This window comes from Streptopelia decaocto, assembly GCF_964273445.1.
Source record: "Streptopelia decaocto genome assembly, chromosome: 1".
NCBI lineage: Eukaryota > Metazoa > Chordata > Aves > Columbiformes > Columbidae > Streptopelia > Streptopelia decaocto.
The window spans coordinates 32,557,184-32,701,362 of record NC_138663.1 but is presented as its reverse complement, the minus strand read 5'-3'; the positions used below and the strand labels follow the sequence as shown (position 1 = coordinate 32,701,362).

At 39.0% G+C, this 144,179-nt stretch overlaps 5 protein-coding genes across 11 annotated transcripts in view; 3 read left to right on the top strand and 2 right to left on the bottom strand.

The window, feature by feature from the left end:
• TMEM117 (transmembrane protein 117) overlaps window positions 1–64,317 on the bottom strand; it is a 242,914-nt gene extending 178,597 nt beyond the window's left edge. Inside the window, exons 1-3 of one of the 2 annotated variants that reach the window (XM_082043448.1) lie at window positions 64,099–64,317; window positions 61,796–62,100; window positions 31,529–31,661 (exon numbers count right to left, since the gene is read on the bottom strand). In XM_082043448.1, the coding sequence (XP_081899574.1) occupies window positions 31,529–31,661; window positions 61,796–62,072 (410 nt within the window). In that variant the 5' untranslated portion in view covers window positions 62,073–62,100; window positions 64,099–64,317. The remainder of the gene's footprint in view (window positions 1–31,528; window positions 31,662–61,795; window positions 62,101–64,098) is intronic. The other variant, XM_082043447.1, reaches the window with a different exon arrangement.
• On the top strand, window positions 37,971–38,975 carry LOC309447095 (P2Y purinoceptor 1-like; the record flags this gene model as incomplete). The annotated part of the gene is made up of 1 exon (XM_082067394.1): window positions 37,971–38,975. The coding sequence occupies one exon, from the start codon at window positions 37,971–37,973 to the stop codon at window positions 38,973–38,975; it is 1,005 nt and encodes a 334-aa protein (XP_081923520.1).
• A 14,148-nt stretch (window positions 64,318–78,465) lies between the features above and the next one.
• Window positions 78,466–97,955, top strand: TWF1 (twinfilin actin binding protein 1). 2 transcript variants are annotated; one of them, XM_082056904.1, is made up of 9 exons: window positions 78,466–78,611; window positions 81,916–81,993; window positions 84,516–84,694; window positions 85,987–86,082; window positions 88,618–88,722; window positions 92,127–92,252; window positions 92,450–92,600; window positions 93,023–93,144; window positions 94,818–97,955. In XM_082056904.1, the coding sequence occupies exons 1-9, from the start codon at window positions 78,587–78,589 to the stop codon at window positions 94,986–94,988; spliced, it is 1,053 nt and encodes a 350-aa protein (XP_081913030.1). In that variant the 5' UTR covers window positions 78,466–78,586; the 3' UTR covers window positions 94,989–97,955. The 2 variants fall into 2 exon arrangements, with proteins under 2 accessions (XP_081913030.1, XP_081913031.1); XM_082056905.1 differs by having other exon boundaries at window positions 78,567–78,611; window positions 84,628–84,694.
• A 2,939-nt stretch (window positions 97,956–100,894) lies between these two features.
• On the bottom strand, window positions 100,895–114,396 carry IRAK4 (interleukin 1 receptor associated kinase 4). Of its 3 annotated transcripts, XM_082056599.1 has the most exons (13): window positions 114,256–114,356; window positions 113,673–113,831; window positions 113,219–113,388; window positions 111,697–111,842; window positions 111,198–111,395; window positions 110,243–110,403; window positions 109,476–109,540; window positions 109,039–109,153; window positions 106,848–106,957; window positions 104,251–104,434; window positions 103,357–103,419; window positions 101,608–101,766; window positions 100,895–101,522 (listed from the first exon to the last, which is right to left on the bottom strand). In XM_082056599.1, the coding sequence occupies exons 3-13, from the start codon at window positions 113,377–113,379 to the stop codon at window positions 101,490–101,492; spliced, it is 1,395 nt and encodes a 464-aa protein (XP_081912725.1). In that variant the 5' UTR covers window positions 113,380–113,388; window positions 113,673–113,831; window positions 114,256–114,356; the 3' UTR covers window positions 100,895–101,489. The 3 variants fall into 3 exon arrangements, with proteins under 3 accessions (XP_081912725.1, XP_081912726.1, XP_081912727.1); XM_082056600.1 differs by lacking the exon at window positions 113,673–113,831 and having other exon boundaries at window positions 114,256–114,396; XM_082056601.1 differs by lacking the exons at window positions 113,219–113,388; window positions 113,673–113,831; window positions 114,256–114,356 and having other exon boundaries at window positions 111,198–111,348; window positions 111,697–111,834.
• Window positions 113,566–130,249, top strand: PUS7L (pseudouridine synthase 7 like). Of its 3 annotated transcripts, XM_082056307.1 has the most exons (10): window positions 113,873–113,964; window positions 114,166–114,987; window positions 115,648–115,807; window positions 117,417–117,612; window positions 119,247–119,345; window positions 120,729–120,810; window positions 122,200–122,477; window positions 124,178–124,231; window positions 124,873–125,062; window positions 130,050–130,249. In XM_082056307.1, exons 1-10 carry the CDS (start codon window positions 113,898–113,900, stop codon window positions 130,064–130,066), a joined length of 1,965 nt encoding a protein of 654 aa, XP_081912433.1. In that variant the 5' UTR covers window positions 113,873–113,897; the 3' UTR covers window positions 130,067–130,249. The 3 variants fall into 3 exon arrangements, with proteins under 3 accessions (XP_081912432.1, XP_081912433.1, XP_081912431.1); XM_082056306.1 differs by lacking the exons at window positions 113,873–113,964; window positions 130,050–130,249 and adding an exon at window positions 113,566–113,610 and having other exon boundaries at window positions 124,873–127,361; XM_082056305.1 differs by lacking the exon at window positions 130,050–130,249 and having other exon boundaries at window positions 124,873–127,361.
• Window positions 130,250–144,179: the final 13,930 nt, after the last annotated feature.

Sequence of the window (144,179 nt, the reverse complement as noted above, 5' to 3'; positions counted from 1 at the left end):
CCATCTTAAGCCCCATTTAAGTATTGAAAAGCTGCAATAAGGTCTCCCTGGAGCCTTCGCTTCTCCAGACTGAACAACCCCAACTCTCTCAGCCTGTCCTCAGAGCAGAGGTAGTTTTTGTGGCCTACTCTGGCACCTCTCCAACAGGTCCATGTCTTTCCTGTACCAAGGGCTCCAGAGCTGGACACAGGACTCCAGGTGGGGTCTCACCAGATCAGAGGGGCAGAATCACCTCCTGCGACCCGCTGGCCACACTCCTTTTGATGAAGCCCAGGATATGACTGGCTCTCTGGGCTGCAAGTGCACATGTTAAATTTTTTTGGTAATCCAATTAAAAGGTAAGCCACTGAAAACTTAATAAAGAATATTATAGAGACATGACTCATACACGCAACTGTGTTAATTACCTGTATCCACTTTTTGTGGCAGGTTAAGAATATTAAGCCTTTGTTCCTGCCAAGTGTGGCAGATACTTTCGATTTATTATTCCACTTCGGAACTTGTCATAGTGTCTTGTGGTAAGGATCTATTTACATTCTGTAGTTACCGGTTAGTAGGTTAAAAGTATCTGCTTGAGATCACTGATAGATTATATGTGTAACCTATATGACAGATCCTGACTCCAATTTCCTGGTTGTGTCTAATTTAAACAAGACAGCATGTGGCCTGCTATATCTTCCTACAGCAGTTTTGATGTTATTTTTGCCTACAAAAGGCTTGTTCTCACTGTTTCAAAGGGTACAGACCCTGAACATTCTTTTCCACAACCTGAATGACTAATTGCAAGTACACCAATGTTTATAATTGTTGAACTTGCACAACTGAAAATTCAGCATCATTCATAAGATCTCACTGTATTTGCAATTATATAAACTTAATATGAAATATTTGCTGTAAGGAGTTATAGATTTTTCATTCCTGTAAAGTTATTCCTTATAATTATTCTTTTCCATCTACTCACATTGCAAACTGAATGCATTCCAACTACTAACATATAAAGCGCGCATTCTGTACAAAAGATGTTACAGGTGCTACATCCTACTATTGTACTATTCCTAGTCCATATTATATATGCCAAATATGTAAAATACTCTGTACTTTATTCCAAGGTTCCCAAGGATATTATGTTTTGGCTTTTATTTAAATGAAGAACAAGCAGGTGGTTGAAAAAAAATCCTGAATTAGTTGGAAAAAAAAAAATTAGTTGCATGTTTAATCTGACAAAATACAAACTTTCCATTTTTGGATAAAATAATTGTTTCAATACTCATTTTTCTCTGCAATTGGGGCAGAAAGTTGATAGAGAAAAACTTTCTGAAGAAAGACAGATTCTGAAAACTTTTGGTTCCAAGATGCCATTTTGCAGACGCATCTCCTACGCTGTGCTGCGGACTATCGTGCTACCAAGAAGATCCAGCACATCACAAGAGGTACAGTCTGGCTGTTGAGTATTGGCAACAGGGAAGACTGAAAACACGAGTTACCTAGACCATACTTCCTAAAATCCCACAAACTGCCATGGTGATTTAGACTCACACAAAGAGTAATGGAAAACACTTTTAAAAGCCAACATTTTTCAGCACCTTTCCTTACAAGTGAAAAAAAAAAAAGTAAACGCTGTTGTGTTTAAATTTTCAATTTGGCAGTAAACACATTTTCTGTAGAAAATTCTGTCTTTACAGTTTTATCCACTGTAATACAAATTTATGAGGGTTGGTGGGGTTTTATTCTCCCCTGCTGGGCCTGTCTGTAGAACCAGTCTTTGATCAAGCAGAACACCTGAAGAGCCAGAGCATTTTCCACCTAAGTCCAGCTACAGTTATCGTGACAGCAGATGTCAAGAAAAATCTGCATCAGGGAAATCAGAAACATATGCAGAACAAATCTGGGGAAACATTTCAAGACTGCCAATGTGGAAACATTTTTAATGAAATACCACAGGAGTGCGGAAAACCAGTAGTTCAAGAGTTTCAACCCACCGATGAAAAGAGTAGCTTTTGTAAATTCAGACATATCACTTAAGTTCTCTGCCACATTTTCTCCAGCAGATTTAGTGGCTGACAGAAGATATGACTACATAATGAATGCAAGTCTCCTTGTAGATTAAAAAAAATACATGTAAGTCTGGTTTTATTAAGGGGTTAAAATTGCTTTAAGACACTATAAGGTCTCATTATGAAAGTCTTGGTTAGAAGCCATAAGCAGAGCTAACCTCATTCTTTTTCTGCTGCAATGAGGAAGTCAAAATGGAAGAAATTAAATGCAGAAAATGAGGAATTTTGTACATGGATTACCATGTGTATCTAGAAGGATGCATGAGGAGGTTCTATGACGTGAAACCCTATTTGGAAATATTTATACCTTGCCATTTCCATGTCACCTCTCTTCACTTTTGGCTTTGCCCACTTATCAGTCTCCTAGTTCCCAATGTCTGAAGTAGCTTCTCAAGAAGCTTTCTAAATTTACCCCTATTTTTCAACTGCTGATGCCAAAACTGTATGTACATAAAACACAAGTAAGATTCACAACAATGTTCACAAATAGAAATAAATGTACTTTCCCTTCTCCTCTTCTCTCTTCTGAATTTATAAACCCACAGAAAGATACTGTCTCCTCTCCCAGCTTAAATATTCTGTTTCTCTTCTCTTTCTCAGTGGTCCACAGGCAAGAAGATAACCTTAGGATGGCAGCATTCTCAATCAGACTTCCTTTCAAAACCTTCATTACTGAGCAGTAGACAAAATAAAGCTCTTCAAGGCATATTGCAAAACTTCTGAAGAGAGGACATACAATGCAAAATTAATGCTTTGTTATGAAACTCAGACATCTGATGTGCTTGCACAGAGCAACCACTGATGTCAGCAGAACTCACCACCAATATAATAAAAGATGGTAGTGTATTTTCACTCCATCACACTCTGAAGTATTCAGTTTATTTCAGTTTCAAAATACTAACAGCAGCATAGTACTACCCTGAATTTTGCTGCCTTGTACTATAGTTCAAATCATTTACGCATCAAATTTTCTTGTTATCTTAACTGGTTTCACCTGCAGACAGCAAGATCAAATTCTTTAAAATGAATGCTCTGTGATAATATAAGCAGATGGTAAAAAGCTTTCAGTGTAGATACTTCCACTATGCAAAGCATAAAAAATAGGTCCAATTTTGGTCCCACAGCCTTGATGACATCCTTTCTATTGACAAACACAGACTGAAAAAATGTTTTTTAATGTTCTGTAAAGAGGCAACAGTCCTAAGTATATGCTGCCTTTTTATATTGAGTTAGAAATACCAGTACAATAGATGAAAAGCAGACAAAATATTCTTTGAAGCACTGTTTTCAATAGGAGCATTTATTCCTGAGCCAAAACAGCACTGTTGTCCAGCAAATAGAACAATGCTGTTTTAGTCATCATGAGACAAAGGCTGAATATAGGAGGTATTTTGCAAAAATCATTCTCTCTGCTCCACTTCCCTACTCTCTGGGTGTAATAACAATCATTTTTCCATTGGCAGAAAGCAGAAAGTTAGCTTTCTTTTACAAGGTGTCTGGTGCCAACTACATTGCTGCACTAGTACATAAGGAGCAATAAGAAATTCTAAGAGAGTCACCTGCATGTAGGTGTAACAAAGGGAGGGAAAATACAGACCATGACAGTTTAGGGAATCCATCTAACTAAAGTCTATACATTTTATTTTAGGATGGATAATTTTATTTTTGTATATCTCAGAAAGTAAATCCCATTCTATCTGCATTCTCTTGCGCGATTCTTCCTTCACTGTAAACTGAAATTACACCTGGTGATGACCCTGCATGAACAAGAATGTCAATAATTCAAGAGGACCTATGTCCTCCCCCTGCCTTTAAAAAAATAGAATGAAAAAAAGATTAGTTCCCATTTCTGTTCACAGCCTACCACTGAACATAATGTCATTTTTGAAGCTTAAATTGGGCAGTTCAGAGAAAAGAAAGTAAACAGCAACAGAAGACATACACAGGACTCAATTATAAAAGGAGAAACAATACAAACAGGGAATATTATTAATTCTGTCCCCCAACACAAAAATGAGAAAATAGCCAATGGAATTTTTCCACAGAGTGCATAATGTGAGCCTAGAGTTCTTCTTGCTGAGTACTGTAGTAGCAAAAGATGTAGGCAATTTGAAAAAGCGATATTATAAATTCACGTAAGAAAGTCCATTAAGAGCTACTACTATATACATACATCATCTAGGTCAGAAAATTTCTCAGCACTGCACTGGTGGAAAATGTGAGGGTATACTGGGAGAAGCATCACTGATCCTTCTTCTGTGCTCCTTTCACAGATGTCTGATTGCAGTCAGAAATAGGATGCTTCTAAAACTTAGACAAACAGTCTGACACATCACAGCCTTTCTTACATTCATATGAGATGATAGATATTCATAGGTCATAAAAGCAAACAAAAAATAACTTCTATGACGTGTAAACTGCAACAAGAAATATGTTGGCATGTTACTTCCAGAAGATCCTCTACATAAGTTTAAACTGAGGAGGAAAAAAAAAATGTATCACCAGAAAAGCTTTTTGTTGATGCTGGGTCCCAGTGAAAACAGACAACAGTGTTTTATTTATGTATATACTGGCAATAAAATTGATACATTCATGTCTTAATGTTCCTCCTGCTATAACACAATTTCATCCAAGGACACTTTGGAAAACTTCATAGAGCAACTAACCCCTATTTGTCTGAACTGCAGACAGGTCCAGAAGTTTTTTTACCACTCTGTGGTAACACTGTGCATATTTTAACCATAGCAAATTTCACCAGCAACTCTGCTTTCTAAATAACTTTTTCTCCCCAAAAGAACTGCACTATAAGTCAGTCCCTCAGAGGTTGTGATGGCCTTTGGTACACAATACCAATAGGCAATCATAGCTTGGTGCACCTGTTGAGCAAATGATATTTTGATAAAAAAACACACACTGTAAGTATACAGAAATTAAAATTCAGTTATCTCCATTTAGCCTATACTTCTTTACAGTATTGCATCCAGAGAATGACTGGTTTCCAGACACCTCATTTTAGTGATGACCAGAACTTCACAGAAACCACACAAGAGGAAATCATTACAACCAGCCAAGTGGGCTGGAAACAAGGTGCTTCCCTGTTTGTACTGTGACAGAACAAAACTGGAGCTTTCATTGCACTGATCAGATGCTGTTCCACAGCAATCTACAAAGCATCTGTTTGTCCACAACACAAACCATTTTCAAGGCTGCTTAGCACAATTGTGCTGGTTTGTGTCCTGGACATAAGCTGCCTCCCAGTGGTGAGGAATATAGAAACCAAAATGAAAAATATGAAACGGAGAGAGAGAAAGCTGCACCCTTCTGAGGTCCAAGCTTCCTACTCAACTCCCATCTCCCATGCTCCCGCAGTGGCACTGGTGCTCACACCAGGACCAGACAAGAGCTAGACTGAAGTAACTCCCCCACGTCCCCCAAACTGCATATAGTGAGGATGCTCGGCCCTCAGAATGTTTGGGTTTTGGGTTTTTTTGCTTTACAGATCCACTGCTGTTTTGCCACGTAACTTACTAACATAGATACAGGCTGCGCAGGTTCCTCTTGCCTAGCTGGAAGCAAGATGAGACTGTGTTTATCTTATCCTTTTGAGAAGGCTAGCAGTTAGTCCTAGCTTAGCACAGAGCCTATTCTTGTCATTCCATGCATTTTCTTTTTCTATGCAAGGGTGAATTTTGACCTGACAAAATAAACGGAGAAAATATATTTTAGACCAGATGTAGGCTCTCAACAGGAAAGAGGTTTTAATATCCAAGCTCACTAAATATATACCGCATCAGAAGGTAATTTCTCATAGTGGATACCACAATAAAAGCCAGGTCTTCAGGAGTGGTAAGGCTTACCCATGCTATGTTCAGTCCATCATATACAGGCACAGCAGGACAGGGAACCAGCCTAAGAATCTTCTGGAGATGCAAACAGATTTGGGGAAGCAGAAAGAGAATTCCATCAAATAAGTAACAATAAGGAACAATAAAGACCAAGACTGATCAGAGTACGTCTTGACCGTGTCGATTAAAGTGATTCCCTGAAGTTAAAACAGGCCAGAGCACACCACTTAATTACGTTGTTCATATGGAAGATGTAGAGATGGTAAGTGATGTCAGTTTCTTTTTTGCTGAAACATTGACAACAAGGAGAAGAGACTATAACTTAGTGGCCCAGAGGTGGTCCCAGAAGCCAGAGCATGGGAAGAAAGTCCATCATTTCCATATTTAAGAAATTAGCTAGATTTAATGCATGCCAAGTGAGTCATATGATACTTGGGTACGTAAGAAACATCTTAAATCCCTTCTTATCGTGAGGTGGTGAGCAAATTGATCTATTTGAAGAATATGTGGCTTGTCTGGTCCTAGGTCTGGCTACTTCCATTCAGCATTGCTGCCTGTTAAGAACTGGTGGCCGAGGGCTCTGCTTCTCAGACTCTGCTTCCTCCCTTCTTTGAATCTCGCTTTCCATTTTCCAGGCTGGAAAACTCACCGCTACCCAGGAGTAAAAAAAATGTTTCCTGAATTAACCAAGATATCAAGTAATACTCATTGGCCAGTCTGTCCCTGCTCCTTCCCTGAATCCTCCCTCAAGCACCTGACCCCCGGAAAGGCCGGGCAATGGCCAAACCAAACCAAATGCTCATCAGTCTGAAGGAGATTTCCAAATATGAAATGGAAACTCATGCACAAATGAAGTCAGACTCCAAGGAGGAGTTTACAAAGCAGAAACAGATTACAAAACAAAACAAAAAACCCCAAACAGGTACAGGCACACCTTTTTGTAGCAAATGGTTTGCTAATACTCCTGAAGAAAATCTGTGGCCTTGAGACTTGAACTATGCTTGTTGGTCACCCACAGATATTTTCACTGTCCAACAATCTATGCTCATTGTTCCCACAGTACTTTCATTTCTATCTAATGAATTAATTGCTTCCAATTAATTGACAGCAGCTTCACACTGTATTACCAAAGGATTACAAATTAAATTTTAATTATGGTTCATTGTGCAGGAGAAATCAAGTATAAACATAATCACACTCCATTATAAAGTAAGTACACTAGACATTTTCTAGAACAGATGCACACTGTCCAAATTATAGTCAATTCTGATATACTGTAAACAAGCTAAGACTCATTTATTAAACTGAAAGTATCACACCTCCCACACATAAATGCATGAGACAAATGTTTAAAGCTTCAATTTTTCACAGATGGTAGCAAGAAGAAAACACTCTTATAAGACAAGAATTTCATGCCTGCAGTTTTCAGCAGTCACTGGTGTTCCACTAAAGAAAAACAAAATTCCCAGTATTATTTTTTCTGTACGATGGTGGCAGCAAAATGAGTTAATTGTCACTGTGTTTGGCCTGACATCATGCAGAACTTTGTCCCTAGCAAGGGGTTGCCAGGTGCCCAACTCCAAATTCTTAACATACATCTGAAAACAAGTTTAATGGTTGTTCAGGGTAGATAATATTCTTTGTAGTAAGGGCATCCGAGTTTGAAAAAACCCGACTTAGAGAAGTGGAGCATACCACTCAGAAAAAGGGTAACTTCATCAGTGCAGCGCCTAGGAGAGCACAGCTCTGTTTTCCTCCTAATGATCTGTGAAACTTCATCTGTTCTGGGAGAGCAAGTGGAGTATTTTTGGAGGTAGTGGGAGGAAGAAGGATTAAGCAGAGACAGATATCGCCAGAGCAATTTTTTTTTTCTCAAAAGTTTGACTTCAAAACATCTGATTGCCAGCCTAACCAGTGAATTCAAAACTTATTATATAAGCTAAGCCAGATTCTTAGCAGATAAAAATTCACTTAGCTCCATTGATTTCAGTAATGGGAGAGGTGCGGTTTTGAGGATCTGAGAAAGACAGCATCTCTTACAGCCAACCTCAAGGGTACTGCCTATAGGATTTGATTCCCTTTTAAAAAGTTACTTTATGCTTAAGCAGCTGGGTGAGCTTTTTAACAAAAGAAACAGGATCCACATTTTGAAATAGCTGACAAAGACTCTTCACTGATCACTATTTCACTTCATTGATTATCACTAACAGCCTGAAACGTACCATTTCACCATATGATAGACTTCATGTAGGTGAATACTCTCAAAATACTCTGGTAAGAGAGTCTTCTCAAAGTTCCTGATTTAAGAGTCTCATTAACTAGAGGCCATCTTTCAAACACATACAGTATGGGTAGCAGCAACAGAACACAACCCTTCCAAACCATCATGTTGTCTGAATGCAAAAACAAACCGATTTTTAAAAATTGAGATCTAAAAGAATAAGGAGTGAATTCTTCTGTGTTATAAGATGCAGTCCTGTACATATTTGTCCTGGGGTCCTACCAGATCAGTTGTCAGTGATCTGAAAATACTACAAGTTTACTGTCAGTAAAACTGCAGATGACACAGAGCTATACCACAAACCACAGGCACAACTGTGTCATCTGGATAATTTATTACATTGTATTCATTCAAATAACATTTCAATATTCAATAAAATAGTGCTAATCTGTAAAACGAGGGGGATATCATCTGAGAAAGCACACTATGAGCATCACTACAGCTAACAAAACACAGGGTCCCTATGCAGTACTACAGCAAATAGATAACAACATCCCTGGGAATATAAGCAGAGGAATACCTATCAAGACTGCAATGATAGTATTACTCCTAGGTGTGGAGGTATTTTTGGACAGCATGTATATTTTCAGAGTGCTGTTTCGGATTCTGATGATCTAAAGAAAAACATCGGAAAAAAAGAAAAATACTTCTACAGGAACCACTAGATAGTCAGAGGACAGTAAATCCTGCCTTAGAATGACCGACTTAAGAATCTGTGGCTATCTGATCAAAGCAAAGATTAAGAGGGGACTTGATTACACCATACAAGTACCTACACGGGAGATTATTGATAGCAGAGAGCTCTTTAATCCAGCCTAAAAACCAATAGCAACATTAAATGGTGGAAAGATTAAGTAAAACAACATGAAGTAGAAACAAGGTAGAAATGTTTCACTGTTAAAATAATTGATCTTGTAAATGCCCTGACTTGAAAAGTCTATGAATTATATACAATATAAGCCAGTACAATTTACGATGGCAAAGAGAAATGCCCTCCATACATCTCAGTTCTAAAACTTGCATATTTTTAAGAAAAGTATAATGCAAAAAGCTTCCTGACTTTCTGATATAAGTGAACTAAAATCAGCAATATGTTCATTTCATCTGCACTGCTGTAATATTTTACTAATGCTCTCTCTTTATATTATATGAGTGTAGCTAAAATTTAATCTATTTTATTCTTGCACAGGAAAACCTTGAGGCCCAGTAATGTGCTTCTGAATACACAGGTACATATTGCTAGTGATACTGAAATACTGCCCTTCAAGAGCATCAAGTTTTCTACATGTTCTACAGAAGAAGCAGACCTAACAATATTCTCTCTGTGAACTAATATCATTTACTTAAGTAAAAGGTTGAGCCACTATCTGGAGTTCATAATACTGTCACTGATCTTCATGGAAGGTTTACACTGACATACATACAGGCATGTCAAAAAGAAATACATACACACATTAAAATCACATTATTGCTGCCAATTTTTCAGGCTACACTGCTGCTGTAACTTTAAATGTATTCATTTTAAGTTCTCGCATGGGACCTGCAGTCTATTACAAGATGCTGCTTTATGCACACTGCAGACACTTCACTGTCATTTAGCAGCCTGCTGACAAAAACAAAATTACACTAGTGACATGCAAAAAAATGTGTTATCTACATGATTTGTAAAAAGGAAACCATAATATGTATACACTTGTGGTGATAAACAGTATGAAAATTGCAAATATGAGGACAGATACTGAACTAATTTAAGGGTTTGAATCTTTAATATGTTGTATGACACATGCGCATGTGTATGTGTGGGTGTCAGAGAGACTGAGAGAAGATGATTTATCCTGTCAGGCTTTCAAATGTTTCCTTCTTTGGATATTTATAACAAGATGTCACTCTTCAGGGTCACATTACTGATGGCTTATTTAGCTAATATTTTAGGACTGTAGGGAAAACTTTTGATGGAATACATTCAGTCCAGTGTCTGATAGGTACCGTATAAAGTGAATGAATGAACTGGCGACTGACTGAATGAAATAGGCAGTTTCTCTTTCGTATAGATCCGTTAAGAAACAGAAGGATTTGGACAGAACTAGAACACACAGCCTACCCCAAGGAATTTACAATGTTATCTCTGATGCACCACAAAAGGTTTTCAAAATATCCGTCTATTTTCATTTTCTCATGTTCATGTTCCACATGTTTCTTCTATCCACAGTCTCTTTTGAAGGGAAGTTTAAGATTTTATAAGAAAAGGCTATTAAATAGTCTGATAGAAGTCAACTTGTAAGGTTGTTAGTAGAACTTAAGTATGTTTATGTAGCATTCACTACTCTTTCATCTATTTCACATAAACAAGTAAATAATAATCTAACTATTTTGCAACATTGATAGATTTTGCAATATAATCCTTCCTTTGTGTTTAGCAGCATTGTGAGAACGAGAAAATATTTATTCTCTGATGAATATTCAGTTAGGTTTGATACAAAGAACATGTTCTTGCTGCAACTCTTAAATAATATATACTGAATCAAATGCTGGTATTCCAAATAGAACAGTACACAAACAGAATTCCAGATAGAATTAGACATGAGATCAGAATTTCAGATGGATAAATAAACTTGGGCCGGCATTTCCAACAAAACTTCCCATTTGTAAGTATATATACATAAGTCATCAAAGACGAAACTTCACTTCTTTTAACTTTTTTTCCACTTTTCACTTTCTCACTAAAATTCCTTTCAGTGCAAAAGCATCTCCAGATTTCTAAGATCATCACTCATGACCTTAGCAGCAGTTCATGTGTCTGGAAGATAATTTCTATCTTTCATGAGTTTACTTAGAGGAAGACTCAGAAAACATTAATTTTCTCTTCAGAGAATGGTAGAAAGGGCATGTTGGGAATCTGATCTGTAATACTCTTCACTATGTATTTCATATGGCTTAATAAGTACACAACAATTTTTGAAATAACTCTTTTACTATGATCTAACTCTTAAGAAACATATGCAACCAGAACAATAGGAATATAATGTCTGTACTTTGCCATATCAAACATCTGTCTGTCCTGATATTTCACATCTAATAGATGCCCAAGGAAAGGATTAGAATAGGGAAACCCTATAGGTGATACCTTCCCATCACACGACTCCCAGCTGTCAGCAACCTTGAGCCTCACTCAAGGGCTTCCTCAGCCAAAGGTGATATTACTGTGTGTAAAACTCCAATATACTCTCGTTCCATGAGTTTACAAATCAATTTTGAACCTACACAGACATCTGCAATATTCTGTGGCAATGAGTTCCACAGCATCTGCTGTGTAAAAATGTACGTCCTTTTGTTTCCATCCTACCAGTTGATATAATTTGATAATTCCTAACTTTTATAACATGAGAAATAGTGAAAAATTCTTCTTAGTTAATTTCCTCTGTGCCACTCATGATTTTATAGACCTATTTACAGACTCTAGTCTACTTAACAGCTTCTTATATAGAAGGTGTTCCTTTGATCATCCTTGTTCCCCTTCTTTATGTACTCTTGAGTTCTTCATATTATTTTCTGAAGGGGAACAGAATCATGTATATTATTAAAGATGCAGGAGCATTACAGGTATGAACAATGACACAATGATTTCTGTTTCCTGTTCTAAACTCAGTTAATTGTTCTCTGCTCTTTTGCCAGTAATTCCTTATATTCTCCCTTTGCCCTCTGCTCACCTTTGCACTGACATTTTCACAGAACTACCTATATTCACTCCAAGCCCTCTTCCCTGAGAGGCAATACTTTGTCATCTGCCACATTGTTACCTACTAAGCTCTAAGTTGTCCTGTGTACTTCCAAGTTTAGCACTGTACTCAAAAATGTCTAAAGGAATATACAGCAACTGGTACTAGACACCATATGGTCAATTGCCTCTATGGGGGAGCAGTTTAGAAAACAAATGGTGAAAGAAGACTATCAGTAGGAATTGGTCTTTTTATTAAAAAAAAATTGTGTAAACCAGTATTTATTGGTGTTTTTTTCAGTGCTGATCCAAATACCCACAGGTAGTGAGAGAAGAATCAAAGTGTATATTAGAATGGTTTAATATACTGTTTACACCAGGAGTAATGTCAGCTAATTGAGGGGTGGATGTGAATGACAGACTTCACTAGAGGAGGGATGTAGGCCAAAAGATTAAGGGAAATGTGTGGCTAATTTGCATCAATAACAGAAGCTCTGTGCAGAAGAATAGAAATCATTTTACCTTTATACACAGCATTGGTAAGACTGATGCCAAAATGCCACATACAGTTCTGGAGGATGTTCAAAAACTGTGTCAAAAAAAAGACTGGAGAAAAGACATACAGTGAGTTCTAAAACATACCTGATTAAACTAGGACTGAGAGGTGGCCTGCTCATAGAATACACATATCTCATGGGGAAATTAAAAAAAAAAGGTACTAAGGACAGAAAGACTTTTCAATCTGCTATGGAAAGGAGTCAAAGCTGAAGACTTCTGCACCAGAAAAGCAAGATAAGAGTTCTCAGAACAGCTTACCAAAGGAAGCAGCAGATTCACTGCCCATTGACATATTTAGTTATTCAGATCAAGAAGCTTTTAGAGTTGCAGATCTTCCTCCATGAGATGTCAGAGTGTGTATATCCTAGTGTGTGTCAATAACAGAGGTTAGGAGCCTGTGGGGTGGTATATCTGAGCCCTGTCAAACTCATTCATGTCCAAAACTAGGAGATATTTAATGGCCCAAATATACAGGCAGTCATACTTGATAAAGGGTAAATAGCATCTTCACAGACAAAACTCCGAGGACTGAGAAGTGAGTTTGTCCCTAAGAGCAGGCTAAAAAAGGGGTTCACCTGAATCACAGGCTGCAATATGGTGAGAACTCTGTATATCTACTCGTACCCACTTGTACCCACATAAATACCACATACATGAGAAGCAGGGAACTGGATCTGCACCATACTCTGCTAGCATTTCGTTAGAAAAATACAGCCTGGCAATCAATCCCTGTCTGTCTCCATTTATCTGGGAAAGGCTTTTATCTGTATAAATCAGACTTGGATCCATCCTGCCTTTCTAACCATTTATTTGACTATGACGCATCAATAAGAAAATGGGTGCAAGATATTTCTCTGTGTTTGGTCTTATAATACCTAGATGTACAGTACATTGTCAACGATGACAAGGAATTATTACGGGGACCAAAACAGCTCACGGGGCTTAAAGGATTATCAACTGATCAGAATAAAAGCAGTTTTCAGGTTTCATAACCTGAACATGAAATCACAGTGTAAGCAGTCACAAAATGTTGGTGCAGAGCAATACTTCTAGTTAACATTAATTTTCCTAAGTAAAAAGGAAAACTGGTTTTCTGTGGACTTCTGGGATTATACAAAAATCACTTATAAAATAGGTGCTTTGCAGAATGAACTGCTAGCAGGTCTATTTAAAACACGCACCCTGCTGAATCCCTTAGTTACTTTAGTTTTGACCTTTATACCACAAGACAGAAGGGACTTAGGTCTCCTGTTGGACAGAGGAAGGGAAAGGAGATAAAAGTGGTCCATTGCATGTTCAGTTGCCTCTAACATACCTCAGAATTGACCAAGCGTTAATGTAGAGAGTTTACTTTCACGTTGAGATTCTGAGTCTCAACGAGAGGAATCAGTTGCCCTGGGTAGTTCCCCTGTAATCCATGGATTCTAGCAGGTCAATTTAATCCTTTTCACACCAAATTCAATAAACTTTTATTTCTTTTTGGTGGTTTATTACAGCAGTTTTCTCCTTGAAAGTAAAGAACAACTGAACTGATAAAAATCAGTTGCCATTAATTAAAAGTACTAAAGGTTAAGCTGGTAACAGATCTTACAAATCATGAATTTAATACACTTAGTGCAACCATTCGTTTAAGTCAGCACAGTAGGTTCCAATTAACATTTTTAAAAGCATACTTTATGCATTATTCACAGAAGTAGAAAAGCTATTGGTAGGGTGACAAAAATTCAATATCTATATTTACTGTTTGCAAGCCTATGGCAAATTCAGATGTTCTACAGGATATACTTAGTGCTGCTGCGAAGCTGCAGACACATATTTTTCAGTGATGCTGGAAAATAACAAGGCCAAAAATCAGGAACAATAGGCTCAATCATAAGCAGCCTGAAAAGGAAAAATCCCACCCCCTAAGGACAGAAATTATTTTATCTTTGCCTTGAGCATGCACTCAGTCCACCAACAAACTCAAAACAGATAACCAGCTCAGCTGTTACCTGTATTGTCACTATTCTGAATAAAACAGAAACAAGAGAGGAGTTGAGTCACGGTGCAGCTGCAACACGCAGCATGGAACTAATCCCAGCTGAACTGCACAACAGTGAACAGTTATTGGCACACACCAAATTAGGTGGGATTAATAAATCATTCCATCAAATAGATGATGTAATTAAATAAGGGTAGTTAATTAGTACATGATTTATGTAGATAAAAGCATTCAGACATGTCAGATGTAAACTTTGCACTAAAAAACCTTATCTATAGCCTGCATCCTGATGAAATATCAAGCCAAGAACTCTGGAATCACAAAAAACAGTGTAATAGCTCATTTGCTTTTCATCATTTTTATATAGGAAAAATGCTGGCACTCCGAATCACTGCTTTTAAATTGAACTATAACCCTAAGCATTTCAAGATACTATTCTGTATACATTTAAAGAAATATTTTGTAAAGCCTATCTGTTTTCTCCATTAGCTATGCATGTATCACATATCCAGCAAAGATTACCTTGAGATTCAGAGGGAATTATCTGGCACCTTACTTATTAATTCCTAGCAGTTCACTTATGGACAGACTCAGTGTACTTTGCTCACATAAGTATCAATTCACAAAAGGTTTTTCTACTGGTTTAAATGGGATTACAGGAAGGCTAAGGCATTCCTTGAGCAAATCCATATAACAAAATCTGACTTTAAAGCCAACCTTGTGTGTTCAGAAGCTGCCATTCTCAGTAAATCAAAGTCTAGAATCTTTCTTCAGTAAAATTTCCCTGAGATACATTTCACAGATGAAATATTGGTAGTTAGGTGTGAAGGATCTGATCAGGTTACAGAAGTCCGTTCTTCTTTTACTCAGTTTCCCAGACATTTAGAGTAAAGACTAAACTCACAAAGTAATATTCTATGCACTTCACTGATCAGAAAAGCAACTTTTGACATATCTCATCTGTCATCTATTTACATACATAAAGATCCTAGTACAACATATGGATAACAACTTCCCTTAACTATTTATTAATTAGACAAATGTGAGTAATGTATAAAAGATTTAAACATCTGAAAATGTGCAGATGGAACTGTAAATATATATATGTTTTACAGTCAATAGATTATTTTGTGGCAATTCAATAATACCCTGTTCTGTATATTTTTGGCTCTTCATTCAAAAGCTCATCAAAGACAGAAACAACACCTCTTTCAGATGCCTTTTTATAGTAATTTTGATGCATTCTAGAAATGACAAAAGACATGAGGGGTAACCTTAAGGCTATTGTTAATTCTGAATTATAACTTCTGTCTGGCAAGGAAATCAGGTCTAGTTAAAAGGCAGATTACAAATGTTTAGCCACAGTGCCCTCTAGCTGCCTTAGTTCTGATTTTATAATTTCAATATAGTTTTCCATATGCAGAAGGAAAAAAACACTGTATGAACCACAAGCTCTACAGCAGTACAAGATGAATCCACATTTCTGCTAGAGAGATGACAGGTGTTGCTACCTGTGATCTATCTACCTGTTTTTCCTTGCCATGATGACCCACTCACCCCACCACACCCCACTTCCAAACCAGCATTTCTCTAACATCCAACAAACAACATGCATTTTTCTTATTGAATTTCCCAGCATGAAAAGTGGATATCAGGAAACCAGTCTGAAGAAAGTAAAACCTGATTCAACTTTTATTTAGAACCCAAATAACATCAACAGAAAGAATGGGGTTCTACCTTTCCCTACTTTTTACTTCTGTGTGCAATCTACACTGCCTGTTTTGAATCAGAAAGCACCAATAAACAGCCACAGATCTGGGCTTCTCAGATGACACCAGTCAGCTGCAAACAGACACAAGCAGTTTATCCTGTTTATCTGCTTATTCACTGCCTGTGAATCACTTCAGTTATGCAGCTGCAACTTAAAGCAGAATGGGGATAACCTGGATCTTAATCTCTACTCTATGGAAATATCCTAGGATATGGCCTGTCTCCTGGACACAGGATGCTTTCAGCAATAGATAAAAAACAATGTTCTCGTCCTTGACCTTGCAAATATGAGAACTGAGCATTTACTCTCCATTTCCTGGACAAGGTGGACAATTCTTACTTGAAAAAACAAACAATCAAAAAAAACCCCTCCGGCATCTCAGAAAGAGGATGTTTCTGAGCCACATGAACTGACCATAGGTGGATTGGTTGTTGTAGTGTATCTTATTGAATTTTGATTTCAACTTGCTGGCAAGAATTTTTGACTGCATGTAATATTTTCCATCCTAATTTATGTTTACCTTTTCATATGCATATATGAAAACCATTTCCTCATTGAATGCTTCTTGTGGGTAAGTTTTGTGAGAAAGCCATTTTTAATTATACAGAATATAACTCTGAGTAAGACTAAAAGATGTCTTTGTGGCCTCAAGTGCTACATGTTGCCACTTATGACCAGAGGCTAGGAGAAATATTTTCAGGCCTGGAAACTTCCAGGCTTTTTTGACACGTGTTTCTGAACCCTAATACGTAAGGTTTCTGTTCTAGTGTCCCTGAGCCAGTCTTGCAAGCCTCGCTGCTAAGCCCAAGAAGCACAGTACATGCAGGTCACTAATAGCTGGTGTCACAGAACCAAAACTGCAGGTTTCTGCCACTGCTGCCAGAAGGCTCAGGAGAGGACCTACTGTTTGGGGAGGCACTGGAGACTTCACACCATTCCAGCCTCCACTCCTCTGAGACAGGAACAAAAGCCCTGTGCAAGTTCCCCCACTGTGCTTCACAGAGCAGGGTGTCACCTGCCCTGTTACTTCAGACAGATAAGTGCTAAAGGAATATTATCTTTCTTAACCTCACAAGCATTTTAAGGCTAGAAAAAGGTTCTTGTGATTCTATTATCATGTATTCATCACTGGAGAACTAACTATAGGTGTCAAGGGCTGCTGTTACCTGGTACCAATTTATGTTCTCAGTTACCACTATGCATTAGATAGACTGGAGGTATTACAATGGGTCACCTGAAAGAAGCAGAACCTATTGTGCATCTTTGCTTTTCAGAGAATGTGTCACTGAAAGCCATTTTCTCACAATTCTTTTTACAGGTCGCTTCCATTTAGATAGGTTCTAACCGTGTCATTTTCAATGTTTCATTATAACTTGTACAACCAGCAGTGCTCTCTATCACAGTCATGCTGATTCTTTCACAGTAAAAATGTCTCTAAAAATAAATTCCTAACCTACACTTTGCTAGGTGAGCATCGGTAAGTAGCAAAATATTTCTAGCTTATCTGTACAGCACTGAAGAATTTTCTGTAAGAAATCTTTGCATGGAAAATGTTTGTATTGGAAAATTTTTGTATCCTAACTTACATTGCAGTTAGCAATAGGACAAAGGGGCATGGGCTTAAACTCTGCCAAGGGAAATTTAGGCTGGATATTAGAAAGGAATTCTTTACAGAGAGAGTGGTCAGGCATTGGAATGGCTGCCCAGGGAGGTGGTGGACTCGCCGTCCCTGGAGGTTTTTAAACTGAGATTGGACATGGCACTTAGTGCCATGATCTAGTAAACGGACTAGAGTTGGACCAAGGGTTGGACTCGATGATCTCTGAGGTCTTTTCCAACCCAGTCGATTCTGTGATTCTGTGATTAACCTTTTGGCATGCATGTATGAATACCACTTTGGCATGCAATCTTGGAATTTTGTGCTCAGCTATCTTCAAGCTCATCCATTCGTAATTTGGTGAATTGCATTAAAAGTTTTACTTAAAAACAAAGCAAGGCGGGGAGGGAACAAAGAAGAAGATAAAAATACTTTAAATAATAGACTCCTGGTAAGGTCTTTAGGCAAAAGTATATCTCTCTAGAATAAAAAAGAGCCTCTTCATTTTTACAGAAATAGCCCTATATCACTAAAATTCCTCTGTCTCTACATATATATATATATATATATAAATGTAGGTACTGATTCACAAACACAACAAAGACACTCTAAAATATATTGTTCATTCCTCCTTTCACAGAATATCCCTACAGAATGGACAAGGTAAATAACTCAGTGGATATAATTGGGTTTTATTTGAATAATACTGAAAATTTAATGTTGCTTATAATTCTTTAACACTAAATTTAATTGAACAATGGTAACATGGAGAAATGTGGGTACATTCATTATAAAAAGCTCTTTTCATTAATTTAGTAATCTTTTTCTACCATCTGGTACAGCCATAAGTAGGTATTTGTACATTATTCAAAATGATCTTTGAATTCTTGAAGAATTTTGGACTGCGTTAACTTTTTACAGCAAGCATTCAATGTTTGATTCAAAATAATAACTGTTATTTCGCTGTAACTGGTGTTTTGGCTACTTATTCAAGCATGAAGTTCCTTTGGGTGCTGAAACTACAGGATACACAGTTTTGGCACAAATACAAAAACATTTAAAAAGGTAGTAAGCCTTCTCTCGAAATTTTGCATACTGTTGCTGCAGAGCAAGTAAAAACATTCACTTAAAAACCCATAGATGAGCGCAGCTGAAAAAAGGCTTAACATGTATTTCTGTGAAGAAGGCTGAAGAAATTCAAAGACACTATTTGTTGTTTACCAGTAAAAGAATGTAGGGTATTGTAGCTATTAACAAGTAAAAATCCTGGATCATCCAATGGGTATTCTGACTAAACAACTCAAGATTTGGCATGAAGACTCACAGAGAGAAGAAACAACAAATGTATCTGAGTAATAAAAAAAAAAAAAAAGAAAAAAAAAGAAAAAAAAAAGAAATAAGCAAGAAAGCCTTTAACCTCCTCAGTAGACTAAATTTCTTTTATCAAACCTTGAAAATTTCTCCTCCCTCCCCAAACTTACTGTCTTTTTTCCTGTTGTGGGACTAGAGATGAAGTTTTCTCCATATTATAAGTATTGCTTAGAGAAGACTAAGGATTCAATTCAAAGTCCATAGTAAAAATACTGGTAGTTTCATTTTAGATTAACACAGGTAAGCATCAAATAAAATAATGCAAGTAACAGCAATGTAATGTGCTATTGCTCTACCATCTTAATTTGTACCCCTTATTGTCTGGTAAACTGAATATTTCCCATCTCTCCATATCATTCAAGGAGAAAAAAAAGTTTGTACCAAACAAGTAGATTTTCAACCATTTTTTGTTTACTGGAATATACCTGTTTTTTCTAAAAGCTAAAAACTGTCCACAGTTTTTGTCACAGACAAAATGTTGAAACTCTCTAGTTCAGTTAAAAAAAAAAAAAACAACAAAACACCATAAAACTTTGATCAAAAATACAACATTTCTAGATTAGAAAAAAACAGTCAATTTTGAAATTGAATGAAACATTTGAAAGTTCACATGTACAAGCACATCTCTTAATCTGCTGATTTGTAAAGGTATGAACATATTAATGAACAGATATCAGCTATGAGCCAGATACCCTATTTAAAAAAAACCTGCAGCAATCCTACAGGTTAATCATTAAAGCACGGTTTTCTTTACATCGTGCTTATAGGTTCTCTTCAGACAGGCCTAGAACACATGCAATTGCTGAAAAATGCAAGTAAATATTTTTTAAATGGACAACTCATTTTTGTTACAGTTGTAGTTTTAGGGTGATTGATGGTTGTAACATCAGATAAAGCAACGGGGAGACGTATTAAGAGTTGCTAAAGTCAGACATGTCTATAAAAATTTCTGTGCACTGCTTTTTCAAGATGACAACAAAAGTTGTTTTACAAATGCATGTCCTTTGGGGTGGAACAGCAATCACGAATGCTTAAATAAAATCAAGTGATATTTTCTCTGAAAGTAAACCTAGTCTTTCATTTTCCTCCATTTTCTCTTGTACTACAAAGCAATGAAGAAAACATATAATTTAGATTGCCTTCTCTAGCAAAAGCAGTTTAACCACCAGCATCAGGGCCGTAACCTGGCATGGGCTACCTCAGGTGCTCAATCTCATTCACACAAGTTGTCACATTCAAATGTGAGGCATTAAATGCACCCAGGGCCATCAGCTGGGCACCATCAGCCTGTTATCCCAGGCATTATCCTGTGGGAGCTGAAAGCACCACACAGACCAAATTTGTCTGAGTCATATCAGCTGCTGCTACTGCTGCTGCCAGAGTAGAGGAAGCGCCTAGAGAATTTCTTCCAGCATTTTCCAGTTCTTTCTTTTCTGTGCTATGGTTTTCATGTTCTGCAGTCTCAGTCAAAACCGCACTCTCCACTCAAGCAGCCCAGCAGGGCTGGGGAGCAGCTGCCTACTCACCTGCTGCTACCACCTACCTCCTACTGGCAGAGATGCCAGGGACAGGTGGGGCCTCTGCTCCCCACTTCTATACAGATGATGAAAAAATAAAAGATAATATAGTAGCAGTACCTAGAGTAAGCATCTCGCCATGGTGGCAGCTGTGCTACATGTTTTCACATTCTGAGTACTTGGTATCTTCAGGGTTTTCAGCCAAAACCAAGGATAAAAAGTGCCAGGTAGCATTTTCCTTCTTAAAAAATGCTTTTTATGGAAGTGCTCACTAATAAGTTCCTATTTATTAAAACTTTATTTGTGTGTATCTGAGTGTCTTCCTATGAGGAAACAGACAGCAATGGACCAGCTCCTCAGCTACAGGAACATGGCAGTAGATCCCCTCAGTTTGCACTGCAGAAGATACAGCCCAATTCCAGTGTCAACCCCAGTAAAGGAAGAACCCTTTAATAGTCCAGAGTACACCTTTACAGATTTCCTAGTTTATGGTGAGAAAATGTGACCTGAGGACCTGATTTCCTGCACAAGAAGACACTACATTTTACCCAGACCCAGATCCTGACAGGCCCTTATCCTAACAGGGCTCAGGACATGGCTTTGGACTTCCAGCCTCCAGCATCATGATTATCCATAGACATATGGCCCAACATGATGAGCTGCAAACGCAGAGTAACCCACCATCTTTATCCCAGGTTATTTTTCCATTTGGAACTCAATAATCTGCATTAGAGCAACGCATTTCTCAGTCTTCAGGAGACTAAACTCATGTATCATGGGCAAAAAAAAGATTACATGTAGGCAGTAGCAATGCTATGGCTCCTGAACTGGAAAGAGGGCTGATGGAGCAGAGTATTTTCACATAATCCTAATAGACAATGCTACAGTGACAACATCATAGTGTGATAAAGGAAAAAAACTCAGTGTCTATATGTCAATTGAATTCATAGTGGTATGAAACAAAAAAGTAATGTTGTAGCCATTACCCATGTCTTCAAAAAAGAAAAAAGATGTCAGTGAGTACCCACCCGACCAGAAGAGGAAAAATCTGCCTTGTATTTGTGATGTGAACAAAAACACTTCCAAAATGGCCAAATTTACTATATCATAAAAAAATGAACAAGTTCCTTAATTAATTCTTTGGTATACAGTTTCCTATTAATACAATCATATTAATGGACATTTGGATATTTTAAATTCTGGATTTTTTTCACTTTAAACAAGCATAATATTTCAAAAAAATAATAAAAGCAAATAAAAAATACGTAAGTACCACAAATTAACTTTTGCATAGGGTTTAACTACATTATGATTCTTTGATCAATTTATCTAGTTAGTTATCCCTAGCACTGGAAAGGATACTTATGTGAGAGGAGGAAAGGGAAACAGTCTATACAGCCCTACGACATTCCCAAAGTCACACCAGTGTCAGCATGGCAGCACCACACGACACATGTGTCACAGCACAGGGCTACTTGCTCCAGGGCTACTTATCCAACCCAGGGCTTGAGGGTGACCCCTTTGGTGCTGCACAAGCCTTTATCTCTCACAAGCTTTTCCCACAGCAGCCTCCAGCATCCTTTGAATTTGCTGTTACTTGCTAACAGGTCTGGCTGCCTTCAGCACTTACAGCTCTTCCCTCTGGCATCTCTGATCAGTGACAACCGTCTTAAAACCAGAGTCATTCATTTTAGCAATAGGAGAAAAGCTCTCAGAGAAAGGGATCTTTACAACAATTCTTACTTAAACACTTACAAGTACTTAAGTGTAATTCAAGCAGTACACATGACAAGTGCCTAACTCCCAAGCTGGGTCCTCTGCCCGCGGCTTTACAAAGAACTCCTTCCAGAACCAGTCTGTGTCACTTGAATCCCTGTGGTTCAGCCTTTGTTTTAAAGCTACCTGAAAGAGTTTACAGGAAAACAGTTTGGCTTGGAATTTTTTTCCTTTAAGTTTGGTTTTCTCCACAAACTCCAATTAATTTCAGTCATTCTGTCGAAGCGATTATCATTGCTCTCGAACTGGTCAACATGTATTACCGATACCTCGCAATGACAGAGCTCCAACTGTGCCACAGGTTTTTGGCAGCCTTTGATCCTGCTGACCACAAGGTACTCCTGAAATGTCTTTATGGATCCACCCTGGGATCTATAACGATTCTACGCTGGTCGTTCTGCGACGTGCAAGACCTATTTTGTCTTCTGTCTGCACAAAGAGTGTGGTTTGATTCATGATTTTAATAGTCTTTAAAGGACTTGGGATTTTAGAATCATCATCTTTTAATTACATGCAAACAGACCATTTTCTTTGCTTTACCATTTTCTGGCTTAGAAGGGAAAGCTTTCTGAAGTCTACTTTACAGAAGACAGAAGCAATATGGCAGATTTAGCACTTGGAACCAAGAGGTACTTTTTCGCCAGGTGATATGACTGAGAATATGTTTAGCTCTAAAGGTTGAAACACCTTGAAATAGCTCGGAAATTTTTAAGTAAACTTTAATTTTCGAGTACACTTTAATTTTCAAGTACTAATACTGGCTCAAGAGACTTTTCAATCACAGAGACTTGGAAAACATGGTTTCTTTTGCTGATGTGAACTCACCACACACCTGTGCCTCAGGATCCCAGCCAGGATGACAATGTGCAATAAAAAGCCTCACTTGAATACCACTTAAAGACTGCAGCCTCCTCCATAATTCTTGCAACTGCATTAAGCTTTCTGCCCATTGTATATGGTAAGTTACATAGTGAAAGCCTGTCATGGCCTATGCTGTTTAGAATCTACATGTATTCTAAGGGAGTCCCTGTTTCCCACATACTGTTTGGGAAAGACTCAAGGGATTAATCTCTGAGAAAAGCATAGAGGACTTATGGATTTGAAACCTTTCCTTCGAGCAGTTCACAAAATCTTGAACTTCCTGAAGCTCCCAGTATAACACATTTATCTTTGCCAAATGAGTAGGGACAAATATTAACTTTCTTTTGTAGCTGAGAGCTTGAACAATTAACAAACAAAAAGTCAACAGTCAACCAACCAACCACAACAAAAAAATTAGGATTTGCCTTACAAGATGACTACAGTACAAATACATAATTAAAATAGACACATACAAAGTATACATCAATATAAGGCTCATGAAACATATGGCTGGGTAGACACAGCTTTGAAGGTAGCACAGACACAGATCTACTGTGGACCTTGCAGTTCTATAGAACAGTAACAGTTGTTAGGAAAATATATTCCTGTTTGTTCCAAAGCTTGCTCTAAAAATTATGCTAATGATGACTAATCCTTGACTCATTAAAAAGCAATCAAACAAACTAAAACACAGAATCCTGAATAAGATGTGGTATAAAGTCTTCAGTAAATACACATTTCCAGGGACACAATAATCTGTATGTAGCTGAAATTGGGGAAAATGGAAAAGGAACAGTAATTGATTCGATAAAGTATTTAATAAAAAGCTATTATTATAGCTTCTAAAAATATATATAGCTATTTCCTTGTTGCAGCTTGTCAAACGAAACACAAATCCTCTTTATATGCATTTGTCAGCTGTAGACTGTTTGTAATGAGGTCCTAATTCATTAAATCACTTAAACAGAGTCCTCTTAAAAATGAATCTTAATTAAAATTATTTAAAGGAATATATTTAATTCCTATGGAATTTCTGCTATTAATGTAAACTGTATTGTAAATTTACACATTTTCTATGAAATAAATGAGCAATAAGAGAGGACGAAAGTACACCAAAAAGATGTACTCTCTCCTAGTACTTTATAAGAATAACGGAGACCCTTTGACAGCACAGGTAGTAAGTTCCCTGCAAACCCTCCCCCGAGACATTGCACCACAAAGAAGATAATCCAAACAACTCCTATTATTGCTAAAGTAATGTGACGATTAGCATCAAAAGAGAAAATGGTTTGTGTGTACAACTTTAATGACACATTACAATGTTGTATAATGATGCACTTGAACATCCTTTGGTCAATTAAAAATCTCTTTATCTAAGACAAAGTTGACATTTATGAGACAAGCAGTCACAATTCCAGCTTTCGGATGTCATATGAAAAGTACATTGCTATGTTGTAATTTTAAACATCAAAGCAGTATGATCAAAGCTCCCAAAGGGGTGAATGGATTTCCTTGAGGCAATATAGTCTCCGCTAAAAGCAATACAATTGGAAAAACTTCAATACATGTAGGTACTGACTTCAGATCAGTTTAGTATGTCAAGCATATAAAAGTCACACATGAACAACAAAAATATGGGATAGTCCCTGGACAGTTCAAGACACAAAATTATTTTAAGGAAAGACGCGATAAATTAAGGACTGTGAATTTACTTGTGGCACAGAAAAATCCAGAGAAAAAGTCAGATAGGAAGGATCCTTGTGCACTTCCATGGATTTAGCTCGTCTCCCCTTAAAATGCGCCCTTTGCTGCCACCACGTGGGCCCTGCCGCAATGCACTAGGAGTGAACACCAGGAATACTTCATCCCTATGCAGTCCTCTTCTTGCCCATTTGATTAAGAAAACCCTTCTTCCTTTCATTTATGTTTCAAATACAGCCTCAAATAAATAAGCTCTGATCCTTATCTGTTAGGCATTACACAGCTGAAAATCACTGCTGAAGTTCAAGAATCTAAATTACTTTAGTTAACAAATAAACACGCAAGTCCCTCAATTTAAAAAAAAAAAAAGTATTAAATTGTACTTTGATAAAAGACATACAACACCTTCACTTCATCCTACCTGTTCAGATACCACAAAGTTAATTGTTGTTCCAAGAGTTGACTGGGTCGGGAGCCAGATGGGACTTAAAGCTGTAGCCTGAGTTACTTGATAACTGTCAGGATAGTACTTACATTAGAGTACATAATGCATGAACCACATGTATATAGGTAATTTTTACGATTAAAATAGATGGTGCTCTGATACAAGATGGCTCCAGGCTGCTGGGCAGGTGACACAGGCATTACAAATTAAATACATGCCCTTGATCTGAAAAGCGTTGTGAAGTGTCACAACTCTGGGCCCTGGACACAACATTGGCACTTTTTAAATTGTGAAACCTTCCATGCACACCTGCCCAGCACATTTGTACTAAGCACATTTTCATAAACCTTTAACATGCAGATAAAAGCGTCTCTTCATGTGAAACCACGCTGGAACTGCACACCAGCACGCTTCAGAGCATGCAGGATGCCCTTGGTAATGGGGACATATGGTACTGAAACACAGAGGAGATCACAACAGTGCTGATTAGTCCTCCAGCCGTGGCTGTGGGCATGTGCAGGAAGAGGACACTGGACACATCTGCAGGTTTCGTCACTCTATCACACACGAGATAATAAAAGGTTGAAGAAGGAACTACTCACTTTCCACAGCTTTTGGCTTTTTGACTGAGAGATCTGCATGTTCTTTAAAAGCCAAGATCTTTCTAGAGTCATCATTTTCAAAATCCTAATAGTCTCAGCAGCACATTACAACCCTTAATTTTTAGTGGAATCCAGATCTACTCTTTACAACACAAGCTGCAAAATAGCAATCAGGAATGGCCAAATACAGGAGACAAAGTGCAGGACAAGTATGTTACGGTCCACTGGACTGGACTGCCTTGAGACAAGTCTTCCAGTCATCCTGCACAAGTGGGCAGAAAATAGGAGTGTGCTCACTAGCACTGTGCAAAAGCTGCTAGGCGGTTGGCTTATCTACTCAAGATTTTAATATAATTGCCACATTATCTTTTGAAAAATGGAGGCCATGAATACAAAGACAAGGGTCAGAAATCAGATCTCTGGTAAGGTAGCACAGAATATCCATTACAAGCAAATAGGGAAGGTCATCAGATGAAAGCACCATGGAGCCTGACACCTAACCGGATCTGCATGCTGTGAATTGGGAATCAATGGGAAAGCCTTAAGAATTCAATAGCCCAATGCTGCTACAGTTTTCCCCAAGCAGCAGACAGAGAATGACTCTAACGAGGTTTGTCGTGTTTGTTTTTGGATTTTGTGGGGTTTTTAACCACACAATATTGTAAAACATTATAATAAAATTCTGTTATTCTCACGTTGTCCTTATTACCATTCATTACATGAATTCCTGTTTCTAAAATGTTTTAAGAAAGTCTTCAAGCTAGGCAGCGATGCTGACCCTAGCTTTCCAGAATTTCCCTCTGCAAAACAATCTGTTTGTTTAATCCTTTGCAGTCTTTACTTTGGCATGCTGGGCTCTGAGCTTCTTTTGCAAATACTAGGTTTGGCTTTGCTGTAAATGTACAACAGCACTCCTGCTTATTAAATTTTACTGCTTCTAACAGAAACCTTGGCCTTGGCTAACATTATTGGCCTTGTCCAATAACTGACTGCACATTATTAATAGTGTCCAGCACAAGTTATTACAAGCACTTAGAAGACCCAATTCATATTTCCAAAGACGATAAAGGTACTTGAAGAATGATCTATGGTTCAGGACCCTATGAACAAAACCACCCGTTTCAGGACTGGGTGGGGGGACCCCAGGCACAGAATGTTCCCAGGGGGGTTGTGCAGTCACCTCCCTGGACAGACACACAGACAGCCAGCCACCTGGCCACATCACAGAGGCCTGAACCCCAGGGTGCATTTGTAGCCCTAAATATGTGACTGGATGCAGCCAATGTTCATCACCACATCTCCCGATCACAACCCTCAGCCTCACTCAGTGACCACTGGCAATTCTCTGGTTTAGCTTCCAAGCAAACTGATTTCAGAGCACTGGTCAAAGAATATGTTAGGATGAAGTGACAGGAATTGACATGCTTCTCCAGAAGAGAAACCAGCAAAGCAGAAGCTGAGTACCACCAGAGAGCAGACACCATCTTCTTATCGTCTATAATCATAAAAAAACCTTCTATATAGTAAAGAGAGCAGGCCTGTGTTGATGGAAATAGTGCTGAGTATGAATTAAGACCTCCAAACAGGCTCCCACAGCTGTTGTAAGAGGGATAAAGGAGGGATTTTTTTCAGCAATGTGAGGGTAAAGAATAGTGTGGAGCTGGCAAAGTGACAGATTTGACACACAGAGGGACACTTTAGATGGCAGTTAGCCTCTTCCTGAGGTTGCCTGGGACCACTGTGCAGAGAAGCGTTGTGTACATGTGTGATGGACCATTGTGCACAAGTGTGATGTACTGCAACGTGACAGACATTTCTGCTCGTGCGCAGAAAACCACCACAAGACTCGTAGCGTGATCCCTGGACCAACGAACATCACATCATGTCATATCAGAGTCCCTCTCATCATGTACCACATCACTGGCTAACAGAGACACACACCCATCAGTGCCCTTTTCTCTACATCAAAATCTAAAACTTCTGAATCAGAGAGGAAATTCAATGGCCTCATTCTGCCTGCACCGCTCAGCACCTGGCATAATATGAGATAATATTTTTTCTGATTCTACAGTTGGTTTTACTGTTTCACCAGTATTAAAACCATTCAAAGTGAATCTTCTCTCCTTCTTTGAGCAAAAAGCACTTAAGGCTACTTTGACTTCTGCAGGAACAACTTTTTCTGCGTTATTCTTACAGCAGCCTACACCAGGCCTGCTCTCTAGATGCCAGCTGCTCTGTTCTGACTGACTTGCTCTGCTACATTCCCCAGGTGTCTAAACCTAAACCTGAATAAAGGCTGAGCCCTTCCTACCTCTGGATTGTTTTCACATTTGTCTTCATTATTCCACATCTTTCTTGTAGAGAAGGACTCGATAGACCAGACACCTCGTTCCTGAAGCCTGTGCCTCAACCCTGATGGGCCTTCAGACGGTTACACAAATTTGGTCTGACATGGGTCCTGTGCCCAGCTTGGCTTCTTCTTAGGGATTAGAAGCAGTAAGAAATAATAGTTGCAGACCATTCTCCAACAGATTTTCAGACATGTTTCCTCCCCAGATGTTCAGCCCTGACTAAAAGAGCAATGACCTAATGTACAATGAGTCAGTGCCATAAACTGTGAATTCCCTAAAAGGTAATGTCACTGAAGAAAAAAGAGGGACTTAATATTAAAAAATACACATTCCAATCTGTCACAAGATTTTCAGTTCAAATAGCCACACCTTCACCCAGCAAACAGCTCTATAACAGATATTCAAATACCAGCAACTTGTTTAGCTTCTGCTTTTTCAGCAAACTACGTTCCTACCACTACATTTTTCAAGGGATATATTCACATTCACACTTTTCAGGTTTGCCGCACTAAGACACATGTGAAGTGTCTTTAAAAATACTTCCAAAAAATTCCAAATCTCGGCAACTGTAAAATATATCTTCTTAGAGATGGTAACACAATGTAACTTTAATGCGCTCCTGGCACAGGATTCTTGAGCCCTCACCAGGATATTGTTCCTGCTGGAAACATCTATGCTGGCATGAACATGCAAGACGTGTGATTCTCCTACTCATGAGCCACAAAGGGATTTTCATTGATGAGACCAAACATCTGACAAAGAAACTTCTCAGATTCACTCTCCTTCCAGCACAGCAGGTAAGCAGAATCAGAGAGAGGGCAAGTGGCACAAGGAGCAAACACATAATAAAACAAAAAAAAAGAAAAATATTTTTTTCATTCAGTCTTGTAGACTCTAACTGTAAGGCTTTTGTAGCCCTTTTATTGGAAAGATGGATATTCTGGATGCTTGCATTTCATAGGATTCCATAGGCACAAAGGTCAGCTTGTCTCTACAAAGACTGTAACCTCCATGCAGGGAGACTCTGACCTTTATCCTGGAAGCCAGTTTCTCTGGTGCCAGTCATTTCAGTAAGGTATTGTGGCAAAAGGCATAGACAGAGGTGTTCTTTTGCACACAAGTACAGACCATGAAGTAAATAGGTTTCATAAAGATTATGTTTACTCAGGAAAAAATAATCCACTCCTTGAAACACTTTTTATTATAGCAACATGAAGTAGTTGGCTTTGATGATATTTGTTGTAGAAACCCTCTTTTCAAAAGTACTACACGTTGTTCTACCTCAACTTTGAGAGGATACAAAGGCTGTGTTTGACTGATGGTTTAGGTTGTGCAGTTTGAGACTGAAACTGTTTGTTCTGTATCTGCTTGCTGCCTTTTTGCTGTAACAGACACCCAAAAAACGGCTGTAACAGATGACCAAAATCGCTGTAATGAGCCTTCAGTCCACTTCGAAAAAGGCAGTGTGATTCCTTGAGCACAGAATGGTCAGCTTCCCAAAATGATCGCAACAAATCTAGGGCTCGGGCACAAGTGCCGGGAAAGGAGAGCCTTCACCCCACAAAAAGCAAGAGGGCAGATTTACTGGCACCAGCTATTTTAGTACTAGGCTGTGCTTATTTCCATCAACATGGATGCTGATTACCACACAATCTCTTCAATGCAGCTCATGAAAGCTTGTAACAGATATGGGGAGCAGGAATGTTGACACATGAACTCTGATTCCAGACATAAGTCAAGCTTTCAAAATCATTAATGCTTTGTTTAACAGCTAGATATAGTGTATGGAGTATTAGAAATACCAAATATAAATCTTAACATAATACCAATAATAGTATGACTGTGTAAATAGGGAAGCCATAAACCTGCAACACTCCCACCCTCCTCATTTCAGGGATGATTATTTTGCCTCTTATTGGGCACCTATTGACATTTACCACATCATTACCGTGATAATTTCCTAAAACACTCCATGATTCTGCTGCTTTACCTGCCTGGCTCGAATCAATACATTTAGTCTTCATGTCACTATCTCATGATCAGCCCAGCTGGTCTGCATTTACGTTCACTCAGTGACACCCAGTCTGCCTCTTACCTTTTGTTTTATGTCACATTGTTAACTGCGCATGTCTGTTGACAGACTTAAGATCTGTAACACACCACCCCAGGGCCCATTTAATAACTTCATCAGACTCTGTTGGTATGGCTCTGATATTCTGCTAAGATGTAATTCAATTATTTGCACTGTTCTTCTACTCATATGTACATTGGGTTTCTTCTTCCTTGCTAGAAGCTCTTCAGATGGAATTTTGCCTTTTATAAACAACATGACTCTATATTTTTGTCCAATGAACTCATTTTGTATGTGTAAGATAACGAATAATGTAGATTCTCTCAGGAAAATAAACATGTGAAAGCAGTGTTGAGATCATAGGAGAAAACAAGTATTCTTAAGACAGAAAATTAATATAAAAAGCTCCATTTAGAATAAATACAGGCATAATCAAAAAAGATGGCTGTTCATCCCTCTGTTAACCATAATTTTGTGCTGTCAGAGCATTGTATGGGGGAAAAAAAATTATAAGGACACTTTTAACAACTTTTAACAAACTGGATCAGCAAGTATTATTGTACATAAGCAAAATAGCATTATACCACACACTTTATGTTTTGAGTGTAAGCTTCCTCAAGTTTGGATGTTTCCATTTCTTTTAATTTTAACTCTGAATTTCCTGAGTATGCACAACAGTAATGCTTATATTTTTAAACTACCCAGCCCTAGCTTCAAATCAAATTTGTTGAGTTATAATTTTAAATAAAGAAAAATAGATATGGTATTCATTAATATCCTGGTTTAACAGTTGCTATCATTAGTCAAAGACCCCACTTTATATAACTGATACTTTAATCTTCTTTGTTAATTAACCAATTAAATTACTGTTCTGCCTAAATTCAGAAGGCAGAGGAATGAAAAAAGATAGTGAATACTACTATGTTTATATTTTGTTAAGCTCTTGTTCACTGTAAAGCAGCATAATATTAAAAGTTTCCAGTAGAATATATTCTACAGCAAAAGAGACAAAAAGAAACTCTGTAACCCACCTCATATTCCCTGCCATAATGAGGAACAGATTATAAATGTGAGAAAAAATGAAGAGGAAGAGGATGGTACTGAAGAACATCGTCATCCAAGACCCGTGGTCCTCTCGAAACATTTTCAGACGGAGCAACTGACCTGTGGTATGAATATTATGAGAAAGCATATTTAGTCAGTAAATACACATTTACATGATAACAGAACCAAAATAGAGTACTAAAGTGTATTTTTTCTTATATCAAATTATTCCACTATGTGTGGGGAGGGCAGATTTAGCATCATGCAGCCATACTACCCTTCTGTAGTTCAGCATGAACAGGTATTATTCTTACAAAATTACATGGCTGCTTCCCACAAACTGAAGAAAAACTGTTTTGGGCTCTCACAACCAGAATCACTGAGGTGGAGGTCTGAAGGAGTCCACATGATGTCTGTGGTACCTGATCAAAATGTGGCTGTGGTTTTACATACACTACATGTGATTCTATACGCTGGTTAAGCAGCTTCTGATGTTTCCCTGTTTCAGTCATTAATATCTCTACCCACTCTACTATCATGGTGGCACAGCAAGATGAGTAGACATGCACGAGTGAACAAGAGTGGGGAGTTGACCCATCTAGAAGAAAATAAAATTTACATTTTTGGTTTTTTTGTTTCATTTGAATTAGTTACATCAACCTGCTGACCTTGAAGCTCAATGAACAGTAGTGCTACACAATTGTGCAAAAATGGGAAGGAGTGATGAACTGGAAGGGCAACTGCTTAAACCATCCAATTTTCTAGACAATAGATGGTCTACCTTTTTCCAAAAATAATTTTTCTTTTCTAAAACCAGGTAGTTTTTTTAACATGTTCTTCAATTGCCTGAGGTATTGAAAATCTCATCAGTGCAAGAGATGGGAATTTGCTTTTGCAAGGTGGAGAGTGCCACAGGAGAAGACAGGAAGTGTAAGGAAGACAACTGATAATTCAAGCAGTAAGGTGAAGGACAGCATCTAATGAGGAAACAGTGCAGTTAAGTGCTAGAAGATGTCGAAATAGGGAAAACAGAAGGAAAATGAGGAGCTGGACAGAAAGTATCAAGAGAGGTGATAATGCAGACTCAAAAGTGGAATGGTCTGGGATGAAGGCAATCTGTGGGAGCTGTTGTTGAACTACAAAATCTAGGGTAGAAAACTTGAAGGAAATGAGGTGCTAAGCTTCCAGTATGGGTTGGTGATAAGAAGGTAACAGTGAGACTGGAAAGGGTTGGGAAATGTAACATCTTAATTAGGAAGCCAAAGCTCTTGACTGGACCTGGATGGACTTGAGGGCATGAAGCCTTTGGTAACTGTAGGATGGAGAAATGGGCACTCTATGCTGGAAGAAGAGAAACACCCTCTGATGCTCTGGCATAGGTTGGTGAGGAGAAAGGATTAGATTGAGAGCAATAAAATACTCATGTTGAATGGCTGGGAAGGGGAGACCTGTGGGATGAAAAGTTCAGTTTCAGCATGGATTAGGGCTGGACACATGGTGAAGCTATAACATGGGGGACATTAGTAAGAAACATGAGGTGTTCATTCAGGGAATGAAACAGGAAAATCCCAGGACAGGTATGCGCTGCTGAAGACTGGAGATGTAGGTTTGGAGCAGGAAGACTGGAGGACCTGGAGCAGACCTGGGCCATGGGCTGACCTCATAGGTAAGATTTAAGCTCTGGACTAAGCACAGTTGGAGGATGGGAGTTATCTGACAGGGCTGGGATTTTACAATGAGGTGGGAACTCTTGGGTAGTGGAAGTTATAGGCAGGTAGGAGGGGTGAACCAAGCTCTGTGATGGGACAAGAGCAACATAGATCCATGGACCAGCCCAGTAGTAGGGCAGCAACAACAAGGATTCTGGCAGTGAAGAAGGGAGAAGAAATGGACAGTGCAAACACACACATAGATGCCCCAAGCCCCTGTACTCCTCTTTTGCTGCTCGAAACAATGACAGCCCCAGGCCTGTCTAGACGGTGATGTGCAGTAAGTCTGTCCTTCCCTAAAAAGCAAGCAGAGGCTGCTATGGCAATAGCAATTCATCCCGACTTACTGAGAGGAGGGGCCTAATGATAAAAGATCTCTCCTTTGCAGTTTGACAACTGCTCTCTGAAGAGCTGCCATTGCATATGGAATATCACCAAAACCCTGGATTTAAAACAGTACTTTCAAAATAGAGTTCTGATTTTAGAAGGTCCAGACTAATGGAGACGAAAAGCACGGATTTTTGTGAAACAGATAATTTCAACCTTTCTAAAACAGGTAAGAGAAAGATTTATTAAGTATTAATTGCACATGTATTCTACAAAGCAATATAATTTTCTCTATTTAGCTATTACACACTGATTAATACATATATATATGAATAAATTTCATATTTTTAAAGTACTTTTTCACAAATATTGTCTTTGGTAGGTAAATTGTTTCTATTTTTCTATCCAACTTTCTTTCTACTGTAGCTTATGTTTGCCATATAGGACTTCATTAACTCTCAAGTAAGTACATCAACATCGTTTTTTAATGAAAGAAATAGTAGCTTAATCACATTAAAGAAGGAGTCATTAAGAGGAATGGAATTGGATATTAGCACAATCTACTTGCCTAATTGCGTACAAATACTGCTGTGTGTTACTTATTGTTCCCATCATACTAGTATGTGTAATATGCTAAATGCAGTTGAACTCAAATATGTGAAATGTTCCATTTAATACTCACATTGCATTATATCCTTTCATATCAATTCAGCTGAACATAAAAAGGGAATGCATGAGATGATTACTTAACAAGTAGGATGTTAAAGTAAAAATTGCAAATAATGCTTGATATTTTTTTAAAGGAACCTAGGACTTGCTGTAAAATGCTTTACTCATTTGATAAGATGAGCTAGAAGGGTACGTTTGAGACCATATGTAAAATAAATGTATTTGTGTATCAATAGTCAGAAATGTGGAAAACCTATCTGGTGACCGGAATAGATTTGCACTAGATTCAAACACAGTTGCAAACAGTGACACAATGTCTCTTAGTTACAGAAGAAGTTTCCTCAAAAAGTAATTTTTTACTGAAACAAGGTCTTCTATCTACTCCAAGACTTTGGAGGCCACAACACAGGTGCAAGGGGGACACATGGAAGTAGACACTTGACAATTCATGGCCCTGCAACAAACCAAGCAGTAAATCAGCTCCTCAGCTGAAAACCTCATGGTTTTCTGTAACAGTGAGCAGATGCTGTTGGGAACAATGACAGAGGAGCTTGTAGATAATCATTCTCAGAGTCACATTTCATTCAGGTCCAGGAGAAGAGACAATCCAATAAGCAGGTACAAAAACTGAGTCAATCAAACAGGTCACTTCTTTACAAACTAAAACTTTTCTAGCATCTTTAGATCCACAGCCCACAAAATGGTTGGTTTCATTAGATTGCTTCTTACAGGAGAAACATAAAGTTCTTACCCATTCATGTAAGCATGCTTTCTTGTCTTAATTATGAGTGATGGAGCCCATAAACTTCAACCCTTTCCTGGGTATATATGTAGCATTCTAATATCAAGCCCTTTATAAAATCAGACGTATCCCATTAATTTTGGATGCTACATCATGTGATTGCTCTTTCTACCCATTTAACATTCATGGTCATCTACATCAATGGCTGAAACTGTTCTGCTGAAAAATTAATATCAATAAATTAGAAGTATTTTTTTAACCTTGAAAGCCCAGTCTTACTTGCTTCAAAGTCCGGAAAGTCTGTCCTTAGCACTAACACCATATGCAACCCCTCACCTGTCATGGTGCTCTTGGTCATTCTGCCGCTGCTAAGGTGTGTCTATGTGTGTTTGCTGGCTTTGTTTAAGAATACCAGGACTTAGCAGTGAACACAGCAACGTTAAAAAAAAGAAAGTTTTCTTAAACTACAGATGCAAAATTTTGGACTTGAACTGTGAAGATGTTCTAGTCACATACTGTAGCTTGAGTTATCCTGTTTGTGCTAAGATGATCTTCTGATGTTCTTCTCTTGCCTATTAGATTACCTCAGGAAAGGTTCCTTTTATCCCTGCACTCGCTCCCCTGTGCTCACCCTGTGAGTTGCTCACACCAATTGCAAAGCACCGTTTCAAGAATCTAGTCTTGGTTACGGCCTCTAAGCTCTACTCTAATACAAAGAATTAATAGGAGACAGGAAGAATATTTTAGAAATCCCAAATATGAATCCCAAGGTAGACACATGAGAAATGCCTATGCAAACACAGACGTATTTTCTAACGACTCTCTGATCTCCAAACGCACCTTACCCAGCTGTGCCGTTCCAGCACGCCCTGCTACAAACTAACTTCACAGAGCTCAATGCTGGGTACAGTGCAGTGAACTGAAGGTCATGAAGGGACTGGGGATTTATTAATATTAGTTCAGGTCTGTAATTGCCTTAAGGCAGGTACCAGGCTATGCATCCAGGCTTTACCCAGCCAACTTACAGGACAGTGGAGCAGGTGGCACAGCTGTCTGCTGCACTCCATTCAGACCTACCTATAGTCCTTGTCCAGGAGCTTGATGAGATCAGGAACATTACAATTCCCTCACACAGCTATGGCCGTGCTGTTTGTAGCCAGTTTAGGGCTTATTTTTACTGACAGCTCATCTTGGAATGAAGTGCTTAGTGCCTCCATTCGTAATTATTTAAAAGGAAGGTAGAACCAAGATGATTTTAGGAAAATATTATATAATTTTCCTATATATATTCAAAACCCTTTCAGCTGAACATACTATAAGTGCTAATTAAGTGCACTGTACCTATTAGAGTGGCTACATTTTAAAGGATTTACAGGGATATCTTATGAACTTCAGCTGAAGAAAAAAAAAACACAAGGTATGATTCCACAAAGGCTGTGGAGAAAAGTAGAGAAAGAGTGCAGCTACTCCAGGTTAAAGTACAGTGCTTCAATACTAAACAAAATACATTCGAGAGCAAACATTCCCCACCTGTCAAATACACTGGAAGTAGAACAGACGGCTTTCGATCTGTATTCACTTTCAGGAAAGTCCTTTGATTACTCTAGTCACTGACCTTCTAGAGAAACAACTTTCCTTCTTAATTTCATTCCATACAGTCTGAACTAGCTTTTTGTCAGTTCACTGTCTAGATCAAATATAAATTTGCAAAGCAAAATAATACAGTCTCTATTTTGCAGGTCTTCAGTGTAGCTCGTGTTTGTTACATTCTGAATTGTGTCTGTGAACACACCTTTGAAAAAGTCATATTGCATTAAGGTAGACATGAGAGCAAAACATTAGATTCTACTACCAACTTCATAGTTGAATCTGTTCGAAAATTTTCAAGGAATTGTTAACATTTTGAAAAAGTCTTTTCTTCCATTCAAAGTGTGCTTTGTACTGAGTAAAATTTTATCCTGTCATCCTAACAAGTACTGTGGTGGACTCTGATCTATAAATGGCTACTTGGATGACCCTCATAAAAAGCTCCTACTTGGACAGACCTTACAGTTTGGCATCTGCTGCATCACTTGGAGAGAGGTTCTAGAAACATGACAAACTGCAGTTGGTGACAGCTCATTCTGGCAGAATATTCCAGTCTTTTTTTTTTTTTTTTTTAGGACTACAAAATCATTGGGATTAAATGTTAGACTTTGCAAGCATAACAGTCTTGCTTTGAAATATACACTGCAGATCTGTATTCCAGATATACAAGCACTAGTACGAACCAGGCCAAAAGATGGAGACAAAATTAATTCTCTCCAAACCTGCAATAAGGACAATGTTTTGGGCTGGGACATTAATTAACAGAAGAATATTTAAAAAAAGAAAAAAAAAAAGTAGTTTGTTCAGCTTGTTCATTGCTTTAGATGGAAAGATTGGTGGCCTTCAGAAGAAGCATGAGCTCATCCTGATGTGTTTTGATGTTGTCTTCTGTATCTCAGTCACAGCCCACTGCAGCTGCCCACACTAGACATGTCTCTAGGCCCAGCATGGACACTTGAGGCATTCAAAGCGAGGATGGAATGAGGGGGGCAATGACCATCCTCTCCTCTGCTTCTTCCAAAGCTGGACACAGACACATCAGTGGCCAGGGGGACATTGCTGATACTGAGAGTGTGTGCTTTTTTTCTCTCTGTCAAGCACTACACCAAATATTAGAGAGAAAAAGACTATAAAGTTTAGGTTAAAAGTTCATGAAGGTCTGCCTGTGCTGGTGTTCCTGTAAAGTAAGATTTAAGTGCTATCTACTTGGAATTTACATTTATTTTCACATAGGAGAGAGTGTGTACATCATTTTGTATTCTGAATTCATTTGCCCATTCAAACAGGCTTGATTTAACTTAAGAGTTTTGAATTTTAAATTCAATACATCTAATTCAACTTTTATTTTAAAAGCTGTTGGTCTCTCTTTTCCCTTCAGGCACGCTCCATGGAAGGATGATGAATGGTACATGCACTATTTACTTTTGCAGTAAAAATCCTAAGCTGCAGTGGTACTGTTATTTGCTGATTCTGGTTTGCCTTTTCACTTTATTAGTAGGATTTCTCGGCAATATACTTGCACTACGACATTATGTGTACTGCATGAAGACATGGACTACCAATACTATATTTCTCTTTAATTTGGCACTGTGTGACTTCACTTGGACTCTCATGGCACCTTTTTCAGTTTATTATAGTCTCCAAAACTTAGCTGTCTATTCCAGTCCAGAATTTTTTCATATTATAAATATATTTTTTAGTATTAATATCTATGGAAGTGTCTATTTCCTGACACTTATCAGTTTTGACAGATATGTAGGTGCTGTCCATCCTATCACTTCGCTAACATGGTGGGACAAAGGAAAGGCCACGTTTTGTACCATCGCGGTATGGATCTTCATAGTGTTTGCATCAATGCCAGAGATCTACTACGCAGTTGCAGCTGGAACAAAAGACGAATTCATAGATTCCCTGGATGGCACTGAAGGACATTTACAATTTGAAGTGCCATTCACGGTCTCCAAAATCGTATTGAGATTCCTAATTCCAATCACAGTCATATTTACGTGCTACATGTTGACTCTCAAAGCTTTACTACAACTCAGTAAACGTCAGCAAAGAAGGAACAGACTTGTTAGACCTCTGTTACTGATTTCAGCCGCTATGATTGTATTTGCTGTTTCTTTCATACCTTATCATGTTATGATGATGGTAATACTAATTTATAAAACTAATTGTCAACCACCCTGTAGAAACATGAGCACATTAACTGCCGTTTTTAAAGTCACAGAGATCATCTGCAGCATCAATAGTTGCCTCGACCCAATAATTTTTTCAGTAGCAAATCAGACACTCTATCAAAGAATTAAAACTAGAAGACGTCACCACAAATGCCAGTGCTGCTGTTGTCTGACACGAAGGGTAAGGGACACTACTCTGTCCCCAAGAACAATGACTTAAACACCAGTGTACAAAGACACACATCTCTCCCTGCCTGTTTGGCTCTGTGTCATCAGCCCTGTTTAAAATTTGGTCTCCTGTATTGTGCAGCACCCTCTTGAGTAAGCAAGAATACACAGCAATGAAGAGTAAAACTTAATGTGTACATCAACTAGAAAAGAAACACTAGCAACTCCTGGCTTTACAGAAATGGCATTTTAAATATCCTTGTCATAAATATACCTTAATTTATTGTGAAATAGTACTTCTTACCTGTATGTACATGTGATATGGAATGAAGAATGAAGAGAAGTTTTAACTAGCTACTCTAATTCTTGGCCAGAACAATACAGTAGGATAAGAGCACACAGTGTTGAGGAGCTTACTTACAGTTTCTGTTAATTATTTTTCATCTGTTTGTAAGTGCTGCTGTGATTGGACTATATAATTAATAATAATCATGATGGTTAAGAGTTGAAGTTCTTGAGGACTTGCCAAGAGGCTTTCCACAAGTACTTCCTTTTAATGCTTCTTGCACTAGAGGTCCACTGACACAGCCAGTGGAACCTCATTAACTCGAGTAAGTGCACCACATTTCCGACAAAAAACAAAAGCCAAACAGCAAGATGAAGCCCCTGAGCATAGTCAGGGCCACAGAGAATCCGCTCCTGAAGCAAACGAGCAGGGATTGAAGATCGTTGTTAAATCCTCCCCCAGGCAGCAGTGGTTTCAAAGCAACAGGCAGGGCACACTGGTGGCTCCCCCAAACCCCGGGCAATTACAGCTGTTTCTCAGAACTGTTCTGCTTCAAGGGAGTATGTTGTTCTGCCATGAACTCTAATCTCATCAACAGGGAGAACTGTGCACAGGAGAAGTCTAAAATAAAGAGGTGGCTGAGCCACAAGAAGACTAAAGCGACACTGCTACACAGGAGTGCTGCCCCTCCTGCTCCTTTAGGGTCTTAGCATCGCAGTTTCAGGACAGTGTAAGATAGTCTATAGTGCATTTCAGTCATTAAAACGGCATAATATATAGTCATCAAAACATCTACCTTCAAGAGTCATTAACTATGTGTTTTTTCAACAAAATAATCACATTCCATAGTCAACCACCTGCTGAGCTGTTTTCTTGACAAGTCCCACACACTACCATGTTAACTGTAAAAGCCCATGTAGCAGTGAGCAAGTTAACTTTATTTTCAGAAGTTACTATTGACAAAGTACTTTTTAATATACTTTGTACAGTGTCTTAATTCTTTAATTTCCACAGTTCTAAGATAATTTTGTCCTCACATATCTCTCTGTGAAAATGATTCTATTCTACATGATGATTAAATCCCTCTTGTTGTATGTTTCAATTGTATTGAGTAAATATATATGTATATATAATATCTAGAACAACATTTTTTTAAATTGCCTGTAACTGTGACATGAAATGAAGAACCAGCTCCTGATAATCTGAAATACTTTACATGTGTATGGATGTACCCGCAAACTCACAGGATCTCGTAGCAAAATTGTGTGCTTATATTCTGTGCAGGGGCATTATGTACTCAACTCATTGCAAGTGTTGTTTGTTTTCTTTTGATAATTACTTAATCTTTCAATTTCTCTTTTTTAAAAGAAAAATATTCACTTAAAAAAAATCTTTTGCATGAATTGCCTATTGAACATGAAAGGGTTATTAGCAATGCAGCTTTTTAATCCATGAAAGGGCACTTATTGGCAATTACCTACTATAATACACACTTAAATCTCAGAGGGATACAGGAACAATGTCAATGCCATTTAGTGACAAAGGTGCTCTCAGCATGAAAAAGGATAAAACAGGAGAATGATAATGTGAAGCTCTAGGCGAAATGAGTTTATTGCCCCCATCTGATTGCACCCAAGATTGTAAACAGTAAGCTATTTCCAAAATCAAACACTTGCCATTCGTATCTTTCAATCTTTAAAGGTACAGATACACTGTTTATTTCTCCTTTCTCCACCTCAGTATTGCTTTTTAGTAAGTTACTTTGTCTGGGTAAAATTCAATGTGAAAGCAAAATATGCTTTTCTGGACACAAAAGAAAACATAAAACTTTGAAGTCCTGGGCTAGAAAACGTAACTTCACACCTCTGGGAAGCAGAGATTCTTGGGTTTTACCTGCCTGGACTTCTCATATGTGAGCTTTTTCACAAGAGGAAACAATTACTTAGACCAGCACTAAATTTTGTAGTGCTTTTTAATAGTAAAACGGTTGGCTTTTATACAGACAGATCATTTTATTCTCACTGCATAGTATCTCCTATACAGATGTTACTGTTACATATTAAGCAAGTACCATTAGAATGATGAATGATGTTTTGTTGTTAACCAGGAAAGAGGCATTCAGTTCAGAAGAAAATGTGGAAAATATTATCAAAGTCACCCTATTTTGGAAAAATCTGGAATTGTTTCCTCCTTAAGTGCTGCCTTTATAACATCTATAAATGCAGCCTGTGCTCACAAGTACCCAAAGTTGGCAAGAATAAAACTTCAAATTTCAATTAAAGTTTGGATTGAAAGCATCCAATGAGTTCAAGATTAATACAATAATTTAAAAGCTTCACATATAACCCTTCCACCACCCACATGCAATTTCTTTTACAAGCAGCATTAAAATGGATTGCAGAGATTCTCAAGCAAAGTCTAGGGTTCATCTGCCTGTGTTTCAGTGTGTAAAAAGAAAAACTAAGACAACAGTAATGAAATGCTTCACAGTCAATGTGAGAGTCTGACTTAAAAAAAAAAAAATAAAAGGTTGGGAGAAATTTCATTCTGATCAGGTAATCAGAACATAAAACACATGTAGCTGAACAAGAATGACCTTTATGTTCTCAGTGTGACTGAATTATGCAAGTATACATGCAGAGAAAGATGCAAAATGAGATGCTTTTTACTTTCTGTCAGCATCACCCTCCCGAAGAGTTGCATGGTCCAGGTCATACGTGACAGAGCAATGTCAGCAACTACCATCGTGGCCCTGGGAGAGTATCAGGGGGCACTTACAGTGCTGTGCCAGCGGCCAGGGAAGGACCGGGGAAGCCGATGGGCAGGGACCTGCTTTTCCAGGGGAGAATCCAGATCTCAGTGCACTCAGAAGATAAAAATCACCATGAAATAGCATGCAGCAAGATGATACTGATTTCTGCTGCAGATCCTTTGGTCCTCCCTGATCCTCAAGAATATGAGCAGTGCAGCAGGGATGGCAGCCCTGCTCTAAATTCTTTGCTGGGGACAAGCAGGAGCAAACTGGGGACTCCACTACTTCACTCATGTAGGACTAAGGCACGTGTCCTAGCTGCTCACTTCACTGCTCTGGGTTCACCTGCAAAAGGAGGGACAAACAGTTTGGACTCTGAAACTGCACTTTTTCTGCATTACTCCTTTTGCATCCCACTGAAAGAAAAATATGGAATAAACTGTGTTATAAAAGTTACTCCTTGTGTCCATGTCTGTTTCAGTAGCTGGATGCAATCCTACATGGCCTACACAACCCTATAAAGCTCATTAATTTTATATCAATAAAGCCATCTGTAACAGAAGTCCCAAGGTGCTCACACACATAAGAGAAAAAGCGGAAGGAAAAGGAAAGAAACCAGCTTATGCTTCTGGAAAGATTATTCCCAACAAACTCTGGATAATGAAGAACAGAAGGGAAAAAAGAAGATGGGGCATTGCTACAAAACTATCTGTGTCCCAGTGCCTCTGTCATCTGTTTTCCTGGCCTGGGCCTCTCACACAACATGCCTCATGCTGAATTGAGTCTAAAGGCACTGGGTAGTCTTTAAAAATCATCTTCGGAACACAAATCGAATGAAAAATCCTTCCCTCTCTTACCCTCAGCTATTCATGTTCCTCACAATACCCAGCTATGAATACACTCTAGTAGCTGATAAGTCTTCTAGACATTTGTTTGCCTGTTCATAAGTGATTCTATAATCAATTAAACACACTTTTTTAAAGTGTTTTTGTTCAACTAGGCTGAACTAATTCTAATGCTGTCCTGATTGAAATCAAAAGTTTTCTATAAAATAAGAGTTAAAAGGCATAAGACATCTGTTCATATTTACTTGGTCATATTTTTACTCAGAAAAACATGCTCCTAAAATGTTTATTATAACATTCCCCAGATAGATTGACATAAACAAATAAAATTAAATAAACTTTATTCCATTTTGCTACAATAAATGAACAATAAACTAAACAGCTAAGAGCCAAAGTCAACATCTTCTTCTCTGACAAAGTATGTTCAGTATGGGTTTCCCATAAATCTTTGTTAGGATTAAATCTGAGGACACAGCATCCAATTAACTGCCGAACTCTCATAATGAGTTTGAAGACATTATTGAATGTTGTAATAATGTATTAACCTACAAAACTGACTGCACAATGTGGGTAGCTTTCATGTACCATATCTAGATCATGAGATATTACAGTGGTGGATAACTTTGTAATATACTAGATGAAAACAAAACAGACCTGGGCCTGATAGATTTGATTGTTTATGTATATGTTCTCAGCTGTGGTCAAGAGAAACAACTGTCTCATTTACTGCTGTAAATTCAGCATTGTTTTGTAAGCAAAATTGTTAAAACAATAACCTCTAAGATGAAGAGGTGAATTTTGCTACAAATATCCCAAAGCTGCTTTCTGAGGAAAGCCACTATGCATACATTGTTCCCCATTTGTCTTTGTACCACTTTTCTTTCACACACAAAGTACCTGAAATTTTCACACTTACTAAGACATTAGCTTACCTATTTTAATTAAAATGTTCAAATGTTCCTGAAAGTTTGGTTTTCTCTTCAATATACATACATGAATGTATTCTGGTATCAAAGTTCCATGCCTTAGAAGCACCTTACTAGGCAAAAAGCTATGATGAACAGTAGCAAAAGACAATTAAACCAGAATCACAGAATGGCTGGGGTTGGAAGGGACCTCTAGAGATCACCTAGTCCAACTCACCTACTAAAGCAGATTCACCTAGAGTAGGTCGCACAGGAATGTGTCCAGGCGGGTTTTGAATGTCTCCAGAGAAGGAGACTCCACAGTCTCTCTGGGCAGCCTGTTCCAGTGCTCTGTCACTTCACCTCTGTACACTGCTTTCATCAGCAGAAGCCAAAGCTCTTTAGTAGAAGAAAAAATATGCCTACACTGATTCTACAGATGGAAGAACCACGGCAGAGGCAGGTAATGTGGCTAAGTCCACCATCCACCTTGCAGGAAAACATAGCTTCTCTGCTCCTGCCTTAGAGAATCAACCAAGTCTCCCCACGCTGTGCCTGGAGCCCGTACTCAGAGGTGATGGGACTTGCTGGCCCCCATGCAGGGACCCATCACCTCTGTAGCCCCCCCAAGCTCTCTTTTCAGGCCTTCTCCCCGCTCACCACTTAGCAGCTTGGTCCTTTCCTCTCCATATGACTCAGCATGGATGGGGCTTCCTCCGGCTGCGAAAGGTGAACCTTAATCAGGGAGAACTGCACTTCTCAGCTTTTGCAGTCTAAGGTAAAATACAGCCTAATGTCACAAAACGTAATAGTCAAGGTCTCAGGTACTGCCCTAGCTACAAAAGTGATGTCCTTGCAAAGTACATAATGTGCTAGGGCACCAGGAACCTCAGATCTCTGGTTTCCCACCAGTCCAGCCAATACTGGTCAGAACACTGACAGTAGTCAGATGTCCTTCCATCAGGCTTCTTGTGCAGCCTGTCTTACCTGAGCTGGGTGGTCTCAAGGGCCTGGTCTGAACCAGAAACAGCAGGTCAGCAAATGGAGGTGAAATGTATAATCCTTTGCCTTCCTCTAAAATGCCACAGAGTCTTTAAAGATTGCTTGCTCTTTCTCAAAGGAAAGAGCAGAAATTCAAATATTAATAGGAATGTGCATTCATCTTTTAATACAAAAACAAGAATAGGAAGATGGATTTGTGATGCTGCAAGGGAAGGACTGACATTTTCATTTCTTAATGGATTGTCCAAAGGCAACGTAGAGCAAGGCAGTAATGTTCAGTGCCATCGGCTGTACCAAATGTTGCAGGGACTCATAAAAGCACCACATCTCCCTCTTCGCTTTACATTAATGCCATTAATATTACCTAGATGCAAAACCTCGAGCTGCTGTTGTGAAAAAGCTGTAAAAGGCAGATAATGTGGGAAGACTTAAGGCTATGCCAGAATTACAGTGTGTAGGCAGGCCTAATTCTGAATTTTTCTGTATCTGTCAATTCCCATTATACAGATTCAACATATAATTTTAATTATAGACTTCACTCTTACTGATGCTATTACTTCAGGTTTAGACAATTGTGCTGATGTAGTTAAAAGGAAACCTGTAAAAATAGATATTGATTTCCTATCATGTTTTAGAATATTTTTTAGTAGGGAAGCAACTGAAAACCCTGTGTTAGCAATAGGAAATGCTAATGCAATTGTTCTTGAGGTGCAGGTTTTTTAATTCTGTGTGATTGTATCCCAGGTTATAAAATGAATGTGAAAAAAATCTTCTCTCTTTAGATGTCCTCACTGCATAACAAAAAAAAAAAACTGGTTAGAGGGCATGGAAGTATTAATTATATTTTTGCACTCTTTATTCTTTAAGAATTAGATTTTTAAGAAACCTGCTTTTTTAACTGCCAGACCTATAAAACTAATTTCATGCTCCTTCTGCTTTTTGTAATATTAGAGCTACAATGTTTCATCATCTTATATGTAGTGTCTACAGAAACTATGTTTTCCTTCTTTGAAATCATTTGAAACCAAATTTCACAGGAGATAAAAGAAACACGGTGGTACTTATATGCCATATAATGCTGATGCTGAACTCTGAAGGGCAGTGCTGTAATCTCTGTTTTTCAATACCAGTTTAGCGATATTCTGCAATGACTTGTCAAAATATTTATGTTCTTTTTTTTTATACTGTTTCTTCTTTTTCTTAAACTGCAATAAAACTGATTCACAAGCTTATTTTCAAGAGTAAATAGAGTTGCTTACAAGCTATCTAGCACACAGCCTTTTAAAATAAACAATTACAAAGCATTTTTGAGTCAGAAAACAAGGCAGATTTTGTCATCATCCATCTAGGAGCATCTACAGGTTCAGAAATAGTCTTTTTGGCAAGCAGTCCAAAATGCAGTATTGTGGCACAGTAAATTGCAAACCTAATTGCAATATGAACATATACAACTGTAAATATAGTTGAATATGTTTATATGTAAATAGTTTAATATGTTTAAACAACAGCAAATATGCGTAATAAAACTTTAGCTTGTTTGGAATGAGCAATGCCCCTTTCTATCAAACACACAGAGTGGAGGTTGACAGAAAACAGCCACCTACAAATAGCCCCAGTGTTGAACTGGAATTCAGAAGAGATTTAGATTTGACCATGAGTTTTGCCAGAGATTTTCTACAGGACTAAGGCAAGCAATGCTGCCTCTGGGACTCAGTGCGGGAAATGTCAGGGTCACTACTGACCATGCATGCTGAGCCACCAACAACTGACAGAGAGCAAGAAAAAAAAGGGATTTACATTTCCTCAAGGGAAAAAATGTAATCACTTGCTCAGTCAAATACAAGAGACAGCAGGTGTTCTGATAAAAACAATTTGTGTCTCAAAGGAAGTGAAACAATGCTCATTTTAATTAAAAAAACGAGCTAGACTTTCTCCTGGTCAAGAACAGAGCACATTATTTTTTGTCTAAACCCCCTCAGCACATGAGGGCTGGAGCACCTCTCCTAGGAGGACAGGCTGGGAGAGTTCAGCCTGGAGAAGAGAAGGCTCCAGGGAGACCTTATAACAGCCTTCCAGTTCATAAAGGGAGCCTACAAGAAAGCTGGAGAGGGATTTTTCACAAGGGCATGTAGTGACAGAACAAGGGGTAAAGGCTTTAAACTGAAGGAAAGTAGATTTAGATTAGATATAAAGAAGAAATTCTTCACCATGAAGGTGGTGAGGCACTAGAACAGGCTGCCCAGAGAAACTGCAGATGTCCCAAACCTGAGAATATTCAAGGACCGGCTGGATGGGGCTTTGAGGAACCTCAGCTAGGGGAAGGTGTTCCTGCCCACGGCAGGGAGGGTGGCACTAGATGACCTTTAATGTCCCTTCCAACCCAAATCATTCTATGTATCTATGAATGCTCCCATGCAGGAGGTTCCCTCTCTCTAGTTCTAATCAGAGGTGTAAAGCATTCAGAAAAGAAAAACCAAAAACAAAACAACAACCAAACCAAACCAACCAAACAAAAAACAACACCAAAAACACAAAACAACCCTGACCAGATACAGCTTTCTGATTTAATCTCTGTATGTACAGATTAAGCATGGGTCTTGCTTAAATCCTTGCCTTCAATAAATATTTTCAACTACGCTGTCTGTTCCGGACACAGTGACTAAACCTCACACTGCACACACGGGAACCTCAAGGGTTACAGAGTATGTTTACGAGCCTAATGCACAACACAAGTAGAGAATTAATGTTGTGGGGAAAAGAGTAAATATATTCCAGTGAAAAGCAAGATGGGTCTCTAGCCTACAATGAAATACAGGGGTACGCATTTAGGCCTGAACATTTTCAGACTGGTGAAAACTATTGTCTCATAAGCTATATACTTTTGTAGATGCATCCAGACAGACAATTGTCTGAGCACCAAAACGGAACACAATCTGTTAATTAAGTCCTCTACCAGTATTAATATGTGCTGCAAGCTGCATAGACCTTACATGGGAAAGCTGATCATTATTTTACCAGACTCAAAACAGCCTTAGGGTCAGGCAGTTGTATTTCTAACAGGCGACTGTGCCCACTGTTACCAAAGCACTTGACAAAACCTCAACTTCATTAACTTTGCCACAGGTTCCCAGTTGTCTTACCACCCCTTTGCCCTCCTACCATGGGATGGAGGATGCGAAAATACTAGTTATTTCAACAAATCTACTTCATAATGGCACAAACAAAACAAGTGACATGGAAGGAGCTTTCACTGGTTAAAATGTTAGCAAGACATATCTCAACTTCTGGCTGAAGTTTCCAGATGCTGAAAAATCTATTCAGCAAAAAAAGTTAACTTCCCTACTTCAATAACACAGGATTATGTTTATGGAATTAAAATGCAGAACTATAGCTACGTCTTCTTTTAACCACCTTCAAACTGGGCTTTTTGAATTTGATATTTTTTCACACAGCTGCAAAATTCAGAGAAAGCCCATGAAAATCTAAGTATGAATATGTTTCACACTGATAGCTTCCACTAATGCACAAATCTCCTGCAGTGACATAATATTAAGCATTGCTTATTAATCCTAATTTGCCTTTCTAGAAATGCACAACATTCACTTGTATTATGTATACTATGTAATGATGTTCAAAAAAGATTATTTACTACATACAAATTGAAAGAGTAGAAATCCACAATATCAGCTAAATTACCATATCCACTGTATTTATTTGTAGATTTGGAAAAATTTAATTTTAAATTATATGATCCTATTATTTGCAAAAGTAACCGTGACAAATATTAAATTAAGATATATCTCTTTACTAGAAATACACTGGATGGAGAAACTGTGTTAACAATCAGTGAAACTTTGAACAAAATAACAGTTCCATAGACAATGTCCTTTGGAGCTCAATTAGATATAAAATAAAACAAAAATTACTAAAAAAAAGCCAAAGGGTGGGTGGTTTCCACAGCAGAACACATAAAAATACTATTTCATGGTAAGTGCATAGAAAGTTAGTAAGCTAGCAGGTTGGCGGAGGGTGGAGGGGAGTACTGTAGTTGGAAAATGTTTTAATTTTTCAAAATACATGCTTTTTCTACTCAGGTTCATTTTTTTCTTTTGTTTTTAAGTGAATTATCAATTTACTAATAGTGTACAGAAATACTCACTACTATTCACTGTCTAGCATTTAAATGTCTACTTAATTTGAGAAAACAACCATTTAACTAGGTGCCATACTAATTCAATACCGCTAGAAGGTGCTCCTCTGCTGAATGATAAAGATTTCTGTCTGAACCGCTTCTCAAAGCTAATTTTCTTCTGATACCAAACTGTGTTTCTGGCCTGCTGTTTACACAGACTGTAACAGCAACAACTGCCCCTGTTATACAACAGCAGGGCGTCATATGCCATAACCATTAGCACAGCATGAGAATAACAGACCTGTTATCAGTCATTTTCCTGATAAATCTGAATCCCAGCTGAGCAGAACTCCAGTTGTTTTACTAGAAGGTGATGCGTGGAAACCATAGTGGAGCTGATGCATTGTAAAGAGCCACAGTTTCTGTAAGTTTAGGAATCACAAAGTCACAGAATTATTTAGGTTGGAAAAGTTCTTTAAGACCATCGACTCCAACTGTAAACTTGACACTGCCAAGTCCACCAAACCCATTCCTGGAGCAATTCAGGGCAGAATGCATCCCCAGGGAGACATTTGCACATCTGTCTGAAGTTTGAAGACAGAAGGTGAGTCCAACATAAAAAAAGCTAGAAGACAACTATACAAATATAAGCATACAATCTATACTGATTCCAAACCAACAGTATTAGGACATCAAACCATATCTGGAAATCCAAGGATCAATAATTCATTTTTATTTACAAACTTAGGTGATCCTCAACCAAGTTAAGATTTAGTTTGATACCCAGAAAGGCATTCTGAAAATCTCTGGGTACACGCAGAACACCTCTGTAAGCTCTTCGTATATACAACAAAAACCTTAACTGAGAGCTGAAATAATTGTAGTTTTTCTAATAGAAAACTTCAGCCTGTGCAATGTCTGAAGAGTTTTAAGTTTTGTGCCATCTGGGATTGGGTAAGATTTTGGTGAGAAATGGGAAAGAAAAGTGGAAATGAGGATGGACTGATGGGCTAAGGTGAGATCCTGACTCTTTCAGCTGTAAACTTTGGACAAAGTCTAGAAGTGACCACTAAGGAATGCAATGTCTGGGCATCCTTTCAGAGCCTGGATTTCATCAGCACTTTTAGCTCAGACAACAGTCACTAGAAAGGACATTTTCACTGAAGAGGGTAAAGGAGAAAGTCACCATGCAGCTCAAATAGTTGAAACCATTAAAAACTAAGGTCAGCCCCCAGGGAGAAGCTTCCTGCTGGTGAGGAGACATGCACGAGGCCTTTCCCAAATTTCAGTATCACAAGGGAAGCAAGCACAGTATAATCCTCCACTGGTGCACTTTACAGAGGCTGTTGCAAGAGGCAAGCTAACTAAGCTTAGAGGCTACTTTATTTGAGTTTGATTCACCAGACAGGTCTGAATGAGCAAAATTGAAATAATCAAAGGAGAAAGGTTCTGGTAACTGTTGGGGGCGAAAGCCTTTTCTACCCACCTCTAAATGTTAACATAGCAAAAGGCTGTTTCCTGGGAAGTCTGATGCTACTAGAGAAAAGCATTCCACCTCTAAAGGTGCATCTGTCTGACTTTTAGATGCATGAGAACTTATTTAGTTCAGGATCTAAGAGAAACAGAAATAATAAAGACACGTCAATGACGCAGCTTTCAGGTCCAGAATGCTTTATGTGCAGCATGACAGAGCACAACATCTTAATCTTCAAATAGCCAAAAAAGAGCTCTCCATCTTGAGGCACTAGTGTCTTAACTAGGAACAGATGTAAACCAGCACATGGCACTTGTTTTCCTTGAGGTTGTGGACCACTTTCACAGTTTTGCTGCTGAACATTTCCAGCTCTTTCAGAGGAAGATCCTTTCCTTCTCAGCGTAAGGAAATCAAACCTCTTCAATAGAGTCAAAAATGTCTTCATTCATTTTGAAGTTTCATTTATTTTAGGAATATCTTGCTAGACTACACTCAGTAGTCAGTCATTCCACTGCAAAATAACTGTAAATTTTGTCTCGAGGCATTTACAATGGTCACAAAATATCCACTGAGACACCAGGAGAGATCCAGTTATAAAGGAGTTCAATTTCAAATAATATGAATTATGCAGTCACAAAATGAATAGTGCCTTTCATAGTGCCAAAGACACCTAAGTGACACTGGCATCCTCAGCAATACACGTTTTTCTTCCTCTGAGGAAATTGTCTTTGAACAACTTCACCTTTCCATAATACATCACACCAAGGAAATGGCTAGAACAGGCTTAATTTGCTTCCCTCAACCAGACAAAATAGTATAAGATGGCTTTATGGCATTTCTCTTGAGGGATAAGGTTTGTAACTATAAAAATGAAAAAGAGGGATTGAAGATATACTTACATTGAATATATCTCAACGTAAGTAATGTGCAAATTCCTGCTCTCAGTTTTGGTCTTTTAACTTAACTGTATCAGGTGTCAATCTGATTTCCAGAGCACTACCCACAGGAGGGGTAACCGAAGGCCCTGTGCTCTGCAGCAAATGGGGTTCCAGGGAATAGTATTACCTGGAGTAGCTCATCTACAGGGAGGAACTTGTGCAGTATCAGTGGAAACAGAATAAATAAAAAGCTATGAATTACCACCAGAGGACACAAAACCAAATGAGAGTTTTGCAGCGAATGTATGACAATATAATAGTATTTGAAAGAAAATGGATTTTGGCTCTCTAGAGTTCATGGGTGTTGGTAGAGCACAGAGGGTAAGACTTTTTCAGGTACGTTGTGGGCGAAGCCTCCACAGGCAGCAGAGCTGCCACTGACGCCTGCATTCGTTCTGGTACGTACCACCGGCACAGCAATCAGAAACAGTCTCAAGAGAAGTTTGCTTTTTTATCTGTAGCCTGAGAGATGGAAAACTGTGGATATCCCCAAGAGAGTAGTACTCCTGGTTTACACTTTGAATTTAGATAGGCCATACAGAAGCGACCTCTTAAGTTAGGTAAAAATTGCTTCACCTTTGGTTGCCACAGAGAGGAGGTGCATGGGATGCAAGCGTGGCCCCAAACCACTTCAAAGTAATCTAAGCTGGTATGTATCAAGAACATCAAGCAAAGTGGAAGGCACAGAGAAAACTATTTACAAAGCCCTTACATTTTCATTTGCTATATGAAAGTGACACAAAACTGAATGCTGTTCTAAGCCCTGAATTCTCCAGGTCAGGAATTCCACAGAAACTCCACATAAAATACCAGTTTTCAGTTTCTCCTTCACTTTCTACACCTCCAGCACATTACAATCAAGATTGAACTAAGATCCGTATTTTTTGTCACTATGACCACAGATTATTAAGAGAGCTAGGATATTTGTGGGGTTTTGTTAATTAAAGCTGGGATGTTCAATTTTTAGGCCTTGTTCCCTTTTTCTCAAGTAAATTAAAACTAAATATTCTTGCTGCTGTGACTTTCTAAGAACATTTTCCTCAGTCTTGCCTCATCTCTTTACAACCTCCATGCCATTATTCTCATTTTCATTGTTTGTTTAGCATGTTCGAGTTTGGCAGAATCTTGCACAGATTTAGGCTCCTCTTTGCTTTAGTACGGAATTGAAGTGTGCTTCTTAGTAAGACACACATTGCATAGTGTCCCAGAAATAGAAAATATTATTTAGCATGTGCATAAGTGAGCCCACAAAGCCCTCAGCAGCTGTCCACTTTGAAAGATCATACCCCAGTGTTGCAGATGAGAGATGAATTCAAGGCATTTTAAAAGACAGGAAGACCTCAGCAGAAGAATCTGCCTCTTTTCAACCAACAGATTGGTTTTAAATATTTCATTTTTCCTAGACTTCAGGCAAATGGCCAAAACCAATAAATTTCCCAATATCTTAACAGAAGAAGAAGGATTAAGGAGTTGGTAAATTTGGGGGTTTACTAGTACATGTGAAAATCTGAGGACTTGCTTCTTAGTAACAGGTAGGCAGGAACAAAGACTACTGCTAACCGCTACCTTTATTATTTGTCTTCAGCATGACTGTCAAAGGCATCTAAAAATAGACATATTTTTGTTTGAGCTCTGAACAAATTATTGAGGGCTGGGAAACTATTCTGGGAGTTATCAGTACAGTCTTTCCTGTTTTATGCCTTTATCTCATCATCCGCAGTGGGCTACTGGCAGATACTGAATCAGAAGCATCACTGGTTTAACCCATAAAGTTTGTTATATTTTAGGGTCTTTTAAATCATCATCATAAATAGCTGATAATCACACAAAAATCAGAAGCTTGCTATAATTTATTCAGTAGTCAATTTGAATATGCCAAATATATTATTTTTTTAATCATTCCAGGTGATTGATAGATGCATCTATCAGAGCAGATAAGGCAATGTGCAAAACATGAAAACATTGTAGCTTGTAATTTTTAACTCGTTTCTTAATAAAGTATTGTTCTGCCTCTCTATTTGGAGATATAATCTAAGAAATCCTAAATTCTTGAAACATGTTAAATGTTTTTGGATATTTATATAAAATAGGAAAATACTCAGTGTTTGTCTGATTACCACTGTCATCATTAAAATACCGTCATAACCATTGTTAAATTACCATCAGCATTTTTACTTGAAAATTTTAAAAGAACAGTCTTCCTCCCAAACACCTATGTAGTCACTGTGCTGCAGAGACTGGGTGGCTGCATAACTACACAGAGTGAAAGTCAGTTCTAATGACACCTTCATGATGGCATCAGGGAACCGTAACATGCTGGTGCTTGGGCAATAACAACTGAGGGCTATTTGTGGATTTAATGTTAAAGCATTCCTAAAAGGTAGGTATGTGATACATGGTGTAATTGACTCTGCTTGGGAATAAAATAGAGCTGTGTCTGGAGTGAAATATGGTAAATGGGTAAGAATATCTTACTTAGAAAACAAAGGAGATTATAATGCTTTATCCGAACCAAGCTTTGAAAAAAATTGAATGTAAAGTCCTTTGTTTGTAAAAGCTTTACATGATCATTGCTTCTTACAGTAGTTACTCAACACCTACAGTTCCTGTCCCAGTTCACCTTGCCCTGAGGCTCTGCTGCTGCTGCCTCCACCCAGGCACCCAGTCTGGCCCTGGGAGACTCCTTTCCCCCCTGGAAGCACCAGGGAGACCAGGAATCCTCAAAGCAGAAAAGTCTCTGCTGTTCCTACCACCCCCTGGCAGGGGCTACCCAGCATGGAATGGGGCATTGCCCCTTTTGACTAAAACAGAACGAAGAAAGCAGAAAACTCTTCTCCAGCATCTGAAGAGGTTAAGTGCCTTGTCTGTCTCAGAAATCACATTTAGAAATACCGTGTTACTGCCCTACCTGTCTTGTAGGGAACAATTACTATCCCTTCTCCTCAAAAGTCATTCTGGTTAGTGAGTACATTTTCTTTTTTTTTTTTTTTTAACTTTTGCCATATGCAAAATATCTATAAGAAATGTATAAACCACACTTACTATTTGCTAAATAGTTCTTGAATCCTGATAATGTATTAGAAGTTTTTAAACACCAGAATGTTGTGGTGGGTTTGGTTTTTTTGTTGTTGTTATTGTTGTTACATTTTTGTTTGGTTGGTCTCGATTTTTTCACAAAAAAAATGAAACATATGACTTTATAAGGCAGATGCACAGGCTGACTTAGAGTCCCAGCAGAATCTCACAAAGAGACATGTTGTCTGGTACCTGAAGGACCTTCAGGCCACTCTGAGAGCCTAAGGGGACCTTGGAAAGGGCATAGCATGAACAAGGAGATCATGTTCTCCTTCGGGTTCTCCATTGGTCACATGGCAAGGTGATGTTCCATGCTAATACCCTCTCCCTCTCCTCACTGTATGGAATAAGGATAGAATCAATTTGCCCCTGCACTAGGTTGCACCTGCACTATGCCCATCAGGCTGCCTCAGCTAGGAATAAGCTCCCTTCTATTCCTGGAAATCAGGGAATGGAGACGTATTATTCCTGTAAGCGGCAGGCATCATTCCAAACTCAACCCCAGTCTCAAATGGAAATAAAAATCTGGAAGTCACGTCAAAAAGATCAAAACACAGAGTTGACTCACCAATATTAAGCAGCAATGAACTTATTTTTAGTTTTCAGTCACTGGATGCTAAATATTCTATAGAGCTTTCCCGTTATGGATAATCTGACACATGCAGCTCTTCTCACAGTCTCATGCTGGGCCTTGGGGAATGGGATACGCATCTCCAGGAGAATCGAAGCTTTCACCAAAAAGAGAATAATCTTGTTCTAGCTACTGCCTGTATCTCTCCAATTAAACACTATAATTTACGATGCAAAGGTAAATGGTATGAGATTGTTTCCACAACTAATGCTAAGAGCAGAAGATGGCATTCTTCTCATTGAGCCTGAAGAGAGGAAGCAGTAAGTGTTACAGCTCTTCTAAAAATACAAGAGTAAAAGAAGAAATTAGGAGGTCACTTGCATGTTTTTCATTTATATTTGAAAGGTCACTTGTGGTCTCCCACGTGAATGATGTAAAGTTTATTTTAAACTGACATCTTAATTACTGGCAATGTGCCAGAGCTGGAATCTGATGAGCCTGTACTCCTTCAGTGGCTGGCTGTGAGCTTCTCCTTTTCTATGTGCCTTTTTTTGTTGTTGTTGAGGATTCTGGCTCTCAGAAATGCTTGCTCACAGTCATTTCTGTGTTATTATTAGCAAACTGTTAGATTGGCCCCTTGGCACACATTTTGTAGGACCAAAATAATCTCATTGTATTGCTTCAACATTTTACTGCAAACAAAAGAGGTGAATTGACTGTGAAGAAATCACAGTAGACCTTGAATGCCATCAACAGCATTAACTTGATAATTGTTATTAAAATTCATACCAAACAGGCTCCTGAAGACAGTATTTTTTACCAGCTATTACATTACTTGCTTCCTACCAGGCTGAAGTCATCAATGGAAAAGAAAAAGCAGGAACAAAGTTGCTGGGTATTAAGTGACAGATCTTATTGTAATGTAAGTTGCAGAGCTGACAACAGAAAAGAATATGCTCTATCAGTCAGGTTAGAATTTTATCCAAGTATTGCCATGCACCCATCGCTTGCAGGGCAGAGAGGCCCTGCAGAGGGATGTGGACAAACTGGAGAACCAGGCAATCACTCTGGCAGCCAAGAGGGCAACTGTGTCCTGGGTGCATCCAGCACAGCATGGCCAGCCGGACTGGGAGGTGATTGTCCCGCTCTGCTCTGCTCTGGTGCGGCTTCACCTGGAGCACTGTGAGCAGTTCCGGGCACCACGGGATAAAAAGGATATTAAGCTACTGGAGAGTGTCCAGGGGCGGGCTAAGAAGTTGGGGAAGGGTTTGGAGAGGTAGCCATATGAGGAGCAGCTAAAGTCACTTGGTTTGTTCATCCTGGAGAAGAGGAGACTGAGGGGAGACCTCATTGTGGTCTACAGCTTCATCACAAGGGGAGCAGGAATGGCAGGTGCTGATCTCTTCTCTTTAGTGACCAATGACAGAACCCGAGGGAATGGCAGGAAGATGTGCCAGGGGAGGTTTAGGTTGGACATTAGGAAAAGGTTCTTCACCCAGAGGGTGGTGGAGCACTGGAACAGGCTCCCCAGGGCGGTGTCACAGCCCCAAGCCTGACAGTGTTCCAGAAGAGACTGGACAACGCCCTCAAACACATGGTGTGAAGTATGGGGTTTTCACATGCAGGGACAGGAGTTGGACTCAATGATCCTTGTGGGTGCCTTCCAACTCAGGACATTCTATGATTCTACATTCTACAAATGGTGGCACAACTGTTCATATAACTACAATCAAACACGAACATGAAACAATCTGGCTGAAAAAAAAAACAAAACCAACAAAAATCTATCACATCTCCCTCTATTTTTTGTTTTGCAAAAGAGATCACATTTGGTTCATTAGCTATTGCACAAGCACCACTATGAAGATGAAATGCCACAGCAACACTAGCAGTAATACCACAGCTCAGATTTTACACTAACATGACTCCTAATACATAAGGATACTAATTAATCATATATGCACTACTGGATTAATTAATCCTAAGTCTGTTAGCCACCTAACAGATTCACTTTTCTTACGTAGTGCACTATCATCCTGACTAAAACCCATTCTGCCTAATTTCCTCTTGCAATCTCCATATATTTATTGCTTCAGTTGATACACAATTTAACTTTCAGCATTAAAGCAAACATTGAAGAGTCTGTTTATAATAGGTTTGCAAAATCTTTCAGAGCCTCCCAGAGAAGGTGTTTGACAAAAAGAGTGATCCTTTCGGACAACAGCTCCTCAGTGGGTGTTCTGTTTGAAAGTGTCTATCATGAAATTGCTCCCAGCATGGCACTACTGTCCGTTAAAATATGTGCAACATTACTGTGTACCCACAGATCAATGCAATTCCTCTAATGTCTCCTTTATTTATTCATTCACTCCAGTGTCTATGAAGCTCAAATTATCACTTAATTCTAAACAAACTGCATACTGTGAACACTTGTAAGAGATCAGCCATTAAATTCAACATTTATTCAACTGCTCAGATTTCATTGCAGTATTATGATTCCCCTATTTTAAGAAATATGGCTTTAGTTCTATATATCTTGTTTTCTGTAATTTGTTCTAACATATTAAGTATTTAGATTCCATCCACATCATTTAGAAAGGAACTTACAAATGTAAATCCAGGCACAGTCATTGAATAAAATCCAGTCTCTGTAATCACAGGCTTTTAATCAGATTTTAATACATTTTTACAATCACTTGGAATCCTAAAAATGGGCATGGAGACACATGCAGGTTTTGTAGTAAGTGTGTTTTTAAAAAATGATGTATTTAATATGCAGCATAGCTAAGGATTATTACATATGGAAACAGGAAAAGCAAAGATGCTAGACTGAGAAAATTGAGACATTATTTTTCAAGTATACTGGCCATATATCCATACTGCTAAAAGTCTATTCAAGTGAAAAATGTTTTTAAATGTACATGACGGATCATATTTATATATATTGTTGCAAAACACACAGCCTGAACTTTAGACCAAAAGACTCCCCACTGAACTCCAAATTTGGGCCTGAGGTTGGAGTACAGAACTGAGACTGTGCATCTGCTGAGAAGGTGACAATAAAAACATACACTTTCTACAAAGTAAATACTGTGTCATTTTCCAGACAGTGCCCCAGAGCCATACAAAAAATGTGCAAGAGCTTATTCAAGAATTTCTTTTAAGTCAGGATTTAAGATTTGAATGCATTTTCTGAATACACAGTGTTATCAAATGGGGTCAGTTTGCAAGCTCTTTCTGCTTTTAATAAAGCAGAAAATAAATCAAGAACTCTCTAAGTAACTGCAAAGAAGATGCCACTTTTCCCTGCCTCAAGTAACTCTCTCATGCAGAACAAAAAATAACAGGGGTATATATCTTTATTTTTTATTTGCCCAGACTTCCAATATTCATCTACGACCTTTCTTTTTCCATTGCAAAATAAAAAGCATGGCAGAGCACAGTACCAAACCAAATAGAAGATATGCTTAGTGATGAATCAAAAGAATATAGTGGGTAACAGCCAAAAGGCAATTTTAAAATCCTCTTTCTTCTGACCATATGCCATAAAAATATAAAGAATGTACTAGATAAATGCTGTTTTCCTTGGAAATATTTATCATGGGAGATGTTTATCAAATGGCGTAACTTCTTGGCTGAAGAGCAAGAAATGTAATTGTTTTCTAATCTTGTTTTAAGTCATGAGCAGGGTCTTGAAGAAGTCCCTCAAGAGGTTACTGTTCAAAGGTTGTAATGAATATTACCAACAGAAAACATCTCACCTTTTCCTCTGGTCAAAATCTCTACTTCTCAACAATATAGTTTACTCCCTTGTCCCTCTATAAACTCAGAGCGATGAAGCCTAAATGATGTTTCCAGCACTTCTCCTTCCACTTTTAGAAATATAATGTGCTTGAATTTAATTCTATTATTTCTATCGTTCACGCCAGTCATGGCTGTCAGACAGTGTCTCTCACAAATGGTAAACTGTATTGCAATGTACTTCTAGCTACGCTATTTTTCTAGTTCATATGCAAACTCAGCAGCAAGAAATACAGAAGACAAGGGACAAAAGAGCAGGAAGGGCATGGAGAGAGAAAATCCTTTCCACTCCTCTTCATCTAAAGTGAGATGTGCAGACTAATCCTTCTCAATTTCAATTTGCAGCATACACTGTGAGCCAAGATCTGACAGGGGGAGATTGACTGGTGCTATTTGGTTTCCTGACTGCAGGAAGTTATTAACAGACCATAAGAAACAACAAGTCACATTTTCCCTTATGAACAGAGTTTAGCACAGAAATATAAATAAATGAACAAGGGTTTAAAAATAGAATGGTTCCAAACAATTATACATGGTGAAAAAAATAGGGGGGGGGAGGGAAGGACAAAATCAGCAGCTACTTATAGACTAGGGAAATTAAAAACAGTCAAAGGGTGAATTCATAAAGTGTTTGATGCTAGAAGATCCAGAGGACATACTTAATAAGGATCTCAACAAAATGAGGAATTTCTAGGCAGTGAAGACATTAAAACAGTGCAAATAACTGGCAGGGAAGATTTCAGCAAATGTATAAATCCTGTACAAATGTATACATCCTGTACAAATCCTCTAGAGAAGCAGAGACACACTCAAACTGTAAATCCACGTCATTATTTCATCAATGCAATTGCTATGCACACGAGCTAGTTTACAGCTAGCATGGCCACATCCATCAGTAACACAATCAGATCTCCAGTCACACAGCCTGCCATCTGCTCGCAGTGTATCACAAGTGACAGCACATTCCCACTGACACACCGTGTGGGTGCAGTCAGTCCCACAGCACTCAAGCCAAGACGAGGTAGGGCTGCCGTGGCCTCTGGCTGTCTTGGCGGCACAGTCCTTGGCCGATGCATCAGCTCTGGCACCCAAGCGATCATGTCAGCTCAAGAAGCTGCTGTAGACAACATCAGAAGCAACTGGTTTTCCTTGGGATCAGCTGCCTGAGCTGGCTCGCTGCTCCATGAGAGGAACAGCAGCACTGGCTCCAGGGAGGCACTAAAATGGTGTGTCTGGGGTTAGGATGATGAAACTGCGGCAGAAACTCAACATGCAGCAACTATCCTCAAATCAGATTGTATCTACAGCCATATTTGTCACCCAAACCATAACCATGAATATGCATAATCCAGCACTGCCATCAGGGGTGGGAATCTCTTGCCTGTTGGTTTCCTGAATGGAGCAGCAGACACTGAAGGCTGGGCAGACTTTCTAGTTTTGCCAGTAATGCTGATTCAAGCCACTTTAACACTTATGTTAAGCTACATCCTATCTATGATATACACTTAAAAATCCAGAAGGAATTATCATAATAACCTACCTAGACAGATGGTAGAGAAGTACTCTGTAGTCAGATTAGAACATATTCCCAAAAAGAAAAATCGGCATCTCTTGACACCTTGTTCCACTGATTGCCTGCCCTTTCAGTTTTTTTTAAAAAAAGTGCTGGCTATTTGCCACTTCCAAGCACTGGACCTTGCAATACTTTTGCTGGACTGAAGGTTCTGTCCTTCAAGTCAAATTTAAGCAAGTCACCCTCTAATCTTTCCTTTATCCTCTCAATCCTTTCACTATAGGGTTTATTTTCCAATTTTATCATCAGTTTCATTACTCTTCCCTAATCTTCTCCAATTTAATGAAATCATTCTTCAGTTGTGGAAGCCAGAATTATTGTGATCGTGTTTGTTCCAGAGCCCAGGAGCTAAGGTAAAATGTCCTCTTTATGAGGACATTTTACATTTACCATTATGTTAAGGTAAAATATCCACCAAACAGCCATCAAGATGCTCAACTATTTTTCTGAATAAGTGCTTTGAGAGAAGTCTGTATTAAGAGAAGTATCTTAATGTGGATTTGCTTGTTCAGTCCTTGATATAACAGCTTTACATCTGATTTATTAAAACAACAGTGGCTCTCTCTCTATCTTAATAGAACAAAACACACTACAGAAATGGCCTATTACTCATGTGCTTCGTAACCATTCATCCTGCAGTCCTACCAGTATAAGAACATAGGACTAGTCCACCTAGACCAGCAATGACACACCCAGAATCAGACATTTCAAGGAACGGTGTAGCTGGCAGGAGTGAAGTAATCTTTTCCATTATTTCTACTTATCTCTAAAAGTTGAGAGACAGCCTTCAGACCTCAGATGCAACATTTTCTATGACTCAGTTCAGACAATTACAGATATTTTTGTATATCTATTTACATCTAAGTTCTCAGTCTCAGAATTTAATCCAGGGTCATTCCATTCCTTTCAGTCAGTCCATGTGCAGCAATTTCCCGAGTTTAGTCACATCTTGTATACGAAAGCGTTTACTGTCATGTTTTTTTCCATTTCCTACCTTTCCATTTCACTGACTCACTCTTGTACTAAGAGACAGACAGGTCCTGCTTCTCTAGAATTCCTGTTTTCACGTGGGAGCTCTTCAGCACAGCTCTGCTAATACAGACTCTGTTTCCACTTGCGTGACTTTTGACAAGACATGTAGTGTTGCCGCCCCAAGGAACAATGTATTTTCTTCTAATTGCTGAGAAAATTATATAATAAGGTTTTAAAATCGCTCTGAAGATGCAAATAGGTGGTTTTTATGGTGCTGAAAATCACTGACCTCTCAACTATTTCAAACATGTCAGCTTTCCCTACTTTTAGCCTTTTTTGACGGAAATCATTGTGAATTACACTCACATAAGTAGACATGGCATTAATTTCCATGATGACATAAGCTTTGATGCACTGAGTTCTATACAGCTCTAAACAGTTGAAGCGATTAATAGCAAAGCTTACAAAATTGCAATGAGTAGAAAGGTAAAAGAGGGAGTCAGAAAGCCATTATCAGGAAGCCAGTATGTGCATCAGGCAACTTACCAAACAGGCGCTGATGGAAAAGAAATTTCCCAGCTATCAGTCCTGTGAGAATGGCGAGCAGCCACAGAAACACCTTCAAAAATCTCCAGCCTCCTCCTTCAGGGTATTTATTTGTTACGAAGGAGAAACAATTACCAACAACAATAACATTGGCTTCTGTCTGACTGTGAGATACGGGGTCCTCAGCGAATATTAAGAAGTTAAAGAAGATGACTAAGTAAGCCACAACTAAGCGAGACCATGGGTGCTGGAAGTAGTAGCGGAAGTCTTTATCCATCCTCAGATATTTCAGGGCTGTTCTTTGCCTGTATGTAAAGACACAAAAGCACAATATTATATATATACCTGGAATTCTTGGAGCTTAGGAGATACCTGCATGTTCCAAAAATCAAGTCACTGTAACCTTGTCACCAGTCATTTTTAACACTTGACTAGCAATGAAAGTTTCAATCAAAAGACAATGTGAGATCCAGGTACAGAAAAACTGAAATTTTTGCCCATTCCACTGTAAAAATAATAAATATAAATCCATTATAGCAGAGGATTTTCAGTCTCAAACATTTCTATGTTACCTCTTTAAAGTATTGCTCCACACGGGGCATGAAAATACAGCATGTGAGAACATGAGCAGCTACATGAAACTCAGAGTGCCTTTCCAGACACATTCCAAAAAATTACAACACAGGTTTCACAAATGTTCATGCTAAGCCTAAACTGAATATTTCTCCTTATCAGAGAAGGATGGAACACTCCCATAAGTCCAGTCAGGTCTTCTACTGCCTCATCTCCTGGAAGCTTACAAGCATAGACTCCAGCACTTGAGAAACTTGTGTTTATATGAAGGAATAACACAATTGTAAAGTTACCAGAATTAAGCCCTGCAGCTCAGGCAAGTCTGTGGAGATGTTTTCACTGACTTCAGGGAGTACACCTATAATTAAGTATATTTTCAAAACCAGAAAATAAAAATGCCCTGAGCACAGACTGTTTTGTACGAATACAGAAACTGTATTTTGAAACTTACTGACTTATGAACCACAGCTACAGAAAAATGCAACTGAGCATGGTTAACATTTCATTTGTTTGCCATTTGATTTCTCTTTCTTTTATTCACAACAAATTAGTTGTTTCATCCTGTTGAACCAATTTGTATGCACAAAGATACAAGGCCTTTTTGTTGTGGAACACCGCAATTATTCAAGGGACACAAAGTGTAGGAAGGAAAAAAAAAAGAAGAGTATCTAATAATATAGCTTGTTTATTACAGCATGATCCTTGAAGGATACAGTGTACTTAACTGAACAGCACAGATTTTTGCAAATGTCATAAGCCCTACAGGAGAAAAAAACCCTAAATTCAGTTCACAGCAAAAGACCTAAAAACCCCTAATCAATTACTCATCCCTTCTTGGACTTCTGACTAAGTATCACTTGGCAAACTTAGAAACGACTTGAATTACAATGCCTCTCTTTAGGCAGTCCTTTCAAAATTATTTAACTCTATAATCCGATTTATTTTTGTAAAATTACACAGAAACCTGTACCCATTACATCAAAAGGATAGAACTCTTAGCAAATTCAGACAATGCATTCATTAAATTAAAAAAAGTCTGTCCTGTTATGCATATATTACATATGAATAACGAAAAACAAAACAAAACCAAACACCACAAAAACAAACCACACACACAGTAGAGAGTTCAAAAGGAAGCGTGAACCCTTTGAAAACTTCATTAATAAAGTGAGTTAAAGAAACGGTCATTGGCCCAGTAGCCTAAGATACCACTTTTGGGAGATTAAACAGCCATCAAAATGCCCAAATCTATTTCATGTTCCCCTTTCTTAATGGGAAGAAAAGTTTTGACATTTCCTTACGTGTATGGACCATCTTAAAGCCCGAATGGGTCTGGAGATAAACAACCTTGTGTCCTGACATTTTTGGCAGCAGTTGGACACCCGAGAGTTATTAGACACCCAACTGAAGACGCAGCTTCCCAGGAAGCGTTTTATAGCATAAGAAGCCAATATTTGAAATAGTGGTGCGAAATCGTTGATAAAAACCCTGCTCTTGACTATCTCGACGCCAAAACTGAGGATGTCGAGAAAGCCGCGCATCAGTCGCCCATCGCAACCTGTTAAATCGATCCATTTCCCACTGCCCCCCGGCGCACACCTGGGGACCCGCGGCCGCGGTACCCCGTGCAGCTGCGGCCGCCGCCTCCCCGCCGGGACACAGAGCCCGGGGTTCCCGCAGCGCCGCCGGGCCGGGGCTGCCCGCTGCCCGCTCCCGCCTCACTCACTCACCGTGACGGGGGATCCGGCGCCGCGGGCGCGGTGCTGTGCGGCGCGGCTCCGCAACTGCCGCGGTGCGGCTCTCAGCAGCGGGCCAGGTGCCGCTCCGCTGCGCGGCGGCCGCCCCCCGCAGCTGCCCGCGGCCGGCACGGCCCCCAGCCCTTCGGGCGCTGACAGCGGCGCTGGCGCTGCCGCGGCGTCCCGCCCCCCGCGGGAGGGAGGGAGCGGCTGCGGCGGCGGCGGTGGCTGTGGCGGTGGCGGGGCCCCTCCTCTCCTCTCCGCCCCGCTCCCGGCAGCGGGCGAGCGCCGGGAGAGGGAGCGCGGCCGCGGCGGCCCCGGCAGTGCTGCAGCCGCGGCGGGGCGGGCGGTGCCGCTGCGGCAGGGTCCCGGCGCCCGTGGCTCTCCCTGCCTGTCCCTCCCCCCCGGAGCCTGCCAGCAAGGACACGAAACGTGCGCGTTGTTCCCGCGGGTGTCTTTATTCACCCTGGAATATGGTGGCCTGGGAGGCACGAGGGGTCGTTCAGCCGGGGAGGTGAACGGAACTGGAGTGATACTCAGTTCTCACTGGTCAGACTCCAGCATTAAGTAAATTAGCTCCAGAAAATCACAAATATGGGAAATACAGGGTCAAATCTGGAGAGGTATTACCCCAAAACAAAAGCATGGGGTTGGCAATAATAGCCAGATAACTCAGGAAGATTTGGGGAAACCCTCATGTTTAGGGAGGGGAGGTCGATACCTATCTTGCTTACATGGGAAGGGGCCATCATGAGGCCACGGCCAGTCACCAGGGTCCATAGACAGTCAGTATTGTCACTCTGTCAGGCAAAATGCCTCTGTGCAGCCTGACAGAGCTGTTGACATTGCACTTCAGCCAAACTGCCAACCAAAGCCTTTTTACATGGGATGTGGTCCCTAGTGCCAGTGTGCTGGTATTGCTGACATCCCAGGAAAACGTTTATAAGATGCTCTCAGCACTGCATCATGCCCAAGTCTTAATGCAATACATACTAGTTCTGCTCATTGCTTAACACAGGTGAAAACAACTTGAAATTGCCAGACATAGCCTCAATGTACTGTTGTGAAAAGTCTTGGAATTCCATTGAAGCAGGTAACTCAAATACGGCATCAAACTTAAAACATGGGTATACATTTCACTACTTCAGGCCAAGGTGCAGAGGAATGTGTCTGATGTCCACTGAGAAATGTGGAAGAGTCTTTAGCTGAGTCATGTTGTAGAAGACCAGCACAGGCAGAAGAAGCACCAGATGAAGACCTGTGTATCCCTTCTGTACTTACGTCAATACAGTTTTATATATTTTTGTAAATAAACATAACTGTCTTGAAAGTATCTGACATAACATCCACATTATCTTCCTCAGTGGAATAACCTATGAGACCCTCAGTTTCAGGTAGAGATGCAACATTCAATATTTAACACTACCCCTCCCCCCCCAAGCTATCTTTACAGCAAACAGGAATTTAAAATTCAGAGACAAAAAATTATCATGCGTGATGAGAGAGTACAGAAATCCAGCATACAGCACTGCCTGTTCATGCAACAGTTCTGCATGCAACGCCACGGTTGCAGACATCAGTCTCCTTCTGTCTAACAAATGAGAATCCACAGAGAAGGACAGGAGATCACACTCTTGATGCACCTACACACTAAAACCAAATTCTCTTCGGCTCTGACGTAAACCCATGCTACAACTACAGAGAGTTTGTGAACACTTTTCAGATAGTAAATCAGCGAGCAAGTTTTTGAAGCCACCAAGTAGATCAAACAAAAAATCATCCACTTTTCTGTTAATCAAAACCATAACTGCACCGTCTACCTTCCCCAGATTTCATGTTGCCATTGCTGTAATATTTCACTTACTTATAAAAAGGTGTACACACCTGAATAGCAACAATTAACAAATAATCTAAGCAGACAAGACTGATCAGGCCCACTCAACAAAAACCAGGAACTGCCAGCAACAGAAGAACATAAACAAATTCTTATCGACGAAATTGTCAGCAAGTGAACAGGGTAGCAGTAAAACCAGTAGGTTGAACCTAAAAACCAGGTTGAATCAGGACAATGAGTCATCTTGAAATGCTAGTTTCAATACTTGTGAATGAAACTATTTTACTAGCACTGCTACTATAAAAGAGCATTTGTGTAAAGGCTACCTTTTGACACAGTTTCCAGCACAGAGCTGTGAGTATTGAACTAACTGTGTATAAATCGTACGGCAGTATTGACTTCTGTAGAATCATTTTACACTCAAAAATGAGGAATCAGCCTTCTGCACATTAGTCTGGAACCAGAAAATTCTCTGACAAGACTCTGCTGCCTCAGACAACTCTATCTGGTACAGGAACACACACCAAGCTACAGTATGTTCCAAAATAATGATGCTGTACTAAAAGACAGGTTTTACTTTTTTTATGCCAAAGCAAAAGTATTAGTTTTGCCAGTGAAAAGACTGCAAGTCCAAACTAAAAAGATTCATGTTAAAAAACAAAATAAAAAAAAAAAAAAAAAGGCAATCCATTATAAAATCCTGTGTATCCAGGACTGAAAGGTAATTCTGGATAGGGAAAAAAATTCTTCAGCTTAAACTGAGAAAGCCCTCTGGTATTCCAAGTTATCTATAGAGGCTATGTGCTTGGCTGCTTGAGCCACAAAATTTCATAGAATCACATCATAGCTGAGGCTGGAAGCAACCTCTGGAGATCCTCTAGTCCAGCCCATTGCTTAGAGCAGAGTTGTGTCCAGTTGGCTTTTGATTACCACCTAGGCTGGAGACTGCACAACCTCTCTGGGCAACCTATTCCAATGTTCAACTATCCTCACAGTGAAAAGGTTTTTTCATATGTTAAATGTTTCAGTTTGGGCCCATTGCTTCTTGTCTGGATAGCACTGAGAAGAGTCTGGCTTCAACTTCTTTACTCCTTCTATCAGGTTTTTAGATAGATTGATAAGATCCTCTCCCTTGAGGCTCCTCTTCTCAAAGTTAAACAGTCGAAGATCTCTCAGCCTGTCCTCCCACTCTGTTCATCTGCGGTTGCGAAAATGCCTTTTCCCTGGCTTGCTGCTTGGAAAAAGTACTTAATTCCCTCAAACCTCAAAACCCCATTACTCAAGAATTTTGCTTCTAATGTATTTTTCTCACATCCCACTGTTGTGTTGACCATGGCCAGCAGATAAGCACCCACACAGCTGCGAGCTCACTCCCCCTGTCTCCTTCCCCAGCAGGACAAGGGAGACAACAGGAAACAAAAGAGAGAAAACTCATGGGTTGAGATAAAGATGGATTAATAATCAATGCAAAACAAGTGAGAATTAATAAAATGTAATAAGGGAGGATAAAAAATAAAAACCACAGCAAACAAACAACAACAACAAACAAACAAAACAAACAAAAGCCCCAACAAAACAAAAAACTGTGATGCTAAGGCAATCACTCACCAAGGCACACACACAGATCAATGCCTGGTCAGTCTCCGAGAGCCAGCTTTGAAGCCAATCCCCACCCCACCCTTTTCCACTGCCCAGTTTTATTGCTGAGCATGACATCATACGGCATGGAGTGTCCCTTTGGTCAGCTGGGGTCAGCTGTCCTGGCCGTGTCCCCTCCCAAATTCCTACCCACCCCCAGCCAACTCACTGGCAGGAGCGTGGGCAGAGTGGGAAAGAGAGGCAGCCTTGAGCCTATGCAAGCACTTCTCCGCAACAGCCACAACATTGGTGTGTTTTCAACATTTTTTTAGCCACAAACACAAAACACAGCACAATATCGCTGCTATGAAGAAAGTTATTTTAATCCTAGGCCAGATACAGCACACCTGCAAAAAACATCCTTGGAACAAAAGATTTTCCCCTTTGAAATTTCACAGTCATGGTTATGGTACCCCATTCTCTGCTACAGCACTTAAGATTATCATTATCTGCATCCCCAACTTGTTTCTTACTGTCTAAAAGAAGAGAAAGAAGCCCATTAAAACATTAAAACAGAAGCTGACAACAGTGTATAACTAAAGAGATAAATAATTTAAGAACTTAGAAAAAAGAAAAGGCAAAAATATATCCATTAGGAAGAATGTTAAGTTAATCAGAGACAATGTCATTGCAAATACTAGTACTGCTTTACTACTAGATGTAAAAGACAGGATTGCCTAAAAAATGTGGATCAGCATAAATGTTTCTATTGCATATTTGGAAACCATAAACAGTGCTTTCACATTTGGTAACATTGAAATACTTTCCATTAAATCAATAGTATTAAAGGATAGTAAACCACAGCAACTTAAACATCTATTTTTAAATGGCAGGTCAAAGAATTATTAGAAAAATAAATGTAAGATGTGATAGGTAGCAATGTTAATAATGAAATTTGTTTCCTAAGAACTTCTGAAATGCTGAGGAAATTTCATAGAACTAGAAGTCAAGGTAACAATATCTAAAGGATAAATAGGATGTCCTAATTACAGGCTTTTCAGGCTAACAGCAAGTATGCACAAGAATATGGAAAAGACATGTTTAGGTCTCAATTACTAAAAGAAGTGAAAGGGAGAAGAACTGGAATAACCAAAGGGAAGGGAGTGGTGCTGGCTGTGCAGCCATGCAACTCCCCCTCCACACACACACTGTAAGTCAGAGTTTTCACCAGACCGTAGTGGTTTTGGCCTAACTAGTGCCTCTGTTTCTACAAGCACAACCAGCAATACTACAAGCTGACAGAGCACAGTTTTTGGAAGACTGTTCTGATATCACTTTAGGAGATAATGGGTTCATTTGGTGAGGTCAGGTCTGATGAACTCCTCAAGGTATGTGGTCAGATACCTACTGACATTTCAATGAGAGAATGAGAATGGCACAACATCAGCACTATATGCAGTACACATACTAACTAATAGGCTTCCAAGTCATTATAAAGGGCCTTATTCCTGATTCTATTTAACATTTTTAATGGATGAAACAATAAAGAGATTGCAAATTACTTAAGATGAGGGAAAACAACAATAATGGCAAAAGGACACATCTCTGATGATAAACCTCTGGACTCTTTTACTCATTGGGTACAATCCAAAACATTTCAACCCAAATGTGAATGTGAATATGGACAAATTATACCTGGTGTTTCTGTAAGGCAGAAAAAAAATAGCTTGGATATAGACTTTAACAAATATAAATTACTATGTCTAATGATGCTCTGGCTAAAAATGGTAGCAGAACTTTGGGAGCTGGGGGGTTAATATGTACTTTTTGATCTTTGTCAAGCAAGTTTTACTTTACCAACGTGAAATTAAGAAGTGCTTTTATTATTGTTGATAGCTTAAACTGCAAAAATATTATTTTAAGCAGAACTTAATATATCTATATCTAATTTTGCAATGCCAATGGAACTCAGACAAAAAGCTGTAGGAGAACTGTAGAGCCAGAAGTTTAAGTGACCTTTTACATATGGTGAAACAGAGCTTCAGTCCTGGAGTCAAGTGATGAAGGGCTTACCAAGGTTAAAGCAGAAACTGTACTGAAAGTTTTAGAAGATGATAGTCAGATGATAAACAAAACTACACTTGAATGAAGTACTTACTTCTGTTCATTCAGACCAAATTTACTCCAGGCAAGCATCATTCTACTTCACACAATCATACTAATTTCAACAGACAACCAGCCTACACCTAACCTAGATAAAATCCCTGAAAAAAGTCTAGTGAGGTGAACTTACACCACTAATTAAATACCTTTTATGTGCATCTGCTGGCCATATGGATGCTTTCAACTAATAGAACAACCAGATGTGACTTCTGTAGTAGGAAAAGAGAGGAATAATCAGCTTGCAACTACATTGATAGCTGCATATAAAGAATTAGAGAAAACACAAATTAAGGAAAAGTGGAATCTGACTTCATCCTTCCATGGATACTGTTTAAGCATAGTGCTCAAGTTTATTGTGATCGTAAAAGAAGATTTCAGAAAGGTAGGATTAAATCTGGAAGACAAAAGTTTAGAAAAATAGTAACAAAAAGTCTTTGGGAAAATATAAGCTAGTGTTGCTGAACTCTAATAAAAGAAAAATAACATCACATGTTTTTAGTATGAGCTTTATATTCTTTTTATATTCCTGTCAGATTACTATCTGACAGGAAAACAACTTAAGCTGTGTTGATTTATTCAATACTAAAGAAAAAGTTAATTAAAAATAATGAGGAATAATTTCTTAACCTCAGGAAAAAACATAGGACAAAAAAAGTTTTGTATTTTCAAGTACTGTATCTCATGATGTTCTTCCAAAGTGCAATGAACAACTGTACTTTGTATAACTGCATTATAACAATACACTGCCTCTGTAAAAAAAAAAAAAGCCTGAAGGCTTTACTGTGTTGTCATATAAATTTCCTGTGTCTTGATCCTGTTTCTATTAGAATAAAAATAGGTGTAGCATGACATAGAAATTTTGCATCTTGTCATAAGTACTGCTTTTAAACTCAAGCACAGTGTGATAACTCAAACGATTAAATGACTTTCTTTTCAAATCTCTGCGAACCTGAAATTGGAGTACCCTATCTCAGACAATATAGGCTGATCTGAGAGGTGATCACGCACTGTCAGACACAACTGACAGGGGAACAGAAACACAGTTGGGGCATGGGGTTCTATGAGGCACTGGCTGTTGCGTTGGGTGTCTTGTTAGAGTTTATGGCAAACCGGATACTGCACTAATGTAATTGAGGTGCAAATCTGTCCCTGCTGAAGCAAATACACACAGGTGTCTTGTGCAAATCACAGCTTGACCAAGTACTGGATCAAACCCTGGGAATCCAACTGAGCTACACTTGCTAACAACTTCAATGTGACTGTCCAAATGGTAGCACTTGGTGAATCAGAAATATAATCTCACTGAAAATAATCAAATGTAACAATATTAAACATGACAGAGTTAATCCCAGTCTGAAGATAATTAAAAAGAGAATCATATATACACTGGTATGCCCAGGCAGTGGGGTTCTTTTGCTGTGAGATTTTCAGTTCTGTACAAGTGATGAGAAGACCAAGTTTTGTGACCTTTCTTTAAAGCTTCTTCTCATCATATTTAGGCTTGTGCAATATCTATTATGCAAATAGACATTTTTTCAATGGCCAAAGATTAGACTGTAACAAGTGCCTGTTATTTTTAGCTCACACTAATGCACTGTGAAAAAGCATAGTCAGACACAAAAAAAATTACAATGATAAATGTAATAATTTATTTAGCAGCTGGAAATCCATTGAAAATGGACAGGCACTTTGAATAAGTGTCCAAGAGAACAAGAAAGAGTTTACAGTGCGGTCAAAATGTCCTTTGTTTGTTTATTGAATTTCCTTTTATTTATAAGAAGAGTAGTTAGTGCACTGTAGAATCTTTTGGAACTAAAATAAAGGACCGGAGACCTTCAGCTAATGCTGAGGCATAGCATCCATCTGGGTTTGTGTGTGCCTGTGAGGGCCTTATTCTGCTGGAAACTAAGTGCAGGGAGCTGAGCACTAACAGCCAGTCTTAAATGGTAGAAGGGAACAAGGTGACCACTTGAGGTTTTGCTGCCAGTCTTTCTCCTACCCTTCTTCCACATTCCTGTCTATTTAAACAGTAAGCACTTCAGACTAAAAATCTATGGTACGGTTTTATTCTGTCACATCTCAGAATACTTTCTGCAAACAATTAGTAATAAAATCCCTAATTGGCCTCATGGAGCCCTTTTGGGATAAAACTTCCCATGTTTTCTACCTACTCTTTTTTTACTAGTAATTTATGGGTAGAATCTGGGTGTCACTTATGAGTGACTCAGGAGAAAGGTCTGTCTGACTGAATTCTTCTCCTGCAAGTAGAATCCCATGAGTAGGAGGAATCCTTTGTCCCAGGCACTCTCATTCTTTCACCCAGCTTCCACATGTCTCAGAGGGTCTTAGCTGCCCTCAGGATGCCTACATCAAAAAGTGGAATTATCTAACAGCAGTGTGAACCTCTTCTTAATTTATTTGGAAATTTGGATAAGACCATAAAACAGCATTAAGAAACACACAAGGAGCTAGTAGAGGGAACCTGAGATCTAATATGTTCACAGCCATACATGCCATGGAACAACAAGCAAAAACCTGGGATCTTAGAAAGGATAGGTAAAATGTCAAAGAAAATGTAAGACTAAAGACGGAAACTTTCAAATACTGATATGCCTAGGCTACAAGATAAACAATCTTAGCAAGGCCCAGAGGCTCTGCAACACCCTAATTAAGAGAGGAAGTGATTTAGGACTTTGTGTCTTCAACACAGAGTGCAAACAATGCCTTGGCCAGGGTCACTTTCGCTTCATCTGGCATTAGTTTGTACTAACTGTACCTCCTCAAGAGAGGAACCACCATCTTTGTAGTGATGGAAAACAAGATAAACAACTGCACATAATCAGCGTAGTGCTAGTGTTTCAGCTGATAGAATTCCACAATGACTCACTGCACTCATCTGAAGTAAATATTAAAAGAAAGTGGAAATAGGTATGAAAAGAATGTTTCCAAACATCCCTCTTTTGAGTTCACCAGGAAAATGACTGGATCCACCCTAGTGCATTTTCCTTACCACTGAAGTCCTGTCTGTACCAAAGTCAGTGAGAAATTTCTTACTGTTTTCAGTAGGGTCATGATATCCTTCATAAAATGTTAAGAAAAACAAAAGTATAATCTCTGTTTTCTGTAGCATGTATTTTGAGCTAATCATTGTATTTGCCTTGTTATTACTTTTTAAATGTTTGTCATAACAGAAATATTTGAGTAAGGAAATCTTCAATAAAATAGTTACTTTCTAGAGTACTCAAAACTACATACCAGCTCATTAGATCATGCAAACTTTGAACACTGGTCTGTGCTCAGACATGACTACTGGTCACACAAGCCACCCACTGGTAATTACCAGTCTTGGCAGACAAGGTCTGCTCTAAATCTAGGTGGCAGCATTGTGTTTGGTGGCTCTCTGCCAGGACTCACCAGCTTTCTAAAAGGGATCCTTCTACAGTCACCATCTACTTGGCTATCAGTTTGATCATCCAGATGGGACTGAAACAGTCCCAGGTACATTTTCTTTCTCATGAGATAGCTAGTAAACCTGATGGAAGGTAGAGTAGCCCTAATTGACATGAAAATGTGAAAGGAGAGGCTGCAGAAAGACATTAAATGTACTCAGCTACCCAGGCTCTTAAAAAATAAATGGATATTGGAAGAATTTTTCTACACTGCGATCCAGAGGAAGGCTTTACATTAACACAAACAGCAGCTCATGTTTGCCTTGGAGTTTTTTCCAAAACAAGACGTTCACTTTTAATATGTGTTATTTAATTGGAGCTTCTTGGTGGCAAGAAGGCTTCATTCCTATTGAATGAAGATAATAATATGGCTTCTTTGTTATCATCTTCGATCTGGACTACAGCAATGTAATGCACCTTGCTATAAATAATCAGTACCTCTCTTTAGCCACTTACCCTACTGGAGCAGATCATGTCCTGCTTCTGTTTTCTGTGCAGTCTTCCCCTAGAATCCTGTCAAATTTAAAACCTTGGTATCTATGCTCAGGCATACAATGGTCCAGGAAGAAGGCACACATGCATTAGCTTAGTCCTGATAGCTTAAAATGGAAATTGTGACTTATAAATCCATTCCAAATGTAGGGGACCTGTCCAGGTCTTCACACAGTTTTTCCTGCTTTCTTTGACTCAAGAATCCCTTTGAACACCATGTAAGATGATTCCTAAAAATCTCTTGTGCACTCTACACACAAGGAAACTTTTTGGAACTTGTCATCAATAACTGACAAAGCAAACACAGGTTTTAAATAATAAAAATATTTTTTACCAATGGAGAGAAATGACAAAATTGAGAACCACATAGATACCAGTTGTACCGTTTAATGCACTTCAGAAATGCATTCAAATAACATACCACGATGGCAGAACAGAAAATCTGAAAAGAATGGCTGAAAGGGTGACACAAATGATTTTGCATAATGACTTTGCAGTGGTATTTACGTGTTAGTTAATCACTGCTATTAAGGCAAGTATATTAAAGAACAAACATTTTAGAATTTTTGTAATTTAAAAATCACTGAAATTATTAAATAATTTGACCACCATATTGCCCATTATGCTGTACATAGAGAAAGTTGGGATGCCATGTCTAGTATTTTTCTACAGATTTACCAGATCAGAATAATGCCTAGAAATGGACAAGGGTATCAATAAACCATACTCATAATCAACTCCTTAATAATATCTGGAAGCACTCAACAGAACAGAAAGATATTAAAAAATGGAAATGCCCACCAATTGTTCTTTGTTCAGTTTATGTTACAGGACATTTGCTTCTTGTTATCAAAGCATACCAAAACACGACAAGAATCAGTTGTCTACAACTTTTAGGATATCAAAACATATTGCTGCAAATCTGTTTTCATCTATGACAGCAACTAGGAAAATCCCAGTACTTCAGACTTGGTTATCTACTATATTGTAATTCAATTTAAAATAGTTGTCTATCTATCACATTCCTGGCCACCCACAGACAATGCCTACTCTGTCAGATGTTTCAGCAGCCAGAAAGAAAAGCCCCTTAGGTAATGAATATTAAGAACAGGAGTTAGATTTTTTTTTTCTCATCTATGAGAAATACCTCAGAACATAAAGAAATTAAGAGATATATTCATACAGCTATAAAGACTTACTGATTAACGTAAAGGAAGAGCTGTCCACACTGCAATAGAAGCCACTTACTGTAACAGCAAGAGAGCAATGAGTTCTTATAGCAATACTTCTTAATAGCAGACTATCCATAAGCTCTAGCCATCACAAATAAATACTTTTTTATTTCACTTGAACATGGTGTGTTCTTGATTAAAGCTGAATATACTGAGACTTACAAACAGGTAACACTGGTATGCTCAGAAATCCAAGTCCATTTTGCTAGGAACAGCTTTCACACATATCCTCAAAGCTTTAAGCAAATCTGACTCTAGGAGTGATGTGATTTCTAATGTCTTTGTTTAGATACCTGCGGGTGTATGGGAATGGAGATAACTGGAAGCAAACGGAGTTGGAGAAATGAAGTTTTCACATATTTCTGAAAGAAGTTTATATTTATTGTTACTCTATATGGAAGATAGTTCGTCTTGCTGATGGACTAACTCTCCAATACTATAATTATCTTCTGAAAATATGGTCATTTTTTAAGAACATGCTGAACGATGAAAAGAATAATATAAGCTGAAGCTTTGAAGAGTGTCAGGATAGAGATCTACAGGTAATGGAGCTCCACAGAAAGAAAAGGAAGTTGTAATATTGCCCAGTAAAATGGTTTTCACTCTTCAGCTGTTGGAAATGTGTTTAGTGTTTGAACTGTCACCACAAGATACGTATGGACTGCAGTAATAAAAGCTGTATGTAAAGAAATATGTGCATTTCCACTCTCAGGTGGACAATTATAGTCAAACTTGGAACAGGCCTTCCTGGCAACATCACAACAGGAGAAAATGTTTGCACAACATTATGGAACTGTGAACATAATTAACTGAGGATTCCATAGAGATCATAACCACAGCATTTAATAAACTAGCGTAAGTGAATAGAGCACTGTTAAATCAATTAAGAAGTAAATGTATAAGGAAAGACAATAAAGACACTGAAAATGAAAACAATACCCAGAAGTCACATAGAAAATGCTGTATGAAAATCTGTTAAAAATATTTCATTTTTTTAATTGTCATTTATTATTCAGTTAAAAGAATCTTATTAAAATTCAGAAAACTGTAATATGCTGTCTCTACCAAAAGAATCACAGCCTTACTTAGATACAAAACCTAATGTCCACTGGAAAAAAAGAATTCAAGTACAGGCAAGAAAATATACCTAATAAGAAGAAAAAAGTTACTAATGCATGTGCTAACAAATAAACCTCCTTATTCCTCATGCTGTCACTCTTATGATTTCGATAGGAGTTTAATAATGGAAAACACACTATGATTCAGAAGTTTAGGCACCTTCAACAGAGATAAAATCCTTACTTGCTTGTGCCTGTTTCTATGCAAAGTCTCTTCTTTGTTAAACATGAAAAACTGTGATACAGGAAAATATTTGTGATCTTGAGATTTTAAAAAAATACTTTAGCCTTTCAGTTTGTCTTTTTGCTGAAAAGATGCTATGAAATGCCAATGTGTACCAGCCTTATTTCATACGAAGCAGATGTTACGATCCTACTTCTGTACTTTAGAGCCCTCTGACAGATTAGTGGGAATTGATATGATGTGACCTCATATAGTCAAGGTGATCTCAATGTGGTGACAGACGTCATACTCTCATGCCACTCTAATATTTCCAGTCAAAGCATGGGTTTCCATTGAAAGCACAGTTACACAGTCTCAGCTACATATCCTCGTTACCACATTGTGCCAAAACAGTGCTCCTGGGGGCACATGGCTAACCGGATCAAGGAATTGATCTGTCTTTCCAGGACATCTGTCTAGCAAGGGAAACATCCTTTTCCCTCATAAATTTTCAGGCAAATTCATCCTTTACAAACGCTAACACCAACACAAGGGAGGAATGAAGAACACAGGATATGTGACAGGCTTAGGCTCAAATGATTTAAAGTAATTGTGATAGCACTGCATCTTTGTTTGCCACTCTGGCTGCATCTCTAGTACTCCCTTCCTCTTGGAAAAGCTCTTCTCCAAGAGTTTTATTTTTTTTATAACCTCTGTGCTCTCAGAGGCTTATAATAGAGGAATTAGAGCTGCCCTCTGGGTACCTGGGAGGCACCTGCTGTCTCTCATTTCTTGGTTTCATGTGAAGTCTTTTCCCTGTCTCCTCCAGCCTCCTTGCTAGAAGAAAGATAAACAGCAGCATCTCTGTTTCCCCAGCTGCTGCAATCCTCACAGTTAGTCCCAGCTCACTGGCTGCTGACGTGTCTCCATAGTGACTTTGTATTTGCTGGACCAGCATTACACAGCAGAGCTCACATACTGCAGTTAGAGTGCTGCTTCACATTTCCCAAATAGGACACTAAAACCCTCACCTCCTTAAACTGGAAAGCTTACAAAGTGCAGGCACCCGTATCTATCAACACATCTGACTTCAGAAATTCCTGAGCTGCAGCGCTCTGGAAGCTAGGAAGGTGAGCCAGGGAATTATTACCATGTGCTTGTCCTACTCATCTATTCTTCCCTGTGCTGCTGGGCTAGATATTTGGCATTTCTTATGTTCACAGGTTGTATAGTGACCCATAAAACTCGGGCTAACTCCCGGGAATCCAAAGGAATCGTCAACATCAGGACATTACATGAAGTGTCCACAGCCCTGTTACATCTACAGCTGCCTGCACATTTCACCTGTGGAGTCTAATCCAGACTGCAACACAGATTAAAAACACTGACTAAAGTACAGGACACAGAACTCATATTTAAACAAGAGGTAGTTGCCATATTTTTGTCATTAAGAAGACAGTACTTCTCAACCTGTGGACAGAGGTGTCTGTTGACAGAAAACTAGCAAAACCAAACCTACTTTCAGAGCATGCCTAAATTCACAATGCAGGACTCTCCTTCAGTGGGAACTTTAAATGTTTAGAGAAAATTTATCAATGCAAGTTGAAAAGGTGTAAAAGCCTTTTATTGTGTGGAGAAGAAACTCACGGAGAAGCAAGTACACCCTCTTGGTGCCTGGATCCTTGCCTTGCCAACACAGATGTGCGTCTCGCCCGCCAGAACCATGCTGAGAGAAGGAATCTGCACTATTTCTGTTGACACAGTGCCACCGCGTAGCAAATAATGCAAAATGAAGAGAGAAAGACTGCCTTGTCAGGGGCAAGGGCTTAAGCTGATAGAGCTGTGGGTCTGGGCTCTGCCCTGTAATTTCTGGGCTCCTTCTCGGGTGACTGTTCAATGCAGAATTCACAGTGCACACAACCAGCCTGGTGTCCCACCTTGTGCCTCCTTCCCTGCTTCCCCGAGCGGGAGACCTCCCGGACAGACTCTCAGAGATCAACTAAATTCACCTCAGTTATTTGTCACGACTTGGATCAACAAGCAACCCTGTGGGGCACCTGTCCCCTTCGGCGGGGTGTATGGCGGCAGGCGCAGGCCCTGCCCGGCGGCTGGTCGCGCCACACGCCCTGGGACGGCAGGTGAAGGGGACGACAGCCAGGATACGGGAAGACGGGGCTGCACCGCGGCCCCGTTTTAAAGCACCCAGAGGAGCCGCCTGGGGCGGCGCAACGGGAGCGGACACGGGGCAGGCGACGCGCCCGGCGGGGCTCTGCTGTAGGGGGCAGCAGCGCGGCGGCCGCTGTGGGAGCCCTGGGGCCGGCCCGGGCCGGCGGGGCCCGGAAGGCGCCGCGCTCCCTCCCGGCTGCTGAGTGGCGGCGGCGCGTCACGTGTGCGCGGCCGGGCCGGGCCGGGCCGGAAGGCGGCAGACGGCACAGCCCGGGGCGCGGCGCGACATGTCCCACCAGACCGGTATCCAAGGTACCCGTGCGGCTTTCCCTCGCCGGCGCTGACCGACTGCCTTCCCTCGCCTCCGCGGTGCCCACCTGCCCCTCATGACAGCCGGGACCCCTTCCCTCCTCCTGCCCTGCCCTGCCCGCCGGGCGGGCGCAGCGCCTTTCCCTGCGGGTCGGGTCGGGTCGGGACGCGGGCAGGCGGCCGTTGTGGCCGTTTAACGGGCCGCTCCCGGCGGAATTTTCTCCCGTTCCGGGCTCTTTGTTCGCTGCTGGACGAGCCCGTCCTTTCCGCCGCGGGATGGCGGGGAGGCCAGCTGAGCGCGGGGGGGAAGCTGCTGCGGCTGCGGCCCCGGGCGGCCGCCGCTCCTCCGGGTCGGACCCAGAGCGTGTCCCCGGTCAGGCGCAGACTTGGGGGCTTTATCCGCACGGCTGACCGCGCCTGGAGCGGTGGGAGCCCGCCTGAGGAAAGTGTTCGCTGCAGAAACCCCCAATGGCGAGCAGGGCCCTCTTGGCTCAGGTGACTCCCCTGGGCGCAGGTTGTCCCGCTGCCGCGGGCGGAGCCGTGCGGGGGCAGCGGGGCCGTGCGGGCTCCCCGGGCACCTCCCGACCCGCCCGGCTCTTGGAGAAGCCGTCACCCGGTCGGAGTGGCCGCAGCGGGTTTGGGAGGGTTGGGCAACACGGGACATGCCGAGGGTCGCTGCGGGCCCGTTGTGGGAGCCCTGAGGAGAACCAAGAGCCCCGGAGTACGGGAGTCCTGAAAAACCCGTCACTGGAAACCCCGAAAGAGAAATGTGGGAGGACACCTTTTTTTTTTTTGCCCACGTTTCCAAACCTTGAAGGGTGTGAGGAGCAATTAGAACACCGTTTATTGTTTCTCATTGTTACTGGGTTTCCCCAGAATCACAGAATTGCTAAGCAGGGATTACACTGTAGGATTATGTGGGGTTGGGTTTTACTGTCTCGATTTCTGCAATCTGCTTGTACCGTGTACTTTGCCTGCTCTCCCATATTTATTATTGAAGGTGACTTTTGTCCCAGCCATGGCAGCTCTTAACTGCTCTTCCATTCCCTTTTTTGTCCGTTGACTTGCATTTGGTCTGCACCCTTTCTGTTCTCTCTTCTTTTTCTTCACCTGCGTGCCATTCTTTGCTTTTTTGTGCTGCTTCTTGTTCTTCAACCCTTTTCAGGCTAGGAGTGCATCTGGCATAGATTTTTTTTTTTTCTCCAGGATGGGGAAAACTGCTATAGTGTTCTTCATTCCCTTGTTCTCTCTCCTGGCAATGCTGGAGGGAGGAGCAGAAGAATATTCTGTTGCTTATCACAAGCAAGAGTGGCTAAGCCTCTTGTGCTGCTCTCCTTCATGGCTTTGAGAATCTTTTGTCCTCTGAGGAGAGCTGGAGGGAACTCGACAGCTTTCCTGCATGGATCCTGCCTTGGCAGGCACTGATCAGGGGTCCTGTTTGCAGGAAAGCATCAACTTCTGCAATTTGGAAGAGGAATAGCACTTGTTGTGCCATTGCTGGCTTTAGCTACAAACAGGCTACTGTCACTCATAAACAATTGCAAGATTTGGCAGCATGGGCTGCTTTTTTTTTTCTGGAAACAGAAATGAAGTCATGGGGACTGTGAAATGTACCAGGCAGTTGCTAAAAGGACTGGACTTTCAAATAGGCCAGTGATGATAAATAGTGTAGGAAGTTGCAGAATACATGGAGCTGTGAGAAAGTACACTAGAATATGTTTGAAGTCTTCTAAATAATCTTTAAATAACATTTCTGTAAAATATTTGTGAAATAAACACCAATTTTGATTCTGTAGGTCTCTGCTGTGCAGAAAGTTGAAGTAGAAAATAATATCACTCCATTGTGAGTTTGAAAACCTTTATGAAAAAATAATGCATAGATCACTTGATGGGTGGTTTCTCAAATGTCTTGTCTCAAAATTTTAACTTGGGGAGCTGTCAGTGCTGTGGTATTGGTGCAGGGACTGCTGGATTTTGGTCTTGTTTTCGTGTGTAGGGTTGACGTGAGAGAATAAAGAGCAAAAATACAATAGACGAGAAAAGGATAAAGAAAAGCCCTGGGGGACCCAAAAGGTCTAGAAAGTGGCACAGCATTTGTGTGCTGAGTGGAATGGTGAGGATCAGCCAAGATGATTAGAAAAGCTGGCAGTGAATTACACTGAGGGTCTGCACTGGTTTGGTGGGAAGATGCTAACCGAGATGAAGCTTGAGTTGAACTGGTAACCCAATCCAGTTTGTTTAACAACCCCTTCCCCTCCCACACCATTTTTGAATTTCAGAATGGGCCTGGACATCACTTTGTGGGCACAAATTTAAAATGTTTTGGGTATGGACAATAATGTTTGTGGATACCATCTGACCATCTGTTCAGTTGGCCTGAACCTGACTATAAATAATCCTTTTTATTTGTTTCCTGGTTTGATGTTTGTTTTGCTGGTGCTATGCTGTGTGCTGTGGGATTACGTAAAGGACCAGCTTGTAATGCATGTTCTTCAATAAATGGTGTACAGCCTCCTGTCTATGGTATAATTAAACTGATTTCCACTCAGATGATTTAGAAGAGCAATTGAGATAAGAGTGATGTTCACATGGCTCAAGCACAGGTCTTCAGTATGCTTAGGGAAGTAAGTCTGTCATATTTGTGGTATAGTGTCAATGTGGATTACAGACATTTAAAAGTATTTTTCGTTACTTCTTTCTAAATTCATTATAAAGCTATCCTGTTGTGATAGGTTGGGGTTTGAACAATGTCATCAAGATACATACAAGGAGACAAGGTGGTATGAAATATGAGCAACAGGTTGCAGCCTTTGCTGGTATTCTTCAGAGAGGTATCCTCAGGAAAAACGGGCATGTTTGCCAGACAAGCTCTAACATTTTCCTGGCAGGCGTAAAGTTTCTGTCTGAAAGTTTGTACTAAGCCTGCAGACTTCATGAAGCTATTGTAATTTGAGATGCATCATATTTTTATTGTGTTGGCTGCGTTAACTCCGAAACCTGAGAGTGATGATGTGATGTTGCCTTTAATTCTGACAATGTTGAAAATCATACGGTACAGTAGAAAGCAGGGCTGTTTTGTAGTGTTGCCTGTCATCTTTTTGTGGCACGCCAGTGCCTGGAACAGTATGCAGCATAGAGGGAATGTCACTCCTGTGTTCCTTTTTCAGTCCAACTTTGTTGTGAAGGGCCAACTATATGCTTCTCCAGTGTTGTTCTTACCTTTGTGAATATTCTTTGTCCTAGGGAAGTGAAATGTGTTAATTTGGTGTTTTCATTAAATGTGTTAATTTTATTTTCTCTTCTTCAGCTAGTGGAAGTGTTAAAGACACCTTTGTTGGAGCCAGAAATGGACAATACAGGCTTCTAAAAATAGTCATTGACAATGGTTAGTCAAATTTTAATATTTTTCTCTGATTCTTTTAGATATTTTCCTAGTTGTTTTAGTGACCGACATGTGCAATTGTTGGAAAAACGAACATCTGCAAAACTTAATGTTACTAACATTTTCCATTTACAAAAGGTAAAATTTAAGTTTTGGTGATGCTAAGCTTTTCAGCATGATGCTACTGTATTTTTGCATTTGAATTTTTTTTCCAAATATCAGTTCATATTTTACCAAGAACTGCTCTATACTTCCTATGGGTACTATAAATAGGCTTACTTTCGTCTTCTTACTAGATAAAGAGTGGAGGAGAAAAAAAAATCCATACCAGTGTAGTGTTTAGGCACTTTGGTCACTTCCATTAGACAGAGATTCTTACACCGCAGCTAGTCACTATAGATGAAGTAAATGTTACCTGCCTTTTATACTGGGATCACCTGCGTGTAAAAGGTCCCATTAAAGCAGATGGTTAAGTAGTAATCTGGCTAGCTACATAGAAAGTATCTTAAAAAATCTGTAACTTTGTACAAGATTTCAAAGCTAGAACTGTTCCTTAAATCTCATGTATTACATAAATATAAAATTACTTAGTCCTTGCAGAACTTGAGTTTGATCTTTTAACTTCTTGGCAAGCGATCAAGGCTGCAAACATTGCAAGATAGAATGCATAATTAATTTTATTTTTAATAGCAGTGCTAGTTGAGTGTACAAGACACTTCATGGTTTAGTCCATCTTTTAAAATTCATTAAATGTCCACCTTGGGTTTTGTGTTTTTTCTGGAGTTCATTCATTTACAGTACACTGAAACACCTGTTAGCTGGAGAAAGGTACATGTGTGTACATGTACTTACACATACATACTTTTATTCTTAGGTAAATAACCTACTGTTACCTTCTTTGTTTTTGCTTGTCTTAAGAAGTCATCTGTCATTTTAATATTGCTTTCCTTAAGGAAGTGGCAATAGTAATATTATAAGCAGGTCACTGTGGTGAGGTCTCCATAGCACAAGGTAGCAAATGCTGGCATACCATTGATTTTGTTTGTATTTGGTTGTTTGTTTTGTTGGGGTTTTGTTTGTTTGGTTTTTGTTTTCCCAAGGCAAAGTAAAACAATATGCTTTTGTTCGTATGCTACTTTTTAATATGAAATGACCCGGGAAATAAGATAGAAATGGAAGACATTCCCTAATTTTCTTCCTGTTTGTGTGTGTGTATATGCACTTTGGCTCCATGTAGAAGCAGAATCCAGTCTTTGATGTTATTGTCCACAGTTCAAAAAGAAACCTTTAAGACTCCCAGAATACTGGGACAGTTGCCTCATCCATCTGCAGGAGCCTTCAGCAACTGCTCTTAGTCAACAGATAATAGTCAAAATTGGGTTCTGCTAATCTGAGTTATCGAGAGGTTTGCTGCTGGGCAACAGGGTTCCTCCAATTGCATTTTTTTGTCTTAAATCCAAGTGAGTATAAAGCCACCCAGAGTTCAGAACTGGCAAGTACATTCTGAATACTCTGGTCTAGTTGTACAACTTCAGCTACTTTGCATCTAATCAGAGAAGGGACAAACACCCTCTCCATGAGCTGTTCATGTTCTGCGACTTACTGTAGTAGAGTGCCTGGCTCTGAAAGTTTTGCTGCAAAGCCATTTCTATACTGTTGTACTTTTGTCTGAAGTTTTAGAAGTTAGGTCCTAGACTCTCAAAAGATATTTTGTATACTGGCTACTGCATGGTCTTCAGACTGTTGTGGAATCCTGTTTAAACAAGGTATTTCTGTTTTGTTTGCAGAGCCTAGTGTTTATTGAGAAGCTGAAAAATGTTTTGAAAGACACTACACTAATATTTTCCTTTGGAAGCTGCTATGTTATTTATAAATAAGAGAAAAATCTTGTTGCTACAGCACTTCACATCTGAAGTATTCTATGCAGACATAAGCCAATTATACATAATAAACAACTTCAGTCGTTTAAAGAGACCATAGATATGAGACTGTATTAGAAAGAGGTTTATCTACTTACATAATCAAGTGATTAGTGCAAGCATATTCATTCCAAACTCTTTTCACTGTATAACTGAGTTATTGACTCCTTACAGTGAGTACAAACACTAATATGTTATAGCAAGAGCATCAATAATTCTAGAATTTAAAAGCTTACTCTCGTTTCTACTTAAGTGTTCCCATTTAAAAATAAGTTAACTGGCAGAAGACAGTTTTTATTTCCCTTCTCTCTACATTATGCTAAAAATACAAATGTCACTCTTATCCCTTCAGATCAAAGAGCTTGATGACAACCAGCACAGTACTGCTCAACTATTTGTATCTGGGTTAAAGCAAGTTAGGGTTTGAACATAAACAGCTTTTGTAGGAATTTACCCACTTTCATACTGACTATTTTTGACTTCGATTCTTCTGGACATAATCATGAAAGATGAAGTATCTGATTAACTGTTTATTATAATGGTTAATTTTGAAAAACATTATTAACTACATTGTTGCTAACCTGTAGCTTTGGTTATTGCTTATAGAGCAGCTTGTTGTGGGATCCTCTAGGCGGCCGGTTGGATCATGGGAAAAGGATTATGATTCCTTTGTCCTTCCCCTTCTTGAAGACAAACAGCCATGTTATATATTATACAGATTAGATTCTCAGAATGCTCAAGGATATGAATGGATCTTCATTGCATGGTCACCTGATCACTCTCCTGTAAGTAAAAGTCAACAGATAACTTCATGTTGTTAATGATTTTTCAGTAAAGCCATTTGATCTGAATCTTAGATGCGAAGGAAAAGGATTTGAGGAATGAAGCATTCCCCAGCTTTCCCCTCACTTTACCCCACAAAAAATGGAAAAACATCTTTCTTGAAGCTGGTTGAGGACCCATATCAGTGGGTCTAGGTGGAGTGCAGCTGATCCAATTTATTTCTAGCCTGACTGGAGGAGACAAGACAATGTTTTTGCCCTATTTGTTTGTCTGTCTTTCTGTCAGTGTTTCATGAAAATCCGTAGAAGGATATAGGACAGAAATCTCTATGGGTGTTATAATGGAGAGAAGGATTATAGTGTGAGCTCAAGCTGTTTATTGTGTTTGGTGCTGGCTGCCCAGCTGGCACTCGTGGATCTGTGACCTGCTGCAGAATATACTGTTTCTTAGTTGGTAGTTAGAGAACATGGAAGGGAACTGTGCTTAGACTGGGGAGTTTCTATGAGAAACTAGGATACTCTGCACAGTTTCTGGGAATGTGAGAGTATGGGAAAACAGAAAGTGAAGCTATTCCAATAGTCCTACTACCTTCATTAGCAGTTAGGAAACAGCAAGACACCAAGAGTTGCAGTGCATGGAAGAGATTATGTGGAAAAGGTGAGATATTATTGAGAGGATGACATGGCAGTGAATTAAAGTGGGAAAATGAGACTGTTGAGAGAGGAATAAGTAACTGTGTTTGGCACAAGTTGATAGGGAACAAACATCATTAGATCTTCTACCCCCAGAATATTTAGTTTTTTCCACTCGGAGGAAAAAAATAAGTCTATCAGGAGTCACAATCAAATAAAAAATACTTATTTGCAGTTTGCTTTTTCTCTATATGTTGTATCCATTAGTACACAGACCAGTGACAAAAGATCTAAACAATTGTATTTTTTCTGATCTAAAATTAGTAAAGATTATGTTGACTTCCCCCCCGCCCCTCCATTTGAAAAAAATCCCTTATACTCTTACTAAGGCTGTGATTTAGTTTTGGAATTAGTTTGATAATACTGCATAGTATCATGCCCTTGAGAATTCCATAGTGTGTGTTAGTATTGTAATCCAGAGCTCATTCTGTGGAGTTTATTAAGAATTACAACTTCATAATGCAGTTTCAACACTTAAAATATTTGTTCAGGAGAGATGTTTTTTAAGGGACTTGGTACACTAACATGCTAGATTCTCTGTTTACACCAAATTAAAAATAAAGGAACCCAAACTGAAACAACACTGGTTTATTATATGATAGGTTCGTCAAAAAATGTTATATGCAGCAACACGAGCAACACTTAAGAAAGAATTTGGAGGTGGTCATATTAAGGATGAAGTATTTGGAACGGTACAGGTATGTTGTTCTTTTGAAGTCAGGTCACTGACTGTAAATACTGAATATAGTAGCTTATGTTACTGATGTGAATTTCTGGTGTTTCTGCTCTTTTTCCATTAAGGAAAAAAGTTAAAAGCTATGTATATTATTCCAATGTTAAAATGTAATTGCTCTTATTTTAAGAAGTGAGTATATTTAACAACTTGAGACTAAGAAGTCCTTGCTTCAGATGGTTATGAAAACTAAATAGGAATAATAGGAGCATCTCTTATCTCACTGCATGCATGTGAATCTTCTAAAAGCTGTAACACTACAACTTTCAGGCCAATTCTATAGAGGAGCCATTTTGGATGTATGGTGCTGAATCAGAAGTGGGCTAGAGCAGTGATCTTAAGCCATTAACATCTGAAAACAATTTTTTTAATCTTAAACTAAGGATATTAAGCTGCCAGTTTCTTAAAATGTAACTCAAGTCCATGGCTGCCATCATAACTTATGGAAACAGAATTTTAATAGCTACTGATTTGTTCAGTGAAAATACTAATAGTTGACTGTTCACTTATGGTGAGATAACTGGAAGGTGCATGTATGAAATCTAACAAGTTTCTAAGGGATGTTGAAAAGCCTTCAAGTGCTGTGCATGTAAGGAAACACGAGACTATTGAATTACCTTGGTTTCTTTTGGAAATGAATCTTACATGATTGTGATGTCTGCCTGACAAAGTCTTGACTTTTTAATCCATTGCTAGTTTTAAAGAAATACAAGCTATACTTCTCAAAGATACAGAATTCCTATAGCTTTCATGAAAATTGATGATTACATAGAGATCAAAATTATAATTCCCCTTTTCCTCCTTTAGCAAAGACAGACTGCAGCAGTTATCTTCTGTTTGGCCTGTTAATTAGTTCATTGAATGCACAAATCTGAACCAAAGCACCAGCATTATTGACACAGGGAGGTGGTGCTGAAGGAAGGGAAGGAGTTGGAGATTTGGGGAAGAATTGAGGATTTTGTAGTGGGGAAAAAGCTGTGGAAGAGAGATGGACTGTTGTGGTGGACACACAAGTCCATAAGGACACGAGGCTAATAATTCAGCTGCTCACCTAATAAATAATTTGTTACATTCAGCATTAATAACCCGTGATGGAATTTTCATTATCCTAACAAACCTCTCTGTAGAGGCCGTATTCTGGAGAAGCAGATAACTGAGTTGCTTAGAGGGTTTACTCATAGAGGTCATGTTAATTTTTCTTGCCTATTCAATCAACTGACCTCTCACTGCCACTTGCACCAAACCATTAGCAGTCTATGTAATATGTAGAATTTGCATCTAGCCTTATGACTCAGAGCCCAAGTCTGAGCTTCCATCTCAATTGTAAGGAAGAGGCAATTCATTTGTCCATTCCTGTTATTTCATAATGTGCTTTGGGCACTTAGAGGATGGTGTCAATGTAAATCACTTTTTTCCAGGTTCATTATGTTGCAATTTAATATATCTCTAAATTCTTGGTTTCAGTGTATTCTTGATTTCAGTATCTTTATAATCATCTTAATTATAGCTGACCTGTAATGTTTATCTGTGTGAAAATCACAGCTTCTTCAAGGTATGAAGTCGCAAACCTCACTCAGAATCTTGATCGTCAGCATCCAGTGATTTACTCTGTGTTCATTTTGTTAGACACAAGGATAGTTTAGTTGCAACCAGCCCTTTTATCCTGGTGGAACCTGCTTATGGTCCTGCTACTTCACATGTATGAACCTGGATACCTCTGGGCTCCTGAAACAAGGCATAATGGAATATTGGCACAGGAAAGTGCATTTGAGAAGGTCTGTCTCTTTCAGAAAGGGAAGAGCTGAGAAGGACCTTTCTCTTTCACCTCAGACCTTGAGTATAAAATCACATTAATATGATTGCATAAAGTCCTGCCCTTCTCTGAGTGACCACCTTAATAATAAACACACAACAGTATTTGCCTCTGGCGTCAGTCTCTTTGGAGAGGGCCACAACTGACACTGAGTATTAATGAATTCCCTAAAGAGGTTATCAGAACTCATCATTTCTGTGACACTGCATCCTAAACTATTTGCAGTGTCATGTGCTTGCTCCCTGTCCTAAGGTAGCATTTCTATCTCCCATTTTTAGATAGAAAACTACCAATAAACTTCCAGTCTGAGCATGCAAATTTTGTAAGAAAATAGGGGTTTTTTTAATTATTTATTAGAGTTGTGACAACTCTGTGAGGTTTTGCCTAAGAAGGCTGAATAATTTCATGGACACAGTCTTCACTAATGCTAATTTTTGAATTAGCAAGGTAATTGGGGACTGATTGTGGAGATGCTGCCCATGGTACAACTGGACAAAAGAGTAGCCCAGTGGGCCCTGCTGGACAGGAAGATGAGCTGAATTTGCAAATGCACCTACACTTGTAATCCATTCAAATGAAATGACCTTAACTGTGTGGGAGGGAAGTGCTTGTTTTATGCTGCATAGAACATCTTTGAAGAAAACTTATATTATCAATAAATGATCAAGATTTATATTGTGTTTTCAGGATGATGTTTCACTGAATGGATATAAAAAATATTTGATATCACAGGCTTCCCCTGCACCTCTGACTGCAGCAGAAGAGGAACTTCGGCAAATTAAGATTAATGAGGTACTTATAATGTCTTCAAGCATGGAAACTGGGTGTGGACTTCTAAGCATATTGTAGGGAAAAAGTCTTTCTAGGGTAAAAAAGGGCAAAACAGAAAACAGAAAGTTTGAGAAAGTTTGAGTGGATGAGAATATAAATTTATTTCTCAATGAGCTGAGGCTGCAGGATGATGACAGCTGGAGTCGAAGTGGCGTGATGGTGCTGAATTTGCGAGGCCTCATGCCTGAGTCAGAGGCCTCGCAAATTGCAGAGTTTAGTTGTTGGAACTTTGGCCCTTCACATGCTTTTAAAATCACTGGATATGCTTGGTGTGAAGGGTGACTGAGCACTGGCACAGGTTGCTCAGAGAGGTTGTGGAGTCTCCATCTTGAAAATATTCAAAAGCCGTTTGGACAAAGACCTGGGCAACCTGCTTTAGGTGGTCCTGATGCAGTAGGGTAGTTGGACAAGGTGACCTCCAGAGGTCCCTTCCAACCTCAGCCATTCTGTTATTGCCCACTTAAATTTTCCATGGTGGCAGAAATTGTAGAGAAAACACAAAATAGCAACTGTTGCTGTGAATGATTGCCAGGAGTATTTCAGCAGCCTTATTCCTAGAGGAAATGTATGTAACTTCCAGCACCAGTGCACTTGTCTTTATCACTGAGAGGAAGTGAGTAGAATTCCAATAAAAATAAAATAGAAATCCAAAACAAATAGCTTGTGCTTTAAAGAGACCGATTTGCCTTTGCTACAAATGCTTTATAGAAAAACCTCTAACATGCTTTTAACCAAGTAATTTGATGATTGCCAACTAGCTAGAGACTGAAAAATTTCAGAGGATTTTTTTGCATTTTTTTTCTTCACTTGATCGCTGTTTGTGTTCAGACATGCATTAAAATAGGTCATGTACTCATCTCATTAGTTCTTTAGACTTGTATTTTACAGCCGTGGTTCACGTGTTTGCAATATGGTTTGTTTCTGCAGCTGGGTACCAGCAAACCACGGTGTTAAATGCAACTCTCTATATTTTCTTATGTTTTCACTCTACTGTGCTTGTGCTGCAACGTTGTTGTTTACTGTTTTGTTTTGGTTTTTTTTTCAGTGGTGTCTTTTGTTACTTTCCAAGTCTAATTTTGATTAATCCAATGTAGAAATGCATTCATAGTCATCAAAGACTGTGTTTTACTTGAATGGCTTTAAAAAAGCCCCACTAATGTATGAATGTAGAATTTCTGTGGTATTGATCGCTTCTGTTATTAGTATTATCACTTATGCACTACATACATTGTGTTTGACAGCTGATTTATGCAGACTAAAACTTTATGCTATTATGAAACTTCAGCAGCAGTGGCTGTACTTTCCAGAGATATACAAACTGTAGATTGCTGCCATTTTGACTTTGTTTGAAGCATCTGGCAATACGTTAACTTAGATCATTTTTTTCTTAATTATTTCCACCATTATGAAGCCTGTAATTAGACTCTGAAAACTAAAAGCTTTCTGATAAAAAAAACAAAACCAATATACATTTTCCATATGTATATTCTTCCATAATCACCCTGAGAAGTATTTTACTGGATCAGATTAAAGGATTGCCTAGTCTGCTGTCAAGTCCCTGAGTAAACAACAGCAGAAATCTAGGGGTGTAAGAGGGTGTAAGAGCAGGGCAAGAGGCCATAATTCCTTTGAGTACTCTTCTGTTGCCTCAACTTTTGCAGGTAGGGAACTTCCTGAGCAAGAGGTGTCTTACTATATTATTATTCTGAATGGGTTTTTCATCCATCATCTAGTCTTGTAGTTTTTCTGCAACCACATAAAGTTTTTTGTTTGTCACAGATCCTATGGCAGTGTATTCCACAGCTTGACAAAGTGCTATGTAAAGAGCCACTGCCCACTATCTACTAGTTTGTGATAACCCTAAAAATTGTGTGCGGAAGGCAGAGAAAAGTCATTAAGTCATTCCTCAGTTTTCCCCTCCCTTTTGATAAAGCCAACTGTACCCTGGGCTGCAACAAAAGGAGCGTGGCGAGCAGGTCAAGGGAGGTGATTCTGCCCCTCTGCTCTGCTCTGGTGAGACCCCACCTGGAGTCCTGTGTCCAGCTCTGGAGCCCTTGGTACAGGAAAGACATGGACCTGTTGGAGAGGGTCCAGAGGAGGCCACAAGAATGATCAGAGGGCTGGAACAGCTCTGCTGTGAGGACAGGCTGAGAGAGTTGGGGTTGTTCAGTCTGGAGACAAGAAGACTCCAGGGACACCTTGCTGTGGCTTTTCAGTACTTAAAAGGGGCTTATAAGAAAGATAGGGACAGACATTTTAGCAGGGCATATTGTAGGAGGACAAGGGATAATGGTCTTAAACTAAAAGAGCGGAGATTCAGACTAGGTATAAGGAAGCAATTTTTTACGAGGGTGGGAAAACAGTAGCACAGGTTGCTCAGGGAGGTGGTAGATGCCCCATCCCTGGAAACATTGAGGGCCAGGCTGGATGGGGCTCTGAGCAACCCGATCTAGTTGTCCCTGCTCATTGCAGGGGGCTTGGTCTAGATGACCTTTGAAGGTTCTTTCCGACTCAAAAAATGATTCTAAGATTCTATATCCGTGGACCTCTTGTATTCCTTATCAGTTATCTCTTCCTTATCAGTTATCTCTTTCCCTTGCCTGTCCCCACACTTCACAGCTTGCTTTTATGTTTGGGTTTTTTCTACTTGTGTTTTAATATGGGTTATATAGTATGGTATTTTATTATGGTTTATTATTTTTGTGATGCCTATTTTATGTTTATTCATCAGACTTTTATGCAGATATATTTTGCAAATATTTATTTATATAAACCTCTTCATAAGTTTATCTATCTTTATACAAAAACAAGCTCTTCCACCTGTTTCTTATCTTCTTTCCTTGTTGCTGACAATCCATTCTTTAAAATGTGGAGTATAACCTGGTGTTGCCCCAAGTATCTTTGTTTTCTATTTTTTTTTTATGAGTTTAATTAAAGCTGAACATCTTCCATTTGATCTAAGACCCACACTTTCCATTTTGTACACTTTTCTGGCTTTTGCTGCTTCATCACAAGTGTTAAATGTATTTGCAAAATTATAAAAGGAGGTTAATACATTCAAAAGCTAATACTTAAATGATAAGTTCAGACTTGGGAAGACTGGAGGCCAGAGGTCATTTTAAGAGAAACTGCATGAATGTTAAGATAAACGTAAATTCTCAAAAAATGGCTTTAAAATAACTGTTCATTTCTTGCACATAATGCAGGTCTGTTGGATGTGGGGATGATGGTTTAGGGTAGTTTCTTTTCAGAATAGCTACTGTTACCTGTGTATAATCATCTGCAACTCATTGTCAGTTATTGTATGAAATCAAACAAATGCTTGCAGAGGTTTCTGTGTACATCTCAATTGACTTGTGTTCCAGGTACAAACGGATGTTGGTATAGATACCAAGCATCAAACACTGCAAGGAGTAGCATTCCCCATTGCTAAAGAAGCTATTCAAGCTTTGGAGAAATTGAAAAATAAGAAACTCAATTATGTACAACTGGCAAGTATAAAAATACTTCAACTATTCTTTTAATAGTGAGTATAAAATAGATTATCTGTACATTAAACAATGTGCATTGGTGATGTACACTGATAAATTACCGTTCTGTATTAGATCAATTGATTTTTTAGTGTCGTATTACGTTCTCTGGTTTGCTTTCTGTATATTAACTATATTCAGGTTTGCTTTGTTAACAGCAAATTGATATGAAAAATGAAACTATTATTTTGGCCAACACACTTCACACTGAACTGAAGGACTTGCCAAAAAGAATTCCAAAGGATGCTGCGCGTTACCACTTTTTCCTGTATAAGCATACCCATGAAGGAGACTATTTGGAATCCATAGGTATGAGAAAGTTCTCCAATATGAAATTTCATTGGCTTGTTTCACATACTTCAGTGAATTTTGAGGCAGAGAGAAAGATGTGTCATAAAAGTAATCTGTCTGTCAGCATGATCATAAATTTCAGAGTCATTTGGTTGTGAAACTGACTTCTGAAGAGTCCTTATGTTTAGAAAGCAGCAAGCTATCCCTTTTGATTATGAACACTCATAAATCAGTTGTCATGTGAAAACAAAGTTACTGGCCATTCTCTCATCCGCATTTGAAATGAAACGCTTGCTGAAGCAAAAAAGTTCCAGAATGATGTTACATTTTTCCATTTCAGATTGCATAGTTGATTTGCAATGTGTCTCTGCTGTACATGATTTTGTGGTAAGGCTTTTGATGGAGTGTAGTTATGGTCTAATTTATTTTTTCCCTTTCAGTGTTCATCTACTCTATGCCAGGCTATACCTGTAGTATACGAGAACGAATGCTCTACTCTAGTTGCAAAAGTCCACTGTTAGAAATTGTGGAAACACAGTTGTGGATGCAGATAATCAGGAAGGTAAGTACACTGGGTATACTGGTATTTCCTCCATCCCCCTGTTCCCTCCTTAATATTCAACTATAACTGTCTCTGCCACCACCTTCTCTAAACAATGAAAAGTGTTGTGTAACTATTAAAGTTTAAAGTTTGTCCTGAACAAGAAATGCTTGCTGATAAAGCTCCAGAGATAAAGCTAAGTTATGGAAGCTTTTTTCTGGTTCCTAATTTCTACACTTTCATAGCTTTAACAAACACTTGTACATCAAGGGAGTGTTTGAAAGTAGTGCTTTGAAGGACTATTTAGTACTAACATGATTTCTTACTTAAAGGCCTGTCATATTTTGGACCACAACACATCGCTATTGTTGAATATTAAAGCCAAGGTTATTTAAGGATTTTCAAAATAGTTTCAAGCTGCAATTCTGGAACTCAGAACTGCTATCTTAGGAATCCTTAATGGGGCAAACAAAGATTTGCAAGCAAGTTGATTTTCTTTTTTTTTTTTTCTTACATTGTATAGATTTTGCTACTATACAATAAGTTGCTTCTCACCTCCAGAGCAGAGACCATAGGAATGGACTGTGTGACATATGGTTACAAAAAACTTTCAGGCTTGGTTTCTGGGGGGATTATATCTACCTAAAAATTAGAAGAGTTAATACTAAACATTTTCACAGAAGGGACATGAATTAAGTAGATTATCACTACGTGTTTTTTATATGTAGTTATTTCTCAGAAATTTCCTTTCTATGACAAAATAAATGCACCATGTGACTCCTGAAATTCCCATAGACATATTTCTGAAGCAGGAACTTCTAACAGCAATATCATGGCTGGCAGGTCTGTCAAGTGCTATGGTTGGCAGGCCATGAAGTGCTGAAAGCTCAGCAGAGCAGGGTCAAAGCATTTCTCTGAATTCTAGATTCCTGGAATTGAAAACAGTGGGGGTTTTGCTTGAGAACAGTATTTTCTTTCCATCCAGGTCTATATGCTTAAATTGTAAAAACCAAAGCAACCCACCCTTTTGTTCATTAAACTACTTACAGCTTTTCCCTGGCTTGAATACTTGCCGAGTTGCAGCAGCCAGCTATTCGTATCAGCTGTTTGTACTCCTCCCCTTCCATCTCAGGAGACGACAGTCTGCATGCACATTGCTTTAAAGTACATTTTAGTGAAATAAAAATAAAATTCTTAAAATATGGAGATTACATTGGGACAGTGAAAAGTTTTTTGATGTTAGAGGGGAGAATGAAGAAAGGAAATTGCAGTTCTGAAGGATCTGCATGCTGCTTTTTTTATTAAGGAAGTTACTTTACAGTTGAGTAAATAACCACTTGTTTCCACATATAATATTTACTCCTGGTTAGTATTAACATGTAGAATGTGGTAAAGCTTGGGACAGGGGAGGTTTCTTGGCATTTGTACTGTGTATCTGTGCTTAAATTTCAGGAAAAATAATTAAGTCAAATCATACTTAATATGGGTAAGAGTATAGTGGATTCTTGGAAAAACTACCCAAGATTGCTCAGGGCAGAGGCACAAGTTGGAGAACATCTCCATGCTAGATTCTCAACATTATGGCACATATGGTTTCAATATATTATTTAGAGCTTCAGCAAAATTTCAAAATGTTTTTTAAATGTTACCTTTAGCTGAATATGATAAATGTTGGATTTTTTTTTTTTCCCCAGATTGAAATAGATAATGGTGATGAGTTAACTGCTGACTTTCTTTATGAGGAGGTTCATCCAAAACAACATGCTCACAAACAAAGTTTTGCTAAACCAAAAGGTCCTGCGGGGAAGAGGGGAATACGAAGATTGATTAGAGGTCCAGCAGAGACTGAAACACCTAGTGATTAGAAACTGTTGTTTGCACTTAAGTATTACATTAAGAAGTGAAATTCTGGCTTTTGGCAATGAACTGAAATCATTCCATTCATAGATGTTGGGGGGGAAAAAAAGGCTCTTTGTACTCTTCTCTCTTCTGACCTCAACACTTTTTATATTGTTACATGATTATATTTGTTGACCATGTTTTGACATGTGGAAGAGCTAATCATTTTAAAGCTAGAAGAGAAAAACTAAGCTAGTAGCCGTTTATTTTCAGTTAGAATCCATTATTTAATATCTGTACATTTGGTCATAAACTTTGCAGACGTAAGACTATTAAGCCCATATATTCTGTGGTTACATTGCAACTGAATGCCTAGATAACAAACCTGTATTCTTACGAGTAACCTATTGAAATCCGTAAGACTTTCCTTGTGAGAAGAGCTGAAGGGCTATATAGAATTGTCCCAGATAAATCTTTATTTTTCCTTGTAGCTCTTATGGACAATAGTACAATGGGTGGCTTTCTTCTGGTTTTGACATGATGCATTGTTGGGTTTTGTTGTTGTTTTGTTTGGGTTTGTTTGGGTTTTTTTTATAATAGAAAATATAAACTAAAATCCGGTATCAAACATTTAATGTAAGTGTTCAGGAATAGTTGGATATTCTCCCACACAAAAGCATGGTCACTTAAAATTTATAACTAATTTCTCGGAATTGTCTTTAAAAGAAATCTGACATAAAACCACTACAGCTTTTCCAGACTTCTATACCACTTGTAAGCCTTACATATTAAGTACTGAAAGGCCAAGTAAAAGGTAATTAAAAGTGCATGAGTTAGTATACTCAGTAGATTATGGAGCTGCTTTCAAAGCAATATGCTTAAGGTTTCTAATAAATAATTGATTATCTGTGCACTTGGATCTAAAACTGTGTAAATTCAGGAAAAAATGAATCAGACTTCATAATGGTGGGTTATTTTTGAGACCCTAGTGTGTTTGCAGTATCAACTGCAATTTTAACTTTCAAGGTGTTCCGAAAATGACTTTTCCTAAATGTTTGAACTTGAATAGTAACTTAAATCTGTAACAAAATCCAACTGCTGACAGCATCTGGTTAGGATTTTGTCTTTTTTTTTTTTTCTCCTCTGAAATACTAAAATCAGCCAGAAAAGCGTAAACTTGATTGAACTATGAATAGTGTTTATTAGGAAAAGGAAGAATAGATTATTTTAATAAGTAGATTAAAGAAGAATTAGATGTGGAAATCAAGTATTGGATGACCTTAAATATTTAAAATTGTGTAATGAGGCCAATACTAGTGGATAGATTATATTCCCCAGTGGGGACTTACTTTTTACTGTCTTGTATGTGAGCTTTGTGGGTTTTGAATTATTTTTTGTTAAATCTACAAGGGAGTTGCAAGTCTTGGTTCACTGCATATTATCATAGATGCTGGGTGTACACATATAGCTGAATCATGTGTTTACCTGGTGGGTTTTAACCTAGTTTCGTAGGGAAATAATGCTTTGACACTACTAGTTCCTGATAAAATTTATTTTGTTTGGAGATACTAGCTCATTCTTGACGTCTGAGATTGCACTATAGAATGTGAAGACTGAAGTAGTCGTTGGTTTGGCTGTGTTTTTATATATGCAGTAGAAATCTGACACCTCAGCTGTTTTCATTTAATCTCACACACTACATCAATCCAATTCAATAGTTCTTGATCCTTCGCTAATCTCCTGCTTGCTCTTAGCTACCACGTTCTCTTTCTGCCTGTTGCCTTCTCCCTCTTGGGCAAGGAGCTGGTCCTTGAACTGTTTTTTCTATGTACTACCTGTCAGGTAAAAATCATTGTTTTTTAAGCATGGTTAATATGTGTGCAGCTCATTGTACACTGTAATTAAATGTATTTTTAGTTGAGCTCTGAATCTTTTCAGCACACCTAATTCCCTTTTTTATTTTAAGGGAAATCTTTCAGTGTAGCAGTTAAAAGTTACTGCTAGAGGGGTTTTTGTTTGGATTTAGTATCCATGCCCATGTGTCATCCCTACCAAGAGTCCATATACATTCTTCCACTTATTTGAGCCAGTAAAGAAGTTGAGCTTTTCAATTCCAGATGTTTTAAATAATGAACATTTGACCTGATATGGTTATGTGCATGTTGTGTTTTGGTTTTTTTCTTCCTAATCCTGCCCTAAGTAGATGAGGATGGAAGGTAGAGAGCTTAATCTGGAGGTTGGTGAGAGCTGGTTAAGTGATTATGCGAGGGTGTTTATAATGAGCTGCTTGAGAGTTTGGCCCAAACCAGACACTGTAAATTATCTCACTTGCAAATATTCTACATGGGTGTGCAAACCCCTGACCAGCCACTAGAGTCATGTCCTGAGCATATTTCCCCCTCACCTTTCCCCTAAAAGGATTTCATGAAGTCTTGCACTGCCGCCTGCCTCTCTAGGCCTCTTGTAGCTGTTCTCCTGACAAAGCAATAAGAAGCATCTGAACTTTTTGTGAGATCTATCACATTTATATCTGTGTAGTTGCCTCACATGACACTACTACTGTTACTGCACGTTCAGAGCCAGCACAAAACGAGGGCATTAATGACAGTTACTCCTTTTCTGTCTCTGGTCATTTCATAATTGAAAAAGTGTCCATTCAAATTGTTGTTTGCCTTCATAAAGCCCAAAAGCAATGCAGCTGCTTGCAGTTAACTCACAAGCTATTAAATAGTTAATTAACACCACAGGTAATTGTTTTTGAAATGTTTATGTTGCAAGGTAGGGAGAATTTGATCTTTTAAAACACTATCAGAGGCTTTTAAAACTAATCGAGGTAATAATTGCTCTATTGCTTGGATAAACAGATCAATAAAGGAAACTCTTGATTTATACTGTCTATGTATTCAATGAAAACCACCTTCAGATGCTAAAATTAACAAAGTTTACCTTATCTATTTTGTAATTTACTTTATAAATAAAGATTGATGCTGTAATTTGGTGTTGCCTGACTCATTTCATCATCTCTTTAACAAAGATCTGTATTCTAACATGGTGATGTGTAAGTAACAGGCAGTTCCCATGGGACTAGAAAGCAGTATAGAAAAAGAGACTGCAGGGAAAGAGGGGAGGTGGGGAGGAACAGAACTCCTGGCTTTTGTGACTGGAGAAAATTCAGTATGTTAGAAACAGCTACTTTCCTGTTGCCTTACACAATCAGTACAGGGGTCTCCACTGCAAGATCCAGATGTCTTCATCTCTTGAGGTTTTTATGCTTTCAATAATAAGCCTCTTCAAAAAGTTCTTCTATCCTTTTAAAATGCTGGAGTAGTTGATTAGTAATTGAACAGTTCTAGCATTGCTTGCTCAGCATGAGGTAGTATAATTAAACTGCTCACATTGTGTTGTTTCATTTTTTGTCTAAGCTGAAAGTAGTTTGCTTGAAGTCTAACTATTGCGCTCAAAATTCAAGCTGAAAAGAACATTTAGTGGTTTGGAGTTTCTTTTAACTGTCCTGCTGCCACATCCCCATGGGAAAAAAATCAGTGATATGGCAATATTGCAGTTGAAAGAAAGAAAGTTGAAGATGTGTTGAACTAGGATTTCAGAGAACAATTTTAATGCAAAATGCTACATGGGAAGAAAAGCTACTCCTAGAAGAGAAGCAAGAGCAAGGTGAGGGGAGGGAAGAGGCCGGGCCTTTGTGTGACCATGAGTATCAGAAGAAGTTTTGCCTTTTGGTCAGTAGGTGTTACATAAAACGCTCAGCTAGCCTGCCCAAATACAAAGATGAGGCAATTCTTCCTATTTCAATAACTGAACAAACTGAGGAAAGAAAATTTGATAGGGGCTTAATAACTAATGAAGACCTCACATGCTTTGCAAAGTGAATGAGCCCCAAAGCTCTCATATTCTAGTGCAGTATCTCAAGGTATGTAGTGTCCTGTTCTTGCCCTTCTTCCTCAGCAGCCACTAATGATCATCTCCTGGCCTGGGGGCTGTGCAGGCACCTCTGCTCTCTCTCGTAACAGCCATTCTGTTACCTCCTGCTGCAGCCAAGGGCAGAACTGTTGCCCTTTCTAAAAGGTTTCCTTAATAGCAATTTTCTATGGCTCATTAGCATTTGCTTTTATCTTGCTGCTTCCTTCTAGAGTTTGAGTTGGAATTGCAATAAATCACTCTTGCTATTTTTCATTAGTAATTCCTTCTGGGGGTGACTAATTTGCTCTGCGTTACAGTTCTCTAAATCCCTAACATGCAAAAGGCAGTCTCAGTGAGAACAGTGATCCTCAGGTGCCCATCCCGGCACCTTCCCCACTGAGACAGGACACAGACCAGCCACACTAGCCCTGTCTCCATCCCAAGAACATCTCCCCCCACCAGACCTGTACCAAACCTTCTCTCGCCTCCAGTTTGATGGAACTAGATCACACCCTTATACTCACGAGGAACTTAATTGACTCAAGTTACCAGTTTGTGTCCTGGAAAACTTTACTGCAATAATTAATACAAAGAAGTATTAATCCCAGAATGGTTTAAGGTTTTTGCAAGGAATAAGATTAGATTACTTCTGTTTCATTTAGCCCCTGCCAGTGCCTATAGGTGCTGACTTCACTGTATGAAGACCCCCCCAGAAAATCTGGGTGAGGAAAGCAGAAGTTCCTTCTCCTTGGACCCTCTGGTTTGTTTAAGTTCCCACATAATTTAGCTAGCATTACCTAGCACCTCACATTTTCATTCCTCACTAGAATAATATTAAAATAATTCAAAGATTTTTTTTTTTTTTAAATGAAAGGGTAGCTAACATGCTTCATGTTCAGTGAGCAAGGAAAGGTGCTGCCAAAACTGAGGTACGGCCAGCAGCACTGCAAACAGTCATGGCGGAGCATGACAGAAGAAAAGGGACTCAGGTGCTTGTATCCAAGATGCTCCTAATACTCAGAACATCACGGCTGGTGCATAAGCAAATTTGTTCTCCCGCCCCAGAGATGAACAGCACTGACTGGGGAGTTCCTACAGCAAACACACTTCAGCACAACACTACAACTGGATGCTTGCTCCAGGGAACAGTAAAAAGCAGACGTGATCTAACAAGAAACCTTCACATAACAGCTTGAGGAGATGTCTAATACTGAAGAATAGCTTAAGCAGTTTTTATTCTGATTTAGCTTCAGAGCAGTTTTTTTCCTCCACAAGCCCCATTTCGAAGCTGTAAAGCTTTATCTACCCTTGTCTAAATTAAACTATCAGTTTTGAAATGCAATATAGAATGAGCTAATAGCCAGAGACCTAATGATGTAAACACAAGCGTTAGACATCACATGCTTTCTACAAATATATGTATCTGTGAATGCAGTCAGATAATTTCTTAGTGCTTCCCTTCTCTTTGATAATCATGGGATTTCAAATTCAGCTGTAAGCCAGACTGTTTTCCTACTCTTAAACTGCCAAGAAAAAGTTCATGAGGTGCAAAAAAGATTTATATGAAAATAACCACTTTCATTTACAATGGTAGCATTTGCATACTTATTAAGTCAAAGTATCTACAATCTTCCTGGTCACTTTCAGTCCATTTTTAGTCTGCTTTGATCTGTCAATGTACCTATTTTAGAATGCTTTCCACATTGCTTTTCAAAAAGTGTATTTTAATATTTATTAATTACATAAATATATATATGAAAGAGCTTCATTATTTGACTAAGGAAAATACAGAACTGGTGTTATTATTCTGGCCTCTTTAACAAAATATACCAGCTGTATTTATAATCCATATGGAATCTTCTGCTAAATATTCCAAGATAAGAGTCTTCTAAGAACAAATATTAAGTGGTTTGTTGTCATAGAGTTCACTGGAAGAAAGCCATTATATATTTTTGCATTTGCACTGCAAGATAATTTTGCTTGTGACTCCTTGAAACCAAAAAACAACCTGGAATATGCCTCACAGTATTTATTTGATTAAAACTAATCCCAAGAAGACTTTCTGAAGAATCGTCATGTTCACACTAATATGAACTCTCAAAATACTAAATATAAGTTTATTTTAAATTTGTACTACTACAGTATTTTCCCCTAAAGAAAACAAATGCCATTTGTCTCTATTAAATTTTGTCTTCAATAAAGAAAGCTCTAGTACACCAGATCAGGAAAGCAATTTGCCAGAAAGACATGCTACCCTGTTGCTGTCACATGCCTTTGCAGCAGACATACTTGATACTTGGAAATTAAAAGAACCAAATAGGTTCTAATATGGAAACACATTTAAAAGCTGTGGAGAAGATGTACCAGTGCTGCAATCTGTTAATGCAAAAAAAGTTCTCTTATGTTGAGGGCCCAGTGGCTAAGGATATGTGAAAAGGCTGCTCACTTAAACAGAAGTAACACAATGGTGACAGGCTAACAGCACACCTTGTATGTAGACCAGAAAGTTCTGGAAAGCAGACAGGCTGATAATGTCACACTAAATACTAATAATATATTTGTTGCTGGTGTCTACTCCATTTCAAAAACATTTGTGTATGTGAATAGTATCAAGTTTTTATCTCTTGTAGATGCTGTTGGACCTGCAAGAGAACAGAAAGAACTACAAATGACTGATACTGTAACCACCTCCCCCTCCCCCCAGCTTTTACCTGAAAGATGACATACCATCTTAATATCTGGCCTTCTGTTTTTTTTCTCACTCAGACACTTTTCAGCAATTGAGTACATTTTATGAACTGAAGGGGCATCCCAGTCGCTCATCTTTTCATCAACATAATCCTCAATAGTTGCTTCCTCATCCTCAATTTCATCTTTGATAGTTAACTACAAGAGAGTTGGAACCACAGAGCAGGTAACACTGTAAGCATCTGGACACTGTGTTCCACATAAACACTTTGAAAACTTGCTTTTGAGTGTTCATTTCTTTTCTCAACCACTTTTCTAGACAAAGAATGATGAAAATGGTTCAGCAGCGTTCTTATTCATCAATATCTGCAGAAATAGCCTATAAGACTATAAATGGACTATACATTTGTATTATAAATTATATCTAATTGAGTTAACACAAAACTGTAAAGCAGTTTTCTTTAAGCTGCATCATACAACTTTAACTTCCTTCCAGTTTAAGGCTCAGTTTCTTAGTACTGTCTCTTTTTCTAGAGAAGCAGCATGATCAACATGAAGTATTTGTCTACTTAATAACCCACAAATATGCAAGCTTAAGTGTGAACAACTTAGTTTTTTGTCAGTTTGATAAAGCCTCTTTCTGTAAACTAATGCCTTCTGTCACCAGTGGCTCCTATATCTATGCTAAGGGAAGCTTCTAGTCTGAAATAAACTTTTAAATCTGACTGTTTTAGTCCAAAGCTCTCCAGCACCACCAAACTTAAAATACACTATCTGTCATCACATATACCGTTTGAGGAATATCTCAGACAAGTCAACATGGTAAATGAAGAAAAAAGTCAGTGAATAGAGTCAGATCTCCTGCCTTCCTCTACGGGTCAGTCAGAAATTGCTGACTAACATTCAGCTTTCCCAAAATTTTCAAAGCTAAGGATGCCACATTATCTTGCCCTGAGGATTCTCTTTGTGCTCACAGAAGTATATTACAAAGATAAACTGTACCAGTCAAATCACACTTTATATTCCTTTCTAGATCCTATCTCTAAAAAAGCCCGCTTCAAAACCCCAGAAAACCTCAAGATTCAATTTGACAGGGATTGAGTTCTCCCAGGTCTTTACAGAGCTCAATACAGTAAGTATTATGCCACTCCAGAAGACATATCTTGGAGGAAAAAAAACAAACTAGTACTAGTACACAGGTATTCCTATAGCTGTGGAAGAAAGTGATCTGCTGTGAAAGAGCATGGAACAAAGCCAATCCAAACCCCAAAGTAAAATATATTCTAGGAAACCTTGGACTAAGTAGTTCAGAATTTAATTATAAGTTAAATGAAAGGCTAAATTCAAGGGCAGCCTTGTAAGATTTTTAATTTAAGAGAGTGAACTCAGACATCAGTTGCCTAATTAGTAGACTGAATTACTCATTGAATAGTAAATAAGAAAATAAAATTCATCCCACCCTCCACCCTGAAAAAAAGCCTTACATTTCAAACTTCCCTAAGGTTAAACACACAAGGTATTGTTTAACTATTAGTAAAGTTGAAGAGGATGAAAACGGACACAGAAATGGTAAGAATTATAAAGAACCATAAAGACACAACTGAGATGAGTACTTTAAAATGTTCTGGTGAATGAGGAACTATCAGAGTATCTGGGTATAACAGAACACCGATAAAGCATAAGGGTATTGCAACAAGAAGCGGTACTGAAACAAAGAGAATTAATGATGATTTCAAATAAAGTGAACCTGGAGCAGGGCGAGGGGAGGAGAAATCACAAGGAACATACCAGTAACTGTGGCTCCCGGTTTTCATCTACTGGAGGAAGACCCGTTATTATTTCTAGTAAGACCTAGGAGGAAAAAAAAAAAAAAAAAAATCAGAAGAGAAAATGAAGCATAGAATAATCCTTAGCATATATACCATTTGCAAAAAGGAGCATGACCCCCAGTCTTTCAAACGAATGCTTACTGCAAAAACAGCTCTCTGTTTTTCCTACCTTTATTTTCATTAACTGTTATTAGCAGTGTTGTCTCTGAATTTCAATAGAAGTTTTTCTCACCCTACATTGTATTGATTCAAAGCAAAACGGAAGGATTTCCAAACTACTCAGACACAGTATCTGGCCCAACTCACCACAAAACTAATTGCCATGAAGGAAGGGGTCAAGAGCAATTAGTCTTGGATCTATTCAGAATAGATTCATTATTCTCCCAAATATTAAGCTCCTGTCTTTTTTTGTACTCAGCTTTAAGGCAAATCCCACATGGACAGCATAATTTTAGTGCTTGAAAATAGGAAAACACACTAATTTGGAAAATTTGCTTTGAATATTATTTTCCAGCCTGAGTTACATTTCTTGCAATACTATGCAAGAACAATGTTCCACATGACTTCATACTACATTTAGCTAGAACTTGGAATGTTAGTCTGGCCTTTTGCATGCAAAATTACATTTTAATATAATTATTGTAATTATTAGCAAATGTAATGTTTTAGTCAGCATATTCAAATGATTTTAAACCTATCAAAGTTTAGAAACTACCTTAAGAGCACATATGTTGGGAAAAGGAGAAATGATAGATCAGAGTAGATTGTCTAATTTCAGGTATTCTTGATTGTGTATGCTTTTATAATTAAAAAAAAAAAAAAAGTAATATACTGTTTCCCACATTCTACTTACTACTCCAAAACTGAAGATATCAGATTTAGGCGTTATCTCTCCTCGCAGAGCTTCAGGTGCCATATAGGCTGCTGTTCCAACAATTCTTTCAGTCATGATTGTTTGTGTGAATGTTACAGATGCTCTTGCAAGTCCAAAGTCAGAAATTTTGGGCATATATGTATCAGTTAATAAGATATTTGCACTGGGGGAGAGGGGAGGAGAAAACCAAAAAAGATAATTTTCCATACCAGTAGAGATATATTTATTTGTTATTCATGTAACAAAAATGTAAGAGTTAATTTTGTTGGAAATCACTCAATTTCAAAATTAATTGCTCTATTATAATCCAGAACTGGCTACCCGGATCCATATATATTTTTTCTTGTGCATGCATGCAAAACTAAACAAACAAAAAACCCAGAAACAAGGACCCCCTCCCCCCCCCCCCAATCCTACAAATTCAAAAAATTCTTATAAGGCACCAGTTTTGTTACACCCATGTTTTGGATCTGAATATTCTTTAAGAAGGATAATAGAGAATACTTATTTCTGAACAACTGGTACTTGGTGACAGTACAATTTTTAACTAAATTCCTACTCAGAACTAACAAAAGCAGATTTTTATGTGGGTTATTTAAGACTATGTCAACCATTACAAATTCCCATTCTGAATGAATACTAATACACTCAGTCTTCTTTTGGAAGAGCAAGAGAAAACTTATTAATGCTGGAATAATATATGTGCTGTGTTTCCACTTGATCTCCAGCTTCTACTTCCCTTTAAAAAAAAAAAACTGAATAATGAAGCTCAACTAAAAGACCCAATTGCTTTCATAAAATACTAACTGGGGTGAATTACAGTATAAATCTTCTACTGTTTTTCAAACTCGTAGCACTTGGAACTATTTTAAAATAATTTGATTTAACATTTCTGTAATGCTCCTTCTTTTCTGACCCCCTTAATGGAACCATAAGATAATCACATAGACAGGTACAACATGTAACAGTTACCACAAACAGACATTTTTAACTTCCCCTTCTTGTTCACCAAACCTTTTCAAAACAAATTAACACATCTGTAAGCAACAACAGATCACTTGCTATTAGAACTGCTGTAAAAAGTGTTAAATATAAGACCACTGCAGAAGGCCAAACACTAGCAAAAGCACCATCCACCAAACAGTTTCATATTTAAAGCTCAGCTTTGAAGATTTATGAAGTTGTGATTCTGTTCTTTCTGAGATTCTTACCAACTCTAGTCAAGCCCAAAGAGTGGTTGCTTTTTTTGATACACCAGAAAGAGCACAACAGAAACAAGTTTAACTGCAACTGTTAAGCTTCATGAGATAAATGAAAGATTTCAAGTGTATAACCAAGCCAAAAAACTATGGGTAGCTCAGAACACCCATTCAATCATGTCTCCTCTGGCCTACAGAGAAGCTCTTCTGGTGCCTGTGAAGTTATGAGTTGCTTCCACACACCACAGCAAAATGAAGACCGAAGTAAATCGTTTTAGACGTCTGCTCATATAAGTTTTACCTGGGAGTGGCATCACTATTTAATAACACCACCCAAATTTATTGAACTATTCACACTACAAGTGCAAGAGGTTGCAAAATGGAATCCAAAAGAAAAAAAACAAAACAAAACCCAATCCTGTAATATGGTCAACTCACAGCAGTTAGAAGGGTAGAGTAGCAGAAGGTAAAAAACGCGTCCCTTCCAGTCATTACACTTGTCGAGAGGCTTAGCAGGAAAGAAAGAAGAAAAATTGTCAAAGCAGCAAGCACATTCTATGAGGCAGCTGAAGCAAAAGCTTGTTCCTCACAAGCTGGAAGGCCACAAAGCCAAAGTGGTCTACATTTAGCAGAATTGCCAGAAGCCAGAAAGTCACTGAAACATTCATCCGTGACACACAGTCAGTTGTCCCTCCTTAACCCACAGAAGGTGTAACACATCTGGGGCTCTTCTTCAAAGATTTGGACTGCTTGCATATTAAAAAAAAAAAAAAAAAAAAAATCAACACAAACAGTATCAAGGAAGGGAAAACAAAATGACAGCAACAAAAACACTATAACAAAACCTTCACCTTTTCTGAGCTCTGGTATCTCTAGCAAAAATTCTGGTATAACAAAAAAGTAAACATACATCCTTGAAAAACCCTGAACTACATAAACCTGACTGAAGTAATTTTACTGTCTTCATAGCAAACTTCAGTAAATCAAAGGAGATACTCTGAAGAAATGTTTTAGGAAAAAAAAATAAAAGGTGGGTTTTAGTCTGAAAAATTCCCCGTTTATAAAGTCATTAACAGCTTTTTCATTTGCAGCAGTCATGAAAGAATAAAAATTCTGGGTGTCCTCGCAGGACTCAAATAACTATTTGATAATAACATACTACAATAGCCTCGTAATTATCTTTAGATGTCTGTACTGGTCACGTCCTTGTGGCACAGACAAGATTACAGTGATGGATGTCACTTGCAGAAAAGATTGTGCCCTTGAGTGAATCAATGCCTCTTACAGTTTGTTCTCTCTAAAACAACTTTAACAGAGGGAGAATTAAAAAAAAAAGAGGGGGGAAAGAGGCAGACAGTGTTAGTCAGCAGCATTTACCTTTTGATATCTCTGTGAATATGATTATTTTCATGCAAAAAGTTGATGCCATTTGCTGTACCTTGAGCAATTTTACATCTTGTATTCCAAGAAATTGGTGGAGTGCCATCCTTGAATAAGAAGGGAGAAAGGAAGCAAGTAGAGGTGAAAATCATACATAATGTATGCTCACATAAAACAAAACATAAAAAATGCCCACAAGAACAGAAGTCAGTTTTTTCTGTGTTTTGTGGTTTTCAAGAAAATAGTTAAAAAGACTAAGAGTATAAATTTCTTAATTTACTTGGGTGGAAATACATGCATTTGTCACATTTCAGTTCCCCTGGATTTTACCTTAGATTACTTTACCTGTTGCAAAGTGTTCTTGATAATGTCAGACTCTGAACCTACAAGGCCAGCTGCACTGCAAAAAAATAAACTACCTGTACCTACCACACATTCCACTCTGTACCAGCACTGGTATGAGAGCCTTCTAACAAAGCAAATAATTCAAAGCAGTCAACAGTTTGAGAAAAATCTTCCACTGTTTCAGGATTTACCCTTTTTAAGCATTTAGCTTGATTCATGATACTAACTAGACCTTAGAAGTGAGAACACCTACACTTCAAAACTACTTCGTAATCTTGACAGTGGACAAGGGAATAGGATCAGAGTATCTCATTATACCACCTCCCTCACCTGCTCCTCAAAGTCCAGACAAGAAGATGATGTTAAGCAAGAGTCCATGCCCAAACACATCCAGTGAAATCACAAACTGAAATTACTGGCAAGAACACACATTCAGTAAGCACACTGTTCACATATTCAACTCTATCAGAAAATTCTTTCCGATTTATTGATTCTAATTTAGATTCTTTATGGTTTATATCACAAGTCTGTCTCTTCCTTGTAAAGGCCTCAGTTATTTCTACTTTAGCTATCAATTACCACCAATCTTTTAAGCTCACTTGATGATAATGGCCAAAGTTCCATGGATGAACATTTTAATATACATCCTTGTCAAGTACTGCTCACTTCTACAGATATCCTTGCACTGCCTTAAGTAAAATTTAAGTTTCTCTTCTGCACTGATTCAATAAAAAAAAAATTAAAATTGCACACATATACGCGCGTGCAAGCAAATCACACAAACCAACCTGAGACAGCAGTACTACCAAACATACCAAGTCCTTTCCCCAGCCACTGCTCTCATTCTCCTCCTAACACCAGTTCTTTCCTGTTGGGGTAGAAGTATTTGTGCAGCCTTGCAGAGGAAATATCTCCATGTGAAAATTAAAGGTATTTTTCAACAACTATTTTTTTGACTGATCCAGCCAAAACCCTGACTGATCCCTAACCTGGCTCTTTCTCCAACTACTAAATGCTTGAACCAGTACAACAGGAAGATCAGCGAAACAACCTTTTTTTAAGGTCTAAAGGCATGAGGAGTTGAGGTGGCACCAGTTTAAAATGTTCACCAGATTACAGCCTCAGAAGCGGCATTTACTTCATATAAACCAGAATTTTTAAATCCTTCAACAAACATGGACACTCATCTACTTAGTTCTGAATTTGCTGCTTACTATTAGTACCACTCTAACAAGCAACTGTTTGTCCTTCATACACAAAGCTGCCTCCCCGAAAGCAAAGCAACTTATTATTTATTAAAGGTCAAGGACAGAACATACATCATTTGATCAGAAGAAAGTATTTCATTTACACAAACTACTACTAAAAAAAAAAAAAAAAAAAAAAAAAGATTTCTCATTTATGTAGGCACTTTGGAAAGAGACACACAGCCTATGAACATTGTGTTATAAACACTATCACAAGGGCAATGAACAAAGGGCAATTTCACAATGCAGAATCTCAAGAACTACGAGAGAAGACGCCAATGTCAGGAGTGGGAACAACACTGCAGCACCCTCTGGCTCTGCTCCACACAGGCACAGCAAGTCCAGGCTCCTGTGCCACTTCAGGTACCAGTCCATGACGTTGCATTGTCTGCCTGCTTTGACTTTAATGAGTCTAAAACATTTGTATAAAATGTTACTGGAAGAACACTTGTTACCACATTTGTCTTCTAGCACATGGAACTAAGCAGTAAAACATCGCTTGGCCAGTACAGTTCAGCAGTGTTACAAAAATATTTCATAGATATCTATACTTTACTAAAGTACGACAACTGGAAGCGAGAAAATATTTTACATACCAGACAAGCAAGTCTGTCAAGCAATGAACCATTGGGCATGTATTCATACACCAGGCATGGCTGAGCACCATCACTTGAGAAACCAAGCAATTCTACTAGATTCTCATGCTGACACCTACAGCAAAAAAAAAAAAAAAAAAAAAAATCTATTAATGTATGCTCTGAAAGACTCCCAACATGCAAGGAACATACAAGGCAGAAGGAACTTCATCCCCAATTACTTGTTCCAGCCCTACTGCCCATAGCCAGGTTTTTGCAGTGGTGTTTTCAAATGTACAAAATACAGTCATATTGTATATGAAACATTCTCACTTAACATAAAATTTTTTAAGTTATGCTAGAAAGACAAAAATAAGGGATTACACTAGCTAATGTATTATCTGTCAACTCAGATTCCCATAGAAAGCTATAATAACATCATACGACACCATACTCACTTTGCCATAATTTTTATTTCTTGATCAAATTGCTGTTTCAAGTCCTGAACACTAACATCAACCATCTACAAAAGGAAGTATTTGGTGTTAATACTGCTGACCGTATTAGAGTGCACAGTTGTTCATTTAAAAAAAAAAAATTGGAATTCTAAGCCTTTCTTCAGATGAGTTACGTGTAACAACTAAACTTTTTACAATACTCTTTTTTACTCTACTCAAAAATAAAGTATCAGAACATGATTTTTAACTCCTTGGAACACAATACTACTGGACAAATGGATCTGGTTAGAGCACAATCACCAACTTACTCATTTTATTTCACTGCAGTTACCCACTAATAGCACTCACTCATTACAAAATTAATTGTTCACACAAACCATTGGTTATGATGACTAAAATTATGTGGCAACACCTACTTAGCTTGTGAATCCCTCATATGATTCTGAAAGGGAAACCTTCCAAGCACCCCTTCCCTTCTGCCACTTCTTGTCTGTAGGAGAGGAGGGAGGGGAACTGGGGGAGGACTCTGCTCTTCCAGACAACTTGCCTGAGCCATTCAAAGAAGAGCTACAGAAAAGGCAACACTCATCTCTGCCGACTGCACCACCTCACACCACCCATGAGACTGCAGCACAAGGTGCTCAACCCAACTAATGTTAACGGGGTTAAACTTTTTGAATTGTGTAACTGAACACTTTCCACAGATAAATAAGTCTATTCTACAAAGTACACCCCCATTAAAAAGAAAAATAACCAGGATAACTCACAGCAACGAGCTTCTTGACAGCCACATTTCTGCCATTGATGTAGCCTTTGAACACAATGCCAAAGCCACCTTCTCCCAGTTTATTACCTCCAGCTGATTCTGGTCGCGCATCAAAATTGTTTGTAACAGTTTCCAAGTCACGAAAGCAAAAACTATGGAAATCTGAAAGACACATTTGCCATTTATCACAACTATGTTTTCACTTACGAACAAGTGCATTGAATCAATTCTCTGCTTCAGTTCTATTAAAGCAAAAACTCGCTACCATGCAAATTCTGACATAGTGGAGCCCTACTTCCGGCACTGTTATGAAGACACCGGAAAAAAAATGTAATGCAGATAAATAATTATCCATGCCTAATTTTTTTCACAACTGGCACTGTAGCAGCCTTCTGATTGTACTTTTTGCTAATACTTGTAATACAGGCAAAATAAGTTAAATGTGCAACAGAACACAAAGAGCACTGTGCTATGTCAGATGTAAAAATTGCATCATGCTTCTGGCAGCAACCCAAAAATGGAACATTAGTAACAAACAGACCAATCATACACTTCCATATAATGCTTTCTTTAAACATATTTCTCCAACACTCTTATCATTCATGACATGGAAAATCTGGCTTTAAAACACAATAAGCTAAACAATCTATAAAAAAAATCAGTATCTATAAAGGGCAACAGGATTATGTACAGCACAAAATAAACTGCACTTTAATTATAAGTCAAGTTTTCCATCATGGTGTCAAGGTGGAACTTGTATTTAGCCACCTTATTACCCAGGCTAAATCCACAGTCACACAGAACAAGAGCAAAAAAGCAAGATACCATTTCCTATAGATGCACCAAGATGGGAATACAGACATTACTGTAGTGGATTCCTATGATTTATTTCACATGGGGTGAAGGACAGATCAGCAAAAAAGATTGTACTTAAGTCTACAAAACAGAGTGCCTACCTGTGTTACTAGACTGTGAGCTGCTATTTTCTTGACTTAAGTAGGAAGGAGCTGAATGTTGCTTCTCAGTACTTTGAGCTAAAACAGGCTTTACAGATGCCACTTCTTTTTCCTGTATAGGCAGTTCTTTCTCATGTATAGGCATGGTTTCCTGTGAAGAAAGAGGTAATGTAACTTCTTGTGGCATCCTTACAGCTTCTGAAAATGGAATTTAGAAAACGTGTTAACTGTATTAGGAATCACAAAAAACAAACAGCATTAATGCCAATATTGACTAAGATTAGGAGACACATAAGCATCATGAGAAGGTTATATACTGCCACCATATGTAAACTGTAGGACTCTTACTTAAAACATAGTAAGTTAGTACAAATAATGGAAAATACATTCACTTTCAGCTGTTTCAACCTAACCCTTTCTGATTTTTGAATTACTGTGAAGCTCTTTAACATCTTGGAAACTGAGAACACAGTACAATATGTGAAAGAGTAACAGTTACCTGGAATCAAAAGGCGTGCTGGTGCTAGGAATTGATTCCTAATCAGCAAATCCATGAGATCACCAACAGTGCAGTTTGTTGTTCCCCAGTCATAAAGCAATTCACATGTGGGGCTCTTTCCCATTTGTACAAATGCCTCAAATCTCCTTAAAAGATAAATTAAGATCAACATTAAACCAAACAACCAACCTCAAGAACCATAAAGAAGGGAGGGAGATTAAAGTTAAAGGAAAATACACTAAAAAAAAAAAACAACCAACACAAAAACAAACCCCAAACCAAACAAAAAACTAATAAAACCCCAAAAAACCAACAAAAAACCCCCCCACACAGCACAAAAAAGCCCACAACCCCAAAGCAGCAGAATATACTGAGCTATACTGCACAATTATTTGCAAATGCAGCTAAACCGATCTAAATAAATTAAAACTTGGGGGAATAAACATGGGATATATAGTAAAAAAAACTCGGGGACCAATACACATAGATGGCTTCAACATTTTGCCCAGAAACCACTATACATTTACACAAAGGGCCAACAGAGGAGAAAATGCCAGTGAGAGACAAGGAGGTGAGAGCCAGACCAAACGAAAAAAAAAGTTTTCTTCTATTTGGAATTCTTACTTCATTTGGAGTATTTCAAGATGGGCATTAAGCAAAAATCGAGATCCATTATTTTAATAGATTTATTATTATTCTAGAGAAACAAATGAATGCTAACATCACTGGATGTTAGCCTAAGATGAAAAGCAAGATATTTAAAATCTCATAACCTTTGAAATAGCTTAAGTATTCAACAAGCTCTTTAAGCAACATGGAGTTCATTGAGAAGTAATTTCAGCAGTATTTCATTAACTAAAAGGGACAGGACATTTTCCTGAGAAAGTGAACTAGGAGTTAGTCCTATTGTCTCCTGTGCTGTTCTTGTGAGAAGATGCACAATGAAGTCAATGTTTACCAGTCTCTAGGGTACAGAGAGTCACACAGCCACTGCTGTACCACTAAAAATACATAGGTCTGTGGCTCTGATTAATGCTTATTTCCTTAGTCAATTTTCTTTGACTATAGCTTGTCTGAACTACAGAAAAATTTGGAGTAATTACCCTGAGTTCCCCAAGGAACCGCTACTCCAAGATGTAAGTACCTACTGGCACACAAACTACAATGAGTTACAATCACAGAATGGCTGGGGTTGGAAGGGACCTCTGGAGATCACCTAGTCCAACCCACCTGCTAAAGCAGGTTCACCTATCACAGATCACACAGGAATGTGTCCAGGTGGAAATGTATCCAGAGAAGGAGACTCCACAACCTCTCTGGGCAGCCTGTTCCAGTGCTCTGGCACCCTCAAAGTAAGGAAATTTCTTCTCATATTCAGATGGAACCTCCTGTGCTTCAGTCTGTGCCCATTGCCCCTCATCCTATCATTGGGCACCAGTGAAGTTACAATAATGAGATGGACAGCAGTATTCATGTTAAACACATATAAACAAGGTTATGCTATGTGACTTCTTTATAGGACCTTATATGCATTTGGCTGTATCTGCTTTCGCCAGATGGGTCAGTTATATCGGCTGCTAATTTTTTCCACCCTTCCTGGGGATCGATGAAGTCCGCCAGCCGCCTCACGAGCCCGTAGCCGAGGCAGCGCACGTACGTTGAGGTCGTTACGGGCTTGTTCATCTTCAGCTCCTAGAACACAACCGGGGCCGTCACCGCAATTCTTCGCCAGGGCCGTGACGAGCACGGAACGCGTCAGGCCCGACACCGCGACCGCTTCTCGCCCTGCCCGACAGCGCCCGCCACCGTCCCCCCCCTCACGGCTCCGCCCGCCGCTTCCCGGCCGCCCAGCGAGGCCCGGCCCACCCTGCCACGGGCCGCCCCCAGCGGCGCAGCTCCCGCCCGCCGCCCCCGGTAGGTGAGCGGCGTCTCCCCCGGCCCCAACCACCAGCGGGAGCCGCCTCGCCTCACTGCACCTGACCTCGCCGCCGCCCCGTCGCTTCCTGGCGGTGGCACCCACGCCCAGCCCCGCGCGCCTTGCCTCACGCCAGGTATCCCCGCCGCATCACTTCCCCTTTAAGAGGGAACGATCCAACCCCCGATGGCGCTGGCGTCACCGGCACAGCACGACGGCTCTGTAAGGAGAGAGCGGCCTTCCCATAGGCTGCCCGGGAGATGCCCCGCCCCCTCCGGCGCGCCCCATGGCTGGCCGGGGGGGGATGGGGGAGATAGCCCTTCCTCTCTTTCCCCGCGCGCCTGGAGGAGTTGGTACCGTCCCTGCGCCCCTTCCCCCGTGGGGACGTGGAGTGGGTCTTGGCGCCCCCTGGCGGCGCCGCCGGGGGGCCCCTCACGGCCGGGCGGGTCGGGCGGGAGCGGTGCCGGCGCTCCCCGCTCGCCTTTTCTTTAGTAGCTGATGTTATTTCTTGTCCCGCTTCCCCCTCCCATGTGTTTCATTTCCTCCCCTGGCAGGTGCGGCGGTGTCTGGCCGAGCAGCCATGCTCCCTTCCCTCAGCCACCTGACCCAGCACACCGGCTTCCGCGGCACCATCAAAAACTCACCCAGCGACTTCGTGGTGACAGAAATCCCCGTGCCCCAACACTCGGTTAGCGACGCCCGGGCTGAACCGCTTCAGAAACCCAGCGAAGTGCCGCCACAACGAAGCAGCCCGTGGCTGCAGCCACCCAAAAAATCGAGGACGGAGCCCGCGGGCCCTGAGGGTGAACCTGACCCGAGAACTGGCCCGGAGGGAGCCAGCCCCTTGGATTCCTTGCTGGGCAAATCTACGAGCGAACTGCTTGATAAATTTGCCCGTGATCTGAAGGACGCGTGGGACTTGGAAAGTGGCGGCGATGCTGGCGCTGGGGGGTTCTCGCTGGGGCCTGTGCTGGACAAGAAAGATCGGGCTGGTCTGCACAGCGCTGTGAGGCAGAAATTCCCCTTCCTGGTCACTGTTACGAAAGGCAAGGAAATGATTGTAGAAGGAAACGCTGATTACAGAGAACTTCGTCAGTTAGTGACTGAAAAGGAAACGAGTGATTTCTTCAAATTTTTAGATGCAAAGCTAGAAAATTCTACATTTTCTTTTGAGCCTGATGGAAACAAAGAGCACAGAAAAGTAGTTCACCATTTTATCAACAGAAAATTTGGAAAACTTTTAGAAACAAAATCTTTTACTGTGACAGATGTCAATGATCAGCCAAAGATGTCAATAATGGTAAGATTTCGAGAAAAAAGTTGGTCCAGAAAAAGGTCTGCTGATGGTTTCCAGGAAAAACAAGATCTTTATACAGGTAAATGTTACATTTTTTAGTGAAAGTGTCAGGCTTTGTGGTGTTCTTTAGTAAGACTGAAACTCAGAATCATTTTTATATGATATATAGGCCTGGCTGACCCCTTGTTTTTGCTGAAATAAATAATTATTAATGTGGTATAGTTACATCACTGGAGAATGAGATCAATGAATCAAGTTACTGCAGTGATTTTACATAAACTCTTCAGTGATAATAGTTACGGTTCTTTTGGGTGTAGCACTAACTCTGCGTTATTCCCTTGTGTTAGCTTTCTCTTGAAAGTAATTGGAGGATTCTAGAAGATGCGATGCAGACAAGTTAGTAAGGTCAAATTTGACTTACGATCTCATTCATTAAAGCAGTTGGTTTCTGATATAGAGAATGTTTCTAGCAGTAAGTCGCTATGTGTTCGTTGAATTGTATTGCATTATATCAGGTACTATTTCTAAGAGCAGCAGGGATTTCTGGGTGCTCTAAGAGTGTTGTGTTCTGTGTTTTTCAATATTGAAAGAAAAAAATGTAAAGTCCAATTTCCTTTAGTTTTGTGGGGTGGGATGACTGTTTATTTGCAGTTTCTATGCTATTATATTTGGAAGGGAACAGAGCACCTGTACGATTTAGAAGTGCAAATTCCTAATAATTCTGAGATGATTGTTTCAGGTTTCACCCTTCAGAAAGAAAATCTAGAAACACTAGAAGCGATCGGTTTCTTGGCTGCTGAACTTGGTGTTCTTCCTTCAGACTTCAGTTATACTGGCATCAAAGACAAGAAGGCTGTTACTTACCAGCCTATGGTTGTGAAGAAGGTGACTCCTGAGAGGTACATACAATATGAGTGCATTCAGTTTAACACATATTTTTGTATGTTAGTATCAATCAGCATGATATGAACTTCTGAAATGATGTGTCTTTCCTTCTCCTGTATTAGAGCACAGTGGAAATGGCTTTAATATTTTGTAACTTTAGGGCATGTACAGCTTAGTGCTGAAATCCCCCAGTGTTGGAATTTATGCCTTTCTTTGTATTTTTCATAATACAAATATACTATATCATCTGGGACAGTATCTTTCTAATTCATGCTCATGGGATCCACTTTACAGTTTCTTAAATAGCTGGAACGGAGAAGCAGCCTGTACTATGTGATGCAACAGGTTTCAATGTGCTATCAGAGTGTTGTCTTGTGGTCCATAGGCAACAACTTACAAGCTTCATATAGCTACAAAACTAAAGTAAATAATTACAAATATACTTTGGACAGATGCTGTCTTTTAGTGTTAAGTATCAACTTCTCTATTGTCCAGCTTAGAAACATGAGACTAAATAAAGAAAATATCACCAAACCTGAGGGCAGAAAATACATTCTGAATAATACAGTAATACAAGATGTCAATAATAGAATACATGCCTTCCTTTTCCTCGTGTGGTTTTTTTTTGTTGTTGTTGTGGTTTTTGGTGTGGTTTTTTTTTTTTCCCCACTCTCTAGCCAATTCAGTGGGTAAAAAATATTTCTTAAGTTCTGCCATAATAGCAGTAAAAAAACAGACCTTAGTTCTTCCTCGGCTTTAACTTTCTAATGGGTTTTGGCCTTAGCAACAAAGTAAACTTTACAAATAGAGGTTTTAGGATTTATTACTAACATGTATCAATAGTAAAATTCCACTGCATACTGCACTGTCAGGCCAGTTGTTCAAGTGATAATTAACAAAACTTTGCATTAATGTTTAATGATTAAGCAAAATAGTTAAATGCTTCCAAGCCACCAGCAAAACAGGGAAAATAAATAATTTTTATAAATACATAATGTATAAGGTTATTGAAATATTGCTTAGAATGTAAGCTTTTATGATTTAAGTTTCCTTTTATTTGAATGACTATTACTTACACATAAGAACAAAGACATTGAGTGGATACTTTAAAGGGCAAATACTTGAACTGTCAGCTGTGTTTCCAATTACAAGCATGTGCAAGTGTAGCCAGAGAATCAGTGTGCTGAGTTTGTTTTTGTTAAGGCTGACCAAGAAAGAGCAATTATGTTTTGGAATCTGCTGGAGCACATTACTTTTTCTTTCTTTTTTTTTTTTTGTTTTTTAAGAAAGGCAGATTTTTACTACTGAATATTAAATGACTTGTTTTTCAATAAAACATGCAAAATTTGGTGCAGTTGCCTTGAGAAAGTTCAGTTTGCTTCATTCCAATATCTGTCGAGCTACAGAATACAAGTGCAAACGAAGCAAATATTTTTAAATTATTTCTGGTCTACAAGTTGTAAAACTTCTATCTCTCCATTTGATTTGTTTTTGTCATAACAATCTGTTTTAACTTTTTTTTAAAGTGTTTTTAATTATAATGCAAAAGTGAAGACGACCTTATTAGAAGTTAGATAGCTTTAGTAGAGGATGGTTCATAATTTCTCCCAATTATTTATGCAGGTTGAAAGAAATTGGGAGCAAAATGGAAAAAAAGGGCATGAGAATACACAACATACATTCAACATGCCAGCACCTCAGACTTGGTCAGCTGAAGGGAAATCACTTTGATATAATTGTGAGAGATCTCAAACACCACAGTCATGACCCTTCTGCAGATCTGAAACAGAGAATATCTGAAGCAATGGAAAGCGTTAAGGTAAAAAAGCCTCATGGTTGCCAATATGAACAGAGTTTTAATTCACTGCTGTAAAAAACAAACAAAAAAAAGGTACTTTTAAAGAAAATCCTTGTAATAGCACAATAACAGCACTATTTCCCAGTTCCGATGCGTTTCGCTATTTTATGTCTTTCCTGTGTTATTTAAGGAATCAGGAGTAAAGCTGCTTTCCAAAGAAGGACCATAAATGAATTCATTCTGTGTTACACACTGCAGACCCCATAGTGGTGCGGCAAGACAGACACAAAATGTGGTAGCAAATGAGGATGGATATATGAGCTATTGCTGTAACAGAAGTGATGTGGTTTGTTGTGGCAGTTGACAGGGTGAAAGAATATAGTTATATGTGTCAACTGGTTGGCTTTTTCAGTCATGTGAGGAGCATACATGGTCAGCTCGGGGCAAAAACTTTCATGGTATAAATACACATGAAATGTCCATAGCAGACAAAGAAGATCCCCTGAAATTCAGTGGATTCATTGCTGTTATCCTTAGTCCCTGAAGAGAACCCCGTCATCAGACATTCTTAAACCATTGTGAAAAGTAAAAGCAAATCATGGAAAGGAAATCTTTAGGTGTTCTGTACAGGAGCCATTTTCTTTCCCTAAGTAATAACCATGATACAAATCAGTTTAACATGATTAATCCAGGAATAAAGACTTGAATGAAAGCTACCCAACATGCAAAAGGAAAATACATTACATGTAATTTGGAAATCAATTTTATTTTGAAAAAATCCTTCAGCTGGTACTTTAATGTTTTTCTCTCTCTGTGCCATGTGACTTTTTTTTTTTGTTTGTTTTGCTGTTTGGAAAATGAACACAAATTCCTATGATTGTGTGTCTTGCTTTATTTGATTTAGCTTACTGGTCAGATGATGAATGACTAAACCACCAGGTGTGTTAATCCAAAATGAGCATTTCTTATCTTCCATGAAAACAATTGTGTATGAGAGCAAGGTTATATAAATTGAACTGAATCACCATTTCCAAACCAAATACTGTATGTTTTTTGCTTGTCTACTCCATGCATACTTATTATTTTCTATAAAAGGTTGTTCTCATTGGGTCACATGGCTGTTATTTTACTGCCCACATGTGACCTAGAACTCATCAGACTTAAAATCCCAGTTAGAAGAAGTGCTCACTCTTGGTCTTTACTATTTTAATAATAATACTACAAATGATCTCACGTGGAAAAAGATTAGTATTTTTAAGAAAAATGTGCAGTGGTTGCAGTTCATTATGTGTGCTATGGAGCATTTACTTGAATAGAGATTTAATAATTTGGTGCATATAAAAAGCTCGATTACTTTGACTTGAGCTGTAGTTGTATATAGCTATATAGAAATAATTTTGTTTCATTTACCTATTTTTTTATGAAAGTGAAGGTGATGATAGAACTTGATTGTTTTCTTAGATGTTTCTAAATTACATGGTAAAATAAAGTAATAAATCATGAGTTAGGAATTTGTTACGTGTTACTTGAGATTAAAAAAACAGTTTCTATGCATTTTTGATTTAAATGTCGGTGTATGTGTGTTGTGCACTTAGTCTTACTAATTCTACCTGCTACTGTCATGCTTTTAACATATTTATTCTTTATCATTCTAGACAAAAGGTTTCGTTAATTACTATGGACCTCAGCGATTTGGACAGGGACAAAATGTTCAGACAGACCAAATAGGATTGGCTTTACTGAATGAAAAAATGGTATTTTAATTTTGTAATTTAAGTGGTTACTGTCAAGTTAATTTCACGTTACTGTTGCAATGTCTAGTGCTAGAGTTGACCTTCCCCGTGAACAATTTCATTTGTGAGATAAGTCCGTATGTGTGCTGTAAGTAATTGCCAGATCAGTTTTTAAAGCTATATAAGCATGAAGATCTTGACACTGAAACAAAAAGCCTCTTTTAAACAGCATGTGCAGCTGTAAATATTTCTGGAAGTGATTTTTCTGTCTATGATTGGTATGTGATTGTGATCATCATTATGCCACTTGGCAGGAAAGTGGCTGCATTCTTACAGGGTTTGAACACTAAAATGAAGCAATCTTTATACAATATTTATTCATGGTCCTGATTGCCTCCTAACTTGCAGCCTTTTTATCCTGCTGGGGGTCTATATGCTTAAAAATGTCGCAAGATCTTACATGGGATCATATGAAAGGATTTTCTTTTTCAATTCACCAATAATGTATCTGCAATATAGCAGAGATTGCTGCTTTCTATTATTCCTTGGCTACTTTCCGAAACTCCTAGTTCTGAGTGATTGCTCCCATGTAAGCTAAGGAGAGCTTATTTCATAAATAATAATTCATAAGATAAGAGTCTCATACTTTTCAATGTCTATGGGATAGTACTTGGCACAGGTCTAAAACAGAATCAGACGCTACAAAGTCAAATGATTACTTGAGTATCCTTTTCTTCTAACTGATTCTTAACTCAGTTACTTTTTAATTTAAAACATGTAGGAACTACTGCTTATATTAAAACTGTGCCAGTATGTGCTTGCACAGTCCAGTACAGAGGGGGACAAGAGCTAGATGTCACAGGTTGGTACAAGTGCTAGCAATTTTTGTGGCTCCACTGGTGTTGCAAGTAGCAGAGGTTAATGTAGTGTTTTCCCTGTCACAGTGTCATCTAACCTAATACAGATCAGTACAAAAAAGAAAGATTGTTGTCTTTGTGTGTGAGACTGGTGGAAAGTGTTCAATCTAAATTTTGCTTGAAATATGCAGGAGGGAAAGAAGGAGCCTTCGCGTTCAGGATAGAACAATGGCATTACAAAGCGGAGGAGTTCTAACTGGATGTTCAGGAAGAGTGACTGATTTCTAATAGAGCTTTGAAAGCCGTCTTCTGTCTTTAGTCTTCTTTCTTTAGCCTGAGAAGGAACATGGCCACAGTGGTTTGCTGTTCAAGGCATCTCCTGTGAAAGGGAGAATATGACTTTGACTTTAAAGAGCTGATGCAATTTTGAGGGCTTCCAGAATATGTTAACACAGAATTGGATGCACGATTGTCTGATTAGTTGACAAATAGTTGTATTTAAATGAAAATAAATAAATAAATAAAATATATATATTGTTCTTTAAAGGTGAAAGCAGTGAAATTGTTCTTCACACCTGAAGATACCGATGACCCTGTAAACAATGCAAAAAGATACTTTCTTCAAACTGGTATGTCTAGTTACATTATCTATATATTTATTCAGGGTCAATATTATGAGGGAATAAGGTGTTGCTGCACAGAGAGATACTTTTTATTTTGTTGCTGCTTTATACCACTTACTTATTCCACAGAACTTGGTGGAGCTCCACAGTTAAAAATTAGGTAAGCATGAGGACCTAAATGTGCAAAATAGTGGAAAACTAATGTACGTCAGGTGCAAGACAGTATAAAAAACTGCTGAATAGTATAATGCTGTAAAAGGCTAAAATAATTTTATCAAAGGAGTTTTAGCCTCCTTCCATCTGTCTGCTTTTGGAACATAAACTTCTCCTTCCTAATAAAGAAAATGTACAGGAAAGAGGTACCCACCTCATACTCAGCACTTAACACACATCAGCATCTAATTTTCTGAGATTTCTATAATAATCTTGGCTGTTGGTTTTTGCACCTTTGAGCTTTTCTTTTACATCTCTTTAATTATGTATCTCTTCCATGCTTTCCTGTGATCTACCTTTTTTCTGACTTGAACTAAAATTTAAAAAAAGATATGCTAAACTCAGAAATGTGCCGAGTAAAATTCTCTCTTCGTTGTACTTATTGTTTTTATCATTCAACTTAACTTTCTCTCCAAAGCTAAAAATTGAAATTGCTCTTGGCTTCAAATATATTTTTTTCTTTTAAAATATTCCACATCTATTAGCCTGCTTATCACTGTAGATTGACAGAACAGATATGATATATGGCTTCACAAGACACATACCTGTTTAATTTCACAAAAACCATAAGATTAGTCATTCTGTGCTGTACATTGCTATATGATGCATGGAAAGACATTCATGTGGGCCCTGAAAACAGCTGCTTGCCTTTTCCCAAGAGCAAAAGGTAAAAGACTACGCGAAAGGCTTTGTCAGATAATCACTTGTAATGAGAAGATATGTAAACCGTAAAATTATGAATATGCAATATTTATATAATGTAGTTCAAATCTGATCAAATGTATTTTCATCTTGGTGCAGACTCAGACTTCCCAGTGGCCAATGCAATTCGTACCTTTAAAATAAAGATGTGGTTTTTACCCACTGTGAAATACATGTTCTCAAATGATGTGAAGCAGAGGCTTAATGCTCTTTTATAGCTTGTTTTTTACTTTCAGTTACCTGATCTAAAAAAAAACCTCAGCAGTGATTAAGTAAGTTTTGTGTAAGACTTGATAGACAGTGTAAGATTAAACTTGTCTAACATGACACATTGAAGGAAAGGGAATAATAACCTAAAAGTCAGCATGAAGAGGTTAGACTGGCAACTACCTGATTATTTCATCTTAAGTGTATTTTTTCGTGACAGGTAGTACTTGAAAAATCAGGGATTACTTATATGGTTATTTTTGTTTATATCAGAAGATGCAAAGGGCACACTCATGATGCTGCCAGAATTTAAAGTGAGAGAGAAGATGTTGCTACGAGCCTTAAATCGCTATGGTGTAAATCATGAAGGCTGTACCAAAGGATGGCTCAATATTCCTCATTCCATGCGCATATTCTATGTCCATGCTTATTGCAGTAAAATTTGGAATGAAGCAGCATCATATCGGCTGAAGATTTATGGTACAGAAGTTGTTGAGGGTGATCTTGTCTTGCCAAATGAAGATGATGAAAGCGTTTCCCTGAATGACAAGGTGAGTCTTCACAAAATAGTTCTTGTAGAAAATAAAAATAGCTTCATGCACTTGAATACATACTCAGACATACTGTAACGCTTTTATTTTGGTTCATTCATTAAAATATTTAATATGAGTGACAAAAGTGACAAAATTGAGGTAGCTTTTTTTGGTTTACTATAAGTAGACATATAAGCTAGATTTATATTAGCAGCTTTTATCTGTTCTAATTGTTCATTTTATTCAGGTGAGAAGAAGAAACAGAATGTCAGAATTGATTTACATAAAAATTTAGCCTGCATGGTATATAATGCTGTCCTTTGGATCTAACCAGGTGTGCCTGTGTTATCACACAGGTTAGATCTGAGGCTTGCTCTCCAGGTCAGACCTTCCCATTGTATAGGTATGAAAGAGTGCAAGCCCTTGGTGAAAGGTGGCCTCAGGCTGAACTGGTAATCTCATTGTAGCTGCACACTCAAAGCAGTTTAGCACGGTTTCACTTACGCAGGCAATTAAAACAGATTGACAGTGGGTCTGAATGGTTAGCAGTTGTTCAGAAAATGCAGCAGTCTTCTTGGGAAAGGAGTGAAGGAAAAGGGAGCGCTACTGCTCGCCCACGGCACAGCCTGGGTGTTGTGCATGAAGGCATGGGTGGGCCAGTGAGCAGAACCCAGCAGTGGAGTCTCTGGTCCCAGGTCTCCACATGAAGAAGTCTGTTCTGAAGCCATCTCTTTGTTCAGGGCTAGCATACCTTTTTCTTCTGGTGGAAGCAATTGAGTCTCTTCTGCCAGGTAGTAAGTGATAGGACAAGAGGAAACAGCCTCAAGTTGCACCAGGGGAAGTTTAGATTGGATATTAGGAAAAATTTATTCACAGAAAGGATTGTCAGGCATTGGAACAGGCTGCCCAGGGAAGTGGTTGAGTCGCCATCCCTGGAGGTGTTTAAAAGATGTGTCGATGTTGCACTTTGGGACATGGTTTAGGGGTGGACATAGCAGTATTAGGTTGGTGGTTGGACTCTATAATCTTAAAGGCCTTTTCCAACCTAAATGATTCTATGATTCTATTTTTGTCCTGATCATCAGGTAAAGCATAGAATTTTGCAGTATTTTACTGGATAATAAACCGGGGTGTGCAGAGATAAAATGCAGCTCATTTCTTTCGAGTGAACATTTACAAATTCGAAAGCAAGAGCACTTGAAAGTTACTGAATAACCTCCAGTCCCTGTAGAGTAGCTTCTGTTTCCATTGTGATTTTTCTTCAACAATATTTTTGAAAGTAAATGTTAATAAAACAAGTAGATCAAATAAAATGAAAAGCAGAGTTATCAAATTCAGTATTGAGTTATTGAGTTTAATATAGAAATATTCCTATTTAATATAAAACATTTTTCTTAGTATCTATGCATTTGCTGAGGTAGCACAAGATTGCATTGGCACAGTTAACTTCAAACTCAAAGAAAATGAGTTTGGAGTGATAGTTTGCTGATTAGTGGTAGCTAGCATCAGTAAATATTTAATGCAACGGCATTTACCAGAAAACAGAATATTTTATCTTAAACATCTCTTCTTTTTTTCATACCTGAAATAGATTATTGTCCTCATGGTAGTCAAATAACTTTAGAATCTTTTATGAGTCTGGGAGAACAGTGCATAATTCCTAAAATAGAGTATACGTTTTATTAAAAAGAAAAAATTATTCTTAAATGTGTTTTCAGGTTCATGTAGTCACTGCTTCAGAAGAGTCAGACAACAAATACTCTATAAACCAAGTAAGTCTGTATGAAAAATTCTGAGTTGTTGATCTCTTTATTTTATTAAAATTTTTTGTTTTAAAAATAATATGATTAAGTTAACTGGTATGGTCTTCTTCCTTGCCAGAATGCACATTAAAGAAAACACATATGAACTCATTTCCACTGTCATAACAAACAGGAGGAAAGAATATTTACTTTGTGATGAAAAGAAGTACAGTGTCATTTGCATTATGACAATATTTATCTTGAAGCTGAATGTAAATACTTTGAAATTGTTTTCAGTCTATTGGGAAAAACATTCAAGAGCCGTCGATGTTCTAATTTTTGAAGGTTCAGAATGCATGTCTGTGAAGTCTTACATAGACAACTTAGTGTCTTTATTGTTTTGTCTTTCCCAAGAAGCAAGAAAATTCATGTTAGTATATTTCTAATTTGTTTTAGGAATCATAATGCATTGATTATTTTTTCTGCTTTAATTATATCCAATATACCTGCCTTGCACAGCTTTATTTCACAAGAGAATCTGCTGTTTTACTAATTCAGGCCCCAAACCACAAGATTTAGGCAGATTTAAAATTGTAATTTCATTTATTTAAAAGGGAATTGGTGGGCTTTGTTTCACATATGTTTGTTGTTTTATTTTTTTTTCTTTGAAGGTGGTTCTTCCAATGGTGGGACACAGTATCAAGTATCCCAGTAATAAAGTTGGGCAGTGGTACCATGAAAGGCTTTCTAAGGATGAGCTGCAGACGTGCAAATTCAGAGTGTCTCCATTACAGCTGAATATACCTGGATGCTACAGACTCATTGTGAAAAGTGTTCAGAGTCTGTCATATTTTTTGGAAGGTAGTGAAAAAGGAATCGAGAATGAAGACAACCACTTAAGTGAATCAAAAGTCTCTCTTCATATATCATTTGACCTTGATCCTTCATGTTATGCAACAGTCTGTCTGAGAGAAATAATGAAATGTGACTTTTAAGATTCTGTTTAATGAAATATTTGCAGGAATATTATAAAATTGTGATATTTTATATATAATGCAAAGAAAATAAGGCTGAATAACAGATTCAAGTCAGGGACAGGAAAATTTGTAGACTGAGATTCATACTGATTAGAAAAAAACCCCACCAAAATATTTTAGAATGTTCCAAAAACATTCCAAACCCTAAATGCAAACCCTTGAATGGACTGGAGTAGAACCACATGTTATGCCAGGCAGGTTTAACGGAACTTAAAGAAGCCATGGGTAGCAAGCATGAATTTCATATTTGAATAGACATCTAACCTGCAAAGTTAAATCCTGGAAAAAATGTTTGTAGCAAACAAATGTATCTCTTATCTCATAACCATATTTTTAAAAATTATTTATAAATGCTGTTCAAGCAATCATGTTACAAGTTTGCAGCCTACAAGTACCTAACTGAAAAGATGCTATACTGAGGTTCACTAAATACATTGTGTTCAGGCCCTAAGTGTTAAAAAGTAAAAGTCCTGAGTCAACAATTACAAGTCATCTTGTACTTTATCAGGCATCTGATGAATCCTCCAACTTAAATTAATGCTAACAATTCCAGCATTAAGTAGTTCATGGCTCCTAGTGCTAATTAGGTAAGTAAGATGAGGTGAGTAACGTAACTGCAAAACCATTTATAATAAAACCAAAACATTTTTTTATTGTTTACGGGATGCAAACTCTATTCCTGTTACCGTGAAGCCTTTTGGTAGCAAAAAAAAAAAAAAAAAAAGTTAATGGAACTTCCCTGGAAAAAAAACCTTTTATATTTTTTTCTTAATTAAAAAAAAAAACAACTTTTAACTGTGATAAATGAGTGGATTTGTGAAAAAGGCGAAAGCAGAAAATGTTGTTTACCTTGACTTTAACAAAGCATTTGCACTGTCTGACAATATCCTTGAAACCAAGTTAGGACGTTATGGTCTGGATGGGTAAACAACCAGATTGGTGAAAAAGTGATGGGATGATGAGGCTCAGAGAGTGGTGGTTAATGGGCCATACCCCACCTGGAATAAGTACCACCGGGGTCTCTCTTGGGCCCATCCTGTTTAATGTCTTTATCAGTGACCTGGAGGAGGGGTTGGAGTTTACCCTCATCCAGTCTGCAGATGACACCAAATTAAGGGAACAAATGGATCCTTTGGAGGATCAGACTGCCCTTCTGGGTAACCTAGACATGACACACTGGAGGAACCAGCCAAGGAGAATGTTATGACACACAGTAAGGACAAACGCAACACAACACGTTGCCTCTGGGAAGGAAGCACCTCTGAGCAGGCCAGGCTGGGGAGCAGCTCTGTGGGAATGGCCCTGGGGGCTCAGTGGGCAGCTGAACATGGACCAGCCCTGTGCCTTGGCAGCAACGGTGACCAGCAGCCTCCTAGGATGTGTTAGCAGGGACAAAGCCAGTACATCAAGGGAAGGGATTATGTCTCATTTTTTCAGCACTTTTTAGACCACATTTAACTTGTATATCTAGTTTTGTTCCCCAGCACAAGAAAGACATCAAAAACCAGGAGCAAGTTCAGTGAAGGAATTCCAGTCTATGAGCAACCTGATCTAGTTGCAGATGTCCCTGCTCATTGCAGGGGGGGTGGGCTAGATGAACTCCCAAGGTCCCTTCCAACCCACACTATTCTATGATTTGAGGGCTAAAGTGCTTGCCATTTGAGGAGAGGCTGAAGGAATTGGGCTTCTTCAGCCTGGAGAAGAGAAAGCTTGAGGAGGAACCAAGAGCAGCTCCCCAGCACCTATGGGGAGGTTAGCAAGAAGATAGAGCCAGGCTTTTCATAGTGGCGCACGGCAGGAGAACAAGAGACAATGAGCTTAAATTGAAATGAGGGATCCAGATTGGTTAAAAGGAAATACTTTCCACCCCTGAGGACAGTCAGGCAGTGGAACAGGCTGCCTAGAGGCTGCGCAGTCTCCATCTGAGGATGTTTCCTGGACCCAATGGGATAAAGCTCTGAGCAACCTGATTTGAGCTCAGGGTCAACCCTGTTTTGTGGAGGCAGTTGGACTAGAGACCAGAGACCTCTTTCAACCCGGATTATTAGCCTGTTATCCTAAACAGAATATTGCAAGTGTTTATCCGATCTGTAGATGGCAGTATGACTTAAAACTAAAATGGAAAACGCTACTCATTTTTACTGAGAAATAATAATATAAACTGAATTCTGTTTCTCGCATCAGTCTTTCAGTTGTTGCTAACAGCTGAGTAAGATAAAACTCCCAAGGTTGATAAATAGACCTAGAATTATAGGAGTAGGAAAAATCCAAATGTAGAAATATAATTCACATGATTCCAATGCTTTTACAAAACTGTGTAGCAATGAATGATCCAGATAATTCACTGCTTTAGATAAGAGGATTGCTTTGTAATTCTGCGTACGTAATTCAAAATTTGACCCTTAGTTTTTATAGGAGAAAATAGAATGTCATGCAAACAATAGCTACAGAGCCACTGTAGGCAACTTACAATGCTTGCTCTATTACAATGCTTACTCTACACCGCAAGTTTATCATATACAGCCAAACTGATTGCAAAATCCGTCACCTATCTGAGACAGCTTTGTTCCTGTCTTTGCTTTTCAGTATCACCTCTTCTGTCTTCCTTAAAAATATCCCTCTTCTGGAAAATTATTTTTAACTCAAGTCATTTTGGTAGAGCACAGTTCAAAAAGAGTTGTCCTGTCACCACTGACAGGGTAAAGTGCTCCAGCGCAGGCACGAAGCTGCATGTAGTTACAATGACCAGAAGAAATAAATTAGCATTGAAGTTCCATTTAAAGAGACCATTGTGGTCGTCTTCAATGTGTCTCAAAATAGCCTTGAAAACCATCTCACCGCATACAAGATTGGAATACATAAAAGTATTAAAAGTTGAGCCTTGATTTGGAAAAACACAAAGGGCCTAATTAAAAGGGTTTTGACTGAAAGGCACGTTATTTTAAAACGCAAGATCAGAAGATGGTGTTAAAGAGTTCCCCTATAATCATTTTAGGCTCATTTGTCAGTACTTCTATCGAGCACTAAAAGGACTAATCTTCTTAAGCAAATCATTCTTTCAGCAACTTTGAGGTGAAAGAGCTAATTATGTGTGTCCATGGGTTAAATTCCTATAGTAGAAATGTTTTACTAGGGAAAGGTCAGGTTAGCTATTAGAGTGTTATATGGTAAACATCCTTATTTCAGTAGGCATTTATTTGTAATTCATTCTCTTAATCTTAGCAGCTATTTTGCAGGATTACCTACATGAGCAGTTGAATTTAGAGAGTTTTGTATGAATGCAATACTCAGCTCCCTATGTATAATCTATATAATCCAAATATTTGTGCCCCTACATTTAGAAAAGAAGATAATCATTGTGCACTGATCTGAGTTTAAAGCAAAGACTGATGTGTTAGCTATCTCTCATTTTACTAAGCACTTCTATTGCTACCATCTCTTTCTGATAAGCCGTAAAGCAGTCTGCTAATACTAATGAAGACAGGTCTCTGACTCTGTTTCTAACAAAAGAGGTTTTAAGTTCAATGGCCAGTTGAGTTTTTCAGCACAGATGATAGATAATTGGGCATTTGAATGGGAAAGATGCAAATGTTCTCTAATCTGTGAAATCCTGTTACTTTTAATTCATTACAAATTTGACAACTAGTATTATCCTCAATAAGCATGTACATTTTTTGAGATCTTTCAGAATGAGATGGCTTAAAATTACATTCCTATCATAAAGGCAGTTCAGAAGCCAGGTAGCTGTGTGATTATTGGCCCGGCTCACTCATTAAAACTCCATTAACTCCTCCCTTAGTGCCAGTGCCTGTCAGCTGGTGATTTGACCTCTTACACCCAGCCGATGAGCACAAACCTCTTTTCCTTTCTCTTGCAGAATTTCTGCCCATAATAAAAGCTGAAGCTGGGAAACTATTAACACTTTCCTTTCTTTCAGTCTGCAGTCATGCCTTGCAGCCCAGTGGTTCAGATCTAGATTTCTTTTAGAGGAAACGAAACCAGAAAGTGAACTCCAGCTGCATGCCAAGCATTCTCTGCATCCAAATGGAGGAACAAGGATCCAAATGAAAAGTTGTTCATTTGAAAAGCTTCAAACCCTATAAATGGGTGTGTTCTGTGGTGGAGCCTACAAAATATTTAGCCCGAAGTCAAGTCACTGAACCGCATATTGTGTAGGTACAGGATTCTCAGCACTTCCATATGTTTATCTGTCTGTGTTACACCAAAAAGCTTGCTCACGAAGGCATTGTCTGAGAATATGGTGTTTGCAAGAAAGGCAGAATCAATGAAGTCATACATTTGCACCATCTGAAGTTACTTACAGAATCATAGAATGGTTTGGATTGGGACCTTAAAGATCATTGAGTTCCAACCCCTCTGCTCAGCAAAAGTCAGTATCTTATATTACAGTGTTTAAATGTGTTTTCAGCTTACACGTGAATCATAGAATAATTTTGGTTGGAAAGACCTTTAAGATCATTGCATCCAACTGTTAACCTAACACTTTAAAGTCCACTTCTAAACCATATCCATAAGAACCTCATCTATATGTCTTTTAAACACCTCCAGGGATGGTGACTCAACCAGTTCCCTAGGCAGCCTGTTCCAGTGCTTCACAACCCTTTCCGTGAAGAAATATCTCCTAATATTCTGAACCTCCCCTGGTGCAAACTAAAGCCATTTCCTCTTGTCCTATCACTTGCTACTTGGGAGAAGAGACCAACACCCTCTATGCTTCTACCTGCCTAGAACAGTAAGGTTTTAAATCAGCTTTAGAAATGACTAATTTAAAAATTGATTCTGTCTTTCAGGATGTTCCTGTAATTGAAAACTCAGGAATCCCCTCCCACCTCCAGGAAAAGGCACTTGTCTTTTTACTTTCACCTCTCTATTCACATTTCTACTGAAACCATTAGTATGTGTCTTGAGTTTATAAACCTAATTTCAGAACTCTGCATGCAATGAACTGTAATAACACATGGTCAAACCACTCACTTGTGAAGGCACAACAGGAACCATTTAGTGATTGTTTTTTTTTTCAGAAATAAATACATAGAATTAAACTGGATTTGGATTTAATGCGCTACAACTGCAATGATTTGGATCAAGGCTCTGTCTTGTACCTTATCCTGTCTGCAACAGTTCCTAGAAGTGGACATGTAGGAAAGAGTAAAGCAAGGGAAGCACATATAATATTTATCTTTCAACTATTTTCAGTTCAGGTGATTTCCTGAGCCTTAGTAGTTTTCCTATTTAATAGCTCTCAATAGATTTCTTTTCCAAGCATTTCTCATCTTTCCTTGTCTACTCTTCCTAGAATTCCATGTTTGCTGCCTGTTGTACGAAGATCCACCTTCCTTCTTTTTTTTTTTCCTTTGTTTTCAAACTGCCCTCATTTAATGATCCTTGCCCCTTGAATTTCAATGCAAGAGACAGTGAACAGTTCATCCCTATCCATCCTTCCCACATGTACCCCCTAAATCCGTTGCTTACTGAGCAGTGATGCAGTCTCTGCTCCTATGGAAGCTGTTCCATAGTTATCATACTTACTGTTCTATGAACTTCTCCTGGTTTTTAATATACCATTTTTGAGATCAGGGACTGACACAGTGATGCTTGATTTGTCCTGTATCTCTCCTAATATGTGATTTACTTTTTCATACACACTTCTTCCCCAAGCACTGAAGCAATGTATTTTTGGAACTAGCTATAATGACCCAAAGATTCCACCCCATAGTGGTGATTTCACCCTGGAGTCAGGTGGAAGCTCATTATTTTATGTGTGAAGCTGAGATTTGTTTTGTCTGTGGGTCACTTTACATGTGTCTGTGCTCCAAATTTCATCTGCCGTTGTATTCCCCTGTCACTAGCACCATAAGGATTTTCTGCAGTTCCTCACACTCTACCCTTATCTTTGTTACCCAGAGAAACTCAGTATCATGACCCACCTCAGTTGCCTCTGTGCTTAATGCACACCCTGAACTGCATTCCAGGGCCCTCCAGTTCATGCAGTGACTGTGTAAAGGTGCTTGGTGACGGACTTTGTCAAGTGCCTTCTGGGAGCTGAAGTGCACCATCTCTGCTGCAGCGGGCAATTCCATGCAGCTCTTGACCTCTCCATAGACCTCCAAGAAGGCTGTACAGCAATGCTTCACAGAACCCATGTCAGCTCTTCCCCAGCAGATCATAATTCTTTAAGTGTCCACTGCTTCTGTCCTGTAATAGACTTGTCCATTACAGTTCTCTGGCTTATAGCCTTATACCTCCTCTCATTTTTTCATCCCCTTTATGCAGTATATAATTTACAGTTCTGTAATTAGTAGCTTAAATATCTACTATCTCATAGAATAACTGCAGAAAATGCGTACTGTTGTTACCAGTAATCTGAAGTTGAGTTGAAGGTATGAGAAATACACTAAAGGAATGCCAGCTTAGAGTATTTTTTTAGCCTCATTAAAATGCTCATGGATTTTTAAAGATCTTGGTTTGGATCTGTACTCTGCTCAGTTCAAAGCAGAAATTTTATTCCATATTTCATCATAGCCAGTTAATTACACTTATAGCCTGTAAAAGTAACTGTTAATGAAGGCAGTGTCAAAGTATGACATTTTCGACTGAAAGTAAGAGAACGACTTTATTGCAATTTGAATATGGGAGACAAAAGCTCAAGTTCTAATTGATGTGGAAAAGATTTTGCTTCTGTGTGCTGTAGTCGGCAGATTGTTCTGCAACGAGAGACTGACACAGCTGTGTGCCCATGCTCGGTGTTTCAGGTCCTAGTGGTAAGATATGGGAAAGGCTGTCCCTAATGAGAATCTTGCTTCTGAACATCAGCGGTTTGGGATGGGAAAGCAAGGAAATGTTTAGTTCAGTTCCTATGCGCCAGCAGCAGGAATGAGCTAGTGAAGGAATTCAGACTCCTCAAGGATTTGCATGTGCTAAGTAGGAGATTTGGGAACATTGTTAATACCTAACCACCGCTGAGAACCCAAGCCTTAGAGGCAACAACTCATAAAAAATCAAGTTAGGCACCCAAATCAACATATCATTTTTCAAAGTTCAGCCTATAAGTTTGGCCTTAACTATATCAGTTAAAGATGCATTTTTTTAACCCTAAGTTTATACCTAAAGATCTGATACAACATGCAAAAAACGTGTTGAATTGTCCCTTTGAGAAATGCACCTCCCCTTTCCCCTTCCTCAGCACAGGTTAAAATGACAGGTGAAGGCGATACTTATCTCCTCCCTAACCTGCCCTTTGGGTGCTGTGTAAAGCATTTCTGGTGAAGTCATCCAGCATCTTCCCTGGGATCCGTAGCCCAGATGACAACCAACCCACGAAGGCAGCTAAAAAGGTACGCTTTATTTCCCGTGGGAAACAAGTTTCAGGAAGGAAGCATGGAGTCCTTCTGCCAGGAATAAGAACTGAATCTCTCCGGGCCCTGAGGGCACCCACAGTCCTGCCTGTCCCTGCCTGTCCCCCCACCCTGCCCATGGCTGTCCCCGGGCAGTGCCGGATGCCCAGGGATGGGGCTGCCCAGTGCCCCCAGCTGCCCTGCTCCTGCCTAGTGTGGTGGGACAGGCTCTGCCTGGGCACAGCTGCCTGACAGAACCTCTCACTCAAAAAATTTCCCCCATCATAAAGCTCTGGCTGCAGCATGCATCATTTATACCATATGTGATGCAAACAGACTGTATAATTAATCCCAGCACTTCCTTTGTGAAGCCACCTTCTTTTACACCTTGTAAATAATGCTCATTAGCTAAATGGTTGACAAATTATTAAACTGTGGTAGTAAAAAAAATCCTGGAAAACTACAGGGCAGAGTTCACAGCCTCACACTGGCTGTAAGCCCTAATTCTTGGCTAGACACCTGATACAGATAGTGCTTATCTCCTACCAGCATGTCCAAGGCAAAGAGTAGTTTTCTGTTTCACAACATTTTCACATAAACACACACTCAGGCATTTTAGCAATGCCTCAAGCAGCCCACCAGTTACATATTCTCCCAGAATAGTGTATGATATATGTGATAATGTTACTGTAAATGAACCCTCATCTATTTGTTTTTCCCAAGGGGAAAAAAAACCCAATATACTCTATCAAATTAAAAAGCTCTCTTAAAGACTGAGAGTCCTCCACCTCTCTTTTACTCAGACAGCGTCTCACAGCCAAGCTGGGGAAGTATATCTCAGAGTTTGTAAAACAGCATGAGATAATTTTCTAGATGAAAAATAAACTTTTGGGGTGGATGCTTTCAACAAGTGTTCTGAGATGTGTGAAAAAGAGATGATTTTGGAGGCTGGGATGACTGCTATATCGGAAGAGGCTATTGATAAGATTGATACTCTGTGGAGTGGCATTGTAAAATGCAGGAGAGAGATGGTCTGAGAGAGATGGTCTGAGTAGGAAGCAGTGCTAGTAAAAGAATCATAGAATCACAGAATGTCCTGAGTTGGAAAGGACCCACAAGGATCATTGAGTCCAACTCCTGTCCCTGCATATGACAACCCCACAGTTCACACCATGTGTCTGAGGGCCTTGTCCAGTCTCTTCTTGAACACTGTCAGGCTTGGGGCCATGACACCTCCCTGGGGAGCCTGTTCCAGGGCTCCACCACCCTCTGGGTGAGGAACGTTTTCTCATGTCCAACCTAAACCTCCCCTGGTACATCTTCCTGCCATTCCCTCGGGTTCAGTCATTGGTCGCAAAGGGAAGAGATCAGCACCTGTCCCTCCTCCTCCCCTTGTGAGGAAGCTGTAGACTGTGATGAGGTCTCCCCTCAGTCTCCTCTTCTCCAGGATGAACAAACCAAGTGACTTTAGCTGCTCCTCATACGGCTTCCTCTCCAAACCCTTCACCAACTTCGTAACCCTCCTCTGGACACTCTCCAGTAGCTTAATATCCTTTTTATCCTGTGGCACCCAGAACTGCACACAGTGCTCCAGATGCAGAGCAGAGCGGGACAATTGCCTACCTCACCCGGCTGGCCATGCTGTGCTGGATGCACCCAGGACACGGTTGCCCTCTTGGCTGCCAGGGCACACTATTGGCTCATGTTCAACTTGCTCTTGACCAGAACCCCAAGATCTCTCTCTGCAGAGCTGCTTTCCAGCATTTCATCCCCCAGTCTGCATGTACAGCCAGGGTTGCCGTGCCCCAGGTGCAAAATCTGGCACTTGCCCTTGTTGAATTTCATGCATTTGGTGATTGCCCGCTTCTCCAATTATAGATATATCAGAATTATATCTGGAGGTGAATAATATGGCAGAAGAAAGTGAGACAGGAAGAGGTAAAGAATTAGATCTGCTTGTGTAAATTGATGTAGCCCCATGTAACTCAGTATTTCTCTGTACACATACATCAGTTCAGACTGTGACTTGTATGGACACATCTATTGCCTTTGCTTGAAAGAAGGAAACCAGCTTCTGAAATAGCGCTTCTGTTAAAAGTTCGGGTAGAGTAGAATAATGAAATCAAGAGTATTTACAAAAATATAGTTATGGGCTTGATCTGATGCTGCCTTGCAATTTTTGCAGGCATTTACCCCTATTCCAAAACTGATGAGATAAGAGTTTTGCAGCTGTGGCACAGAGGGGTGAGCGATGATGCGAGTCTGGAAATAGAGGAGCGATGGGCTGCAATCAGGAACTGGGGTCAGATCCTTGTCAGCCTGACTGACAGGAGCCAGTTGAGATACTGCAGGGAATATGTAGTACCACAGTCATGTGAGCTGTCAAGGAACATGCTTATTAAAGGGCAGTTTAAAATAAAAGATAATCTAATGGAGAAAGAGCACAAATTTGGTTTATCTCACTATAAGTATGACCTCAGTGTGATTATAGTATTCTCAGCTTCAAATGGATTCTAAGGTTTTGGTTTATGCCACTTTTTTTTCTTTTTTCAAAAGAAGTCGAAGGTTGTGTCCTGCTGTTAATTTTAGTACTTTTTAATTTAATTTAAACTTAGTACTTTTTAATCAGTAAACGGGAGAAAAATGTTATGCCACAACCTTCCCCTTTTTGTCCCATCCAGACTATGCATTTTTGTGGTATTTTACTCTTTTATTTAACCCTGACTACTTCATCTCACCTTCCATTTAAAGCTTTTCCTCTCATGTACTGAGAAGCGTCTTCATCACAGGAGGAGCAAATAACTCGTGCCCTGCTAAGCTGCAAATGTGACCCTTTAATATTAACCATTCCAGCCGGAGAACCTGCCATGCTCCTTCAGCATCCGCCCCTGCCCACCCCTGCCCCAGGGCTGCCATCCAGCTTCGTGTAGTGGTGCTGGTGTCCCCTTCCCATCTCACTGGTATGGAAAGAGCTGATGTCAAGTAAAACTGCAGGATGGAGGTTCAGTTTCACAGTAGGGGAATCGGTTCAGAAAGTCACTGCCTTGTTTTCTTAGTGAGCTCAGCGCTTCAGCCCTTGAGAGCTCTCCGGTACGGGCTCACAGGTGTCAGGCAGAGCAAGGGGAGACCCAGCAGTGCCCAGATCTTGTCCCAGTTGAATTTACACAGCAAAGATTTTAACAAACATAAAAAAAATAAGCTTGCAGAAGGCTGGTATAATCACTTTGGCAAGGCAGCTGGCCTACAGCTGATACCTTTTCTCTGAGGACCTTTTTGATGCTGATTCTGTCCAGGAACTCTGAAGTGATTTGTCATCTTCAAAGGACAGGTTTGTCTTTAGTGCTTTTAAGGCTTAGTTGAGCAAGCAGATGAAGTGCGGTTCCTAAAATGCAGTAAAAAGTGGCACTCTGTTCAGAATAGAAAATATTATAATGAATTGAAAAATGAGAATCAGGTGAATGTGAAAACTTTTCATCCTTGAAAACCTCTCCCTCCTGCCCCATATATTAAAGCAATGCAGATGTGGAAGGTAAATCCCTTACTGTGTGGGACAACTATGTTTTATGCTTTTGTCTCTTAAGCTAACATCAGGAAATAATTGTAAAAATATTGTATCAAAGATCTTTCTTTTGTCACATGCAATCTTTACGTTTTAACATCATTTTCTTCCAATGTTATAGTGCTGACAAAGGAGACATGAAAAGAACTGATTAGCATTTCTGCTGTCAGAACTTCAACTGTCTTCTGAAACACTGGTATTTACTAGCCTCTTTTATGTTCCCATTGTAATATATAAGCAATTTGCTGTGTCTTCTAACATTCCTATTTTCAGACAGACAAATTGTGCAGGTGAAACAATTCATAATTCAGTTTACTATCAGCATAATTTTCCATCTGAGGTAAAAACATGACAAGAAATTTGATTCTAGGATTTAAACTGCTTTTAAGCATTAAACAGGAGATTTCCAGGCTGTCGTTTTTTTAACAAGTGAGTAAAGAATAAAACAGCGTATTGTGCTGAGGTTCTTGATGAAAGACCATCATGTGGCTGTGTAGGAATGCTGAGGTAAAATCACAGCTAGACAGACAAATTTGCCAAAAATATGTGTGTGGGAAGGACATTTGATTTTATGTGCCATGGTGTCTAACCACAAAGGTTACAAGAAAGACCCACACAGACATGAAGTGCACCGAAACAAGTTGTTCAGTCAGAAGAATAGCTGCTTTTCAGAGATGTGAGTATGGAGGAGAAACTGTGAAAATGGTGAAGTGTCACATTCCTTGTGTTCTGTATTTCAAAAAGCACTTAGAGACATGCTCGCTATAAAATAATTTTATATGCATCCTTTATTTCTAGAACATTGGATTGATACAGTTCATATTAATTGGATTCCAGTAGAGACTGCACATACAGATGCACATGCACACTTCAGCGAATCTCTCTGCCCTGTTTCTGATTACCCCGAACATCTGAGTCTAAAGGGGTTTTTCAGGGCTCTTTGCTGGCTCTTCATGGCAATATCTCTGCACTGGATCCCCACATTCATGTGGAGCCGCTTATCTCAACTACATACAGATTATTCTTCTACTGGAGTATAACAATTTGCATGACTGCCTAATAAGAATCAGAATGTGGGCATGATTTACTGCAGTTTTTCCCTTTTTATTGCTTAGTTACCTATTTTAAAACAGTGCCATATAGAGTTAAAAACAAGTATGTATTAAAGGAATCTGAAATGGATTTGCTGCTTCGTGGGGTTCACAATTAGCGCATCATACAACTTCATTCCATAGATGTTTCTTTTGTATCAGTTACCATGCACAATAGATTAAATAGAGTTTACTGGAATTTACTAGATTATCGTGGTACATTTTAGTATTGAGACTGGCAGGAAAATGTGCAAAAGACTATTTTACAGGGCCTTAGACATGATATAAAGGATAAAGGGTAAGTTCCCAGGGCAAAATCCTGGGAGGAACAAAGAGAAATTCAGGCAAAATAGTGAATACTTTCCTTTAAAAGCTGAGGTGTTCCTGACATTTCAGAACAGCCTCTTTAAATCAGGCCTGACTGGAAGTCTCACATGAAGCTGGCTGCAGAGACCTCCCAAAGGAGAAGGTTTGGATGTTCTAGATGTTTTGTAGCGAAGCCAAGCTCTTTTTTACCCATTTTGTGTGGGTCAGGAATATCCCGAGCCAAGCATGCTTACAGGCCCATCCACTAGAAGATACCCCGAGGCTGGCTTCTTCTGAGTGGTTTTAATGTTCTCAGCCAAGCTACAAAAGTCCACAGTCAGTAATGTGGGTAGACCAGGCGTGGCTTTCCCAGCCTTGAGGCTGCTCCTAACCTTACTGTGTCTGTAGGGAGGTTATGTGTAGACATAATTTGCAATTCCACATTAAAGAATGTTTGGGGTTTGTGCATGCTTTTCTTAAAAGCCTAAGAAATTACTGCCTAGAAAGTGCACTGAGAGAACATTATGGTAGCAAGAAGAAAAACACTGAAACTGAGACTCCCTATGCAATCTCAATTCAACCTTTTTCTGTGTCTCTGTTATTATACAGCCCTTTATTAATTATTTTTCCCACAGGAAGATGTGAAGGACGGATAGAGTTCTGAAGAAGACTAAGAATTGTGTAGTGAAAGAGGCTTTGTCTTCTGATCTCTACTTATGATGGAGTGGTCTATAGAGAAAGGAAAAATGGTCTTTTGTTTCAGGCAGTTGAATACAGAATTGTAAAATGTGGAATTGCAGCAGCTGAGTGCTGTGGGACTAGATTCTGTCCTTGCCTGCAGCACAGAATTCCTGTGTAATATTTGTCAAGGCATTTACCCACAGACTTTTACGAAACGTGTCCTCACATTGAAGGAACGCTCTTTTGGGACCATAGGATCTGATCTGCAAAGTGCAGAGCCATGAAGTTGAAAGTAATGATACCTTGGCTTTCCTTTTTGTGAAAATTTAACTGTAAGGATCAGACTTGGCACCTCAAGTCGATGGAGAATATTTCCTTTAATTTCTGCTCCCCTATCTGGAGATAAATGGTTATTTTTTGAAGCTTTTGTGAAAAATTATTTATTGTATGTGAGGCATGGATGGTGCTACAAGAAAATGCTCATGAGAAAATCAGTAAATCTGTTCAGAGAAGGGTTTCAACTCTTGCATGGAGCCTAGAGCTGTGCACTGAATACTGAATGTCAAAGGACACTTTCCATAGCTTGTCTGGTGTTTAGGGCTATTCTATCCCTTGGGTGAGACTGAAGACCTATGGAAACACAGGATGTAACAATATTATCAAAGTTATCTCCTAAAACTCTGTCACGATGGCATTTAGTGGCATTTTCTAACTCTGCATGCTTGACCTTAACATTTCTGTTGCAGCTGCTTCTGTTCAAGATTGTTATATGCTGGAACTGGTAGTCACACAGCTTTAACAAGCAAATAAAACAGATACTGAGGCAACTGGGTACTACATCTCTTTTGCATATAGGCTCTTTTTTACAGAAGTAGCCCCAAGTGAGTAATTTATTTTGATTGAGCAAGCATTTGTTATTCAGAGATAATCTGAGAACCTGATCTAATCATCACTGACATCAGAGTTAAGTAGCCGGTTTGTTCACAAAAGGTGATGGAGCTGACTGCTATGATGTGGCCCTCAATTCACAGTTTCATGTGTCTGAATATATATAGTCATTATCTCAGACAAAGAAACATGCAGTCATAAGATGGTGACTTTCATTTGCTGCCAATTTGGGCATAAATTAAAACAAATACGCTGAAATGTCTGTATTTTTCCATTGGTTGCTGATTTTGTAGCCACCTGCAATATCTATTTAGATGAGCTTTTAATTATGAGAGATAATTGAATGAAAGTGACTGACAGGAGCAATTGGAGCTAAATGCAGAATTCTGAAGGTGAAAATTTCTCTGCCCTTGCTCTTTTGATCCAAATTGTGGTTTTGTCAAGCAGAAGGTGATTTAAGAAATTGAGAACACCTGATTTAACTGAATTATGAGAAAAAATGAAACACCAGGTGAGGAAACCCCCATCATTATGAAAACAATGCCATCCCTTGTATTTACACTATAGCTGTCTGAATCTCCAAATGAAGGTATTAGCTGAGATCAAAGATATTCATGCAACTGGAAAGGGAAGACCAAAACTCAAAGTAATAAGCCAGGTAACTACACACACTGACAGCGCAGTGATTTTCATTTAAATCAGCAATAGCACTAGTATCTTATTTCTGGGAGCTATAGCACCTTTCATTTAAAAGGATTTTCTGAAATATCCAGAAAGGAATAATTTCAAGTGGCTGAACCTCTGTAAGGCTGACACCAGGTTATTACCCAGCCTGCAGAAGGGTGTTGGGTTGCCCTGATGTAGCTTTCTTTGAACACGTCCTATTCTGTGAGAAACAGAAAGGATGAACGGCAGTGAAGCCTTTGGACTGGGACTTAGCAGATCCAGGTTCCCAAGCACTACTGCTATGACCTTTGGCAGTGCTCCTAAATACCTCGCAGTGCCCAGCATTTAATCTTTTAGTGCCTGTGTTTCCTTCTCATGTTTTGGAGGTAATAGAAAGCCAATTCTCTTCACACTGAGGAAAATACGGGATATGGAATCAACATGAAACCTTAATCCATTTAGCATTAAGAAGAGCTCAAACCACAAACTCTCTGGTTTTCATGAGTCAGTCGCTTTGAAGAATAAAGTCAAAATAATAGTAGACACCAGTGGAAAAAAAAAAAAAAAAAAGGAAAGACAGACAAAATATTGAATACCAGCCTGAGAGTCAATTCTTATTTTAATCAGTTCTCTGGGCCACATGCAGTTAGATCTGTAGACAATACTCTGCAACTTTTTGGAGGAGAAGAAAACAGTGGCCAACTGATTCAAAAGTGATGATACAGTTAAGCTGCATATCTTAATATAAGTGGCTCAGAAGATACGGAACAGACTTGTAATGGATAGCCTTGAATTAATTTGATAATAATTTGATACTATTTTCAATTTTTTAATTACAAATGACAATGAGGAGTGCTGGACTGCACAGCATGATTATTTTTACATTTGTATGTGTTTCAATAAAAAAACTATGTGATTGAACTAGAGCAAATCTAAAAAAATAAGGCTTCATAACCAACATAGCCAATGTGCTGTTTGCCAAGGAATATCTAATGCTCTCAGCTTGGAGCCCCTGCATCCGAGTGAGCCTTTGGAGCACCTCATGCACTCCTGAGGTGAACCAAGCATCTCAAAATGAGGTCCATGAAAGGTCCATGAAATCTAGAGGTGTTTGGAAGATCCGTATCCTTTCATACTTTCGTGCCTGATTTGGGACTGTAAAGTGACACATTCTGGGCTGGAATTTATTGTTATAAGCTGTGTAACTTCTGCTGTCAGATGCCTACATGGTTTCTTCAAAGCTTGTGGGTGAGCCATTTCTTTCTTTAAAAAGGGAATTGCAGAAGACAAACAAATCACCTGGCATATTTGTCCTCCTTGACTTGAGACCATTCAATCCCAGATCTCCCATCTCTTAGTTATCCTGAGGTGGATTTGTCCTCTCTATCTGTTTGTCAAGCAGTGCCACTCTGTGATTCATTGTAGTAACAGATGGCAGCAAGAGTGAGAAGAGTTCTGTAGTTTAATGACAAGATATTCCTCTGGAAGAGGATACCTACTGAAAAAGATTGTTCATAGATTTAACTCTGGAGTTATTTAATTACAAATAACATTTATTATCTTATGGTCAGTGTGGGAAAAAAAGGAAGGGAATGGGAACTGTCACAATAAGGACAGGTCACTGGTTTGATGACTTGGTTAGCTGCAATGATGGGAACAGACTATTTTATCATCAGAGAGGATTAAAAAGAGACAAAATAATGCAAAAGAAAACTTAAGAAGTAAACTTAGGAATAAAAAATAAATCATCATCTGGTCAGAAAGATGTTACAAGTCAGTTTTCTTTGGCATTTACTTAATGTGAACCCATTATTATGTGGAGGGAGTAGGCGTAGGTTAAAGGCTAGTAAGCTGTATTCCCATGTCAACTCAAACCAAGATAATAGGAATGGCATATTAAGATTTTTTTTTTTACTGGCACAAAAACCTCCTTATTTTTATGGCAATGAGAGTAATCCTGTATTATTAGGGGAATTATTATTTTAAAGTAAAGCAGTGGGCTTCCAGTGCCTGGCAGTCAGCTAATACCAGGCTGCCAGGGCACCCTGCCAAAGCACCAGCACACTGGGGCTAAACCAAATCAAAGACAGGCTGCAATAGAAGGTCTTTTGACTCTCCTTGCCAGTATTGCAGTAGCTAGCTGATAAAAGTTCTCACTTTGTAGATAAAGTCAGCCTTTGGCTTTGGTTTCAGCCCACTGGATCCATTCTCAGGGCAGCATGTAATATCCATAAGAAGTCCAGGCATCCATCAAGGAAATGAAGATGAACCCAGCAGCCTGAGAAACCTGGGCACAGCAAAGATGGGCACATCCTCTTATGTCTGAATTTGAATTCTAGGATCTGGCTCTAGAAGACTACATTTGCATCTGAGCTTGAGCAATTTACAGTACAAAAAGGTTCCTAGAGAAGATAATGAAACCAGAAATCGCAGGAAAAATGTCTTGTAGGAGTGCACAGCAGAGGACTGATAATGCTGAAATGATAAAAAGATACAGGGATATTACACTGCTGTTGAGGACATGGAATGATATTTCTAGATTGCAAGATAAAGCAACTTCATACTTCATACAGCCACCCACAGAGCTACGATGTACACATGGAAAGTGACCTGCTTGTGGAGCAATTTGTTGTAACAGTTTTGGATTTAATTACGGTTGCCAAAGAACAGCCTGTAAAAACTCATGAAAGCTTTGCATGTACAAATTATTCCAGCAGAAATAGAATAGAAAATACAATTAAAATAGAATCCTTTTAGAGAGAACAATGGAAATCTCAGAAATATTAAAATTATCAAATGGCAGAGATCATAAGCGAATATGCCAGGCAGCTGTGAAGAAAAGGGATTTCTAAACCAGAAACTGGGAAAATGCACTGAAATTCTGCGGAGAGCTGGACAGTTTCGGTCAGTTTACCTTTATGATGTCAAAGATTAATATATTTTTTGTATCTTTAAGACCTCATGAAAACCACACATTTTGGTAGCTCAGATGCTACATGGAGTCCACCATTACAATTCCAGCTCCTTTGATCCTTGTCATTTGCCTCAGTTGAGATGTGTTTCACTTCACTTTCCCTGGAGCAGTTTTATCAGCAACAACATCTTGTGGCATCAAGTCCTAGAGCATCACACAGCTACAAGCGGTGTGAAGAATGACCTCCTTGTTTGCTGTGAGCTTCTCTCCCTCATTTGAGGCCCCATGGTTCTGTAGGAGAAAAAGCAGTAAACAGTAATTCCCTGTTCACCTTATCCAGGCCACTTAGGGTTTTGTAGTCCACTTCCACATCAACCCATGGTCATGTCCAGTCTCAAAGTTTTTGTCTGCTTTGTTGTTTCCCATAGGAAAGCTGTTCAACTTCTTTGAAGATCCTTGTTATTCTTCTCTGACCCTTTCTCATTTCAGTCTAGTCTGAGCAGAGCTAATTGTCTTTGATTGCTGACTTTCATCAGAAAAAAGAAAATTAGCTGTTGTTATTTGCTGTGCATCTAAATATCTAAGAAGAAAGGAGTTCTACTCCCTTTTCCTGACCCTCCACAAAAGCATTCAGCTTCTGTTGATGCTATAAAAAATAAATAGATAAACAAAGATTTCTAACCAGTATAAAGAAATTTCCAGTTGGTATTTACGACTGCTTCTCAATCATCTGCTGCAGAGGAAGTGAGCTGTTGCCAGTAATAAAACATCATAATTTACTTTTACTGTGTTTTCAGTAATGTATTTTACTTCATTGCAATTATTTTTTGTAATCAACATTAAAATAAAACTTCAATTAATGCAGTAAAACAATAAAACAGTAAATTATAAAATTCCTGATATTTATTTTCTGTAGTTCAGCAGAAATTAAATGAAATTTTTGAATGCCCTGCTTGAGAGTTATAACCCCAATTTTTAAAAATTCTGCACCAGGATACCATACTAAAGAAAGCCATGAACACCCCCCCTTATGGTGCTTTATTATTATTTTTTTTTTTTTAATTTTTTTTTTTTTTTTTTAATTCTTAAGCAAAGAGTAACTCCCCTCCCCTACCTTTGGAACGTATAGAATATCTGCATCAGAAATACCAAGGTGGTGGCTGTGGAGCATCCATCATGCGGCTGGAGCTAAGGACCGAGGATCCAGACAGCGCTGAGACCACCTTGGGAGTTTTGATGTTCCTCTGTGCTCCCTCCGAGAGGGACAAGGGATTCCACTCTGGGGACCAGATGCTGAAAGCTAGTGATGGTGAATTTAGCAACTGAGATGTTTTAACATATTTCAGTGCCCAAGTTCCTTTTTGGATCTAGCTCTCTCTTAGCATGTAGAGTGTGGTGTAACAGTTACCACATTCATTGACAGAAGCTTTGATGTCTCTCATGCAGCCTGCTTAGCAAAGGATGGGGAGGGAAAGGCTGGC

Bases quoted from the DNA above. Each gene is read 5' to 3' on its own strand.
- TWF1 (XM_082056904.1), top strand. From the start codon at position 78,587: ATGTCCCACCAGACCGGTATCCAAG. The intron at 78,612-81,915 runs GTACCCGTGCGG...TCTCTTCTTCAG, and splicing joins CCACCAGACCGGTATCCAAG to CTAGTGGAAGTGTTAAAGAC. The intron at 93,145-94,817 runs GTAAGTACACTG...TTTTTTCCCCAG, and splicing joins GGATGCAGATAATCAGGAAG to ATTGAAATAGATAATGGTGA.
- IRAK4 (XM_082056600.1), bottom strand. From the start codon at position 113,379: ATGAACAAGCCCGTAACGACCTCAACGTACGTGCGCTGCCTCGGCTAC. The intron at 110,404-111,197 runs GTAGGCACTCTG...TGTGTCTTTCAG, and splicing joins CTCACAGTCTAGTAACACAG to ATTTCCATAGTTTTTGCTTT. The intron at 104,435-106,847 runs GTAAATGCTGCT...CCTCTCCCCCAG, and splicing joins ATTCACAGAGATATCAAAAG to TGCAAATATCTTATTAACTG.
- PUS7L (XM_082056305.1), top strand. From the start codon at position 113,898: ATGGCTGGCCGGGGGGGGATGGGGGAGATAGCCCTTCCTCTCTTTCCC. The intron at 117,613-119,246 runs GTAAAAAAGCCT...TTATCATTCTAG, and splicing joins AAGCAATGGAAAGCGTTAAG to ACAAAAGGTTTCGTTAATTA. The intron at 120,811-122,199 runs GTATGTCTAGTT...TGTTTATATCAG, and splicing joins AAGATACTTTCTTCAAACTG to AAGATGCAAAGGGCACACTC.